This window comes from Pinus tabuliformis, chromosome 6, assembly GCF_031772625.1.
Source record: "Pinus tabuliformis cultivar Carrire ecotype Pingquan chromosome 6, CPIR1, whole genome shotgun sequence".
Taxonomy (NCBI): domain Eukaryota; kingdom Viridiplantae; phylum Streptophyta; class Pinopsida; order Pinales; family Pinaceae; genus Pinus; species Pinus tabuliformis.
Window position 1 is genome coordinate 1,104,444,821 of NC_142292.1, and position 144,179 is coordinate 1,104,588,999.

At 40.0% G+C, this 144,179-nt stretch overlaps 1 protein-coding gene across 1 annotated transcript; it reads left to right on the plus strand.

Moving 5' to 3' along the window:
• Nucleotides 1-3,112: 3,112 nt before the first annotated feature.
• Nucleotides 3,113-118,914, plus strand: LOC149262774 (uncharacterized). Its single transcript, XM_089425185.1, has 5 exons — nt 3,113-3,490; nt 3,577-3,613; nt 3,709-3,810; nt 118,248-118,361; nt 118,556-118,914. The coding sequence occupies exons 1-4, from the start codon at nt 3,345-3,347 to the stop codon at nt 118,344-118,346; spliced, it is 384 nt and encodes a 127-aa protein (XP_089281311.1). The 5' UTR covers nt 3,113-3,344; the 3' UTR covers nt 118,347-118,361; nt 118,556-118,914.
• The last annotated feature ends 25,265 nt before the right edge of the window (nt 118,915-144,179 follow it).

A 144,179-nucleotide genomic window follows, 5' to 3' on the forward strand; every position in this document is an offset into this window, starting at 1 on the left:
TTCGTTTGGATGATAGGTGAGTGAATGAATGTCCATAGGAGGTCAAATTCTCCCCTATATATAGACTTCCAAGGAGGACGACATGCCCTAATGAGGCCGACTTCTTAGTTTCCAGGCCGACTTGTCTTGGAGAGGTATTTTTACACTTTAGACACAAAAATAATTCTATCAACATGTTACAAGATGCCCAATGAGGTCTTCTTCATATGACAATGCCTCTATAAACTTCTTGACTCTATGATAAACCCTAGAAACCGTAATGGGTGCTTAACCTATAAGTAAAACGACCTTGAGCATGAAACCCATGTGACAAAAAATAGCAATAATATTTTTTCTTTCTTTTTACAATATACAAGAATCAAGAGTACATTTAATATTTATGAAGACCGAACCTAGTTACATATTTCAACACAATATTTATTGAAGTGACGAGGAAATTGAAAATTTATTTAAAAATCAAATTTTTGTTATAATTTTATTACGTCTATTTTTTTTTTTTTTTTTGTAAGGTTGGGCAAAACTTTGTATTTTTAATTTTCAAAAGAGAGAAACATATTTTTTCCATGTTTATTGGCCTATAACCCGAAAACCACACTAGCAGCATAGAAAAATAGCTCTTGGCGATACTATTGGAATAAAAGAAATCTTCTCCTTAAAACATATGAAAAGTTTGATAATGTTTATAAAACTATCATAAAACTGAATCCTTATTATCTTATGATTAGCAACATTGCTGCTACCAAAACAAAAACAAAAACTAAAAAACATACAAGATCTTCATTCAGTTTGAGGGTGAATCCACCTATATGGTGGTTGGAACTTCATCATCTTCCTCTAAATTCGTGAACGCCATGTCACCAAACTTTTTGGCAAGTAGAGAGACCTTTTCATCCAACTTTTGAATTTGTCTCTAGGTTTCATCCATGCTCTGGAAGATCTCCTGTTGTGTCTTCGATATTTTTATGAGCAATTTTTCCATGATTGTCTTTAGCTAATAGTATATGTCCACCATTTGCATATATCTCCATTTCTTGTCGGAGTGTTGCCTCTTTCGAGGATCCAACTACATACTTCTTCCTATATCTCTATATCTGAGATAAACCTTCGTTCTATTCTAGCCTTCTCTCATGCTTAGTGAATTTCTCATCGAACTTCTAGGGTGTTGGAAACATACATTGATGTCAAATTTTTTGCTACTTTTTGGATGCCTAGAGTTGAGGGAGGTTGAGATCGCCTATGACCTCTTTGAGTAGAAGAATGGTTGATATGAGGCATTGGGGAACAAGGAAGAATATAAATTGCTAAGGGAGATAGGAAAACAACAACATGGGCTTGCAGTTCTTAACTATAAGCACAAAAGAAACCAGGGTTCGAGAAGAGTGCAAAGAAGCCAAAGAGAGGAGTAGAGAAGATTCTCCACCAATCTACACAGAAAACTACCACTCCCATAAAAATTCTATGAGCACTCCCACAAATTTTTTTGCCCCAAGCATGTAGAACCAAACTAAAGCCAAGCAAGCTTTGGGATCTATGATCGGAGATTTCCACTCTAACTTTGTTCTTTAATATTTTTTTCCAAAGGTGTGAGACTTGCCACGAAAATGCAATCAATAAATCTCCTTCAAGAACAAAGAAACCCCTGCCAAGTGTAGGCCATTGATTGCAACCTCTTTTTAGTCTGGCTTTAAAGCAATGCAAAAAAATCAACTTCGTTGCACCCTCCAAACTATTACCTAGCTACTCAAACTAGAAAAACATGTTGCTAAATAGAAAATAATTCCAAATCAGCATGCACTTCCAATCTCACACTTGCCCCTTCTTGTCACTCTCTACAACTAACTCCACTTTCCCTTCCTTAATTGCTATGATGTCATGGATAGTACCAACACTAAGGTTATTGAACACAAGAGTGGTCACCAAACCCCTAAACCCATCACCAAATAATTGTATGAACCATATGCTTACCATATCACTAAGTTTGAGGGGTGTTAACTCCCTAAACACTACACCTTATCCTATTAATAATATTTGACATTACTATTTATCACTTCCTTCTGGTGGGATTTATAGATTTTTTTTTTTTCATAATAAAATTAATAATAAAATTTTATATTATTTATTTATTATATTTTATAATAATAATAAAACCATGGGCTTGAAGTATGCCCTAAAATTGTTTCTACCCTTGTCTTCCTCGGACATAAGGAATAGGTTAATACCCAAGGCTGGACATAAGGAAACAGGGTAATACTCAAGGCTGGCATGATGTAGGAGTGAAAACCTGCCCTCTTATGGACCACCAATAGGTAATTACAAGTAGTGTGGTTTTCCTTCAATAACAGAGACGAGACGAGTTAACTGATATTAGCTAATAGCACCATGTAACAACTATCCCATTGCTAATTTGACATTTGAGTTATGATAATTTTTCTTATTGTTTAATAAAACAATAATAAAATTTAAAAAGTTATTATAAAAAGTTAAAGTGATGAGGTAACATATTTATGGTTTTTAAAAATATTTTTAGAAAAAACCAACGTTTCAAACTATGAAACTAACTGAGTGAGTCCATCATCAGGGCAATATAATCTGCATTTTGAAAAGAGAAACCCTGAAAGCATGGAACAATTAATAATTAATTGAGAGAAATATTTAATATCAGCCTTATAAATAATTAATTGTTTTTTAGCTGAATTGAATTTTTTAGATTTATTAATAATATTGTACATAAATATACAAATATTAGTTATGATAAATTTGAAAATATATCAATTTCCAATTAAGAAATATAGAGATTCTTATAGTTCCTTGTTAATTATATATTATATATTTAAATAGAAAGATTAAATTCTTATGATTCCTGGTTAATTATATATTTAAATTCTTTCTTAATTATATATTTAAATTTAAAGTTAATGCTGATGGTTTACTTATTCAGACATTAATTAATTTTATTTAAATGAGAAAATTAAATTAATTATAATTATTTAAATGAGAAAATTAAATAAATTATCAATTATAATTAGATTTAATATTAATTAATTTACGATGTTTGTTAATTATTTATTAAATTATGGTCTCTCGACAGAAACCAAGAACCAAATTGACCTGTGCTTTTGGAAAACGGAACCATTTGTGCAAAAATCTCTGAAGTGATTAAAAATATTTAAATTGTGTGAAAGGCTTTTTTATCTGAATTGCTGTCCTAAAGGGATCGAACCCCTGCTAGCACTCTAGTATTTTGCTGTGTTTGCACCTTTTTTTTAGCGTACATCATTGACCTGGCTTTGTCGTTACTGGCGCCTGGTTTTGTCATTCCACCTGAATAGATCAAAGGAGGGACGATGGGAAGGAAAAAGCTTAAACTTAGACGGTCCGAGAGGAGTTTGGCGTGTGCCATTCAGGCGCTGGTTGGAACGGAACTATTACTAGAACTGCGCAACGACACCTGCATTCGAGGCTTGCTCGATGACTGCGACGACGCAATCAAGTTAGTTATCTCGTTGTATTTATTCCACCCTCAACCACGCCACGCCTTCCTCTTCTCACCTTTGTTCATCTGTTTTTCCTTTGCAGCGTGATAATCAAGGATTCCCTCATAGAGGACGTCCAGGTAGGTATTTGTGTTTTCTTCACTTCGTTTTAATATGAATGCGTATTTATCATTAAAGTTAAACCTTTGCACTTAAACTTTCATTCACTTTACAGGGTGTACAGAAGAAGCTTCCATTGATATTTGTAAGGGGGAGTCATATCCGTTTCATTCACATCCCACAATCCATAAATATGTCTCAAGCTGTTGAAGATCGGGTAAGACAAAGTCCAATTTTTCTCTCCCATGAAGAACTTGTATTATAATGTATTGAGATAATCGTTCAAGTTTGACCGAAGCTGTTGGAGAAAGAAATGAATTTTACTCCGAAAACCTACAACCTATATGACCTGCACCGTGTACATATGGAAATCTGAGTGGTACCCAGTTATATATCCTGTATCCTAGCAATCAAAATCCAATGAAGAACGTAGATGCAAAACGAAAAAAAAGGATGAACTGCTCTTTAAGACTTATATTTTCTCTTCTCAGCCTCACAAATTCTGCTTCAACTTCAATGGTGTAACCTTCTTCTAAATCTGATTGTCTCTTTTGATTGCCTTCATTTTCTTTACAAGGTTCTGTATTCATGGTTATGAAGGAGACTGCTTTCGGGGGTTTGGAGTCATGATTTCTTGACTGTGCCATCTGTGTTTCTGAGGTCTACCTTTCAACTGTTAGGCTGTGTCTGATGGAATCTGCTCTGATACCAATTGTTGGATATACTTGGGGTGGGGGATTGACACCAGATTCAGATCACATAAACAATCATCCACAATATATGAACACAAAAATCAAGTGCAAGTCAAAACTTGAAGAAGAAACACTTGAAAACAATCTTCAATTTATTACAATCATTTGTGAGGGCACCAATCCTCTATAAGCACCAACTTACAGCGATTGCAAGCTTCAAACTATCAAGAAGATGAGGACACCAATCCTCATTAATCACCAACTTACAACTTTCGTAGGCACCAACTTAAAGGAGATTTCAGTCCCCTAGCTGAGCTCCAACTCAACAACTTCACAGGCATCAACCTACAGAAGACTCCAATCTCCTTAGCTGAGCATGAACTCAAGAATTTGTAGGCACCAACCTACTTCTTCAATTTGTTCCTTGGACCTGTCAATAACAACTCCTGGTTCACTACAAATTCACTTTCTTCAATGGGTTATCATCCATCTAAGTTACTCTTAGATTTTCTCCTTCAGATCTGATCACAACCACTTGTCCTGTAACCTGTTCTTTTTCCTTGTTCTAGTTCTTGAGTCAGACCATTTAAGCTTCACTCCACATCTAAAGTCACTGTATTTGTTGACTTTGTAACACTTTCCCAAGATCAGAACATTTGAGGCTTCTCTCAAACACTACTTCTTATCCTCTTACTAATCCACACTGTTGTCTGCGACTTAGGAACATGCCTCATTTCTGACTTAAAGGGCTTGGACTTGTTTACCACTAGGATACTACAGTGATAACACAAAAACTGCTCTTGTTTGCTCCTTTCAGCATGGCCTACACACCTTCATAAACTGCTCTTGTTTGCTTCTTTCAGTATGCCCTACATACCTTCATAAACTACTATCTGCTGCTCTTAAAAAACTTTCTAACCAAAGTGAATTCTACACTGTTTTCCTTAGAGATGCTACTTTTTTGAGCACTTGGGGTTACCCAGCAAGTCCTTTTAGACTGGGCCCACTCCAAAACAAAGTAAACACAAAGCTTTTGCAATCAAGATAGCCCTCTTTGTTGGTAACCTTCAAACACAAGCAACTTACAGAGATAACCCAGGAATCATTGTCACACTCCTTATCTATTTTTTGTGCAAAAAATAACATGGAACTTATTGTCATGACTCACAATACTTCTCTGCTTGTTGTTCAAAGAATAACCCAGAAATTAGGCTCGGCTTGCTTCACAGAAGGCAACAATTTAGTCTGTCCACCTGGAAATTTTCTACCCAACACTTGGCAGTAATCCTTAGCTCTTTGTTGCTCAATTCGGCCCTGTCACCCTTAGGATCGACCTTGTCTCCTTTAGTGTAGCCTTGTTCTCCTTTAGTGCGGCCCTATTCTCCTTTAGTGTGGCCTACAAAACAACCTGCAACTCATCCTAGAATAGTCATGAAACTTGGCCTAGAACAGACCTGAAACACAACCCAGAACAACCTGAAATTCAACCTAGAACAACCTGAAATTGGTTTCCTTCACAAACCCTGAACTCCTATAAGACACCCCTTTGGAATAGCTCAAGTTTTTCCACCAAATTTTCTGAGTTTCTTTGAGTTTGTCACTGGGTTATTTCGTCAAACAGTTTGCATGCATATGGCTGTAGGTGCTCTCTTTTTGTATTTTATCTAAATAAGTATGCACAGTACAAACTAAACACCATAAAAGTACGTCCAAATCAGCAACAAGTATTTGGCATTAATTTCAAAGAAGGTACATACCACTGATAAAGTGAGCCACAACAATATTAGAAGGAATATAACAAGAAATATCAGCAAATTTGCATAAAAAGTTGGGTTGTAAGATGACCACACAGTGAATAGACTTGGAAATTCGACCCACAGAGGAAAGGCTGGATTGATATTTGAGAATCTCCTTAGTCTTCCCAACACGTCTTCAGCAAGGGATACATGTTATCTCCAGCAGCTTGAATAGACACCAAGAATAGGGACTCACCCCTCATTAAAGTAAGCAATTCGGCCTCTAAAAATGACCGTGACTTGGTCCTCAAGAGTGTGGCAAACGTAGCCCTCTTTCAACGCTGCTATTGGCTCTGATAATGAATGATGCCCTCAAACTATACTCCAAGTACCTTAGGCCTGTGTAAAAGGGTCACGGTCTTCACACTAGAATAATATTTATGCCCAGACTTGAGTGGTACTCAACCACCAAACGCAGAAAGTAAACTCGGCCCAAATGCTCCAGCAAAACAATAGTAAGTCAACCTTCCAAATGTAGCATAGAAACTCGGCCTGTGAGGATAACGTTCAACTCCCAACAACCGATGTTTCCCGCCTAATAAACACTGAAGAATATGCCCATAAATGTAAGGGCTCTTGGCCAACAATGAAAAGAAATAGGAATACCACAAAATGGATTATAAAATCAAATGGAATACCACAAGATGGATTATAAAACTTACTCCATTTTTGCCACTGCCTTCTTCACGTCAACAATGAAGCGCAATGTCAGAATCTGAGTGATCCCGCTCAATACCAGCTAGGTGTATAGTTTCAACATCAAAACCAACAACCAAAATGAGGGTTTCCAAAAACGCTAGTTTCTTTCTCAAGGACTCTCCAAATTTCTATTTTTCAAGTGAACAAATGCAAAGATGAGAAGAGACTCCTCATATCCCCTTTTTATAACTCACTTGACCCTTTTGTCACTTTTTTATCTTTCATTTTAATAAAGTCAATTTAGTGGGTTTTCTCACTTTATAACATAAAAGTGACTTTTCATTAGCCTAGGACCCATGCCCTCATTTTTCTTCACTTTAGCTTTTATATAGTTTCTCCTAAGCTGATTGTGTTCCCTTGATTAATTTTCCCATCATAGCCTACGGGAACTCAACTAGGTTGGCAAAATCTTCCCCTTATGTCTCCTAAATGGATGGCAACATTACAACTCGGCTTTCTTAACAAACAAAAATTGGCCCTCATACCTGAACCTAAAACCTTCCCAAGCTGTGCTAAAAAGCCCTTCAAAAATGTGCCAGAACCCTCCCACAGAAAGCTGCTTCAACTTTGCTTCCTTTAGCTCATCCTCAGCTCTGGTTTTCACTCTTTTCTCAACCCCTTCACTGCCTAAAACAAACCCGAGTCATCTTGCATCAAATGAGCCACACATGTGGCATATTAATAGTGTTTTGATGTCATCCTTTTGGGGTCCAATTTTTCTTAGTGCTCACTTGAGCTCTATGTTAAAATTTGACAGCTCAAGGATGAATTTCTCCTAGAAGAAATCATATCTTTCAGTTTTGTTTGAACCACCTATAATAAAATTTCAATTCTAACAATTCTAATATGACTTTCCAAAAATAGTAAGTCACATCTCAATTTGGAAATTACTTTCCAAAAAATAGAAAGTCATGTCTAAATGATCAAGGATGATCTAGACATATGGAATCTACTTTAAAATCAAATCAATCATGATTGTACACGTCAAGAAGTAATATATTTATCCTTACTAGTGTAGGAATTTACAGGTAAGTTCCACAGAAAGAATACCAAAAGGACACCGCTCACAACCAGATCTCAAATCAATACACCAGTATTTTTGACGTGGTTAAAACCCTCAGAGTGCAAGGAGGGAAACAGTCCACGGCCTGTCCCAACATGGGTACTACAGGCAATTTATTAATCAAAGAATGAAAATTTACATAAGCTTCTCTCATGCACGGATTACCCGAACAATGACCCTCCATGCGCTTTAAATAGAACTCATGGACCAATCGGGTGTCAAGCCACGGATCAAGTGTCGGTAATACCGAGGTGAGAGTGAACCGTCGGATCACTACATATCGTGACCGTCGGATTGTAAGTTACAAAATGTACAACGGTAAAGAAACACACTTTACCTAACTCTAACCTAACTCTATACTAGATCAAGTTGAACTTAACTATATCCTATGTGTCGGAATATCCTAACATCCCCCCTTAAGAACAACTTGGGATAGGATTGAAGGATTTACAAATATGACACAATAGGAGAAGGAAGGAGGCACTAGAGCCTATCCCCCCTTAGTGACAACTTCCTGAACTCCAAGCATATATCGAAGTTTAGTGAACTTCGCCTCTGTGAGAGCCTTTGTGAAGATGTCTGCAACCTGATCATCTGTTGGACAATATTGCACTTCAAGAACATGGTCATGAATGAGCTTTCTGATGAAGTGCATGTGTAGTTCAATGTGTTTGCTGCGCTGATGCTGGACTGGATCTTTGCATAGCTGAATGGCACTTTGATTATCACACCAAAGTGTGGTTGGATGCTGCTGCTCAAAGCCAAACTCTGATAGGATCTGACGAAGCCACAAGGCTTCCTTACTAGCTTCCACGGCACCACGATACTCTGCTTCTGCTGACGAAAGAGAAATGGCAGCCTGTTTCTTACAAGCCCATGTAATAGGTCCTGAACCAAGAGTGAAGACATAACCGACAGTAGACTTCCGATCATCAGGGTCACCAGCCCAATCAGAATCAGTGAAACCAACTAACAGAGGAGCTGCTTTGGCACTGTAATGAATCCCAAACTGTACTGTACCTCGAACATAACGAAGTATTCTTTTAGCTGCTTTCCAATGACTTTCACGGGGGTTTTGCATAAAACGAGCAACAAGGCCAACAGCAAAGGAAAGATCAGGACGATTATGGGTTAAATACAAGAGTTTTCCGACAAGTTGACGGTATAAGGTAGCATCAACTTCAGGAGAAGTACAAGAGACTGAAAGTTTGACTCCAGACTGAAAGGGAGAAGGGGCTGGCTTACAGTCTTCCATGTGAAAATGACGAAGAATATCACAAGCATACTTGGACTGGGAAAGGAAAATACCCTCTTGGGATTGCAAGACTTGAAGACCGAGAAAATAGTGTAAATGTCCTAAGTCTGTCATTTCAAATTTCTTTTTAAGGCTGGACTTCACATGGTTTATAAGGTTGGGATCACTACCAGTAAGAATAAGATCATCAACATAAAGAACAAGGATGATAAGAGAGTTGCCCACTTTCTTGGTGTAGACAGTATTGTCAGAATGACACCTAGAAAAGCCAGATTCTAAAAGAAAGTTATCCATTTTGGCATACCAAGCCCGAGGAGCTTGCTTGAGGCCATAAAGGGATTTCTTAAGTCGACAAACAAGGCTGGAGTCTGTTTGTATGAAGCCAATGGGTTGTTCCATATAGATTTCTTCCTGCAAGTCCCCATGCAAGAAGGCAGATTTAACATCCATCTGATGGACTTCCCATTTTAAAGAGGCAGCAAGGGAAAGAACAAGGCGGATAGAGTTCATTTTGGCAACAGGGGAGAAGGTTTCAGTGTAGTCAATGCCTTCAACCTGTGAAAAGCCCTTAGCAACGAGACGAGCTTTATGTTTATCAACTTTCCCATCTGGTCCATACTTGGTTCTGTAAACCCATTTACATCTAACAAGTTTGCGTCCCTTTGGTAGAGGAACAAGATCCCATGTATCATTTGTCATTAATGAATGATATTCTTCATCCATAGCTGCTTCCCAATGTGGATGGCCTGAAGCTTCTGCAAAAGTGTCAGGATCATGATTTACTGGAGCTTGAGCCAGTAAAGAAGAGGCTCTTTCAAACTGAGAACGTGTACGTCGCTGATCTGTAGGATCACCGGCAAGATCACCTGCTGCATCCCGAGTAGCACGGACCCATCTTGGAAGTTGAGGATCCTGAGAAGGTGGGGGAGGATTATCATCCTCGCTTTCATCATCTGAAGAAGAAAGGTTTTCAAAAGTAGAAGAGATAGGAAGAGGTGGCACATCCGCCGGACTAGGCTCGCAGGCCGATTTATTTTCATCAAATTTTACATCTCTTCTAATGATAACATTTTTGGACTTAAATGGAATAAGTCTATAACCTTTTACATCTTCAGAATATCCAACAAAAGTACATTTCTCACTCTTAGGTTCTAAAGCTTTATGCTTTTCATCTGGAATATGGGCCCATGCTTCACTTCCAAACACACGAAAGTGACTTACATCTGGTTTAATGGAACTCCAAGCTTTTTCTGGAGTGATATTCTCTAGAACCTTAGTAGGAGTGTGATTGATTATATAATTTGCACAATTAATTGCTTCGGCCTAAAAACTAAGACTGAGTCCTTTAGATTGCAGCATACAATTAGCCATTTCCTTTAAGGTGCGATTTTTCCTTTCAGCTACACCATTTTGTTGTGGAGTGTATGGAACAATATGTTGCATTTGAATTCCATTTTCGGTGCAAAAGTTGATGAATGTGTTTTTAACATATTCTCCACCATTATCAGTTCTTAGCTTAAGAATTTGATGTCCAGATTGTTTTTCAACAAAGGCTTTGAAGGCCAAAAAAGTGTTAAATACTTCGCTCTTGAGTTTTAAGAAGTATACCCAAGTGCGTCTGGAGAAATCATCAATGAAAGTTAAGAAGTACTTGCAGCCAGAGAATGAAGCAACAGGAAGAGGACCACATAAATCACTGTGCACAAGCTGTAAAGGGGCTGAGGCGTGCCAAGAGGCACGTTTGTCAAAACTGTCCCGATGATGTTTTCCGAGTACACATCCGAACAAACACCATCTCTGCAAGATACCATGGGAAGACCTGTCACCATATTTTCTTTACATAGATGCTGAAGGGAGCGATAGTTTAAGTGACCAAATCGCTCATGCCAAAGTTTGCTCACTTCATCATTATGAGCAACAAATACTGAGGGAAGATTGGATGACCCAAAGTTGTGAAACTTATACAACCTTTTGGAATCATCAGCAAGACCAGTAGCTAGAATCTGTTTAGGATCTTTTAGATCCTTGATTACAACATCATGAGGTGAAAATTCAACAATTTTACCTTCACCTGAGTGAGTTATCTGATAGACAGATAGAAGGTTGCAGGATAAGGTTGGAACACATAATACATCATTAAACTGACCATTGTCTAGATGAACAGTTCCAGTCCCTACAACATTAAGAGATCTATCATCACCAATATATACATTTTTGGTGTTACAATCATTTAAAGAAGAAAACATGGCTTGGTTTTTGGCCATGTGACAAGAGGCTCCAGAATCAATGAGCCACTCATGAGAATGAGAAGAAGAAGAAGATACATTTAATGCATAACCAGACTGAGATGATTGACAATGAGATGCAAAAAGTGCCATTCCGGAAGTTGAAGTTGAAGTAGGCTCCACATGGATGTTATGTTTCTTCATTGCGGCTTCCAAGGCTTCCATCTTCTTAAAGCATTTAGATTCTAAGTGGCCATCTCGATTACAAAAGTTACAATGTCTATCAGTCTTCTTCCATTTGTTTTTATTGGTCTTATCATTTTGCTGAAATGATCTTTCATTTTGAGGCTGAGATGGTTTAGGACCATTCTTTTGAGGATATGACTTCTTAGGATTCTTTGAATTTGGTTGCTGCTGGGCGGCTAACGCTTTCGTGGAAGAGTTTCCAAGATTAAGAAGACCAAGGTGTAAGAGTTTTTCTTGTTCTCTTATTAAGGAATCACAAAAGGAGTCAAAGGAAGGGGCCTTGTAGTCTTGTCCTTGACAAATGAAAGCTTCCCTTGTAGAATGGAAAGTGGAAACAAATACAGAGTAGGCTGGTCCCAACTTAGTAAGGATGGAATAAATAAGGTTACCATCTTCTTTCTTAACTTTAACACCTTCCAAGAGATATCTAAGGGTCTTGAATTTGGACAAGAAATCTTCAATGCAAGAAAAATTATTAGGATCCAAAGTAAGCAGCTCATTTTCAAGTTGATGGGCTCTAATTTCATTTTTAATCCCAAAAATTTTAGCAAGTTTTTCTAATGCTTCATGAGGAGTCTCAAGTCCTGCAATGTGGAATCTAAGATCAGGAGAAATAGACATCCCTATCAAACCACGTGCTTGATCTTGTCTATTTTCCCATTTTGCCGCCTTGTCTTCATCTTTTGGTTTCTTCTCTTGGTTTGTGGCTATTCTGAAGAGACCTTTACTTCTAAGTAAATCTTCCATGTATTCTACCCATTGGAAGTAGTTAGTGCTGTCAAGAATGACTTGGCATGGACTTTCCATTTTAAAAAAACTGAAGCTGAAGATGCTGAAAGTAAGTGTTCCAACGGATAGATCTCGAAAAAATAGGCGGTTTTAAAAAAAACGGCTCTGAAAAAGGCTTCCGGATGAAAAAGTTATGGCTTTTTGAAAAAAATTGTTGACGTTGCCGGCAAAGTGCGCGAATGTGCGGGAATGAAAAAATCCGCCCCCACAAAATGGAGACTTGAACCCAAGACCTCTACTCTCTTAAAATAGCTTTGAACCAATTGATCTATACAAAAAATTTGAGAGAGAGAGAGAGAGAGAGAGAGAGAGGGGGGGGGGCCTTGGTTTGCGTGCTTGCCTTGAGAAAGCTCTTTTTCCCTACAAAACACAAAACACAAAACACAAAACCCAACACGAATATGCAAAGAAAAACGAACCTTGCGGCTCGAAGTTAGCTTTACCCAAAAAACTAGAAATTTTAAAAAAAATCTCAAAGTTAGCTTTAGCCGAAAAACTAAATATTTTTCTCAATGTTTCTGATTTTCCGAGATCACACTAAGGTGCAGGGAAAAGAGCATACGCAGAAATGAAAGGTATAGATCCGGTTAAAAAAAAGGCTAAATAAACTGAGACCGAAATAAGCAGAGAGAAAATAACAGTAAACTGCAAAAGAAACACTGTATACCTCCCGATCTGAAAAATGACGCAGCTAGGGCTACCGGAAACCTTTTCGCGTGAAACGAAAGGGGTTCCTCACTGGAACGGATGCTCCGAACGCAACAAAGCAGTCCTCTCGGCCCGAAAGCAGTGAGAAACAGCAGATCTAGGAAACGACAGCCGCATGCAGTTCTACCGGCTTCAAATTTGGATCACCAACGGACGCGGCCCTCAAATAGCTCTGATACCATGTAGGAATTTACAGGGTAAGTTCCACAGAAAGAATACCAAAATGACACCGCTCACAACCAGATCTCAAATCAATACACCAGTATTTTTGACGTGGTTAAAACCCTCAGAGTGCAAGGAGGGAAACAGTCCACGGCCTGTCCCAACGTGGGTACTACAGGCAATTTATTAATCAAAGAATGAAAATTTACATAAGCTTCTCTCATGCACGGATTACCCGAACAATGACCTTCCATGCGCTTTAAATAGAACTCATGGACCAATCGGGTGTCAAGCCACGGATCAAGTGTCGGTAATACCGAGGTGAGAGTGAACCGTCGGATCACTACATATCGTGACCGTCGGATTGTAAGTTACAAAATGTACAACGGTAAAGAAACACACTTTACCTAACTCTAACCTAACTCTATACTAGATCAAGTTGAACTTAACTATATCCTATGTGTCGGAATATCCTAACAACTAGTATTATTATTATTATTATTGTTATGATACTATTATTTATAAAATGGTCTAAAGTCATTTACTTTTAATGGATTAATAAAAAAAATGAATTCTCTCATGGAATATGTAAATTAAATTGAGAATCTCTTACTTGGAAAATCAAACCTTTATTGGAATAAAATAGTCACTCCACACTTAAGAGAATGTAACTCTCTCCCACTAATTCAATGTATGACAAAAGTGTAACTTCTCCTCATTAAATGCACTTGTAACTCCCTCATTTAATTCGATTTGTAACTCTCACCAAATATTCTCTCATGTCTAAGTGTACCTCTCTCTCTCTTCCTATTTTGAATTGTACTCCTCAAGTGTACCTCTCTCTCTATTCTTGGGATGAGTTACACTTCTCCTCAAGTAACTCCTCCTTCATGGAATTCAATTCTCCTATTATTGGCTCAAGGCATGAATTCGTTTTGTAATTCCTCTCCCTTTTCATCTATTTAAACAAGAGCAAGTGAGAGTTGAGAGTACCATGTTCATTGTGAATAAGGAAAGCTAGTGTTGAGTGTGTGCAAGAGAAGTGTGAAAGCAAGTGAAGAGTAAGAGAAAGGGAAGAGCTAAAGCAAGTGTGAATGACAAGATCTGATCAAGAGAAGGAGATCTTCAAGCAAAGAGCAAGAGCACTTCAACTGCAAGTTGATTAGACATTGGTGACTTTATTCATTCTCATTCTTTCTCTCTTTGTATTCTACTGAGCAATTGAAGAAATCCAATAGAAGAAGAATCGTTTAGGTTTCCCCTTGTGGGTTTTTCCTTGGTCGTTGGACATAACTCTCTGTCTTATATTTGTGCTTGGCTGTCTTCGTATGATCCTTAAGTTTATGTTCTATCTACAATTATTGATATGAAAATTTTTGAAGAAGAAATCTTCATTCTAAGTAATTGCAACCAATGTTGCGAAAATCGCGATCAGGATTAAATTGGCGAGGGGAAAAAATCGGAAAAAATCGTAAAATACAAAAATATTCATTTTTTTTCAAATTTTTTAATATCTAAAGCATCTACAACATAAAATAAATACATTGACACATAAATATGATAAAAGAACTAATACATAAGATGTGTAATGAACCAACTATCAAGTTTTTGCATTTTTGACCAAAATGAACCCTCTCCACTCTATGCAACAAAAATGAAAAGAACACCATCAAATCCACTAAAAAATCATTGATAATCAATGGGTTATACAAACCCAAGCAAAACCAAGATAAAAACCAAAACAAAATGGCCAAATTTGGTGCCTATGCCTGGAAACCACAGTTTGCCGAAGAAATTTGGTCCAAACACGAAGTTCTCTTGCTTGGGATGCTAAAATCTCCCGTTTCTTTTTTCCTCCCGTGCTTTTGTAGACGCCTTCCTCCTCCTCAACTCTCAAACAAGTCCGCTGTCTGCTAAAAATGAGAAATAAAACTCATCAATTTGCTTATAAAACGCGTTGTCCCGGAGGGTCGCGATTTTTCTGTTCGAATCGCGATTTTTTGGAGAAAATCACGATTTTTTCATGAAAAAAGACTTTGTGAAAATCAAGCGATAATATCGGCTGAGTCAAAAAATCGCGATTAAATCACGATTTTCACAACACTGATTGCAACAACATAGAAAATTTAGTTTTCTGCAAAGTACATTCAGTTTTTTGCAAAGTACATTCAAATTTCTGCAAAGTACATTCAGTTTTTTGCAAAGTACATTCAAATTTCTGCAAAGTACATTCAGTGCCATTCAAATTTTTGCAAAGTACATTCAGTTTTCTACATAGAACTTTCAAGTTTTTGCAATTTTTTTTTTTTAAATTTCTGCATAGAACTTTCAGTTTTTAACACTCCAGTAGGGAATTTAATATATATATATATATATATATATATATTCTCCTCAACCGTGAGGAGTCAGGAGGCATGCCATATATTGTTTGGAAAGGTCTCAAAATAAATTTTCCAACCATATATATTATTCTTCCATTTGAGCTAAGTAATTGGAGTAAAAATGCATTCAAAGATAGGGCATCTAAATGGGGCATCAAAAATCCAAAAACAATATTTCCAAAAGGCTTGAAATATGCTATTTGACCATGTAACTTTCTCTTTCATTTGGACAACTTTTAACATCAATAACAACTATTTTCAACAACAACTTCTTGGTTGTACCTCGAAAATCCATCAAGCATGGACATGATTTTTGACCCAGTGATTCATTGTTACAAGTTTTTCATATTCGAAAGGGGATAATTCTCTTTTAAGACATGCCCAATTAAGATCCCGAGAACAATGATTCATTGTTACAAGTTTTTCATATTTGAAAAGGGATAATTCTCTTTAAGAATTGCCCAATTAAGATCCCTAGAATCAACACACATTCTAATATTGTTGGTCTTCATCCGAGTAACCACATGATTAGATACCATGAAGAATGCCTTATGGGGGCAATGATTTTGGCATCCAACATCTTTTGAAGTTCTTCTTTAACCAACAGGGCCAATTTAGGGTTTATATTTCTCAAATCTTGTCTTATAGGCTTAGCCCTTTCTTAAAGGGGAATAGAATGCTGAATGACTTCTTTACTATAGGCCTTCAAATCTTGATATGACCAAGCAAAACCATCCTTAAATTCCCTAAGGAACTTTTCTAGCTTGGTCCTTTCGGCCTCTGATGTTCCCTTTCGTACCTTAATCATTTGAGGGGTTGAATTGGTACCTTACTACCTAGGTTGATTTAGACAATGTTGGGCAATCCTTCTGCTTTTTCTTTGACCTTTCTCCTATCGTTTCGGTCAAAAGACCTCTCCATAGTGAGCTCCTTTTCAGTGGCTTCGTGGATCCCTTCCTTGTTGTCTTGACTAGTTGAGTTGTTTGGATGAAACCCATCATATGATTATCATCTTAAAAAACCGGCCAATGCTCTTGATCATCGAGTATTGCAGGCCTAAAGATGACCTCCATTGCAAAATCTTCTAACTCAGTGATGTCCTCACTTTGTGATTACAATGTTGAAGCAACCACTACGAGGATATCAACCATGGAATTCTCCTATCTTGGAATAGTGTTAATGCCAAATGTTTCAAAACCTTCTATCCTATGTAATATGTGATTTTTCTACTTTTTCAGTTTCTCATTTTTGGCACTGAAAGCCCCCTTGGCTTTCAAGGGTTGTATTCCTTTGCCGAGGGCCATGTCCAGGCCCAAAGCGAGGGCTTCATACCCAACGACATTGTTTGTGGAACCAAACACCAATCTATAAGAAAACAAAATGTGTATCTTGGAGATGATATCAAAACAACACCTGCCCCAAAGCTAGACTTTGGGCGTGCCCCATTGGAATACATTGTCCATACTCCATCTGCTTCTGGTTCAATGGAAAAATCCTTTTGAGAAATCCTCCACTCTACACATTTGCAATCTTTATCTATATCTTCATTTGAAGCTGCACAAAGTTGTTCAATTAAAGGTTGTCAAAGGTTTCCTAAATATAAGGGCGTAAGAATTTTCTCCCACTGGAACTTTAATATTAGACATATCCATTTGGATGGTTCCCCCAAGGGAAAAAGGTCCATTTCCTAGACAATAACATTCCCCAAGCTTCAGATATGTCAATAACTATTACATGCTTGGTGATCTTCCTTTCAAGATATACTTGCAAGTTGACAGACAAATTTTCAGTGATGCCACACACTTCTATGGCCTTAGAGTCAATTTCACACACATTCCTATATTTCCTTGAGATTTCCAAGCCTAATTGCTTCATGATTTTTAATGGCATTATACTAGTTGACGATCCTGATTCAATCATGCAATCATGGAGGAGGAAACCATTTATTTCGAAGGTTATAAACACTGGGGGATGTCCCCATCAATTTGTCGAGTATAGAAGACAACATGTGGATCCACACTACCTGTATTGATTTCATGTTAATTTTAGATAACAATGGTATGTTCTATGCTTAGCACAATTTACTTCATTGTTTCTTTAGCAGCCCAATAACAATTTCCAATTACTTCTAGTAGCAATCACATTGACAGTAAATGCAGATAGAACATAAAACAAATGCAGAAGACAAGTGTAATGACCCATCTCGGACTATGGATAGAGTATGATTATTAGCATGCATATGAGACATAAATATGATAGTTACATATGCATGCATCTCATGCACTGCACTAGTATCCATATTAAATTAAGAAGAATTCACAAGCATAAGATAAAATAATTAATTATTGAAAATACTAAAATAAATACCCAACTCGCAAGAATATATTGAATATATTAAGTAAGGTATTTATGCGTGTACCATCATCTTAATAGGTAACTATAGTTTATTATACAAATAAAAGATTAATGCAATATACTATACAAATTAAAAAGGAAATATAATTTATACAAAATAAAATAATTGTATATAAAATAAAAGAAATTATAATATATATATCTCAAAAGGGGGACAAAAAAATATTATATACAACAAAAGGAAATGTGTTATATATATATATATATATGATACATCGTAAATAAAATTATCATAGGTAAAATAATAGAAAGGACTATATATGCGTTATATCACACCTAAACCAAGAAAAGTAATTAAAGCTTGATGCATCATTAACGTTTAAGAAGAAGGTGGTTTATATTATATGGACATGTTTCAAAACAAAGGAGATTGTAAACTTGTCACTGGGAGGAAGGACCACTGCAGAGGGAATTAACTAACAGGTAACTGAGTATGATTTGGGGAAAGGATTCGATGAAGAGGCAGTGAGGAGAAGAGCTTTAGGGGGGGGGAATATAAGGGGATGGAAGGACATGAAGGAGGGAGAGGAGGAAAAAGTGACAAAACTCGAGGAATGAGCTTGAGGCAGGAGAAATTTGTAAAATTTAGCCTCTGTTCTTGGAGTTTTGGGCACGGGGGCCAGAAGACCTCAATTTCAAAGTCTTCTTGATCTGGGAACTGTATAGGTTGATCCCAGATAGGCTGGGAGGAAATAGTTAGTTTGCTAACAGGAGCAGATTTGGAGCAACAACAGCTGGAATCGACTCCAAACGGGATTTCCAATAAGTACCTACATTTAAAATTCTGGGTTTCAGTTAAATTTCTGGTTAATTGAAAAATCAGAGCATTTCAACAAGCCAAGATAAGAGGACACCAGATTTGGCGGATGTCAGGGGAAAACCCCAATGCAGGGAAAACCCTTTGATCAAATCTTCTTATTATTATTCAATAGTTCAACAGAGAGAGAGAGTACAAAAGTCAAATAGACTAGCCGGATATAAAGTCAAATCAGCTTTGTCAAATTCTGCAATCAACTACAGTCAAACTTCAGCCCTAACCAGAAAGTCAACTTTAGTCAAACAACAGTAAAACACCTCCTTTGAAGCTCGGTCAAAGGCAGTTAAATTCGACCTCGTCAAAGTCAAACCAAAACAATCACAAAAACTTTGGTCAAACTTGGTCAACCTACGGTCAGCTCTACGGTCAAACAAACATGTGGTCAACATAGGTCAAACAACTCCAAAATCCTTGATTTCTGTGCCAGTCAATGCGGCCTTTAAAGAAATTGAAATTCTGCCCTCAAAACAAGTCAAAATCTCCTTGGTCAGCGCTGGTCTTGAAGTTTGAAATTCGGCCTGTAATTTTTTGCCCAAAAAATCATCCTCCTTGCCACACACGTGTGAGAGAGAGAGAGGTTGCCCAAGCTGTATGAACCAAATTGATGAAGAGAGAGAGAAGAATGTGTGAGTCATGGATGTCCAAATGAGGTGTGAGGTCTCTTTTATTTATACACTTCGTTGTGGGTGAAGAGACACATCCATTGGGCTTCTTGAGCCTACATTACGCTGAGGCCGACCTGAACAATTTGCACATGTGTGGTCATAAATTCAAAATCACACTTCTACTTGTCCGAATGAGATGATCTTTATATCAATCTTGGATCTCTCAAAAAGAGGAATCCAATGCAATCATCATCTCCATCAAATGAGCTGTCCCAAGGTGGAATTTGGCCCTAGTTGCCAATTTTAACACTCTCTCTCAACTAGGGAGAATTCCACCTGCCAATCCATCTGTCATCATCATGCCATCCTGTTGTCATGTACCATCTCTATTGTCTCTGCTCTACTGAACCATGAAGTAATAATGAAGAAGAATTGATCGAGAGCGAGTCATAAGACCTTGCCACTCTCCATTGACAAAAGTCAGTCTAGAGGTAGAACTTCAAATGATCCCAGATCAAGTTGTTGAACATGATGCATCCTAGTCATAGGGAGTATGACAGTACATGATGCGTCCATCGGTAGTGCTATGGTCCCTAACCACTTTTCCTAACTCATTGGCTAGATGAGAGGTACTTCCCATGAGTCTCGAACTCCATGGGTAGGAGTATGCTGGGGCATCGACAGGAGAAGGTGAACCACGCATCTTCTCATATGCCATAGGAGAAGGTGAACCACTCATCCTATGCATATGTCAATCGTAGGAGACGGTGAACTACTCACCCTACATACATGTGTCCGCAATCGTAGGGGAAGGTGAACCACTTACCCTACTCACATGTCAACCATCATGGGGTATCACAGGGGAAGGTGAACCACTCACTTTGTACATAGTGCACCACTAGGGGAAGGTGAACCATTCACCCTATGGTCGCTCATAGCTCCAAGAAGTACCCCAAACCCCAGGAGTTCCCAGAGCTCAGTGTCCAACTCATTCGGGATCCTCATAGGAGGGTCTTTTCACGACTCCAAGTCTCTCACGGAAGGCTAAGAATTTGACCTTCCCTAAGGGCTTCGTGAGAATGTCTGCGATCTGTTCATCCATCTTGATGTGATGGAGCCTTATTGCTCTTCGTTGTACCATATCCCTGATAAAGTGGTACCTGATATCAATGTGCTTGGAGTGGTTGTGGAACACGCGATTCTCTGAAAGGCGAATCTCACTTCGATTGTCGCAGAAGATCATGGTGGTATCCAACACGTGTTCAAATAGCTCACTGAAGAGCTTCCTCAACCAAACATCTTCACAACAGGCCATACTAGCAGCAATGTATTCGGCCTCGATGGTGCTTAAAGCAATCGATTTCTGCTTCCCGCTCATCCAAGATATTGATGCAAATCCCAAAGAGAAGCAACACCTAGACGTGCTCTTACGATCCACCACACTGCCAGCCCAGTCAGAATCAGTATATCCATGTAGCTTCAAATTCCAAGCAGTGTATCTCAAACCATAGTTGATTGTGCCACGAAGATATCTCTAGAGATTCTTTGTAGCAATCCAATGTATGTGGTGAGGCTCGACCATGATTGACTCAATGTATTCACAGCGAAGCATATGTCCAGACGAGAGTTTACGAAGAACATCAGGGCCCCCACAAGTTGTTGATACTCGGAAGGATTTACCAATGCGGGCCCAACAACACTTCCACATAGCATCTCAAAGTTGAGTTCCATCGGAGTAGACATAGACTTGCATTCCACCATCCCACATCTCTCGAGTAGCTTCACAATGTATTTTGTTTAAGAAAGGAAAATATCACCTAACTTTTTCTAGACCTCCAAGCCTAGGAAGTAGTGCGTTAAACCTAGGTCCTTCATCTCAAATTCGGAAGCCAACTCCCTCTCGCATTGATAAATGAGAGGGTCTGCACCTGTTAGAAAAAGACCATTCACTTAAAGAACTAGAATGAGAGGCCTGTGTTTTTCAACCTTGAAGTATAGGTTCGGGTCAACTTCACTCTTTGTAAAACCCAGCCTCATAAGATAGCTATCAATCCTCCCATACCAAGCCCTAGGGGCTTGCTTCAACCCATATAGGGCTTTCTTCAACCTGCATACATGTGTCTTTTGATCTTGAACTTCGAACCCCTCAAGTTGCTCTACATAGACTTCCTCCTTAAACGAGCCATGCAAGAAAGTAGTTTTGACATCCATTTGGTGTAGGTTCCATCGTTGAGAGGCAGCAAGAGCAATGATGGATCAAATAGTGGTGTATCGGGCAACCGGTGCAAATATTTGTCATAGTCCACTCCTTCCTTTTGAGAGAAGCCTCGAGCAATGAACCTGGCCTTGAACTTTTCAACACTCCCATCAGCTCCATGTTTGATTTTGTAAATCCATTTTGAAGTGACCACTAACTTGTCCTTGGGTCTAGGAACCACATCCCAGACATCATTCTTCATGATCGATTCATATTCCTCATTCATTGCATCCTTCCAAACTTGGTGCTTCACGGCTTCTTCGAACGTACATGGCTCAGATTGAACAATGGTACTCATAGCAGCTAAGTAACTGTTCGACTTCTTGCTTTCACGAAATGTCCCCTTTGGTGCAACATGTCTTTCAACATATTCAAGAGTATCTTTGAGCCACAAAGGTCTTTTCCTTGAGGTAGAGGGCTCACCAGGAGGTGGATCAATGGGATCCATCGGGCCTTCAACATTGGGCATCGGATCATTTGTCGGAGATTCATCCTTCTTTCCTGCATCATCATCATCATTGTCCTTCCTAGGGATAGGAAGATCTCTGACTTTCCCAAGGGAAGAATCTTCATCGAAAGTGACATCATGACTTATTTCCACTTCTCTTTGACCAGACACATAGATTCTATATGCCTTTAAAGTTTCACTGTAGCGCACAAAAGTTCCTTTCTTCTAGATGCATCTAGCTTGTTTCTTTTCTCTTTTGACACATGAAAATATACGGGACAACCAAAAATTCTAAAATGAGAAACATCAAGTTTCTTACTGGTGAAAACTTCTTCAGGTGTCTTGAAGTCCAATGCTTCATGCAGGCACCTATTTTGAACATATACAGTGGTGTTGAAAGCTTCCCCCCATAAGAACTTCGGTAGGCCTTGGTCATGAAGCATAGCACAAGTAGCTTCTATGATGGTTCGATACTTCCTTTCGGCAACTCCATTTTCCTCAGGAGTATATGCAGTAGTGGTCTCCCTCTTAATGCCAGCTTCTATACAATAGTCATTAAATTCATTTGACTCATATTCAGTTCCATTTTCGGTCCTCAATATTTTGATCTTCTTCCTTGTTTGATTCTTGACCAAGGCTTTGAAAGAGCGGAACCATTTGAACACTTCATCTTTTTTCTTCAAGAAATAGATCCATGTTATGCGAGAGTAGTCATACACAAAATTGCATAGTACAAGTATCCTCCTAAAGATGTTACGGCCAACATACCTGATAGATCATAATGGACCAATTGAAGAATATTGGTAGTTTGACTTTCACTTGAAGGGAATGATCCCCTTGTATGTTTTCTAGCTGCACAACCTTGAAAAACTCCTTCATAATCTATGTTGAATTCAGGCATACCTGGGACCATCTTCCTTACATCAGGTAAGGCTTTGTAATGAAGGTGAGCAAATCTTCGGTGCCATAATTCAGATTGAAGAGTAGTATTGCAAGTTATAGCTCTCAAAGGATTTCCTCCAACTTGATAGAGACCTTCAACCCTAAATCCAAGTGTAAATGCATCTTTCAGGTTCCTTTGCCAAACACGTACCTTCCCATCAACGAATCTCACCTTGAAACCTTTATCTTCCATCGCAAAAATAGATACTAGGTTCTTTTTCGAATCAAGTACATACAATACTTCTCGTAGATGAAGGGTTTGACCTTGATTTAAGTGAAGAGTGACAATCCCTATCGCTTTCACGGGGTAGGTGGCATTGTCTCCAAGTATGATCTCCAAATTTGTCTTCTTATCAATCAAATTTGAGAGGGCCTCCTTGTACCTAGTGAAGTGCCCTGAGGCACCACTATCAATCAACCAATAGTCCATTGTATCTGGAGGAGAGGCAGTGGTGAGGGCAGAAATAGGATAAAATTCTTTTTGCTTATTTACAACATTAGTTTCCTCATACTTGGATTTTCTCGATCTTTTGGGAGGACAACCGTCTCCATATCAAGCAACGGGAGCATTCCTCTTTTCTTTGTTGTTGAACTTGTTGTTCCTTTGATTTCCATTGCCTTTGTAGTTGTTGTTGTCATCATCCCTTGGAGTATCCTTCTTTTGAGGACACTCTCTAGCATAGTGGCCAAACCTGTTGCAATTGAAGCATTTTTCTTTTCTTCCTTCTTTGAATCCCAACTTAAATCCTTGACCTTGTCTTCTTGGACCAACATTGTTCTTCCTTTTAGCATGAGCGGAGAAAGCGGTAGGATTATTTCCATTTGAGGGCTTATCTCTTTCCATCATCCTTATTTCTTCTTGAGTGCATCTAGCCAATAATTCATCAAAACCCGGAATCCTATCATTGTTGAGGATGGTGGTGTTAAACACATCCCATTCTCTTGTAAGACCTCCAAGTGCAATAAGAGTGAGCTCCCTGTCACCAACAACTTCTCCAATAGATAGGAGATCATTCTTGATTTCGGTAATCCTCATGAAGTAGGATTGAATGGACTCTCCTCTCTCCATCTTGATGTCTTTCAACTTGTTCTTGAGAAAGAGGACTTGATTTGCATTGTTTACTTTGAACATCCCAACCAACTTGTCATACATCTTCTTAGATGTTTTGAAATCAGAAATATAGGCAACCAAAGGCTTGTGAATGAAATCTACAATAATTTTCTTAGCTTTGACCTCACATTTCTTGTACTTTGTTTTTGTAGCAGCGAGTGTGTTAAATTTGCCAACTAGGGCCAAACTTCACCTTGGATAGCTCATATGAGGCAGCTGGTATTTTTATTGGATTCCTCTCTCCGAGAGGTGTAGGATTGATCTAAAGATCATCCCATTTTGACATGTAAAATGGAGTTATGAATTTATTTTGATTACAGACAAATTATCAAGGTCGGCCAACCATCAAATTAGCATTCTCAAGCCCTCAACGTTGCATATAAATACAAGGGGCCTCCTCCTCATTTTGGCATCTCACACATTCATTCTTCTCTCTTCTTCATTATTTGGGTACAGATCTTCTGAGGCTTCTCTCTCTCCACACTTGCGAAGAAGGGACTGTTCTTTTGCTGTCCCTGTGTTGACTAGCGTTGACCGAAGTTACAGGAAGCTGTTTTGACCAACGTTGACCAATGTTGACCATCTTTGACTGTGGTTTTGTGTGGGGTATTTCTGTTTGGGTAGGCCGCAGTTCTGGGCACAAAATCCGAGGTTGTTTGACCTCTATTTGACCAGTGTTGATTGTGCTAGGGCTTGTTGCTGCGTTGAATTTTGTTGACCAGGTTTGACTAGATATTTTCGGATTGTTTTTGGGCTGATTTGACTTGCTGTTGGAGGCCGAGTTGACCGAGTTTAACCAAGTTGTTTTGGAGGTCAAAATTTGTAGTGTTGACAACGTTGACTTTCTGGTTAGGGCCTTATGTTTCTGCTGTTTCACTGGACAAATTTCACTTTGATTGGGCAAGTGAATATTGCATATTGTACTCTCTCTCTTTGTGTTGAAATTTTGAATAATAATAAGAAGAATTGATCAAAGGGTTTCCCCACATTGGGGTTTGTCCCTCGCTGGTGCCACATCTTGTGTCCTCTTGTCTTGACTTGTCTTCTACTGTTTTTATTTATGTTCTATTTGCATTTACTGTCATGTTAATGTGATTGCTAATTTGGAAATTGATATTGGGCTAATAAGAAAATTGAAGTAAATTGCTCTTAAGCATAGAACATACCATTGTTATCTAAAATTAACATGGTATCAGAGCTGAGGTGAAGACAAAGCCCAAGCAAGAGTGAAAATAGCAATCATTGAGAAGAGAAATCACTAAGATTTGTTGGACAAAGACAAGAGTCAGTGGCCTCGACATCCTACTTCAAGTTTGATGACAAGCTTCATGATAAGTCTGATTATCATGCATGGAAGATGTCTCTTGATTTGACTTTAGAAGAGCAAGATGTTATGGATTATGTGCAGGGAAAGATTTCAGAACCTCCTTCAAATGCATCGGTTGCTGCTAAGACAAAGTACAAGAAGGGTGAAGTCAAAGCCAAGAAGATCATCAGGGATTCTATTCATAAGCATTTAGTTGCTTACATCTTCGATTTGAACACATCAAAGGAGATATATGACAAGTTGGTTGGCTTGTTTAAATCTAGCAATGCAAACCAAGTTCTTTTCCTCAAGAACAAGCTAAAGGATGTAAAGAAGGGAAGAAATGAAGATATTCAATCCTACTTCATGAGGATTACTGAGATAAAAAATTATATTCTTTCGATTGGAGAAGCTATTGTTGATAGGGAGCTTACTCTCATTGCCCTTAGAGGACTCCCCTGTGAATGTCACGTGTTCAACATTACTATTCTTAACAACGACATGATTCCAGGTTTTGAAGGATTTTCAGGGGCAACAACAATCAAAGGAATGGCAGATTCAATAACTGAGGAAAAAGAAATGCTCCCACTGCTCATCAAGGAAATGGTCGCCCTCCCAAGAGATCAAGAAACACCAGGTATGATGAATCTAATGTTGTTGATAACAAGCAAAAATAATTTTATCTTATATCTACCCTCTCTACTGCATCTCCTCTAGACACCTTGGCAAATTGGTTGATTGATAGTGGTGTCTCAAAGCACTTCACTAGGTACAAGGAAGCTCTTTCAATTTTCGAAATTATACTTAGAGACAATGCCACCTATCCCGTGAAGGGAGTTGGGAATGTTACTATTCAATTGAATCAAGGTAACGACATTCATCTACAAGAAATACTATATGTACTTGATCTAATGAAGAACCTGGTATCTATCTCAGCGATGGAGGACAAAAGATTTAAGGTGGCATTCATCGATGGAAAGGTACATGTGTGGAATAAAAATTTCAAAGATGCATTTACACTTGGATTTAGGGTTGATAGCCTATATCAAGTTGGAGGAAGTCCATTGAAAGCTATGTTTTGCGACGCATCACCTCAATCTGAATTATGGCACCAGAGGTTTGCTCATCTATGTTATGAGGCTCTATCCGATGTGAGGAAGATGGTGACAGGTTTGCCTGAATTTAAAGTAGAACATGAAGGTGTTTGTCACGGGTGTGTTGAAGGAAAACATACAAGGGGACCATTCCCCTCAAGTGATAGCAAGACTACTGACATACTGCAATTGGTTCATTCTGATCTATTTGGTATGATGCCTGTGAACTCATTGGGAGGATATTTATATTATGCTATCTTTGTGGATGATTTCTCTCGCAAAACTTGGATATATTTCTTGAAGAAGAAGGGCGAAGTATTCTCATGGTTTCGTTCTTTCAAAGCTTTGGCTGAAAATAGAAAAGGGAAGAAGATCAAAATATTGAGGACCGATAATGGAACCAAATATGAATCAAATGAGTTCAATAACTATTGTAGAGAAGTTGGCATTAAGAGGGAGACTACTACTGCATATACTCTCGAGCAAAATGGTATTGTTGAAAGGAAGAATCGTTCTATCGTAGAAGCCACTCGTGCCATGCTTCATGATCAAATCCTTCCGAAGTTCTTATGGGTCGAAGCTGCAAACACTGCCGTGTATGTTCAAAATAGATGCCCTCATCAAGCGCTGGACTCCAAAACTCTCGAAGAAGTCTTCATCGGTAAGAAACCTGATGTTTCTCACTCTAGAATTTTTGGTAGTCCCATATATTTTCATGTGCCGAAAGAAAAGAGAAGCAAATTGGATGCTTATGGGAAGAAAGGAACATTTGTGGGCTACAATGAAACTTCTAAGGCATATAGAATCTATGTGCCTGGCCAAAGAGAAGTGGAGATAAGTCATGATGTCACCTTCGACGAGGATGCTGCCCTTGGGAAGATTAGTAACCTTCCTCTTCCAAGGAAGGACAAAGAAGCAGATTTAGGAAAACAGGGAGAACTGCAGGATGAGCCAATGCCCGATGTTGAAGAACCAATGGATCCCATCGATCCACCCCCTCATGAGCCCTCCTCCTAAAAAAGGAGACCCTCATGGCTTAGGGAGACTCTCGAGGATGCCGAGAAACATGTTGCACCAAGGGGGACATTTTGTGAAAGCAAGAAGCCAAATAGGTACCAAGGGTACTTAACTGCAATGAGCACCATTGTTCAATCTAAGCCTGGCACATTCGAAGAAGTTATGAAGCACTAGGTTTAGAAGGATGCTATAAACGAAGAGTATGAGTCGATTATGAAGAATGATGTCTGGGATGTGGTCCATAGACCCAAGGACAAATCCGTTGTCACCTCGAAATGGCTCTACAAGATCAAACATGGAGCTGATGGAAGTGTTGAAAAGTACAAGGCCAGATTTGTTGCTCGAGGCTTCTTTCAAAAAGGAAGGTGTGGACTACGATGAAATATTTGCACCTATTGCCCGATGCACCACCTTCCGTTCGATTATAGCCCTTGCTACCTCGCAAGGATGGAATCTAAACCAGATGGATGTCAAGACTGCCTTCTTACATGGTTCAGTTAAGGAGGAAGTCTATGTAGAACAACTCGAGGTGTTCGAAGTTCAAGATCGTTAGACACGTGTATGCAGGTTGAAGAAAGCCCTCTATGGGTTGAAGCAAGCTCCCCAAGCTTGGTATGAGAGGAGCGATAGCTATCTGATGAAGTTGGGATTGGCAAGAAGTGAAGCCGATCCAAACCTTTACTTTAAGGTTGAGAATGATAGACCTCTCATCTTGGTACTTTATGTGGACGATCTCTTTTTGACAGGTGCAAACCCTCTTATTCATCAACGTAAGAGGGAGTTGGCTTCTGAATTTGAGATGAAGGACCTCAGACTGATGCATTACTTCCTAGGGTTGGAGGTTTGGGAAAAGCCAGGTGAGATTTTCCTTTCTCAAGGAAAATACATCGTGAAGCTACTTGAAAGATTTGGGATGGTGGACTGCAAGTCTGTGACTACTTCGATGGAACTTAACTTCAAGAAGTTATGCGGAAGTGCTGCTTGGCCCGATTTGGGAAATCCTTTTGAGTATTGTCAACTCGTGGGGGCCCTGATGTTCTTGGTGAACTCCCGTTCGGACATATGTTTTGCAGTGAACACATTGAGTCAGTTTATGGCCGAGCCTCATCACATACATTGTATTGTTGCCAAGAATCTCTTGAGATCGAGGCACAATCACTTATAGACTGAGATACATTGTCGGGAATGTGAGGTTCCATGGTTACTCTGACGCAGATTGGGCTGGCAATGTGGTGGATCGTAAAAGCACATCTGGGTGTTGCTTCTCTCTAGATTCTGCTTCGATATCATGGATGAACAGGACGCAGAAGTCTGTTGCATTAAGCATCGTTGAGGCTGAATACATTGCTACTAGTGTGGTCTCCTGTGAAGCTATTTGGTTGAGGAAGCTCTTTAGTGAGTTGTTTGGACATGTGTTGGATACCACCGCGATCTTCTGCGACAACCAGAGTGGGATTCGTCTTTCGGAAAATCCAGTGTTTCATGACCGCTCCAAGCATATTGATATCAGGTACCACTTTATCCGGTATATCGTACAACGGGGGTCAATAAGGCTCCAACACATTGGGACTGATGATTAGGTCGCCGATATTCTTACGAAGCCCCTGGGGAAGGTCAAATTCTTAACCTTCTGCGAACGACTTGGAGTCGTGGAAAGACCCTCTTATGAGGGTCCCGTATGAGATGGATGTTGAGCTCTGGGAGATATGGGGGCTTGGGGTACTTCTTGGAGTGATGAACAACCATAGGGTGAGGGGTTCACCTTCCCCTAATGGTGCGCGATATACAAGGTGAGTGGTTCACCTTCCCTTGTGATACCCCATGTTGAGATATGCATAGGATGAGTGGTTTACCTTCTCATATGGCATATGAGCAGGATGAGTGGTTCACCTTCTCCTGCTGGCACATCCTACCCATACAGTCCAAGACTCATGGGAAGTACCTCTCATTTGGCCAAATGAGTAGTGAAATGAGGATAGGGACCATAGTACTATTGATGGATGCTTTGTGTACTACCGTACTACCTATGCTAGGATGTTGATATTGATATGGCATCAATGGAAATTGACTTTGGGTCGGTTAAGAGTGGTATGACACACTCTATTATTGGAGACTGACTTCGGGTCAGTGGAGAATGGTATGTTACATTCTCGATCATTTCTTCTTTCTTCATGGTTCAGTAGAGTAGAGTAGGGCAGAGATAGGGTTGGTACAGATTGTCAGACAGTTTGGCAAGTGAAGTTCTCCCTAGTTGAGAGGGAGTGTTAAATTTGGAAACTAGGGCCAAACTTCACCTTGGACAACTCATATGAGGCCGCTGATATTTTTATTGGATTCCTCTCTTCGAGAGGTATAGGATTGATCTAAAGATCATCCCATTCTGACATGTACAAATGGAGTTATAAATTTATTTTGATTATGAACAAATTATCAAGGTCGACCAACCATCAAATTAGCACCCTCAAGCCCTCAACGTTGCATATAAATACAAAGAGCCTCCTCCTCATTTTGGCATCTCACACATTCATTCTTCTCTCCCCTTCATTATTTGGGTACAAATCTTCTGAGGCTTCTCTCTCTCCACACGTGCGAAGAAGGGACTGTTCTTTTGCTGTCCCTGCATTGACCGAAAGTTGTAGGAAGTAGTTTTGACCAGTGTCGACGGTGGTTTTGTGTGGGGTATTTCTGTTTGGGCAGGCCGCAGTTCAAGGCACGAAATCCGAGGCTATTTGACCTTTGTTTGACCAACGTTGTCTGTGCTAGGGCTTGCTGTTGTGTTGACTTTTGTTGACCAGGTTTGATGGGATATTTTCAGACTGTTGCTGGGTTGATTTGACTTGCTGTTAGAGGCTGAGTTGAGCGAGCTTGACCGAGCTGTTTTGGAGGTTAAAATTTGCCTTGTTGACCAGTGTTGACTTTCTGGTTAGGGCTTTCTGTTTCTGTTGTTTGACTAGACAGATTTCACTTTGATTGGGCAAGTGAATATTGCATATTGTACTCTCCCTTTGCTGAACTTTTGAAGAATAATAAGAAGAATTGATCAAAGGGTTTCCCCACATTGGGGTTTGTCCCTAGCTGGTGCCACATCTTGTGTCCTCTTGTCTTGGCTTGTATTCTACTGTTTTTATTTATGTTCTATCGGCATTTACTGTCATGTTAATGTGATTGCTAATCTGGAAATTGATATTGGGCTAATAAGAAAATTGAAGTAAATTTCTTTTAAGCATAGAACATACCATTATTATCTAAAATTAACAGGGTACATTTGAAGGAGGCTCCACCACTCTTCCTTTGACATGGTCCATAGCATCAATCTCTTCCAAAGTCAAATCCAAAGACATCTCCCATGCATGATAGTTGGATTTGTCCTTAAGCTTGTCCTCAGATTTGAAATATGATGTAGTTGTCATTGAGGACAGCTCCAAATTCTTGTCCAACGACTTCCCTTAGTGATTGCTTTTCTCACTCTTGCTTGGGTTTTGTCTTCACTTGGGCTCTGATTCCATGTTAATTTTAGATAACAATGGTATGTTCTATGCTTAGCACAATTTACTTCAATGTTCCTTTAGCAACCCAATAACAATTTCCAATTATTTCCAATAGCAATCACATTAACCATTAATCACATTGACAGTAAATGCAAATAGAACATAAAACAAATGCAGAAGACAAGCCAAGACAAGGGGATACCAGATTTGGCGGATGCCAGGGAAAAACTCCAATGTGGGGAAAACCCTTTGATCAAATCTTCTTATTATTATTTAATAGTTCAGCAGAGAGAGAGTACAAAAGTCAAAATCAGCCCTGTCAAATTCTGCAGTTAACTGCAATCAAACTTTAGCCCTAACCAGAAAGTCAACTTTAGTCAAAACAACTGTAAAACACATCCTTTGAAGCTCAGTCAAAGGCAGTCAAATTCAACCGCCAACAGTGGTCAAAGTCAACCCCAAACAATCACAAAAACTCTAGTCAAACTCGATCAACCTACAGTCAACGCTGCGGTCAAACAAGCCTGCGGTCAATGCAGGTCAAACAACTCCAAAATCCTCAGTTTCCGTGCTAGTCAACACGGCCTAAAGAAACCGAAATTTTGCCCTCAAAACCGTAGTCAAAACAGGTCAAAATCTCCTCGATCAATTTTGGTCTTGAAGTCTAAAATTCAGCGTTTAATTTTTTGCCCATAAAATCATCCTCCTTGCCACACGTGTGAGAGAGAGAGACTGCCCAAGCTGTACAAATCAATCTGATGAAGAGAGAGAGAAGAATGTGTGAGTGATGGATGTCCAAAATGAGGTGTGACATCTCTTCTATTTGTACACTTAGTTGTCGGTGAAGAGACACATCCATTGGGCTTCTTGAGCCTACATTAAGCTAAGGCCGACCTGAACAATTTGCACTTGTGTGGTTATAAATTCAAAATCGCACTTTTGCTTGTTCGAGTGAGATGATCTTTATATCAATCTTGGACCTCTCGAAAAGAGGAATCCAATGCAATCATCATCTCCGTCAAATGAGCTGTCCCAAGGTGGAATTTGGCCCCTGTTGGCAATTTTAACACTTCATCATTTGTCTTGTTAGGGGACACTTTCTTCTTTTGTTCTTCTTCTATCTTGTTCATTTGCGCTATCATAGTGCCATAGTTTTTCAACACAATAGACATCCAGTTTTCATAAGTGTTTATAGCACCTTTGATGAAATCAATGGTGGAAACTAAAGCTTCCTCAGGTTCTACTTCATCCCAAGTTGAGAAATTAGAGATTTGAAGAGCTTCATCTTGGGCTTGCCTAGCTGTTTTAGACTTCTTGTCCCTAGTGAGGTAGGCAACTTCCCCAACTAATGCTTGGAGGTAGGTTGAGAGTACTAATTCATCAACGAGTTTCAATTTTTCAGGTATTAAGGTGACCAGGCTATTGAATGTTTGGTTGAATTTTCAGATATTTTTGAGGTCGCCTTTCTTGACGAGAAGGAAGTATTTATATAATTCAACAATATCCCTTTCCTCAATCCACCTAAATGAGAGTCCCTTGGCAAATTTAATCCATGAGTTTATAGATTTCTTGGGAAGGGATATGAACCATTCATTGGCATAATCTTTTAATGATAACACAAATAGAGTTATGATTACATCATCCTCGGTTTCTTTACTAAGATGAGAAGAACATGCTATCTCGAAATCCCTTAGATGGTTTTCAAGGCTTTCTAATTATTCGCCATACAAGAGTGGTAGCTATTTATAATTTTTGATAAGGGGTGGGGGAATTCTAGGATCCCTTCGAAGTTAAGAGGAGCCATGGATTAATGGATCCAAGGCCTAACCCTTTTCTTCATGTTTAATTTATCTAGGAAAGGAATACCAAGGGATTCACTTGTCCTTCTATGATAGGTTAGGAGTGTTTTAGGACCCTCTTCTCCCATGACTATGAGGTGTAGGAGTCGCCATAAGAGAAATTATATTGTCGTTGTTCAAATGTTCTCTTCAAAGAAAAGTGAAGCTTAATCTTCAAGTAACGAGGCTGACTTGAATCTTCCCCTACAATGGTGCCAAAAAATGTCGCCTCAAAATCTAGCAGGTCTTGAGAGAGGGCTCACAAGACAAGAACTAGACCAAGGGACAACAATGAGGTGGAGTCCCACTATCACCACAACACACCATCTCCTACTCTTTAGTGGTTTTTCACCACAAAGGAGGCTTCTCAATATTAGTCACTTAATGAGTATTTTAAGACAATGGTTCAAAGGTGACGGTTGGGATAAGCTCAAGAAGGACACTTAGACTAAGAACAAGGCTCAATCCAGTGAAACAAGGAACAACATGTGTTGGAAATACAGAGAGGGGGGTGAATCAATATTTCTCTTCAATTAGTTAATTTTAACTTCATTAGCATTAGGTCAAATTGTAAATTAGCAACACCATTCAATAATGCACAACATCCTAGACAATACACAAGATATATTTAGGTGGAAACCCTTTCGGGAGAAAAACCACCAAACACTTCTTAATATAGGTCTTTAAAGATTACATCAATAGGAAGCTCCAACTTCCAAGATTCTCCAGCTACAACTGGAAGGAGGCTCCAACCCCCTGATTTATCAGCTCCAATTGAAAGGACACTCCAATGCCTTGGTTACCAGCTCTAACTGGAAGGACGCTCCAATGCCCTGGTTTACCAGCGTCAACTAGGACACTCCCACACCTTGGCTTTATCATCTGACTGAAAGGATGCTCCAACACCCTGCATAGGCTCTGACCTACCCTAGGACCACTCTGTCGTCTTGAAGTGTTCTCAAGCTCCAACCTGAAGGAGGCTCCAATCTCCACTTTGCACGACCCTGCAGCCCTGCTCAGCGAGCCACCACTTGCCCTGAAGGCTCCAACCTTTAATACACCACAATGGACCATGTTTCATATATTTTCAGATTGGATCCATCTGTGCTCAATATAGGAATAACAATTTGCTTATTCTGCCAATTTTCACTGTCAAATCCTGCATAAATAATTCTACCAAAAACCTTGTCTCAATAGCTCTGCTCAAGGTATATATGCCTTTCTGCTCATAACCCTCTGTTGACTCAATACACTCAGCAGTACATCAAACCACTCTAACAACTCAATAATAACTCTGTTCTAACAAACCCTAACTGCAACAATAACTCTGCTCAACACATCTTGGTATGCACAGATCAACAGTATTTCCCACTGTGGTCACCAGTAGCAGAATATATCTAGCATCGGACTTAAGACTCTTTGCAATATGCAGACCCTAGCAATGGCAACATATCCTCATTCTATTCTGACAAACTATGCATTCTAGCTCAGAAGGATTAGTGCTCAACAACATATCAAGCATGCTCAAAATACATCACACCCTAAGAGAAATATGCTCAGAGACCATATGGGCTGCAGTTATCATAGACTCAAAATAAGACCTGAGCATATACACTGTTTATTTCAAGGCACCATTATTAAATCAACAATAGTGAATACAGGGCTAAAGCATAGATCAATGAATAGTCTAGTACAAGTCTCTTCACCATAGCAGTTTCAACAGTAGAATAATATCAATGTGAACTTATTGCAGTAAAGTCACTGCATTCCAAACCCTTACAACAGTATGCACATCTCAGATATACAATGGAGTAACATAAATTGCCAAAGAACTACTTGCCATATGCACATCTCAGATATACAATGGAGTAACATAAATTGCCAAAGAACTACTTGCCATAATGCCGAACATAAACATGTGCTCATACCTCAAGTGACTGATGTAGAGAGTGCCACTGACTGCTAAGATGCCTTCTTTCTCTGCTACAGAAGAATGTCAAATATACTGCCAGATGTGAATGAAGTTCAGAACCTCTCCTGCTCAATGGCTGTTGCAACTTCAAGTTGTATGATGATACCATTCTATGTCTTCAGTTAATAGGTCAAATCAGAATAAGCTTATACCTTAGATGAAGTTGCTATCAGTGCCAACATACCTTAGACAAGGGGCTGTTATCAGTGCCAACATACCTTAAACAAGGACAAAAATTGCATCACAGGTAGATTACCTTGTTTGTTCCTCAGATTACAGGGAAAGAGACTTTTATCTATTTCTGTCCATACTGTAAAATCAATCACAGCCAACCCTCTATATTGTAGGATCTGAGGTGTCAATGAGCAGACAGGATGATCCACAGATGGTGGCCTTATATTGGCAAACTTCGGTCACAAACTTCCACAAAAATATATATAATGATCAAACCCTAAACTAGAGCCAAACAAAGTCTACAAGTTGTCTACAAAGAGTCCTCAGAAAATATACCGAAGTGACTTGGAGCAAACCTCAATGATTCCTATAGAAAGTCACAGAAGACCTAAGATCCACTAATATTCTTCATAAAAGAGTGCCCCCCGAGTGTCCTTAAATGTGTTCACAAAGAGCCCGAAATACCTTCAGATAACATGGCATTGTGACCTCGAACACACCTCAATAAAACCTAGAGTAGACTGCAAATGTTCACAGAGATGGTCTCGGATCACCTCAGAAAATTATAAAAGATAAGTCTCAGATCCATAGATTTTTCTTCATAAGAGAGTGCCTTTCGTATGCTCTTAGAAATGTCCGCAGACAGTGCGCAATAAATCACAGGGATGCCCTTAAACAGTGCCTCTAAATAGATCAGATTGTCTTCTTCATATATGTGCGAAATTGCCTCAGGTTTACCACTTAACTTGCTTCTGTTCTAGGGCTGAAATGGCCTCAGTCACGGGCTGGTCTTCTGACTTAAATAAGCCCTAACCAGGGCTGCAATATTACTCCCGACTTCAAGCGAAAACAAGCCAAAAGTAAAGGTCAACAAATGGCCTCAGACAAGGGCTGTTCTTCTGACTTAAATAAGCGCAAACCAGTGCTGTAATACTTTCGACTTCAATCGAAAACAAGCCAAAAGGAAAGGTCAACAGAAGTTGCCTCAAATCCAACCAAAATTAGCCCTAGATCCATTCACAAAAGGGGCTTTAGGAATTGGTGAAAGTGTTCTACAGATCTCCACTTGAAGGCTGCAAGAGATTCCTTAAAGAGGGCCAAGACTAGGCCTCAGTCCAGTCCCGTGACAGAGAAAAAGTGAGCTTAAAATTTGTGAGAATAGGTACACCAAAATAGGTTACAAACTGCCTCAATAAATATGCAAAATCACTCTTAGGTCTGCGAAGGAAGCCTCAGAAACAATCCGACATATACCATAGAAAAAGCCACAGGGGAGGCTGAACATCGGGTGCCTTAGTGCCTCAGAAATCCCTGTATAAACTAAATGAAAAATCCTCAGAAAAATACTTCTGATCTGCCTTAGAAGATGGTCTAAAACACAGCGAAGAACCAATAAGAAAAGGCAGACATTGAATGCCCAAACTATCCCAAAACTCGGCCTGTATCTTCAGTTAGGCGTGACTAAACAAGGCCTCAGAAAACCACAGAGATATTGCTTGCAAGATTATAGATCAAATGGAAACCAAACGAGCTATATTTGTAGTAGTTGAAGGGTCACCAATAAGGGCGCAGACCTTCAAAATTTGAATTTCAAATTTTAATATTTTGGAGCCAAAATAATTTTATTTTTAGAGGCCGACTTGACTAATTAAATTTCCCTTGACCATATCATGTTTATCCAGTGAAATTGATTAGGATAGGTCCATCATTAACTTTAAATTAATTTTGAAATAAAGATGCCATAAATGAAACAATCTAAGGGCTACTTTCCACATCATCTTTGGGGCTTCTTGACCACAAAAAGGGGCTCCAACTTTGATCGAGCATATCTCCTCAACCGTGAGGAGTTATGAGGCATGCCACATACCGTTGGAATCGGCACGATGAGGAGAATCAAATGATGATGGCTTGACGATCAAAATCACTGTTCTTCACATCCTTTTTCCTCAACAAGTGCGGAGCAACTAGGGCTTCCATCCTCTCTTCCAGGGCTTCTTGTCATTTGGAGCTTCAATCAATGCAAACTAGATGAATATTAAAAGCATTCAAGGACCAACGTTGGCATCAATGACAATACCATTTAACAACGTGCACTCCAAGGAACCTATCAATGGTACTTATAGCCTAGGCTTTGAGGTATAGGTAATGAAAGTGGCTCACAAAGGCATCTAAGACCAAGAAAAGGCTTGTGCAAGATAGGCATGATCAACAAAAGGAACCACAAGCCTTCAACAAGCCCTAAGTTGAAGCTTTTATGTTGAACTAGGGTTTTTCTAGGGCAAAATTGCTTATCCTAGGGAGGTGTTGGGTAGCGGAAGCCTTGTGTAATAGTTTTGGGGCTTAAAGCCTATAATTTAGGATAATAATATTGTAAATCTCCGAAATGCGTGGAGCGCGAAATGTAATAGGTCGAGTCAAAGGGTTGTCCATCCAGAAATAATATAGAATAATAGGAAGTAAGTCAGCCTGCCCATGGTTCGCGGACCATGGGAATATATAAATAGAGCGGGGCTCTAAGGGTAGAGGGTAGTTCTTGTTTTGGGATGGATCGTAGTGCTATGGGTTTGTGAAGACTGTGTTTTCTGCGTTTGTAAGTTCGAGTCAAGGGTGTTGGTAGGTAGATAGAGGCTCTGCAGCTGTGTGCGCAGAGGCCTGGTAGAGTCTGCAGCTGTGTGCGCGGACCCCTGCAGCTGAGTGCATAGGGCAGATCTGGTTGTATTGAAGAGAAGATCAATAAAGATAAGAATTTTTGAATCATTGTGTGTTTTCTTGCGGATCTGTTTATTGCTTATGTTCTGAATTTATGCATCATCTGTTATAATTGCGCGCATGGGGTTTTAAGTTTAAATGTTTGCTTAAAGACTATAATAAAAAGCTCAGATCTGTAATAATTTGGTTAGTAAGAAAGTGCGTCGGCGCGGATTTATGCAAAAGCCCAATCGCTGCACCAAGTGGCGCAAGGCCACAGAACGGTTCGCAACCCCTCCAGACCACATCAAGACATCCCAAGGGTGCGGAAACCTGGTTCCAGCACCCTCCCCTACTACCTCGGGTGAGACCTCAGTCTGCGCTCTGCGGGCTGTTGCCGAAAGGGCCGGTAGCTGCGGGATTTGTTTGGCTAATAACTCTTCCGAACCTGGGTCAGGGCCCAATAAGCCAACAAATGGTTCCGTTGCCAGGACTGGGATCTGCCTAAGGGATGTCTGATGTCGAGACGTTGGAACCCTATGGAGAAAGACTCTGAGGATTGATTGGATCAGGAGCGGTACAAGTTCATAATAGGTCCTAGTACACCGACACGCAAACCAGAGGTTATACATGACGAGTGCGATCCAGTTACCAATAGTCAATGGAGCAGGAAGCGAAGATCCAGAACGATTTTGGTTCATGGTAATGGCAGTATGGGAAGTGCACGGAGTTACAGACGATAACATCAAAAAGGCTACCCTAGTTAGCGCACTGCAGGACCGAGCGCTGACATGGTATATTAAGTACTCAAGCGATCACCCGAATGCGGGAACAACGGAGATCCGGGCTGAATTGAAAAAGGAATTTAGCCGGTCGAAATCAGAAACGCAGTCGATCATCGGGTTCAAGGAGATTGCGATGATGCTTGGTGAAACTTCGTGGGATCTAGATCAAAGATTGAAAAGTACAATCCGTGAGGTGAACATGACGCTGTCGGATGCACAACACTGCGCGTGGTTTGTGGCGTCATTAACACCACATCTGAGGATGGCTCTGTCACAGCAAAAGATCTCAACCCAGGCTGAAGCATTAGAGACAACGATGAGGTTGCATGAAACTCCAATACAGGATTCGGGGTTGGGAGTTCAGCAAATCCACGCGCAAATACAAAACCTGTGTTTAGAAATGCAGAATTTAAAACAAGAAAAGGCATTCTGCCCAGAAGCACAGGAGGGAGTGTGGTGTATAAAATATAGAAGCGAGGGCGACGATAAGGATCACTGTCCGGTCTTTGTGAACTATATGGCAACAGGGGGATCAACACCGTTGCGACCAGAGGCACAAGCGAGGCCAAGCACGACACCCTCACTCTGGTGCACAATCTGTCAGGTGGGAGGAAAGCACAACACAGACAACTGTCATCTACTGCCAAAATTTAACTAGACCCCCCAACAACTATTTTGCAACTTTTGCAGATTGGTGGGCCACGAGGAGCGAGATTGTTGTAGTTATCAATTATTGATGGACCGATCACCTGCCTACAGAATGCAGACTGAAGCGTGAGGTCAGGATCTAGCCGCGACAATAGCGCGCAGTGGATTCCAGGGACGTGGACGAGGATGGGGAGGAATGGGGCCAGGAAGGGGTCGCGGGCAGCGAATCTGTTACAATTGCGGAGGACCAGGACAATACGTGCGGGATTGTACCAACCCGACTAGAATATCGTGCCCTTACTGCGAACAATTTGATCACGAAATGATAGATTGCCCCACATTGATAGCACAGATACGTGAGAAGAGGGCAGCGCAACCTACGATGACGCAGAACGTCCAAATGATGAGGGCTGAACTGCGCGAGGAAGACCCCAGCATGAACATGATGCTCAAAAGTGTCGCAGCGACAGGGGAGGATAAGAGGAAAGTAACCAAGGACGATGCTAGGGTTCACAAGGAGACAGATATGGAAGCTAGGAAGAGCTTTGCGGAGGTCTCTACCCTAGGTAGTAAGGATCAACCCGAGCCAGAGAGGGATCCCTCGATGCTAACTACCTTTTTAGAGACATGCATGAAATTGCTTCACGACAATAGGGCAGTTAAAGGATTACAAGAGTTGATAACTAGGTGCGCAGGGTCGGGTGAACCTTGCGTGGTCCGAAAATTGGGAAAACATGTGTCGCGGACTAGGCGGGAAATGCGATTAATGGCGCAGATTGGCGACTATGAGATGGATCAGATCATTCTGGACTTGGGCTCAGATGCAAATGTACTACCTAAACAGACTTGGGAGCGCATGGGCAAGCCCACACTACAATGGTCTCCTATTCAATTGCGGATGGCGAACCAATAGAAGATCCTGCCCATGGGAAGACTACAAGGAATTACAGTAGATATAGAAGGTGCGAGCACCCGAACGGACTTTGAGGTAATAGAAATCGTGGATGAAAGTAGCCCTTACCCTGCGTTGTTAGGGATAGACTGGGCCACCGATATGAATGGGGTTATTAATTTAAAGAAGCGAAAAATGATATTTGAGAAGAAGTCACTTTGCGTAGTCATTTCGCTAGACCTGGCTGAAGGACCGCGTTACACTGAACCCGTGCGCGACGAAGGAAGTGATGATGAATTAGATTGTATCTACAAAATTACTGCACGAAATCAAGATTGGGTCAATCCGACTGCGGAAGGAAGAATATCGTGGGGGCATGTAGAGTCTTGCGCCGAAGATTCAGATGAGGAAGACAAGCGGTGGCATAATTGGTTGAACGGAGTAACCACGTTAAACTGCAATATGATGACTAAGTCGCTGTATTGCGTCAGAGCTCAGGATCGCGAACTGCCGATGTATGATGGGCTGACAACAGTAGATGAATTCCTGACCAAATTTGAAAGTGCGGTTCCAGAGCACCAACGGTTTGATGCGTTGAGATGGGCATTGCGCGCGACGCCTGCGCGTTGGTGGGGCACACATGAAGGAACCTTCGACGATTGGCGCGGTTGCAGGCGCATGATGCAGATAAGATTTGGGAAGCCGGAACTACGAATAACTGAGAAATACGATGGACGTAATGACCCGCGCATGCACCTTACCAAATGGGTCCAAGCCTATGGAGAAGAGCCTCAACCGGAGTGGGTACACTTATTTTATCATACCCTGGATGTCATTCCAAGGAACTGGTATACTAAAACAGAGCTCCAACATGGTACAGGCGAATGGGATATCTTGCACGAAGGTTTTTTGTTAATGTTCCTCTTTGAAGATCAATGGATGGATACGGTGGATGATGTGTTACAAGCTATGAAGGCCGCTATTTTCAAAATACCACTGGAACCAGAAGAAATCGTGCAGCTAGACTGGTCGCGACAGTTGAGCCAGGCCCTGGAATGTTACAATGTGCAGGTAGAAGATGATGAGGATGACCCTAGAAACATCAATATTCCGGAAACAGAGGGGAGTCGTGAGGTTCACGAACCAGCAATCGAGGATCCAAACATCACCGCGCCGCTGAAAACGAAACAAGTAAACATCGGAACGGAGGAAGAGCCGAAGTATGCAACGCTTGGGGACTATTGGGACGATGCCACGGTGGAAAAGGTCATCGAATTGCTTCGAGAGTATCAAGATTTATTCCTGACTAAAATCACGGAGTTAAAAGGGATCCTTGGTGACCTGGGAATGATGAAGATAACCCTGAAGCCGGATGCGAAGCTAGTTAAGCAGCGACCTTACCGGTTGAATCCAAAATACAAAGCGAAGGTCCGCGAAGAGTTGGATAAGATGCTTGCAGCAGGAATAATTGAACCAGTGGAGGAGTCCGACTAGGTAAGTCCTATGGTTGTGCAGGAGAAAAAATAGAAAGGTGAAATTTGCATCTGCGTGGATCTTCGGAAGCTCAATGATGCATGTGTTAACGATCCATTTCCAATGCCATTTACAGACGAGGTACTGGAAAATGTGGGAGGACAGGAAGCCTACTCCTTTACGGACGACTTCTCGGGGTACCACCAGATCAAGATTGCGCTAGAGGATAGGAGTAAAACAACGTTCACTACCGAATGGGGCTATTTTCAGTATACAGTGATGCCCTTTGGACTAAAGAACGCGCTGGCGATATTCTCACGCATTGTGGTAGCTGCATTCAAGGAATTTATACACAAGTTCTTAGAGGTATATCTTGATGACGAACCGTATTCGGGCTAGTTAAGAAACATACCGCAAGCTTACGGTTAATGCTGGATACTTGTTGATGGCACCAAATTGCGCTAAACCTAAAGAAGTGTACTTTCCTCGTCCCCTTCGGGAACCTGCTCAGCCATGTGGTTTGTAAGCAAGGTCTGATGGTGGATCCGGCAAAGATTGCTGTCATACTCAATCTGCAAGCGCCGCGAAGTGTCAAACAACTGCGCGCCACAGTGGGACACACTGGTTACTATCGGAAGTTCATAAAAAGTTACGCACAGATCATGGCACCAATGGAATAGTTGTTGAAAAAGGATGCTACTTATTGTTGGAATGAGGAATGTAACAAAAGTCTGGAAACGCTCGAGGAAAGGATGGCATCAGCCCTTATATTGGTCTTTCCGAAATGGGACATCGAATTTCACGTGCATGTTGACGCGTTGTGTATCGCGTTGGGTGCGGTACTCACTCAAGAAAGAGTGGAGGGAATTGATCACCCGATCGCGTTCGCAAGTTGACGATTGTCAAAAGCCGAGAAGAACTACTCCACTACTAAGCAAGAAGGATTGGCGATGGTATACGCGCTCCAGAAATACCGCCACTATTTGCTTGGAGGACACTTTAAGATGTATACTGACCACTCTGCGCTAAAATACCTAGTGAATAAGCCTGTGTTTGGGGGGGCGCATTTGTAGGTGGTTGCTATTATTTCAAGAATATGACTTTGAAGTCATCGTAAAGCCAGGACGTCTAAACGCAGGCCCAGATCACTTGTCCCAAATTGAGAACGGCGAAGAGCCCACAAACTTAGAGGAAGGACTACTGGATGCACAACTGTATGCAGTGTGTGTCGCGGATGGCCATTTTGAGGATATAATCCACTTCTTAACCACAGGAACCGCGCCGCAGGGATATTCCGTTCAGCAAAAGAAAGAATTGGTGATACGCGCAACAGACTTTACTGTTATTGCAAGGCACCTCTACAAAATGGGCAACGACGAAATATTACGCAGATATGTACCTGAATTCGAGCGAGGACAGATCCTGGCTGAAGCACATGGGGGGGTTGCTGGAGGACATTATGCGGGCTGCGCCACAGCACAAAAGATTCTTTGCGCCGGACTATGGTGGCCAACTCTACATCAAGACTCGAAAGTGTACTGTTGGGCCTGCGACGTATGTCAACGGATTGGGAAACCATCGCAGAGGGATGAAATGCTGCTCAAGCCACAAATGATGCTGCAACTGTTCGAGAAATGGGCGATCGATTTTGTGGGACCTATCACACCTCCAGGAAAGACAGGGGCACAGTATATCATCATGACGACAGAGTACTTGACCCGATGGGTGGAAGCACAGCCGGTTAAAGATTGCATGGCCGCTACAGTCGCGAAATTCTTGTTTGAGAATGTGTTAACGCGATTTGGATAAATTCTAATGAGCGACCGCGGAACGCATTTCCTAAATGAGACTATCAATGCGCTCACTGAGGAATTTCAGATATACCATCAACAGAGTACGCCGTACCATCCGCAAGCAAATGGGACCGTTGAAGCGTTTAACAAAATTTTGGAGACAACGTTGACCAAGGTATGTAATGCGCAACGAAATGATTGGGATTTGCGCATATCTGCTGTGCTATGGGCATACCGAACAACGTGCAAGAAGTTGACGGGCCAGACACCTTTCCGGTTAGTCTACGGCAAGGAAGTCATCATGCCAATGGAATACATTGTACCTAGTTTACGAATAGCAGCGGCGACAGGCATGGTAGACCGCGGAGCTTTGGAAGAAAGGATCGCGCAACTGGAGGAACTTGAGGAGGAGCGATTTCTGGTAGGATTCCATCAACAAGTACAGAAGCAACGAGAAAAAGCTTGGCATGATTGCCATATCAAGGTGCGCACTTTCAAGGAGAATGATCTAGTATTACTATATGACAGCAAGTTCGAGAAATTCCTTGGCAAGCTCCGAATGCATTGGTTGGGACCCTATGTAGTCAAAGAAGTTACAGATGGAGGCGCGGTCTAGCTTGCCAAGCTCAATGGAGACCCCTTCCCGGGAAGAGTAAATGGTAGTCACCTGAAGCTCTACGCCGGTGGGCCGACCGCCTGACTAACCAACCGAAGGACAGTCTCACCGCTCCAACCAGTTGAAAGAGAGCGCGGGACGATAAAGCAGTCTGGGGGGAAGCTGTGTGACAACCGGGGTGCGCATAGATTTGGTCTGTCACAAGGGTCGCGGTTGCGCGGAAAGGGCTGCGCTGCTGCGTTGACAAGCAGAGAGGTGACCGTTGCTGTCACTATTCATGACAAGATGTTTGAGTTATGGCAAAAGGGAGCGGGTGGCGAGCAATTAAGAGACGCGGTATGAGCTAGATCTGGAACGATCTGCCGCAGGCTTAACGTTAAGGCACCAGGAAAGGCGGGTGCCAACAAATTTGAATCTTGAAACGCTTATAAATCACAAGGGGGCATCCACTGAACGAGCTGCGCTTTTGAGAACAACAAGCTATTGTGCCTTCCCGCCGCTATGGAACTATTCATTATCTATGCTCAAGGAGTAAGCCCGACAGTTGTGATATGGCCAATGGAGGTGCAGGGTTTTCTGAAGAATATAGTGTTGACAGCTAGGGGCACCGTGTAGAGTCCAGCATTGACAGAAGGAGATGTGCCGAAAATTTTTAGACACGAAGCAGAACTGGTCTGGTTGCTGCTGCCTATCCCATGGGCGGGTTGGCGACCCATAAAAGATAAGGGAAAGGCTGTAAATACGGAGACAAATGGTGGAATTGCAGATAACAAGCCGTCTTTGATGCACCTTGAAGATTGGGATCTCGCGGACAGCAGCAATGGTCTTGCAAAATTGCAACACAAGTTGCAGCAGACAGTGCGAATAGAAGATACGAAATTGGAAATTGGCTGCGTTGGTACGAGGAGGTCTCATATGTGGCACCCCAGCTAGAGCTAAAATCCTATGAGGGGGTGTTCTGTGGTGACCGAGCAGAACAAAATGAGCATTATCGGTTGCGTGAATTGGTAGAGATAATGGAGCAGGAGCTGGAAGAAGCATTGCAGGACACACAGGGACAGCAGAATGAAGTGCGTCACTCACAGGAAGGTGAACCGCGGAGCCTAGGCAGCACGTATCGCCGCACCGACTAGTGACTCAGGACGAGTCACGATGACTGTGTTGGGGGCCTATTGGGTAGCGGAGGCCCCGCGTAACAGTTTTGGGGCTTAAAGCCTATATGTTAGGATAATAATATTGTAAATCTCCGAAATACGCGGAGCGCGAAATGTAATAGGTCGAGTCAAAGGGTTGTCCACCTAGAAATAATATAGAATAATAGGAAGTAAGTCAGCCTGCCCATGGTTCGTGGACCATGGGAATGTATAACTAGAGCGCGGCTCTAAGGGTAGAAGGTAGTTCTTGTTTTGGGATGGATTGTAGTGTTATGGGTTTGTGAAGACAGTATTTTCTGCGTCTGTAAGTTTGAGTCAAGGGTGTTGGCAGGTAGTAGAGGCTCTACATCAGTTTGCGCAGAGGCCTGGTAGAGTCTGCAGCTGTGTGTGCGGACCCCTGCAGCTGAGTGCGCAGGGCGGATCGGGTTGTATTGAAGAGAAGATCAACAAAGATAAGAATTTTTGAATCATTGTGTGTTTTCTTGCGAATCTGTTTATTGCTTATGTTCTGAATTTATGCATCATTTGTTATAATTGCGCGCATGGGGTTTTAAGTTTAAATGTTTGCTTAAAGACTATAATAAAAAGCTCAGATCTATAATAATTTGGTTAGTAAGAAAGTGCGTTGGCACGGATCTACGCGAAAACCCAATAGCCGCACGAAGTGGCGCAAGGCCACAGAACGGTTCACTACCCCTCCAGACCACATCAAGTCATCCCAAGGGTGCGGAAACCTGGTTCCAACACCCTCCCCTGCTACCTCGGGTGAGACCTCAGTCCGCGCTCCGCGGGTTGTTGCCGAAAGGGTTGGTAGCTGCGGGATTTGTTTGGCTAATAACTCTTCCGAACCTAGGTCAGGGCCCAATAAGCCAACAGGAGGCTATTCCAACCATGGAAAAGGGGAGACTCTGATCCACAAGAAACACCTCACAACAAGCCAACGATTTAGCCCGAGTTGCATTCGGCCCTATGCCCTAGCCCTAGCGGCTTACCTTGAAGGGCCAAAAAAGTGAAAAAGAGAGAAAATAAAATTGTGACTTGGTTTGATCACCTATGTGGAAGCTAATGCCTACTTCTTGGGTGATGGAGTCTAAGGGACAACTACTATGGAGATATCAAACCCTAGAAGGGAGTGGGGGGGAACCCTAGTTTTTCCACTTTCAAAACCCTAGCTATCACTTTATGAGGGGATAAAATCAAGAGGAAAGCTCTCTAGGAGGTCCTCAAGGGATGTCCAAGATTCTTTAATTAAAGCATACAATATTTCACCAAAATTTCATAGAAAGATAATGCAATTAAACAATAAAATGGAAACCCTAGCAAATATATTGCATACAATAACCATTAAAAGATATTAAACAATAAAGATACTCACAAGATATTCATGAACAAATCCTTTATTATCCCAAAGTGACGTCTCCAACCAATACTAGTCTCCATAAGCAAAATTATTCATAAAGATCACATCTCCACAAGAGTACAAGGCTAGAAGAGCTAGTCCGAAATCTCTAAGGAGGCCAAAATATTCCATAAGTGATGATCAAATGAGATGTGAGGTGACCTTTTATTTATATATGTCCACCTCACCTAATTTTAGCTTAAGAAGCCCCTAAATAAGTTTGACAATGAGTAAACATAAAATAATGCTCGGGTTACAAGCTAACCCAGTAGCTCAATGCAAAATTGTGCCACAAAAGACCCACACATGTGAGTTGTAAACCTCTAGATGATGGCATCATGCCTTTTTTGGGCTCCAGATGTTATGCGATGGTGAGTATAAGGCCGAAAGTGTGTCCATGTGTCATGATCATCTATCATTTGAGGAGTATCCCTCAAATCCAACCTCAAAGTAGCTCTAAGGGTCCCAAATCCCGCTGGGTTGTCACCACAACATCTCCATGGGTCTCTAGTGGTCAATGTAATGCCTCCTCACTCCAACGTTAGGGCTCTAAATCATAGAAGACCATCCTCATCTGGGCTCTAAATCATCGCCTGCCCATCAGGTAGTGTTAAGGCCAGCCTAGGGGCATGTTAGGTCCAGTGGTGCAATCATCAAGAATCCTTTGTGCTAGGTCAAAGAAGATCAATGTCTTAGGTCCTGAGGGTGCTCTGGGTTGTCCATCAACTGTTCAAGTCCTCATATTGCCCGACACTTTGATATAAGTGGGCAACACTGCATCTGCTAAGTCGTCAACCTATATGAAAGGATTGGTGCCTGTGGAGTGGGTTCCCTCAAGGCCTGAGCTGCTGTGGACCACCTAACAAAACCAACTTAAATTCTAGTGAAAACAACCATTCATCAGAGACTAAGATCATATAAGCATCTAAGTGGACCAAACTTGCATGTTAAGGGCATATTAATACTTCAAACATGGATCACCTTCCAATATCTAACTAGACCATGTCCCGTAAAGGTGTTCCCTACCTTGATTGAGGTGGTTAATGGTCAACCCTATTAGGCCCTTCCCATGGCTGCTTGGGAGCGAAAGTGGGAGCGAGGAGTGACATTTTCAAAAGCTCCCGGGTTGAGAGCAAGTTTGTGAACGAATTTTATATAATATATATTTTGATGCATATATGTCAACAAAAGCATTTAGAATGATGAATTAGTGATAAAAAACATAACAACATGGATTAAACCATATAATGTCATTCATCTAGTAGTTATAATCTTCATCAACCACAGGTCCACAAATTACAAGTTCTCATTTATATAGCATGTAAGGGTGCACATAACCAAAATAGCATCGAGTGCAATCCATCTCTGAACTGAAAATACATCAACAAATAGGCTCGGCCTCTAGCATCCAAAAAAATCATGCTACAAGAAATACCTACATATCATCAAAATCATTGCCTATCTTGGGATATTTGTCATTAATATCACCCTCTAAGCGTTAACATAAGTTAGAAAAAATGTAGCATGTCAAGTCAAGATTTTGTTTGTGTGATGGTACATTTTTAGGAGGGTCATGATAGACGAGTTCGACAACCAATGTCAATAACATCAAGTACATGGAGGGCTTGGTGCTCTTGATTAAATACGAGTTCCATATCCTAGTACATGATAAAATCCAATGGAAACATTGCAATCTGCCTAATCTTGGAATCCTGAAAAACTGATAAGTCTGCTGAATTTTGAGTGAGGTCTAAACTTCTACTTTCTCCATATGAAATCTAATGAGGTTGGAACCACTCTCAAACATCTTGAGTCATTTCATGATAATGTTAAAAATTTACGTAAAAGGATGAAAATGAAAGATAAAGGAGAATGTAATTTTGACTTTAAGAATTTAACATTACCATGAATTGCATATCAATACTAGGGCCATAGGCTTGACTATTAGACTGCCCCATTCAAAAACTTTTGTTTCTTTGATTTTTTTTTGCATTTAGAACATCTTTGCAATTTTTTTTTTTTGTGAAGAAAGCTAGGGAAAGTTTTTTTTCTTTTTTCTTTTTTTGTTCAGGAGTGTGCTCCCGTTGGGAGCACGCTTCGGGAGTGGATTGGAGGGGGGGTGCTCCCCCGTAACCCTGTTGTTTCCAACCCCCAAGTGAAAGTGACATTTCCAAGGTCAACTCCTCAATCAATAGGTGCTAGTGTATATGAGTGGCATTAGAGGGGTAAGACTTCATGGCCAAGTGCCATAGTCAAGGGGACCAACTAATGGGGATCCACATCCTAAGTGTATAGATGTAATGGAGGGAGCAATTGTGGAGGCATGAGTTACCCTGCTCGGCCTGCTTTTTCCACCCCTCTAGTGCACCTTTTACTTTTTCATAACAATGTTTTTTATCTTGGGCACATAGCTCAAGGGTTAGAGATTGCCCTTTATGATGTAGCATTTAATTTTACCCTTTGAGATAGTTTATCCCTCATTAGGGTTGGGACTTGTAAGGATACCTTTTGATGAAATGGAGCATCAAGTGCTTAGGAACCGGGTGATGGCTAATGAGGAGGGTAGAGCTCATGCTAGGATTTTTCCCACACGCTAACTTATGTCCTGACCATCTTTTGCATTTTGATTTTCTTCTTTTTCTTTCATTGTGGCCATAATATGCTTTTCCATTCTTTTAGCTGCATCAACCTCTAGGGCAATGTTTCCTGACCCTACTCAAGGATGTGGATAAGTGGGTGCCAAGACTTAATGAACCAATGACAAGTTAGACCCAAAGAATGGAGGTGTTATATAGGGATTTGTAATGTGAGATGGAAAGTGTAAAGTATGGTGTAGGGAAAAATGAACATGCTATTTCCATCCGAGTTTTCCAAGTGCCCCTCTTATAACCTTAAGGCCTTAAGGGAGGTCCTGATACCCACCATTTTGTGGGTGATATCCCTAGGAGAAATTTTTTCTCCATGATGGTCCTTAGCTAGCAGCCCCTTGCAGCCACCAACTAGCTCATTGTGTCATTTCTCTGCCACCTAAGCCAACCATGTGGTCCCTCATCCATGTGTCATGATCGTATGTTTGAAGGTGGACCTTCCAAACCTAAAGGTATGCCTTGTCATTTGGTGATTGATTATTTTAGTTTACTTATCATGGAAACTCTTGGGCATGGATTTGTTGGAAAATCAAAGCAGTTATATTAGGTTTTGATTCTCCTTTCTTGATAATTACTTGTGAGTGTGTTGGCTTCTTTTACTTCTTTATTATCTTATCTTTCATCAAGCAATTACCATATTATGGTGTATGAAGATCACAAAACAAGAGACAAAAGATATAGGCGCTATGCCAGGGCAAAAACCCCTTCGAGGGGAAAACCTAGTCAAGATAATTCTTCCTTTCAATAATATTCTTTTAGACTCTTCACCCTAGACCAAGACCAGACCTTCCCTCCACACCAAGTTAACCTTCCAGATCTTCGACCCCTTCCAGCAACTTCGACTAGGCAGCGGCTTCTGGCAACAACGAAACTTAAGAGACATTGATCTCCCAATCCAGATCACAAAACAGAGAGAGAGAGACACCAAAAGCTCAATTTTGTTCCTCTCCTTAGACTTCCCCAAACTTGCACTTCTTTCGACTTCCCGACAACAGATTTCGCACTTCTCCAACTACTCTTTAGATATCGAACTAGCTTGAGAGATAATGCTCCAAATGACTTCGACTAGCTTGTATTTATAGGCTTCTTGTGGGTCGAATTAGGATCCTTAGGCCGGCTTGATCTCTCTTAGGCCGACTTGATGTGGAGGATACATAAATCATATTTGACTCATACTAAACCTTTTTACATGATTCAAAAGCCCAAGAAGGGTCTCTTTGAATATACAATATCCCTATAAACTCAATATTAATCCTAGGAGTCCACAATGGGGACTTTGACTAATATAATGATGACCAAGCATGAAACCTATGCTTTAATAAGTCATTGTTACAATAATAGAAATTCTTTTCTTTATTCTTTTGACAAGTACATTACATGATGACTCAAGTAATTAATGAAGACCGAACATAGTTACATTTTCCAACACTCCTTCTTAACTAGGGAGGTATTCATAATGTACAAATACAATGGAAGATCTCAAACTATATGAACCATGAAGAACTTTAGGCATTGCAATGCCATGGACTAGATTCCTGACTAGGGCAATCTATCCATTGGTCTCTCAACAATTTAGGCACTGCAATGCCATGGACTAGATTCCTGACCAGGGCAATCCATCCATTGGTCTCTCAACAATTTAGGCACCGCAATGCCATGGACTAGATTCCTGACCAAGGCAATCTATCCAAGTGGGAATAAGGTGGACTCAAGCTTTCAACCCCTCTAGGTATCATCAGACTTACTTGCTAACCACCAACCCAAAAATCAAGGTGCGTATCCAACACCACCTTTCCAACTTCGGGACTCAAACATCAACACAAAGTGCCGACCAGATGTCTTCCGAGGCGATGCTTCACTTTCAAAGCCTCTGTTATGAATATAATTCATAACAAAATAAATAAAAATAAATAATATTAATACTAAGTAATCAAGTAGTAATTATGTTAAAAAGTCATTAGTTAACTGAAAAGGCATGTTTAAAAGACATGCCTAATCATGAAAGGTCACCTGCTTGGGTATAAAAGCAGGGCCTCGTTGTAACTTTCAAATCATCTTATATCATCTTATACATTTTATATATATTAATAAATTATATTATTAAATACCTGTGTGTATTTTTATATTAAAATCTACAAGCTATCGTGTTTTAGCATAGTTTTTATGCTATAGTGGTATCAGAGCCATGGCACACGATATAATCATGCGGGCCTTTGAACGTAGTTCGCCGCACAATGTGCCATTACATTCACATCCTGATTACGTTGAACAGTTTAAAATCAAGAAGTATTTCAACATTTAGGAAACTTATGTGCAGAAGTTAAAGAATGTCAAAAGGAAATTAATAATAAGGATGAAGATGAGGTCAATGATATGACTCCCCAGGAAACTATTCCAGATATTTCTAAAACTCAACTTCAGGTGACAGAAACACGGTTTTCAGTTGAATCTACAAGTGCGTCTAATGATATGACATTGTCAGATTCTAATGTTCCTGGTCTGTCTAAGATTAAGGGAAATGGTAGGGGCAGAACCGAATTATATCCGTAGCTCAACTCTAACTCCATACACAGAGGCGGGCCTCCTCCGCCGGCAGAATTCTATCCGCGGCCCAACAAAATAAGGAAAACCTCCTCCGGGGACTTGTCTGCCGAATTGAGCGAAGTGAGCAAAAGGGAGTTCCCAGAAATAAGACCTGTAGAACAAAGAGGAAATGTTAGGGCTATTAATGCGAGAAGCAATCCTTCCACGTCCTTTGAGAAACTTGTGTGGCCAAACTTCTGTGAAATTAGCCAACCAATGGGCCCAAGCCGAAGATCTTGCAGAGCAGAACAGGGAAGCATGTTATGTAAAAATGCCTGGTATGATATTATGCATCGTTCGGATTCGGATAAAATGAAATTGGGGTTTAAGAAGGCTTTTTGGTCTTGTTTCGAGAAATGGGCGTCTTCTTTGTATAGCTTGCACGGTAGCCATGACAATAGAAGTATGTCTGTACATCATTTTTTCGAGGAGAATCCATCGATATTTTCTCGCACCGAATTTGTTGTTCATACCTTTGTACAGTTTTGGTTGGTGAATGACGATTTTTCGTCCTTACTTTCACGGGTTTGCCAGTTTTTTGGTATTTTGTTACCTGTTAATAATCGATATCATAGGTATGCTCTCCCCAGTGTAGAAATCACGGAGGCTGTGAAAATAATGGTCAATTATGTAAGCAGTACTTTGTGTTGTCCTCAAGAAGAGCTGAATTCTGGATGGAGAGCTGCATCACAAATGGATACCTTGAGATTGAGGTCATTTTCCTTCCCATGGAGTAGTTTGGTTGTGCCTGCTACATGGTCCCTTCTGTTACAGAGGCCTCTGTATAGGTTTATATTACGAGCTTTCAGTTATTGGCCAGTAGGTGCTTCTCTGAAGAAGTCTACACACATTATTGATCTATGGTTGGATTATTTACAACCTTGGGATATTGGTGAAGAAGGCGAAATGATGCCCGCTCTCGAAGAGGATCATTATTTGGAGGCAGAGAATAAGATGCTTAGGGATAGAGATCAACGATTATATCCACTTTCAGGTAGCTTGCTTCAAAAACAAAAGACTAGTACTAACTCTGTGGGATCATTAGTAAAAAGAAGCACGAAAGAAAGTTGTTATGGATATAATGATCATTGACAAAACTATGTTCTGGCTAATGATCCTTTTTATAGCTCTCTTGTTGTTCAGTTTCTTGTATTTGCCCACAAGCGCGTGTTGAGCGAAGCGTCCCCGGTATTTCGGGCATTGCTAACCGATGATTATTTCCAGGACACGGGTGGGGTCATCATAGTTCCCAACATAGGGTTTTCATTGTTTAAATCCGTCATTGATTTCATCTACGTAGGTGAACTGGGCTCAAACATCCGACACCATATCTATGGGTTTGCGGAGGCATATCACTCGAAGCTGTTAATGCGCGTCTGCATCCTCTACATTCTAGAGTATCATTGCCAGGTTCACTCCCTGCCCTGGTATGCTACTCTTGTCTAGAAAATAATTCCAGAAATGTGGAAATGGTTTCCCACATTAATTCTCGGGCCATCACAAATTCTCTGTTGGCGTTGCCCCTGTCCGGACCCGTTCCGGTCTGTTCCGTGGCTCCAACGCCGTCAGTTACAGTGGCACAACCCGGCTCCTGTGGCTCGCAAGTTACCCATCTCTGCTAGCATGGTTCTAAAACCATCACTGTGCTCCACTACTTGCAATGCCTAGTCGTTGAGGTGAACCCTTGCCACTGTGAATGGGCCACGACGTCATTCGCTCCAGTTTGGGATAGCAGCGCATGGTTAAAGCGATGCCATCAGGTGACACCCAATCAAAACGGTGTGACCATAGGTTCGTGGTTAAACGTTGCGTTGACTGTGTGACGACACTACAACATATGGTTAAAGCGGTGCCATTAGGTGACACCCAATCAAAATGGTGTGACCATAGGTTTGTGGTCAAACATTGCGTTGACCGTTTGACAAACGGGTTACATAAGTCGATAATATAGTGGGTTAATATATTAATGATAATAATATAATTAAATTAATTTTATAAATTCAATTCATTTAATTATATAAAAAAATTAATTAAATATATATATAGAAAAAGAAATTATTATTTAAAAAGATAATAATAATAACGATAATAACTCAAGGGAATATTACGGATTCTACATGACGAGACGCTTACTAGATTATATACATCGAGCGATAGACATTAAGTGAAGAAAAATTAAAGCTTTGAGGACAAAGCTTCCGAAGGGAAGGGCTATGTTATGAATATAATTCATAACAAAATAAATAATATTAATACTAAGTAATAAAGTAGTAATTATGTTAAAAAGTCATTAGTTAACTGAAAAGGCATGTCTAAAAGACATGCCCAATCATGAAAGGTCACTTGCTTGGGTATAAAAGCAGGGCCTCGTTGTAACTTTCAAATCATCTTATATCATCTTATACATTATATATATATTAATAAATTATATTATTAAATACCTGTGTGTATTTTTATATTAAAATCTACAAGCTATCAGTCTTCGTGTTTTAGCATAGTTTTTATGCTACAACCTCAACAAGTCTCTTCCACATTCTTATCATCAATACAATCAACAATATCTACCAAACCAAGTAGGTTCCTTAGATATTCAAACTTCTTATTAGGAAGATCCTTTGTTAGTATCTCTGCTACTCGTTCATCTGTCAAGACATACTCCAACTTTACGATCCCATGCCACACCATGTTCCTTGTTATCACTGGGCTAGAAAGAATTGGGATGCTTCAACTTTTAACCTAGTGTAACTATTTCAAACCACTTGAATTGGAAGTTAGTCCTTCCAATTTGAGAGGGCTCTCTCAGATATTATCAAATCTTCTTAAAGTAATTTCAAGAACTAGTAATACTTGGTTTTAATAAATTAATTTAAATATTATTTTTCAAAAACTATCCGTTTAATATAGCCGTTACCTATTAATATTTTTAATAAATTAATGAAATAATATCATTATTTAAATATTTTTTTTCAAAACTTAGCCGTTATTTAATAATATTTGTTTTTAATATATTAATAAATTAATATTATGATTTAAACATTATTGTTCAAATATAGTTGTTACTTGAAATTATGTCTCTACATTGCTCTCTATTTAAGCCTTTGCCATGGTCTGCCTTTTCATCTGGTCCTGATGATGAACCACACTTGTTGGTTCGAAACGCGTCGGCCAAAAAATTCTCTCATGTGATTTCTATCGAAAGACTTTGTTTAATTCATTATGGATCACAGAGGCTTGAATACAGAAATAATTGAAACAATTAGATGACTAACTCTGATTTCTTTTTGTATTTTGTAGGTGAAGGAAAACATGATTACTACTACTAGTGGGCATGGAGTCAAACTACAGAGATAACGAACAACAAAGTTTAATGGAAGCTGAGGCATCTATAGCTTTTAAACTAATACAAGTGGACATCTACAATCAACCCTTTTCAAAGTCGAAAATCTACCTATTTATAGAGAAAGATCTCTTTACATATCTTGCCACTTGGGCCAAATTCGATTCATCAATCTAGAGACCTAGTCCTACTTTTCTTCTAACTAACATAGTCCTTTTAGGTATTTTCTGTTTTACAATAGTTGGACTCAACTAGGACTCTACTAGCTTTAAAATCATAACCACTTCTTGTTGATGTACATAACCGAAGCCATCTGCATGCTAGATTTGCTGGAGTGCCATTAAATCTTCAAATGCTGCTAGACATCAATTTAATTTCCTTTATGCTGACTGTCTTGATGAGCTCGCTGATTTGTAGATGTGGCCACTTGCTGACCCGACAGGCTGAAAAATAAGACCTTATCATGATGGCATGGCCACCCTTCATCATTTGGAATCCACCTGGAGCTTGGATGTCTGATATCAAAAATCTTCAAAAAGACAGAAAAACAGAGTTTTTTCATGATTTCGTAGCAAAACAACGTTTTCAGAACTTTCGTAGTAAACTTTCGTAACAACTTTGAAAAACACTCTTAGGCTACACTTTTCTTCCATCTGCTGGTTCTGAGGTCTTTGTTGATGTTCATGAGCTAAACATAAGCCTTCAGAACTTTAGACCATCCTTAATCCCCAAGGAATGCTACAATAGTTTCGTAGCAAAAACTCGGCTTCACTATGGGCAGTTACTACGAAAGTTGCAAAAATTTGATTTTTTCAAGTCTCCATGATTTTAATGCCTCCTTATGACTTCTAACACCATGTTGACTATACATATAGCTGAGTTAACTGAAATAAGTATAGTAAAGACAAAAATTGGAGAGTTTTCCATATCATGGAGTACCATCTACTTCAACAACAATCTTGAGGTTTTTCTTCTTGAGTTCAACCTGGATCATCTCAATCTGAGTTTCTAGTGTTGTTTCTGCTTGCAACCAGTTATTTCTCCTATACATGTGTTCCAACATTCTGTGTAGAGGCAGAGTTCTTTTAATCATCTTCTTAGACTTGTCTGCAATTTCATCATAAAAGTCTATTTGCTTCAACACTTCATCTTGGTATGCATCAAACTCCAACTTGGTCTTGATTACTTCTTGTCTGGCCTCCCTTAACTGTTCTTGTAGGATTTCTATTTCACTCTTTTCTTGAACAATCTCCTTGCCCTTCTTTTGCTTTGATGGTTTCTTGGATAACTCTGTTTTGCTCAATGGTGCTTTAGGTACCTTCTCCACTTGCTGCATTGATCTTGTGACAGGTTTCCTTGGTCTGAAAATGAAACCCTGCTCTTCTTGAGTAAAATCCAATTTCTTTGCTCTCTTGCTTTTCTTCTTTGCTTCAGTTGGGACACTTATATAGTGTTAATTTTAGGTATGTTCTATGCTTAGAGCAATTTATTTCAATTTTCATAGTTAGCTCAATAGCTTTTCCAGATTAGCAATCACATCAGCATTAAAGTAAACTGCAGATAGAACATAAACATAAATCGTAGAAGACAAGCCAAGACAAGAGGACACAAGCTGTGGCGCGAGCCGGGGACAAACCCCAATGTGGGGAAACCTTTGATCAATTCTTCTTATATGTTCTTCAATAGTTCAGCAGAGAGAGAGATAGTACGTTTACAACAGAAGTCAACACTTTGACTTATCTAGATAAGAGCATAGATCATCTCTAAGAAGATGATACGCGAGATCAGTTGAAGACATGCTGCTTCAACTGATTCTCGAAGGTGACTCCTTCACCTATTAGTGTGCTGCATTTCGTCATCATGTTGCACTGTGTTGCACTATGCTGCACCTCACCGTGCTGCACTATGTTGCACCCATCATCACTATGTTGCATCTCATCATGCTTCATTAATCATGAGTGTACCCATCACTGTACTGCATTATGTGCCATTGCTGCACCATGTTGCCATACTGACCTATGTGCTGGCTGCATCTCGCTTGCTTGTTGTTCCTAGCTTGCTTGTTGTCCTTTGCATGCTCGCTGTTGCATGCTAGCTGTAACATTGCATGCTTGGTGTATTTGCTGCCAAGTACCATACAACTGTCTCAATGTTAGTTAGTTGTCCCTTGCATGCTGTTCTCCTTCGGAGACAAATGCTCTGGCTGTTTCGGCAGTTTCGGTTGTTCCCGACAGTTCCGACAGTTTTGACAATTCCGGCTATTCCTAGCAGTTTTGGCAGTGCCGATAGTTCCGATAGTTCCGACTTTTCTCGGCAGTTTCAGCTTCTGCCTTCTGCATCAGCTTTCTCGGTTGTTCCGGCAGTTCCGGCTGTTCCTAGCAGTTCCAGCTATTCCCGGCAGTTCGGACAGTTCCGACAATTCTGGCTATTCCTGGCAGTTCTAGCAGTTCCAGCAGTTCCCGGTAGTTCCGACAATTCTGGCTGTTCCCGACAGTTCCAACAGTTCCGGCTTTTCCCAACAGTTCTGGCAATTCCGGCTATTTTGGCTATTCCCGACAGTTCCAGTAGTTTCGACAATTCCAGCTATTCCCGGCAGTTCCGGCAATTCTAGCAATTCCGACTATTCCCGGTAGTTCCAACAGTTCTGGCTTTTCCCGGCAATTCCCGACAGTTCCAACAATTCTGGCAATTCCGACTATTCCCGACAATTCCGACTATTCCCGGCAGTTCCGGCTTTTGCCCTCTGAATTAGGGTAGCGTTATCCCTTAGGATCTCTCCTCCTACTAAAACTCAAGAACAAGTAGAGAGGAAGAGATCCCAAGTGTGTTGAAATGACTTGAAGGCCACCTCTATTTATATTAAAACGTTGAGCACAAGTGGGGTTTATTTGGTTGCTGGCCGACCTTGACGAATTGTCCCATAACACAAATAAATTCATATCTCCATGAATACTAATCGCAATCGGATGATCTCTAGATCAATCCTACACCTCTCGATGAGAGGGATCCAAGAAAAATATCAGCTTCCATTAATAAGATGACCCACATGGAGTTTGGCCCTAGTTTCCAATTTTAACACTCCCTCTCAACTAGGGAGAACTCCATTCGCTGATCCATATGTCTGACTGTACTATCTCTGCCATCAGTGCCCTGCACTGCTCTACTCTGCTTTGTTGAACCATGAAGAAGAAGAATTGATCGAGAATGTCTCATACCATTCTCTATTGATCCGAAGTCAGTTTTATTTGAAGAGAGTGTGTCACATCACTCTTACTGACCCGAAATCAGTTTTATTGATCCCAGATCAATATCACAAGAGAGTGTCTCAAACCACTCATACTGATCCTAGATCAGTTTTCTTGATCCTAGATCAATGGAGGTCATCCTAGCATAGGGAGTACGGTAGATACATCGATGCGTCCATCGATAGTACTACTATTGTCCCTAACCCCATTTCTCTGCTCATTGATAAGATGAGAGGTACTTCCCATGAGTCCCAGAGTCGCCACGGGAGAAGTAATCATCTTGTTTCATAGTTTCCACGGGAGAACTAATCATCCCGGCCCACAGGAGAACTAATCATTTTGTTCCACAGTTTCCACGGGAGAACTAATCGTCCCGACCCACAAGAGAGCTAATCACCCTGTTCCACAGTTGCCACGGGAGAACTAATCATCCCGGCCCACAGGAGAACTAATCATCCTGTTCCATAGTTGCCATGAGAGAACTAATCATCCCGGCAGTTCCGACAGTTCTGGCTTCTGCCCTCTGTGTCAGCTTTCCCGGTTGTTTCGGTAGTTCTGGCTGTTCCCCGCTGTTCCGACTATTCCCGGCAGTTTGGATAGTTCCAGCAATTCCGGCTATTCCCGACAGTTCCGGCAATTCCCGGCAGTTCTGGAAATTTCGGCTATTCCCGACAGTTCCTACTTTTCTCGGCAGTTCCGACTTTTCCCAACAGTTCCGGCAGTTTTGGCTATTCCCCACAGTTCCGGCAGTTTCTGCAATTCCGGCGATTCCTGACAGTTCCGACAGTTCTGGCAATTCCGGCTATTCTCGGCAGTTCTGGCAATTCCGGCTATTCTCGGCAGTTTTGGCAATTCCGGCTATTCCAGGCAGTTCTGGTAGTTCCGGCTATTCCCAGCAGTTTGGCAGTTCCGACTTTTCCCGACAATTCAGACAATTCTCGGCAATTTCGGCAATTCCGACTATTCCCGGTAGTTTTGGCTTTTCTCGGCAGTTCCGTCAGTTCCGGCAATTTTGGCTATTCCCTGTAGTTCCGGCTTCTGCCCTCTAGATTAGGGTAGCATTATCCCTTAGGATCTCTCCTCCTACTAAAACCCAAAGACAAGTAGAGAGGAAGAGATCCCAAGTATGTTGAAATGACTTGAAGGCCACCTCTTTTTATACTAAAACGTTGAGCACAAGTGGGGTTTATTTGATCGCTGGCCGACCTTGACGAATTGTCCTATAACACAAATAAATTCATATCTCCATGAATACTTATCGGAATCGGATGATCTCTAGATCAATCCTACACCTCTCGATGGGAGGGGTCTAAGAAAAATATCAGCTTCCATTAATAAGATGACCCACATGGAATTTGGCCCTAGTTTCCAATTTTAACATATAGGTTGTTCATCTGGGCTTTCTTTAATGTCTATGGCTTCTAGAATATCTACCAATCTGCCATTCTTAGCACTTTGTCCATGTTCTTTCTTTTGTCTTCTGGTAATTCTCCTCTTAGCACTTGTAGAAGCCTCAATTATAGGTTGTTGCTCTACCACTAACTGTTGTTCTACTCTAGGCTACTGCTCTGCTCTAGGCTGCTGTTCAACTCTAGGTGTTGCAGATTTGGATTTTGGAGTTTTTCTAGAGGGGGTAGCAACATCTAGTTCATATCCACTTAGGAATAAAAATCTAAGCCAGTCCCTATTCAATTTATTCAGCTCTTCAACTACCAACAATTTTATAAGACCATGATGAAAAACATAGGTACTACTTGCCTCTAGTTGAATGATAGACCCACTTTTCCCTGCCAAGAATGGGCTTTTCTTTGATGGTAAAAGTGTTAAAGCATGAGTTTTTCGGCATCTCGCTCTCGTTTTGGGCCTTAAATGATACTTCTTATCTTTTTCTCAGCGTTTCATGGGTTTTTGCATAAGTTGTCGATCCAACATTTCATTTCAACAAAGTGAAATTTTACCACCAAGAAAATTAAAGGGGGGTAATTTTTTTATTTTTTGTTGAACTTTTTGACTTTTTTGGCCATTAGGGACTTTCTGTCTGAATGAACACCCTATGTTGTGGTTTTTTTTTTGTTTTGTTCTGTTGGGGGAAATTTATGTATATATGTCATTTTTTAGCTTGCACCTTGTCAACCATCTTCCTTAAACTTTTGAAGAGGTAAAAAGGTTTGTCTAAGGGTTGTTTACCTGTGAAGTGAAGCAACAACCTGAAGTGGTATTGGTAGACCATATGAAACCTTCCCTCACAAGTAAAATACTTCTGGATAACCATTAACAGCTTAGAATAATGTTCTTTGAGGTAGGTTCTAGGAATGCCCATTGTTATATCAATTCCTTGATGTTCATCCTTCAAGAATTCATCACAATTCTGCAGCTGGAACTTCTAAACTTTAAACCATGTTTTCCCTAACCTTGGGATTTCAGTAGCATGAGCAACGGTGTCTAGAGATACATTCAAACTCAGAATGCCCACCTTTGTGCCAACTCCTGTGAAATTGAGAGAGAAATCCTTGGTGATCTGTGCATGAAAACCTTGCAACTTTTGACAGAATCGAAGACACCCCACATTGGCAAATGACTGTATGAAAACGAGATCTTCCTCAACCAGCTTCATCTCTGTGGATTCATAACTGACGGGCCTCTAAATTAGACATAAATTAAGTCCCATGCCTCTAAATTAAACATAAATTAAGGCCCATCTAACCATCCTTCAACATATTAAACCTCTATTTTTGCATTAGATAATGTCTTTTTAACTTTAATATGTTCATTAGGAAGGTGTATGAATAATTGCATATTTGTGCCTAATATTATTTATTTTTGTAGAATATTATGAGAATATTGGGCAGATTATGAAGATTTGGAAGAGGAGATAATTTAGGGACTTGCTCCCTACTACAGGGGGATCAATATTAAATAATAAATCAACAAGATATTATGGAATTATGGCACAGATTGTGGAACTCCAATGATTGAGAAAATCTAGGAATGTGTTCCCTGCCATTTAATGCAAATTCCTAGGATTGGGAACTAGATCCACTAATCAAGGGATTTTGGTGGTGAAAGCTTCCTCCTTTCACGGGGAATGATTCTTAATCATTTTGTATAAGTACCAAGTCGAATTTTCCTCTGGGGGAGATTTTGATTAGTCTTCTTGTGGAGAGAACTTGTATTTTTGTAGCTCCATTGTATTTTCTTGCAGGGATGTAAATGTATTGATGAAAATAATGAATATTGGTGTCATGTTCAACTTCTAAATCTTGTTCTCCTCCATAGGTCTCTGAGTTTCCTTGGGCTTGGCCATCTCAGGAGCCTCAGAGCCCTTTTGTATCATTTTCTTTTCTTCTTTTCACTTTTTATTCACATGCATCTCTTGTTCTTGTTTATTTCTATTTTTTGTTGTAGGATTGGGTTAAATGGTTGATGTAAGTTCTTTTGCAGGATCACAAACATCATTTCATCTTTGGCAAAGCTTTGGAAGGTCATAGTAATCATTGAGCTACTTGGATTAGTTTTCTTATTCCCAAATCTAGATTTCTTGAACTCCTTTGTGGCAAAGAACATTAAATTTCTGCTATTTTTTAGAGCATGCTAACGAGCTTCAATCGAGTTGGTTCTACCTGCATCAAATCACAAAAAAATTATATTTAATAACAAAATTTATCCCATTGCATTTGCACTTGATTAGGTTAGGCATTTGATAGATTTACTAGCTCACTAGTTCTCGAATTTCTGGATTTTAGATTAGTAATTTACTGTTATTTAAATAATCTTTTCCATGTATAGATGAATTTATGGATAGATGCAGAGAATAATGTGTGTTGTTGTAGAAGCTTCTACATTGCAGGGAGACCTCATCTTGTTCACCTCATCCACCCATGTCGCCAAAATCCACTAAAATCTCAATCCGAATTGTTGTTTTATAAACAAAAATTGCCATTTCCATTGAGAAAATCCACCCATCTTGAATCCCTTGCTTGAGTTCTGGGTAGTGTCCACTACCTCCATGCCTTATTCTTCCATTATCCACCTTTCCCAAGCTTCATTCCTCCTTCTAGACCACTTCCTGAGCTTTTGGCATGTTCTTGTAATAAAATAGGGGATCCTGTAGGAGAATCAGTACATCCTGTAGACATCCTGTAAGAAATCCTGTAGCGGCTTGTTTTGAGCCCGAATTGAGAAAAATCATCATTGAAGCTAGGATTAGGTCTCTACTTGATCTCCAAGCCATCAAAACCATTGTACCCCTCTTCCTCCACACCTGTCTCCCCTGCCAAAGAACAATGAAAGATTAACATTTGCATATATAAAATGAAAAGATAAAGAAAAATAGTTCTTTTTATTTCTTAATTAACACATGCATGCGACAGTTAATATTCCCTAGATCAGATTCCATGCTCAGTTAGTTTAAATCATCACATGTGATAAATAGGGTTAAATTATGTTTCTTTTACATTTAGTTCATGATCTTTATGTAATTAGAATATGTTTCTTTCCTTGTACTTTATTTCTTGCAATAGGTTAGGGCTTCGATTTCAAACAGTTCATTTTCTATAATTAGTTTAGGATTTGATTTCAGTACATGCACTCCATTACATCATAACAGCAAAGGAAGAACACATTGTATGCTGCACATAAAGTGCCGATATCTCTTATGTTTGTACGAACTCCAGGTTGATAATTAAAGTTGGTAGCCTTGGGTGTTGCAATATTCTTGTTGCAATACCGAGGCTCATCAATAACGTACCAGAACCCCTCCTTTGTAGTGTTTCCTGGTGGCCATGCTTGCTAACATGTTGAGAGCTACTTGTAAGCTACTTCCTTTTCACCTGCAACCAAGCTTAGAACACCTAGACCTCACCTAGACCACGACTAAACCTGTTTTGACAGCTCAAACCCTAATCTATGACAACACTTGTGCACTTTTTGATGAGAGCAGATGGTATAAAGGGAAAGGGAGAGGTAAAAGTGATTTAAAAGGGAGTGGAGGACACGGGGATCAAAAGGCATAACAACTCAGTACCTTCGGCATGATGAATAATGATTTTCAACAAAACCGTTACACAACCACAAACTCTTGTAGCGAGACAAGTGTTGGAGAAGACCGTTTTGCTATGGAAGTGTCAGGAACTTTCATAGCAAATTCTGGGTTTGCGTAACTGTGTTTGCTACGAAAGTCTGTAAAAGTGTCAGACCTCAAAAATATGAAATGATGACTTCGAAAATGGAAGGAGTGGTGACCCTTTTTGTTATGATGACCTTTTTAAACACTGAATGGACCCTCTAACAGGTATCACATGAACCTAAACAAACAAACCCTATCTATAATGACCAAATAAAACTAGTTTTTTTATTTATTTAGGGTTATCATAGATAACATTCCTAATAAAGTGGAACTTATTATTGATATGTTTCGTCCTCGAATGAAACATGGGATCTCCAAACATCTTGATGCAACTTTGATTGTCACAATTAATCACAGTAGGACCCAGAGACTTTTCGAACAAATCTGTCAGAATCTTCCTTAACCAAACAATCTCTTTTCCTACTTCACATGCAACCACATATTTTGCGTCGACACTACTCAATGCAACCACATATTCTGCCTCGACACTACTCAATGCAATGTGATCTTGCTTCCTACTCATCCATGAGATGATAACAACTCCTAGATTAAAGCATCCTCCAGTAGTGCTCCTTCCATCGGTCTCACTGCCACCCTAATAAGAGTCTGTGAAGCCAATTAGCTTGACTTCCTCACTATCATATTTTAGGCAGTGATGTATAGTGCCACGAAGATACCTCAATATATGTTTGGCAGCTATCTAGTGATCATGACGAGGCTCCAACTGAAACTGACTAAGAATGTTCACTGCAAAACATATATTTGGCCTAGTATTTACCAGATACATCAGGGAACCCACCAACTGTCAATATGAGGTAGGATCCACGAGACTAGAGTTAGATCCCCTCAACTTCTTGAGGTTGGTGATCATAGGAGTAGTCATTGACTTGGAATCCATCATCTCGAATTTGTGTAATAACTTGATAATGTACTTTCCTTGCCTCAAATATATCTCCCCAGGTCTCTTCCATACTTCTAGACTTAGGTAATAGTGCATTAGTCCTAGATCCTTCATTTCAAATTCAGCTGCCAACATCTTCTTGCATTCTTGAATTCTTCGCTCTACACCTGTGATGAATAGATCATCCACATATAGTAGAATAATGATGGGCTCATTATTCACGACCTTGATGTAGAGATTCAGATCAACAAAACTCTTCACGAACCCAATTCTAAGTAGATATGCATCCATCCTTGCATACCATGCCCTAGGTGCTTGCTTCAAGCCATATAGGGCCTTCTTAAGTATGCAAACATGAGAGTTGCTGCTATTCACTTCAAAGCCCTCGGATTGTTCAATGTACACTTCCTCATCAATGGTCCCATTCAGAAACATGGTCTTAACATCCATTTGATGGATATTCCACCCCATTGTAGCAACCAATGAAACCAACGATCTAATGGTAGTGTACCTTGCTGTAGGTGCAAAGGTTTCTTCATAATCAATGCCTTCCTTTTGAGAGAAACCCCTTGCAACAAATCTTGCTTTGTACTTGTCTATACTTCCATCAACAACATGTTTGATCTTATAGATCCACTTAGATGTGACAACTGATTTGTCATTAGGTCTAGGAACGATCTCCCAAACCCCATTCTTCACGATGGATTGATATTCTTCCTGCATTGCTTTTTTCCAAACCTCTTCATGCGCAACTTCCTTGAATGTAGATGGTTCGGCTTCAATTAACTTTGTCATATATGCAACATAGCCAAAATATCTCTTTGATTTCTTACTTTCCTTGAATGAACCTTTCACAACGTCATGTCCTTCAACATCTTCTAATGTAGCTTTCAACCAATTTGGCCTCTTCCTTGTGGTTGGGATAACCATCGGCTGAATAGGCTCACTTGGTCCTTCTTCAAGATTTATAGTAGAGTTTTGATGGATTGATATTTTTCCTGCATTGCTTTTTTCCAAACCTCTTCATGCACAACTTCCTTGAATGTAGATGGTTCTGCTTCAATTAACTTTGTCATATATGCAACATAGCCAAAATATCTCTTTGATTTCTTACTTTCCTTGAATGAACCTTTCACAACTTCATGTCCTTCAACATTTTCTAATGTAGCTTTCAACCAATTTGGCCTCTTCCTTGTGGTTGGGATAACCATCGACTGAATAGGCTCACTTGGTCCTTCTTCAAGATTTGTCATAGAGTTTTCATGATGAACTTCTTCTTCTTCAAATATGGGAACTTCTTCGTCATCAAAATCAATAGGAATATCCTTTGATTTCTTGTATGCTTGATTTTCATTGAATATGACATCCCTGCTTACTTCAATGTGTCTTCCTTCCTTTATGTAGATTCTATATGCTTTTGAGGAAAGACTATAACCAACGAATATTCCCTTGATACTTGTAGAGTCCAACTTCTTTCGCTTGTCTTTCAGAACATGGATATATGTTGGACTTCCAAAGATTTAAAGGTGATCCACACTCGACTTCTTTCCTGTGAATACTTCTTCGGGTGTTGTATTATCAAGACTCTTATGAGGACTTCTATTTTGAATGTATACGACAGTCATCATTGCTTCTCCCCATAAGAACTTCGGTAGATCTTGATCAAGGAGCATAGTTCGAATGCCTTCTTCAATTGACCTATTCTTCCTTTCGGCCAATCCATTTTGTTCGGGATAATAGGGAACAATGAGCTCCCTCTTAATACCTGCTTCCTTACAATATGCAATCAATTCCTTAGAATTGTATTCCCCACCATTGTCAGACCTCAGAGTTTTTATCTTCTTTTAGTTAGGGTTTCCATTTCAATGCTAAACTCCTTGAACTTATCAAATACTTCATCTTTAGTTTTGAAGAGGTAGAGCCATGTCTTTCTAGAATGGTCATCAACGAATGTCACATAATAGAGATGACCTCCAAGTGATTTGTTAGACATGGGCCCACACACATCGGAATGGACGAGGTCTAATAACTCTTTAGACCTAGTTTCACTATTATGAAATGGCTTTCTAGTATGTTTTCCCAAAGAGCATCCCTTGCACATGCCTTCATGATCTAACTTCATATTAGGAATACCTTGAACCAGTTGACTAAGAAAAGGGATGACGTTATAATGTAGATGATTATACCTCATATGCCATAGCTCAATGGGACTTATTTCCGGAGCCAAAGCTTGAGGAGGTGGTGTAATGACCTTATAAAGACTTCATTCATGAACTCCAATAACCCTAGCTTTATCAATGCTAGAGTCTTTTCCCCAAACCAATACTTTTCCATCAAAAAAAGCAACTCTTTCCCCTTTATCTTCTAAACAAGAAATAGAAAACAAATTCTTTTTCAAACCTGGAACATATAGAATGTTGTTGAGATGCAACTTCGATCCATTATCCATTATCCAGCGTCAACGATGTTGATCCCAGACCTCTAATAGCATAGCTTTTGTTGTCACCCAATTCCACTGCATGAGAAGATGGCTCCTTTGATAGTGTATGAAGTTGCTTACTTTCACCTGTCACGTGTCTCGATGCTCCACTATCAATGATCCATGCATTGTCATTAGTAAGAGAACCTGTAAGGGAAACCAAGAATCCTTGACTCGACCTTGTTGAACAAGTAGTAGATGATCTCCTTGATCCATCATCCAACAATGTTGCAACCCATTCTTACGTAGTTCATCATAGAGGGAGAATCCATGCCAGCAAAGTGATCTTCGACTCTTCCTGACCTGTGCTGTGATACCATGTTGGAAAATCAAAGTAGTTATATTAGGGTTTGATTCTCCTTTCTTGATAATTACTTGTGAGTATGTTGGCTTCTTTTACTTCTTTATTATCTTATCTTTCATCAAGTAATTACCATATTATGTGTGTATGGAGATCACAAAACAAGAAACACAAGATATATAAAGTATGCCAGGGCAAAACCCCCCTCGAGGAGAAAACCCAGTCAAGATAATTCTTCTTTTCAATAGTATTCTTTGAGACTCTTCACTCTATACCAAGACCAAACCTTCTCTCCACACCAAGTCAGCCTTCCAGATCTTCGACCCATTCCACCGACTTCGACTAGCCAACGACTTTCGACGACAGGCAGTTTCTGGCAACAACGAAACTTAGGAGACTTCGATCTCCCAATCCAAATCACAAAATAGAGAGAGAGAGACACCAAAAACTCGATTTTCTTCCTCTCCTTAGAATTCCCCAAACTCACACTTCTTTTGGCTTCCCGACAACGGGCTTCACACTTCTCCAACTACTCTTCAGACATTGAACTAGCTTGAGAGGTATTGCTCCAGATGAATTTGACTAGCTTGTATTTATAGGCTTCTTATGGGTCGAATTAGGATCCTTAGGCCGACTTGATGTGGAGGATACATAAATTGTATTTGACTCAATACTAAACCTTTTTACATGATTCAAAAGCCCAAGAAGGGTCTCTTTGACTGTACAATGACTCTGTAAACTCAATATTAATCCTAGGAGTTCAGCATGGAGACATTGACTAATATAATGATGACCCAAGTATGAAACCCATGCTTTAATAAGTCATTGTTACAATAATAAAAATTCTTTTCTTTATTCTTTTTGCAAGTACATTACATGTTAACTCAAGTACATTAATGAAGACCAAACATAGTTACATTTTGCAACAGGATTATTGGGGGGATTTGGCGGAAGTGTGGACTAGGTCTATGCTCTTGTCCCCTAAGTCTCTTTTGGATGTTAACCTTGGACCCTAGTCTCGTGGGATCTCCTTTACTGACCTTTGGGCTTTAGGGATGGTAGTACATGGGGAAACCCCGATTTTGGTTGCGTGGTCTCGCTCCCTGATCCACATATATCAACCCCCTTCCACTCATTATAATCCCATTCATCACTCCTCCCACCTTGGTCCACATTCCCCCACTGGGTTCACACAGGGTCAACCACCCCCTCCCGTTTGTCCACACCTTGGGTCAGGCCTAGAACAATGCCCAGAGGTTGATGCAAAATAATAGAAAAGAAAAAGCATAATTGGCCACATTCAACAGGAAATTGTACCAAAAAATGCAAAAGATGGTCGGGACAAACTCATTTAGCACGTGGGCAAAAGCTAATACATGAGCTTTACCCCATTCCATGGCCTATCACCTTGGTTCCTATAGGCCCTAAATAAGCCTCCTCTATCATTCAGGAACCCATGATTGCTCCAACCCCTGGTGGGCGATGAACTGCCCCACCTTAAAGGGGGTATCCACCGCTATACTTTACACATCATGCTTTCATTCCCTTGAGGCCCGAGTAGTTAACCAAAGAAAAATCATAAAAGGCAAAAGACATATGAAGGAGGGTGGAAAAATCAAGGCCGGGGTAACTCATGTACCACGATTTCTCCCTCCTACACATCATGTATCCAAGTATGGGCTTTCCTTTCATTAGCTACCCTTGTACCATGGCATGTGTCTCAGGGTTTCCCCTTCATCCCCTACTCCGTTCCATCACTTTATCACATGCCACCACCATTTGAAGGATGTACCATCGACATACCCCTCCTATAGAAGTAGAAACCACCTGATAGGGTGCTTGGTTAACCCCCCTTTGAGCTTGGAGACATTTGCACATGCCAAAGCCCACTATGGAAGGGCATGCCATTATGAAGTGTCCACTTGTTTTCCATGGTTTGTAAACTCTTTTACTTGATTTCTTTAATGTATTGGTGTGCTGGAGTGCAAGGGGACACATTGGATCTTATGCAGGATTACAAATGGTCTCCATTTTGGGTTTGGTCTCCCTCTACGGGGTCTTAATCTTCTAGAGGGCTACATTGGCACATGTAGGGTGTGTGTAGAGAGCCATGGGCCTCCACAACAACAGACAACATTCCATGGATCCCCAAAGTCATTCAAAGATTGCTCATGGTTCACCTATTGGACAAAGAAGATGCACCTGGTTCACCATGCCCAACTGGCTCCACAGTTGCACCATACACTTGGCAAATGGTCCAAGATCTATATGATGATGTGGCATCACTTATATCATCATCCTAGCCCTTGCAGATGGTATACAGGCATCTTCGATCTGTTTGGAGATCCATGAGGACATTTGTGTGCCCCCACATCTATTTGGGAGCAACATAGGTTTATTACTTGGAGAACAAGGGGCCAACCCCTTGTCCACTATTTTTGGAGTCCTATTTCACATTATGGCACCTATGGACTTCATTAGGCCTCCTTTAAGGCCCAATGACACATGGTATTGATCATTTGACCCTCTTGAAAGGCTTACTCCTTTGTTATTGAACTAGTTTGTTGGGCTTGTCACCAAGGTACTTGTTATTTTGCACATTATTTTATTCTAGGGGCTAAATTAGGCCAAAATAAGTTAACTCAAATTCATTAGACATTGTATAAATAGATGATGAGTTGATTCATTCTCTCATCATCACTTGGATTGGATCATATCTTCTTGTGAGATTTTCGCTATCTTTTGATGATGAGATTTTTGGGATGAATGGATGAATTTCAATGTTTGGATAATCTTATTTGTCTTGAAGCTTCTATGATTGACATATCTTAGTGATTGGATATATTCTTCTTACTTGTAAGTACTATTTCGATGCTATTCTTGTTATTTATTGTGTTACATTCATGATGTTGGGATTTTCGTTATTCTAGGGTTAATTTGCTGCTTTTCTTGGAAAGAAATTGTGGAAATTGAATCTCTAATTTGTGTTGTATCATGTATGGGTCATGTTTGAATGAATGAATGTTCCTAGAGACAATCTTGTTGAATTTTTATTGATAAGTCACCAAATATTCCTAAACAAAGTGTAAATGACCTTGAAGTTGCTTGCATTAAAGCCCTAATGCCTGAAGTTGCTTTTTAGGCCTCTTTGACAAGTGGAAATCAATCCAAACCCCAAATCTTCCATGACTTCATCTCTCCCAAAGGACAAAGCACTGGTCCTCCTCTGGTGATCACTTTAAACTCTATTTTTCTTTTTCACCTCCCTCCTTTTCTAGGTCTAGCTTTATTAGGTCTCCTAGGGCATCAATTTACTTGCAAACCATCCACTCAAAAATTTTGATCTCTTGGCAACTACTGCGCTGGTGAGTCTCTTAGGTGTCCTTGAAATTTGAAGCCATTATGACAGTTGGATCCCGAGACATCCCAAGCCCTAACTTTGAGACCAAATTTTGCCCTTGGTTTCCTTAGGCTAGTAACCTCATCGAGATCATTGCATTTCCTTTCAGTGAAAATTCTTTCTTTAATCCCCTTCTCCTCCCTAATTAGGTCAAGTACGTCATTGGTTTCTCAATCCTATCCCCTTGACCTAACCTGGTTTCTCAATTCTTCAAAGACCATTTGGAATCCAAGTCTTCGTAAGGGTTTTTAGGACTAGGTCCCTCCTTAAGAAGTTTCATTCCCAAAACCTAGCCCCTAAGACCCTCTTGGCCCTTCTTAGAGAGCCTTTCATCTTGCCTCTTGGGCAAGCAAGCCATATATTGAGCCTCTCTTGTGAATAGGCCTCTTCAGGAATCACTCTTTTCCCTTTATTGACCCATTTATCTAGGTGATTCCCTTCATACCGGGTCTCCTCCCATCAGTGAAAGTCCGTAAAGAGTAGGGAGCTTTAGTTGAGGTGACAGTGGGCTATTACTCCATTGTTGCCCTTGACCTAGCAGTTGCCCCTCTAAAATCCCCTTCTAGGACCCCTACTAGTTTGAGCGGTAACATTTTGGCACCGTTGTCGGGGAAATGAGACGTGTTTTGTTCCCCATACAACATATTAACATATTATTATTGGCAACTCCATTGGAAGATTGGCAACTCCATTGGAAGAACGAAGCCCATGTTCTTCATTGAACTTTAAGGTCGATTTTTGTAGGGTGAAGCAAGCATTTTTTAGGCATCTTTAAATTCACCCTTGCGACTCCTACATAATTTACATGTAGATCTCAAATAAGTTGTCTTTCTTTGATGCTTTTCCCGATTTGGACATTGCTAGCATACCAAACCACCCTAATCATGTCACATGAAGGATGGTACGTGGGGTGCCCGTGTTTGATGGTGATCCAATCTCCGTAATTGACCATGTAGAAAGATTTAATGCACATGCTTCAAAAGAGAAAGTGGTTCACCAGGATGTCCTTATGTTGTTGTTCATGGAATCTCTTGGTGGTCATAATTCATGGTTGCATGATGATGAACCTGAGAGAATCTCATCTATTGAGGAGTTCGTTGATGGCTTTCTTAGACATGTTCAAGTATACCCTACATTAAGCATCCAAGAGGAAACCTTCATCAAGCATCATCAAGACATTGAGAATCGAAGTAATGAGCAGGAAGACGAGCCATCGTTGGGTTCATACAATGAAAAAGATGATTCTAGCAACATGTGTGTAGGAAAGAATGAGTCTATGGAAAGTGAAGTTGAGACTAACCTTACCTTTCTCTAGGATAGTCCTCCTGATGATTCTCCTTTTGAGAACCTTGAGGAAGATGATCCCATCAGCCCCTTGGAAAATGAAATTGGAGATTATTTCCATATTGAAAAGGAGAAATGGGAAATTGTTGGTCCTCAATTTGGCTGTGCTCCCATTTATGACACCGACAAGGGGGATGAGGTTGAGAATGGTTCGCCCTTTCTCTCGGGCATTGTTTATGATGACATATCCATCGATACCCTTGGGAAGGAGAATTATCATTTTCCCTTGCATGAAAGAGAGCAATTAGGGGTGATTGATTCTCCTTTTTGGGAAGCCCCTATCTTTGATACCAACAGTGATAGGATTGATGAGGCCCTTGGTCATACCTACTTTCCTTATGAATCCAAGAGTATATTCATATCACTTTAGCCTCTAAAGCTAGATTTTCAGGAAAAGGATCTCGTTGAGACTTCACTTTCCCCTTTGCCCTTTTCTATTGTTCATCATCTCGAGTCTTCATCAAGTGATTCCCTCACTATTAATTTTAGATAATAATGGTATGTTCTATGCTTTAGAGCAATTTACTTCAATTTTTATTATTAGCCCAATATCAATTTCTAGATTAGCAATCTCATTAACATTGATAGTAAATGTAGATAGAACATAAACAATAAGCAAAAGACAAGAGGACACAATATTTGGCGATCCCAGGGAAAAACCCCAATCTGGGGAAAACCCTTTGATCAAATCTTCTTATTATTCTTCAAAAGTTCAGCAGAGAGAGAGTACATCATACAAAAATTTACTTTCCCAATCACTGTAAAAACAATCCAGTCAAACAACAGTCAACAAGATGCCCTAATCAGAAAGTCAATCCTGGTCAAACTAGCAGAGAGTCTCCTCCAAAATAACTCAGTCAAACCTAGTAGACTCTACCTCCAAAGATAGTCCAAAACAACCCATAACAGTCTTGAAATTCTTGGTCAAACTTGCTCAACGAACAGTCAACTCTGCGGTCAAAGGGCTTGCAATCAACATAGGTCAAATCGCTGCAAATACCTCGATTTCTGTGCCAAGAGTTGCGGCCTAAAGAAATCAAACTTTTTGCCTGAAAAACATAGTCAAAGGAGGAGGTTTGACCCTCGGTCAACGCTGGTCAACATTGTTGCAGATGGCCCAAAAACAGTCCTGAAATTTCAGCCTGAAATTTTCGGTCAACTCAAGTCAACACATGAAGAAGAAGAGATACTCCTTTGCTGTACGAACCAATGAGGAGAGGAGAGAGAAATATGCGTGTTGAGGTGTGTCCAAATGAGGAAATGTTGATTTTGGGTAGGATCGGATGTGCTCTAGCCTTGAAAATTGGTGGAGAGGCTTAGGCACATGAGATCTCCAAGACCCAGAAATCGTTTGGAGAAATCCCACCCAGATGAGGAGTTATTAAAATAATTAATATTTTTAATGGGTTCCTAAGTCTAAACTTAGGAAAATAAAAATATAAATGTGTATTAATAAAATATGGTGAGAAATTTCTAAGTGACAAGGATCAAGCTAGTTCTAATCTTAGCCGTTGATTAGGGACTTAATCTCGGCCATTGATTTGTCAACATGAAAAGTATAAGATGGCTTGAGGGTTAGTTGGAGACACACTAAGTGATCAAAGATTTGATTTTCTGGGGCGAGACTTGTTGAGGAAATCGAGTTAGTGATCAGAGTTGCAGTGAGGGGCAGTTCAACAAGGGATTTTCATCCAAGGCTGAAGAATACATAGCAGAGAGGCAACACAGTGCCAGGAGAGACATCGCAGGCCCTAGAAGGGTTGACGCTGAGGTCGAAGAGCTGACGCAGAGGATGCAAAAGGCTGAAGCAGGTGACACAAAAGCCGTAGAGGATAACGCTGGGCCTTAGAGGCATCGCTAGGGAGATTCTGTGGGGCAAACTGGGAGCAGATCAACATATTATGAGCCGGGGGAGGGTGATGCAGCTCGTGGAGGAGTGACGCAGTCCCAGAGTAGTGTTTGGAGCAACGTTCGCTGTCTAGCATAGGGAACAACTAGAGTCGCTGTGGGGTTTGATCATCTGCTTGCTGATTTGTCGGAATATCTGTCTCCAGATAGAGGTACTACTGCCAATGATATTCTTTGTTGGGTGAGCCATTTTTGGCACCCTAGTTGTATTCACGAAATCTGCTTAATAATACAAACCCTCTATATGCTGCATCGATTTCCCCGAATTGGGTTTTTCTGGGGAAAGTTGTCCAAAAATAACGGTGTCGCTTGTGTTATTGTCTCAGTTTATTTCAGTGCATGATCTGTATATTTGTGAATGCTGCAATAGTGTTTACTTCAATGTTTATGCAATTAAATAACTTGTTAATGTAAAGAACAAGTAGGATTGTAAACCAGTAATTGCAGTAGGGGTTTTTGATGTGTTAGATTCAATTTTTTCACAGGAAAATGCCTCTTCTATTTATACACAACGTTGAGGGTGAACAGACACGTCTGTTGGGCTTCATGAGCCTACATTAGACTTTTGGCTGACCTTGACAATTTGTCCATAATAGAAATAAATTCATAATTCCATTTGTACTTGTCAGAATGAGATGATCTTTAGATCAATCTTGCACCTCTCGGAAAGAGGAATCCAATAAAAATATCATCTCTATCATATGAGCTATCCAAGGTGGAGTTTGGCCGTTGTTGCCAATTTTAATACTCCCTCTCAACTAGGGAGAAATCCACCTGCCAAACCATCTGACAATTTGTCCTATCTTTGTCATCCCTGCTCTGCTCTGTTGAACCATGAAGAAATAATGAAGAAATGATCGGGAATGCATCATACCATTCTCCACTTACCCGAAGCCAGTCCCCAAAAATCGAGAGTGTCTCATACTAGTCTCCACTGACCCGAAGTCAGTCTCCATTGATACCATATCAATATCAAACATCCTAGTATAGGGAGTACGTTAGTACACAATGCATCCATCGGTAGTACTATGGTCCCTATCCTCATTTCCCAACTCAATGGCCAAATGAGAGGTACTTCCCATGAGTCCCAGACTACATGGGTAGGATGTATCAGCAGGAGAAGGTGAACCACTCATCCTACTCATATGCCATAGGAGAGAGTGAACCACTCATCCTATGCATATATCAACCATCATGGGGTATCATAGGGGAAGGTGAACCACTCACCTTGTACACAACGCACCACTAGGGGAATGTGAACCACTCACCCTATGGTCGTTCATAGCTCCAAGAAATACCCCAAGCCCCTTGGAGCTCCCAGAGCTCAATATCCAAATCAAACGAGACCCTCATAAGAGCGTCTCTCCACGACTCCGAGTCGTTCACGAAAGGTTAAGAATTTGACCTTCCCCAGGGGCTTCGTAAGAATATTGTGACCTGGTCATTAGTCCCAATATGACGGAGCCTTATTGCTCCTCGTTGTACCATATCACGGATAAAGTGGTACTTGATATCAATATGCTTGGAGCAGTCATAAAACACAGGATTCTCAGAAAGATGAATCCCACTTTGGTTGTCGGTGAAGATCACGATGGTATCCATCACAAGTCCAAACAACTCACTAGAGAGCTTCCTCAACCAAACGACTTCACAAGAGGCCATACTAGCAGCAATATATTCAGCCTCAGCGGTGCTTAAAGCAATCAACTTCTATTAGAATAATACTATTTAGTGTTTAATGCTCATTCTTATTAGCTATTGCTATTTTTATCTTTTTAGCAGTTTCTTAGATGAAACTGGTTGTTTCTATTTCCTAATAGAAACTTGATGTTTCTATTACTGTAAATATCTCTGTATTATTATTGAGCTTCATTTTGCTCATCAATTCAATTCATTCATTGGAAATCCATATGCGTGTTTCGCACTGTTTTATGGTATCAAAGCCTGGACCCAGGTTCGATTCCCCCGAGTTGCGTTTGAGGGGGGGTTTTGGAAGAATCACTGCACCTCTATAGAATTCGTAATTTCCACCCTGGGGATCCTAGTTAGTGGCTTGTAATGTTTACCAACACCTGCGGGTTTTGGTGTAACGACAAACCTCCACGACTCCTATGGAACCAGGGCTCAAACTTTCAGCTCAGTCATCCTCCCCCCTTGTGGATGAAACTTTATTCAGGCAATTAGTGGGCAACCTCATCTACCTTACTGCCACTAGACCTGACATCAGTTTTGCAGTGAGCTACATTTTCGGCTTCATGTCAGCTCCTAAGGCTGATCATTGGATAGCAGCAAAGCGTGTGCTACAATATGTGCGTGGCACTCCTGATTATGGACTCTACGCTCGAAGTTCCGATCCTATACTTAGTGGTTACACAAATTCTGACTGGGCCGGTTCAGTTGATGACCGTAAATCTGCAGCGGGGTATGTGTTTAGTCTAGGATCCCGTGCTGTCCCCTTTACTAGTAAGAAGCAGCAGGCAGTGGCTCTCTCCTCAGCAGAAGCAGAGTATCGGGGAGCAGTTAAGGCATCCTGTGAGGCAGTTTGGCTTCGACGTATGCTTGCGGATATGCATGTTTCCCAGACAGGTCCTACTCCCTTGTTTTGTGATAATCAGGGAGTGCTCAAACTTGCCAAGAATCCAGTCTTTCATGAACGAACAAAGCATGTGGAAACCCATTGCCACTACATTCGCCAGCTTGTTGAAGACGGATCCGTTCAGTTGCAATATGTTCCCACAACGGAGCAGCCCGCAGACATCTTCACCAAGCCTCTTGGTCCTAATAAGTTTGTAAAATTCAGAGGGTCTATTGGTGTTGTAAATAGATTGAGCATTAAGGGAGGGTATTAGAATAATACTATTTAGTGTTTAATGCTCATTCTTATTAGTTGTTGCTATTTTTATCTTTTTTAGCAGTTTCTTAGATGAAACTGGTTGTTTCTATTTCCTAATAGATACTGTAAATATCTCTGTATTATTATTGAGCTTCATTTTGCTCATCAATTCAATTCATTCATTGGAAATCCATATGCGTGTTTCACACTGTTTTAACTTCTGCTTCCTTCTCATCCAAGATATCGAAGAAGAACCTAGAGAGAAGCAACATCTTGATGTGCTTTTATGATCCACCACACTGCCAGCCCAATCAACATCAGAATAACCATGGAGCCTCACATTCTCGACAATGTATCTTAGTCCATAGGTGATTGTGTCCTGAAGATATCTCAAGAGATTCTTGGCAACAATCCAATGTATGTGATTAGGCTCGACCTTAACCTGATTCAATGTATTCACTGCAAAACATATGTTCAGATGGGAGTTCGTCAAGAACATAAGGGACCCCATGAGTTGATGATACTCAAAAGGATTTCCCAAATCGGGCCCAACAACACTTCCGCATAACTTCTTGAAGTTAAGTTCCATTGAAGTAGTCACGAACTTGCAGTCCACCATCCCAAATCTTTCAAGTAGCTTCACAATGTATTTTCCTTGAGAAAGGAAAATCTCACGTGGATTTTGCCAGACCTTCAACCCTAGGAAATAATGCATCAGTCCTAGGTCCTTCATTTCAAAATCAGAAGCTAACTCCCTCTTACATTGATGAATAAGAGGGTCTGCACATGCCAGAAAGAGATCGTCCACATAAAGTACCAAGATGAGAGGTCTGTCATTCTCAACCTTAAAGTAAAGGTTCAGATCAACTTCACTTCTTGCAAATTCCAGCTTCATCAGATCGTTGTCGATACCCTCATACCAAGCTCGGGGAGCTTGCTTCAACCCATAGAGAGCTTTCTTCAGCCTGCATACATGTGTTTGACAATCTTGAACTTCGATCGTGTTGTTCTACATAGACTTCCCTCCTTAACTGAACTATGCAAGATGGCAGTTTTGACATCCATCTTGTGTAGATTCCATCCTTGCGAGGTAGCAAGGGCTATAATTGAACGGATGGTGGTATATCGGGCAACAGGTGCAAATATTTCATCGTAGTCCACACCTTCCTTTTGAGAGAAGCCTCGAGCAACAAATTTGGCCTTGAACTTTTCAACACTTTCATCAGTTCCATGCTTGATCTTGTAGAGCCATTTCGAGGTGACAACAGATTTGTCCTTGGGTCTAGGGACCACATCTCAAACATCATTCTTCATAATTGACTCATACTCTTCGTTCATAGTATCCTTCCAAACTTGGTGCTTCACAACTTCTTCGAATGTGCAAGGCTCAGTTTGAACAATGGTGCTCATGGCAGCTAAGTACACTTGGTAGCTATTCGGCTTCTTACTTTCACGAAATGTCCCCCTTGGTGCAGTATGTCTCTCGGCATCTTCGAGAGTGTCCCTAAGCCATGAGGGTCTCCTTTTTGAGGATGAGGGTCCATGGGGAGGTGGATCAATGGGATCGATCAATCCTTCAGCATCAGGCATTGGCTCATGCTGCGATTCTCCTTGCTTTCCTGTATCTTCTTCTTTGTCTTTCCTTGGAATAGGAAGGTTCCTAATCTTCCCAAGGGCAACATCTTCATCGAAGGTGACATCATGACTTATTTCCATTTCTCTTTGACCATGCACATAGATTCTATATGCCTTTGAAGTTTCACTGTAGCCCACAAATGTTCCTTTCTTCCCAGATGCATCCAATTTGCTTCTCTTTGCTTTCAGCACATCAAAATATACGGGGCGACCAAAAATTCTAAAGTGAGAAACATTAGGTTTCTTACCGATGAAAACTTCTTCGGGAGTTTTGGAGTCCAATGCTTGATGAGGGCATCTATTTTGTGTGAAAATTCCGTAAACCGGAATCCCTATTGCAACCACTGATTAAACTTCTCCTATTTGTTAATTACTGAAACAAATTATTTACTGCTTCCTACAACAAATATTGAAGCTACTACACTGCAACCTACACCAATTAAATAATATGCCCAAAACAAGAACAAAACAATAGAGAAAGATACAACACAAGTGACAGTTATTTTTGGACAAATGTGCCTGGAAAAATCCAATGCAGGAAAACTGGTGCAACAAATATGAGGGTTTTTATTATTAAGTTGAAGTATTTCTGAATGCAACTACTGGATTCCCTTCCGACAATCCAGTTACAGAGAAAATCTCTTGGCAGAAGAGATTCGTGAGATTACTTCACTCTACGCTGCAAGTCCTGGCTTATCCGACAACTGAACTGTGAGTTCCTCGGCTACTTTTGTGTTGCCCCTGCGTGGGCCCTGCGTTAGCCTCTAAGTCACTACGTTAGCTCAACTGAGAATTGATCTGCCTTCAAAGGCCTTTTCCAGCCCATTTGGTTCAAAACGTCCTCAACAAATTCAGACATGTGCGCTAGAATGTGATGTGCTGCTCTGTGTGGTGCCTGCGTGAGCCCTTCCTGGCTCTACGTCACCCTCTGCGCTGCCTCCTCTGTGTGTCTCTCTGCCTCTCTGCTAAGTGCTCTTGGCTCCGGAGAAGATCTCCAGCCAAAACTCCCTCTGCCCCTCTTTGAAAAAGCTCACTATCGAAATTCTCTCGGTAGCTCCTCTTCTGCAGAAAATCGAATTTCTGAACTCACTCTGTGTGTCTTCCAAGTGACCCTCAAGCTTCCTTAAATAATCTCCTCGTTGACATTCAACGGCCCAGATTAGAAGCTAATCAATGGCTAAGATCATTTCTGCTTGATCCCGATCTTCTTCTAGAAGTTACACCCATAGTTTATATTAATACCCTTTAATTATTTTATTTTACTATGTTTAGACTTAGGGTCTCATTAAAAATAATTAATTATTTTAATAAAACAGTTTCGGGTGGAATTTCTCAAAACACTTTCTGGGTCTTTAGAATACATGTGCTTAAGCCTCCCTGCAAAATTTGAGACTTAGAGCACATCTGATGCTACTAGAAATCAACACTCCCTCTTAGTGAGGAATGTGCTCTAGCAAATGCATCCTGCTAAAGCATTACTCTGTTCCGTAACATCTCCCTCTGTGCTACTTATGTTTGACATGTTGTCCACCAACCACTGCGCAAATGCTGCATTAGTACTGCTACTGACCCTGCCACAGTCAACACTGCATCTGTCCGACAACTCCCTATGAATTTCTGCATCTGTGCTGGTGGTGGCACTGCCACTGCCAACTGCCTCTGCACTGCAAACTGCTGCTACTACTACATCATCAACGGAAAAACATCCCAAATCACTGAACTAACTGCGTTCAGTGTGATACCATGTGAACGCTGGAACCTGACTGCTGCTAGTCTCTGTGTTGATCCTCTGAATCTTTTGTGCTACTGCTGACCTCTACTCTGCTGCCAACTCTGCTCTGCGCTGCTTAGTCTCTAGTGCTCCTAACCACTGCAACTATCTCTCCGAGACTCCTCGGCACCATCCGACACTAGTCCATCCTGCGACTTGTGATTTGTTGTAGAAAATGTAACTAGGTTCGATTTTCAAATTTGACTTGTAATTATAATATTATGAAGAAAATTATTATTCTTTGCATCATGGGTTTCATGAGAAAGATGTGTTTACCATAGGTCAAAGACTTCTTCTTGGTGTCTTTAGGATTTTATGTTTCATCATAAGTATTATGAAAGTCATAACGTCAAAGGTTTATGCTCCAAGGCAAGTGTCACTATCCTCGTGCAAAATCGGCTCTTCAAAAATGCAGTGATCATCTTAATGATATGTCGGCCTAAATTCAAGACACTCCTGTCGGCTCAATGCAGCATCATTGACCCATATGTATAAGGAGTAACGTGGAGTCAAATGGAACAAGTTTTCGGATCAGTTCATATTACAGTGAACGAAGAAAGAAACACATACACAGTGAGTAGGGTATTATCTTGGAAAGCTGCCTATGATATATATACAACGTGTCATGCTCTCTGAAGTATCTCGGAAGTCTGTAGCTATTCACTATGATATATCTTAGAAGTCTCTCAGAAGTCTGTAGCCATTCACTGTGATATATCTTGAAAGTCATCGAAGGATTGTGTATATATATACACAGTGACTGCATTCAATATAAATCTTGGTGGGGCCCTATCTTATCAATATTGTAACCAACGAAGAGTATGAAATAACATAATCGAAGAACTGTGGTAGTCAAGAGAAGAAGGTGTCGAAGACTGTGACTGGACAACAAAGACATAAGGAGAAGGAGTACAATGATATCAAGACTATGAATTGTAGACCAAACAGAGCAGAGGATAGCGACAAACATCTTGGAGGTAACCTTGTGTCTATTTTGTCAAAGGTCTTGGTATTCATCATTTAAATATCTATAAGAAGAGATTCAAGGGTTTTGCTCTCAAGAGGAGAGGTTTTTCCCTGGCTTGGAGCCAACATCTTGTGTACTTGTTCTATTGTTGATCTTCTATTTTGATAATTGTTTGACAATTGACGAGCACACTAACATAACAAAGTTAATTGAAAAGACAACACAAACTGTTATCAATAAGTCTGTGAAGAATCACTAAGCCATGAATTGCCCTAGATTCTTCAACATGGTTTCAGAGCTATGGTTCGTGGAGGGCATGAAGGAGATCAACTATATCATGGAAAAGCTTGTGAAGAAGTGTTCATCTTTAGTTGGCCTAATCAAGCAATACCTCAAAACAGTGTGGAGTAAATTCTCCTCTTCCCAAGATCTCAAAGTTTCAAGAAATGGAGTAGCTGAACGAAAGAATAGAGCTATAGAAGAAAGTGTCAAGGCTATGCTCCATGATCAAGATTTACCTAAATTCTTGTGGGGAGAAGCAACAAAAAATGTAGTATATATTGAAAATAGAAGTCCTCACAGGTCACCTGGCAATATAACTCCAGAAGAAATCTTTACAGGGAAAAAACCTAATATTGATCATGTTCGAATATTTGGATGTCCAGTATACATTCACATTCCCAAGGACGAAAGGAAGAAGTTAGATCCTGCAAGCAAGAAAGGAATCTTTGCTGGATATCGCAACTATTCGAAAGCCTATAGAATCTACATAAAGGAAGGACATCAAATAGAAGTAAGCAAAGATGTAATCTTTGACGATAGCATTGCCTTCAAGGAATCCAAGGATCTCCCATCTGATTCTGATGAGGAGGATCTTCCTATTTTTGAGGAAGAAGCTACTAGTGAAGAAGTCTCTCATCAAGAAGAAGAAGGTCACAGTGAACCAATCGCTCTCCCTAAAGGAAGGAAAAGACCTAATTGGTTAACAACCACTCTTCAAGAAGCAGAAGGTCACACAACAAATCGAACTTTCAAGGAAAGCAAGAAACCAAAAAGGTACTCAGGATATGCAACATACATATCAAATCTCATTGAAGAAGAACCTTCTACCTTTGAAGAAGCAACCAAACATCAAGAATGGAAAGATGCAATGAATGAGGAGTACCAATCTATCATGAAGAATGGAGGTTGGGAAATTGCCCTAAGACCAGATGAAAAATCAGTGGTAACCTCTAAATGGTTATATAAAATCAAGCACGCTGCAGATGGAAGCATTGACAAACTCAAGGCAAGATTCGTGGCTCGAGGCTTCTCTCAAGAAGAAGTCATTGATTATGAAGAAACCTTTGCTCCCACACTGAGGTACACCACAATTCGATCTCTGATATCTCTGGCAGCATCCATGGGATGGATGGTACATCAAATGGATGTCAAAACAACATTTTTGAATGGTACCATAGATGAAGAAGTCTACATCGAACAACCATTGGGCTATGAAGTAAAATATAGAAAGACTCATGTTTGCAGATTAAAGAAGCCACTCTATGGCCTCAAGCAAGCTCCTAAGGCATGGTATGCCAGAATGGATGCATACATGCAAAGATTGGGTTTCAGGAAAAGCACGACAGATCCAAACCTTTACATCAAAATAGAAAATTTTGAACCTGTCATCATAGTCATATATGTAGACGATCTTCTAATCATTGGAATCGAAGAAAGAATTCAAAAATGTAAGAAATTGCTGGCCGCTGAATTTGATATGAAGGATTTAGGACTCATGCACTACTGTTTGGGTCTAGAAGTTTGGCAAGAACCAAATGAAATCTACCTGGGACAAGGAAATTATGTGATCAAATTACTAAAGAAATTTCATATGATGGAATGCAAACCCATGACTACTCCGATGATCACAAACTTGAAGATGCTAAGAAACTCTGAATCCAGTCCAGTAAATCCTACTAAGTATAGATAGCTAGTAGGATCTTTGATGTATCTAGTGAATACTTTGCCATACATATGTTTTGTAGTAAACATTCTCAGCGAATTTCAAATAGAGCCGAGACATGATCATTGGATAACTGCAAAACACATACTAAGATATCTACAAGGAACCATCCATTATTGCCTAAAGTATGAAAAGGGAAGAAGCATCAATATAGAAGGATTCACTGATTCCTACTTGGGTGGAAGTGAGAAGGATGGGAGAAGCACTACATGAGGTTGTTTTAGCCTAGGATCCTCTATGGTCTCTTGGATGAACAAAAAGCAAGAGACAACGGCCTTAATTAGTGATAGCCGAGTACGTTGCAACTTGTGAAGTAAGCAGGGAAGCGGTCTGGTTGAGAAAGATGTTATCTGATTTGCTTGCAGGACTATTAGACCCTACCGTCATACATTGTGATAATACCAGCTGTATAAGACTATCCGAGGACCCAGTATTTCATGGGAAAATGAAGCACATAAACAACAAATACCACTACATTTGAAAGTTGGTACAAGATCGTGTGTTGAAGCTAGTGTATATACCCACTGATGATCAAACTGATGACATTTTGACAAAGTCTCTACCCAATAAAATGCTTATGTATTTTAGAAATAAGCTTGGTTTGGTTGACATATCTTCCCTAGCTGAGAGGGAGAGATAAACACATCGTCCTTGTGTTCATTTTGAAGAAAGGATGGAGGATTGAGTAATCATCTGGCATCCAATACTCTTTGAGGATGTGTAGGGCATCCAAGATAAGAGTAGGCAAGAGGACCTATATTCTTTGAGGGATGGGGACCCAAGGTAAGAATAGTCCTAGAAGGTCATACTCAGTGAACACCTAGGTGGATATGTACCTTGAGAGACAACGATGAAAGGTGTCTATCATCATTGGTCTCGCCAACATTGTGCTCTGATCTATTGAGAGACAGAGTTGTTAGTCAAGGCCTTGCTATGTGACAATGTTGGTTATAATGATGCTATATAGATGGATTACTAGTTCGAATCTTTTTATGAGATCTCTTTAGTGTTGAATAGCCTTGTACCATTTAATGAATACCTCCCTAGTTAAGAGGGAATGTTGAAGAAAATGTAACTAGGTTCGGTTTTCATTATGACTTGTAATTATAATGTTATGAAGAAAATTATTATTCCTTGCATCATGGGTTTCATTAGCAAGATGTGTTTACCATAGGTCAAAGACTTCTTCTTGATGTCTTTAGGATTTTATGTTTCATCATAAGTATTATGAAAGTCATAAGGTCAAAGGTTTATGCTCCAAGACAAGTGTCACTATCTTCGTGCAAAATCCGCTCTACAAAAATGTAGTGATCTCCTTGATGATATGTCGGCCTAGATTCAAGACACTCTTGTCGGCTCAATGCACCATCGTTGACCCATATATATAAGGAATAACATGGAGTCAAATGGAACAAGTTTTCTGATCAGTCCATATTATAGTCAGTGAAGAAAGGAATGCATACACAGTGAGCAGGGTATTATCTTGGAAGTCTGCCTACGAGATATATACAACGTGTCAAGCTCTCGGAAGTATCTCGAAAGTCTCTCGGAAGTCTATAGCCATTCACTGAGATATATCTCAGAAGTCATCGAAGGACTGTGTATATATACACACAATAAATGCGTTCAATATAACTCTCGGTGGGGACCTATCTTATCACTATTGTAACCAACGAAGAGTATGAAATAACATAATCGAAGAACTGTGGTAGGCGAGAGAAGAAGGTGTCGAAGACTGTTACTGGATGACGAAGACATAAGGAGTACAATGATATCAAGATTGTGAATTGTAGACCAAACAAAGCAGAGGATAGTGACAAACATCTTGCAGGTAACCTTGTGTCTATTTTGTCAAGGGTCTTGGTATTATTCATCATCTAAATATCTATAAGAAGAGATTTAAGGGTTTTACTCTCAAGAGGAGAGGTTTTGCCCTGGCTTGTAGCCAACATCTTGTGTACTTGTTCTATTGTTGATCTTCTATTTTGATAGCTGTTTGATGATTGAAGAACACACTAACATAACAAAGTTAATTTAAGAAGATAACACAAACCGTTATCAATAAGTCTGTGAAGAATCACTAAGCCATGAATTGCCCTAGATTCTTCAACGTGATTTGGGCTCCTGTAGCAAGGAATTGATCCTAGAGGTGGGCTCCTCAGGGATCCTGCCTATTTGTAGCTCTTTCGAACTACAGCTCCAAATCAGCCCACCTCCCTCCCGGAGGTATCTCGGCTGTCATGGCGAACTCCTCCTCCTTGATCTTCGCGGGTGCAACCTTCAGATCGTGCTTCTCATCTTTGTCTTTCTTCCTGATAGGACACTGAGTTGCGTAGTGACCCATCTCACCACACCTGAAGCACTTTATCTTAGAGACGTGCTTCTTCCTCCTCCGTTGCTCCTATTGCCCCTTCGATACAAGGGCTGCATTCTCCTCCCCCTCCTTGGGTTTCGACCCACTGTTGCTGTTTTTGTCAAGCTTTCACTTGACTAGATCTCTCCTTAGCTCCTCTTGCTTAAGAGCTGCCCACATCTCATTCCAATTCAGCAAAGTCGCCTTGCCTAGGATACTCTGGAAAAAGACTTGCCACTCATCTGAGACAGAATTGAGGACTAGTCTAACCAACTTGGAATCTTGAGGTGTAGACCCCACAAATGATAACTCATCTTGGGTCTCCTGAAGCTTCGTGAGGAACGGATCCACACGCTCCTCCTTTAGCATCTTGAGCAAATCTTAGCTTCTGCTCTAAGTACATCTTCCGTTGCTCAGAAGATCCTTGATACAACATAGACAACACATCCCCCATCTCCTTAGTTGTCCCTCTGTTAGCGATGTGACAGACTAAATGGTCCTTCACTCTGTCGAGCATCATTCTCTTTGCCTTTGCCATTTCTGCCTTGTACTTCTTCAGCGGATCTGCATCTGCAGGCACAACCACCACGTTGTCGACATATGTCTTGAGGGCATGCTCATCTAGAAGGAATGCCATCCTTGCCTTCCATATGACATAGTTGGATGCTCCGTCCAATCTATCCTGATCCCTCAAGCCACTGGTTGCCATTTCTGCCACGAAAATCTGTTGAACTGCTCCTCTCTGCTCTTACTGTTGCCGCTCAGCCAATAAGAGAACAAACTTCTCAGCGGAAAGTCTACCGAGGAAAAGTTACCTCACTGTGCTTCTCCTCTCTTCTGACGTCTTTCTGCCCAACAAAATGGCTTGCAGAAAAACTGCGTCCCAGCAGCTCTTCCTCACGTTGAGGCTTCAATGCTGCTCCCTCTGCCATGGCAAAATTTCGATCTTGAAGCCCTTCCTCTCTGTCGACTCACTTAGAGAGGGACTGCCTCGAAAATTCAACCCTCCAGCTAGGACTGTGCAAACCCCTATGGGGATTCGAACTACTGCCTCCTACAGCTATTTCGATCTCCCTCTTCTGCTTAGCGCTGGGTTCTCTGGCACTGTTCTCTTGCTTCAACTGAACTTGGCTCCGATACCATGTGAAAGTTACGTAAACCGTAATCCCTATTGCAACAACTGATTAAACTTCTGCTATTTGTTAATTACTGAAACAAATTATTTACTACTTCCTACAACAAATATTGAAGCTAATACACTGCAACCTACACCAATTAAATAATATTTCAAAAACAAGAACAAAGCAACAGAGAAAGATTCAACACAAGTGACAGTTATTTTTGGACAAATGTCCGTGGAAACACCCAATGCGGGAAAACCAGTGCAACAGATCTGAGGGTTTTTATTATTAAGCTGAAGTATTTCTGAATACAACTACTGAATGCCCTTTCGACAATCCAGTTACAGAGAAAATCTCTTGGTAGAAGAAACTGGTGAGATTACCTCAATTTACTCTGCAAGTCCCCGCTGATCCGAGAGCTGAACTATGAGTTCCTCGACTACTTTTGTGCTGCCCCTGCGTGGGCCTTGCGTCAACCTCTAAGTCACTGTGTCAGCTCAACTGAGAATTGATCTACCTTCAGAAGCCTTTTCTAGCCCTCCCGACTCAGAAACGTCAGCTTCCTCAGCAAATTCAGACCTCTGCACTGGAAGCTGCTGCGCTGCTCTGCGTGGTGCCTACATGAGCCCTTCCTGGCTCTGTGTTACCCTCCCTGCCCTCTGCGCTGCCTCCTCTGTGTGTCTCTCTGCCTCTCTGCTGAGTATTCTGGGCTCTGGAGAAGATCCTCCAGCCAAATCTCCCTCTGCCATTCTCTGCAAAAGATCACTATCGAAATTCTCCTGGTAGCTCCTCTGATTCAGAAAATCGAACTTCTGAACTCACTCTGTGTGTCTTCCAAGTGACCCTCAAGCTTCCTTAAATAATCTCCTCGTTGACATTCAACAGCCCATATTAGAAGCTAATCAATGGCTAAGATCATTTCTGCTTGATCCTCGTCTTCTTCTAGAAGTTACACCCACAGTTTATATCAATATGCTTTAATTATTTTATTTTCCTCAGTTTAGACTTAGGGTCATATTAAAAATAATTAATTATTTTAATAAAACTGTTTTTCGGTGGAATTTCCCAAAACACTTTCTGGGTTCTTTGGAATACACGTGCCCAAGCCTCCCTGAAAAATTTGAGACTTAGAGCACATCCGATGTTACCAGAAATCAGCACTCCCTATTACCGAGGAATGTGCTCTAGCAATGCATACTGGTGAAGCATTACTCTGTTTTGTAACATCTCCCTTTGCGCTGCTGATGTTTGACATGCTATCCACCAACCACTGCGCAAATGCTGTATTTGTACTGCTGTTGACCCTGTCAACTTCAACACTACATCCGTATTGCAACTCCCTTTGAATTTTTGCATCCATGTTGGTGGTGGCACTGCCATTGCCAACTCCCTCTGCATTGCAAACTGCTACTGCTACTACATCAACAACGAAAAAATATCCCAAATTACTGAACTAATTGTGTTCAGTATGATACCATGTGAATGCTAGAACCTGACTGCTGCTAGTCTCTGCGCTGACCCTCTGAATCTTCTGCGGTGCTGCTGACCTCTACTTTGTGCCATCTGCATTGTTGCCAACTTTGCTCTGCGCTGCTCAGTCTCTGGTGCTCCTAGCCACTGCAACTCTCTCCGACACTCCTTGGCACCATCCGAAACTAGTCCATCCTGCTACTTCTGATCTTTTGAAGAAAATGTAACTAGCTTCGGTTTTCATTATGACTTGTAATTATAATTTTATGAAGAAAATTATTATTCCTTGCATCATGGGTTTCATGAGCAAGATGTGTTTACCATAGGTCAAAGACTTCTTGATGTCTTTAGGATTTTATGTTTCTTCACAAGTATTATGAAAGTCATAAGGTCAAAGGTTTATGCTCCAAGATAAGTGTCACTATCCTCGTGCAAAATCCGCTCTACAAAAATTCAGTGATCTCCTTGATGATATGTCGGCCTAGATTCAAGACACTCTTGTCGGCTCAATGCACCATCGCTGACCCATATATATATATAAGGAGTAACGTGGAGTCAAATGGAGTGAGCAGGGTATTATCTCAGAAGTTTGCCTACGATGTATATATTAACGTGTCAAGCTCTTGGAAGTATCTCAGAACTCTGTAGCCATTCATTGTGATATATCTTGAAAGTCTCTCGGAAGTCTGTAGCCATTCACTGTGATATATCTTAGAAGTCATCAAAGGACCGTGTGTATATATACACAATGACTGCGTTCAATATAACTCTTGGTGGGGCCCTATCTTATCACTATTGTAACCAACGAAGAGTAGGAAATAACATAATCAAAGAACTGTGGCAGTCGAGAGAAGAAGGTGTTGAAGACTGTGACTGGACAACAAAAACATAAGGAGAAGGAGTACAATGATATCAAGACTGTGAATTGTAGACCAAACAGAGCAGAGGATAGTGACAAACATCTTGGAGGTAACCTTGTGTCTATTTTGTCAAGGGTCTTGGTATTCATCATCTAAATATCTATAAGAAGAGATTCAAAGGTTTTACTCTCAAGAGGAGAGGTTTTTCCCTGGCTTGGAGCCAACATCTTGTGTACTTGTTCTATTGTTGATCTTATATTTTGATAACTGTTTGATGATTGAAGAACACACTAACATAACAAAGTTAATTGAAAAAGACAACACAAACTGTTATCAATAAGTCTGTGAAGAATCACTAAGCCATGAATTGCCCTAGATTCTTCAACATGATCTGGGCTTCCATAACAAGGAATTGTTCCTAGAGGTGGGCTTCTTAGGGATCCTGCCCATTTGTAGCTCTTTCGAACTACAGCTCCAAATCAGCCCACCTCCCTCCCGGAGGTATCTCGGCTGTCATGGCAAACTCCTCCTCCTCGATCTGCGCAGGCGCAACCTTTAGATTGTGCTTGTCATCTTTGTCCTTCCTGAGAGGACACTGAGTTGCGTAGTGACCCATCTCACCACACCTGAAGCACTTTATCTTTTAGAGACGTCCTTCTTCCGCCTCCATTGCTCCTGCTGTCCCTTCGATGCAAGGGCTGCATTCTGCTCCTCCTGGTTGGGCTTCGACCCACTGCTGCTGCTTTCGTCAAGCTTAAACTTGACTAGATCTCTCCTTAGCTCCTCTTGCTTAAGAGCTGCCCATATCTCATCCCAATTCGGCAAAGTCGTCTTGTTCATGATACTTTGGACAAAGACTTGCCACTCATCTGAGACAGAATTGAAGGCCATTTTAACTAACTTGGAATCTTGAGGTGTAGACCCCACAACTGATAACTCATCTTGGGTCTCTTGATGCTTCGCGAGGAACGGATCTAGATGCTCCCCCTTTTGCATCTGAGCAGATCTCAACATCTGCTCTAAGTACATCTTCCGCTGCTCAGAAGATCCCTGATACAACGTAGACAACGCATCCCACATCTCCTTAATAGTTCCTCTGCTAGCGATGTGATAGACTACATGATCCTTCACTTCGTTGAGGATCATTCTCTTTGCCTTCGCCATTTTTTCCTTGTACTTCTTCAGCGGATCTGCATCTGCAGGCACAACCACCACGCTGTCGACATATGTCTTGAGGGCATGCTCATCTAGAAGGAATGACATCCTTGCCTTCTAGATGACATGGCTGGATGCTCTGTCCAGTCTATCTTGATCCCTCAAGCCACTGGTTGCCATTCCTGCCACGAAAATCTATCGAACTGCTCCCCTTTGCTCTTACTGCTTCTACTCAGCCAATAAGAGAACAGACTTCTCGGTAGGAAGTCTACTGAGGAAAAGTTCCCTCACTGTGCTTCTCCTCTCTTCTGACGTCTTTCTGCCCAGCAAAACAGCTTACAGAAAAACTACGTCCCACTAGCTCTTCCTCACGCTGAGGCTTCAGCGCTGCTCCTTCTGCCCCGACAAAATTTCGATCTGGGAGTCCTTCCTCTCTGTCGACTCACTTAGAGAGAGATTGCCTCGAAAATTCAGCCCCCCGACTAGGACTGTGCAAACCCCTCTGGGGATTCGAACTGTTGCCTCCTGCAACTATTTCGATCTCCCTCTTCTGCTCAACGCTGGGTTCTCTGGCACTATTCTCTTACTTCAACTGAACTTGGCTTCGATACCATGTGGAAATTCTGTAAACTGGAATCCCTACTGCAACAACTGATTAAACTTCCCCTATTTGTTAATTATTGAAACAAATTATTTACTGCTTCCTACAACAAATTATTTACTGCTTCTTACGGAAAAACTACGTCCCACTAGCTCTTCCTCACGCTGAGGCTTCAGCGCTGCTCCTTCTGCCCCGACAAAATTTCGATCTGGGAGTCCTTCCTCTCTGTCGACTCACTTAGAGAGAGATTGCCTCGAAAATTCAGCCCTTCGACTAGGACTGTGCAAACCCCTCTGGGGATTCGAACTGTTGCCTCCTGCAACTATTTCGATCTCCCTCTTCTGCTCAACGCTGGGTTCTCTGGCACTGTTCTCTTACTTCAACTGAACTTGGCTTCGATAGCATGTGGAAATTCTGTAAACCGGAATCCCTACTGCAACAACTGATTAAACTTCCCCTATTTGTTAATTATTGAAACAAATTATTTACTGCTTCCTACAACAAATATTGAAGCTAATACACTGCAGCCTACACCAATTAAATAATATGCTCAAAACAAGAACATAACAATAGATAAAGATATGACACAAGTGACACAATTATTTTTGGACAAATGTCCCCGGAAAAATGCAATGCGGGAAAACCAGTGCAGCAAATCTGAGGGTTTTTATTATTAAGCTGACGTATTTTTGAATACAACTACTGGATGCCCTTCCGACAATCCAGTTACAAAGAAAATCTCTTGGGAGAAGAAACTGGTGAGATTACCTTACTCTACATTGCAAGTCCCGACTGGTCCGTCAGCTGAATTGCGAGTTCCCCTGCTACATCTACACTGCCCCTATGTGGGCCTTGCGTCAGCGTCTAAGTCACTGTGTCAGCTTAACTAAGAATCGATCTGCCTTTAGAAGCCTTTTCCAACCTTCCCATCTCAGAAATATCAGCTTCCTCAGCAAATTCGGACCTTTGCGCTGGAAGCTGCTGTGCTGCTTTGTGTGGTGCCTTCGTGAGCCCTTCTTGGCTCCTCGTCACCCTTTCTGTGCTGCCTCTTCTGTGTATCTCTCTGCCTCTCTACTGAGTATTCTTGGTTCCGAAGAAGATCCTCTAGCCAAAACTCCCTCTGCCCCTCTTTGGAAAAGCTCACTGTCGAAATTCTCTCGGCAACTCCTTTGCTTCAGAAAATCGAACTTCTGAACTCACTCTGTGTGTCTTCCAAGTGACCCTCAAGCTTCCTTATATAATCTCTTCGTTGAAATTCAATGGCCCAGTGTAGAAGCTAATCAATGACTAAGACGATTTCTGCTTGATCCTCGTCTTCGTCTAGAATTTACACCCACAGTTCATATTAATACCCTTTAATTATTTTATTTTCCTAAGTTTAGACTTAGGATCCCATTAAAAATAATTAATTATTTTAATAAAACTGTTTCTCGGTGGAATTTCCCAAAACGCTTTCTGGGTTCTTTGGAATACATGTGCCCAAGCCTCTTTGCAAAATTTGAGACTTAGAGCACATTCGATGCTACTAGAAATCAACCTTTTGAACATACACGACAATGTTGGCAACTTCTACGCGTAGGAACTTTGGAAGGCTTTGATCATGAAGCATGGCACAGGTGGCTTCTATAATGGAACGATTCTTTCTTTCAGCAACTCCATTTTGCTCAGGAGTATATGCAATACTAGTCTCCCTGTTAATGCCAGCTTCTCTACAATAATCATTGAACTCATTTGATTCATATTCTATTTCATTATTGGTCCTCAATATTTTGATCTTCTTCCCTGTTTGATTTTCGACTAAGGCTTTGAAAGAACGGAACCATGAGAATACCTCATCGTTTTTCTTCAAGAAATATATCAAAGTTTTGCGAGAGAAATCATCCACAAAGATAGTATAATATAAATATCCTCCCAAAGATGTCACGGGCATCATACCAGATAGATCAGAATGAACCAATTGCAAAATGTCGGTAGTCCTTCTATCACTTGAGGGGAATGGTCCCCTTGTATGTTTTCCTTCGGCACATCCCTGACAAAGACCTTCATGTTCTACTTTAAATTCGGGCATACTTGTCACCATCTTCCTTGCATCGGGTAGGGCTTTATAACGTAGATTAGCAAACCTTCGGTGCCATAATTCGGATTGAAGAGATGTGTCATAAGACATAGCTCCCAATGGGCTTCCTCCAACTTGATATAGGCTATCAACCTTGAATCCAAGAGCAAATGCTTCTTTTAAATTTCTTTTCCAAACACATACCTTTCCATCAATGAATGCCACCTTGAATCCTTTGTCCTCCATCGCCGAGATAGATACCAGGTTCTTCCTTAGATTGGGTACATATAGTACTTCTTGTAGATGAATGGTGTTGCCTTGATTCAATTGATGAGTAACATTCCCAACTTCTTTCACAGGATAGGTGGCATTGTCTCCAAGAATAATTTCTAATTTTGTATCCTTTTCTATCAAATTTGAAAGAGCTTCCTTATACCGAGTGAAGTGCCTTGAGGCACCACTATCAATCAACCAATTTCCCAAGGTATCCGGAGGAGAGGCAGTAGAGAGGGAAGATATAAGATAAAATTCTTTTTGCTTGTTATCTACAACATTAGATTCATCATACCTGGAGTTTCTTGATCTTTTGGGAGGTCGACCATTTCCATGTTGAGTAGCGGGAGCATTCCTTTTTCCTTTGTTGTTGAACCTGCCATTCCTTTGATTGTTGTTGCCCCTAAAATTGTTGCGGTTGTTGTTGTCATCATCCCGAGGTGTATCCCTTTTATTAGGACACTCCCTAGCATAGTGGCCAAATCTGTTACAAATGAAGCATCTACCCTTTCTTCCATCTTTGAATCTCGATCTTCCTTGACATTTCTTCTTTGAACCTACATTGTTCTTCTTTTTAGCATGAGCAGAGAATGTAGTAGGATCATTCCTATTTGAAGGCATGTCTCTTTCTATCATCCTTGTTTTTTCTTGAGTACATCTAGTCAACAATTCTTCAAAACCTAGAATCTTGTCATTGTTGAGGATAGTAGTGTTAAACACATGCCATCCCCGAGGGAGTCCTCCAAGGGCAATGAGAGTGAGCTCCCTATTAGCAATAACTTCTCCAATTGAAAGAAGATCATTTTCGATCTCGGTAATCCTCAAGAAGTAAGATTGGGTATCTTCATCTATTCCCTTCTTTATGTCCTTCAACTTGTTCTTGAGGAAGAGAACTTGGTTTGCATTGCTAACCTTGAACATACCAACCAACCTGTCATACATCTCCTTAGATGTGTTCAAATTAGAGATGTATGCAACCAAATGCTTGTTAATAGAATCCCTGATGATCTTCTTAGCTTTGATTTCACCTTTCTTGTACTTTGTCTTAGCGGCAGCCGATGCATTTGAAGGAGGTTCAACAATCTTTCCCTGCACATAGTCCATAGCATCATTGATGCAGGAGCATCAAACTACAATGTTTTAGATTGACCTAGCCAGTGAAATGTCTTTACCAAAGAGGGTGTACAGTCCCTGTTCTAGCAGTTCGGTTCCGGTCCTCACCTCCATGATTCTCATGCATCAAGCTGTCATGATGGAAAATGAATGCATAGGTTTGGAGGAATAGAGGGTCGACATGTTGATGTGTTACCTCAACCATGCCCAAGTCTTCTAGATAGCGCATAATCGATGGTCAAAGTACTCGGTCAAACTGGCAACAACGTGATACGACCATAGATATGCTCAAAGGGAACTGCAGATCAAAGGGAATCCAGTCGAATAGGCAAATTCTTTATTTTTGGCGCAAAATCGGGTTGCAAACTCTATTTTTATGCATTATGTAAACAAATAGATCAAGTTTGTTAGCATAGGTGTTCAGAAACGCAAATAATCAGGGATTATAGTTTTGTTGAGAGATTCAGATGGACTTGGTTGTTAATCCTTTCGAATGAGTACTGAATAGGAGAGGGATTTTTTTTCCAAGTGTAGTAGTATGTAGAAAAAAACGAAAAAAAAGTGTGGTGTTGGGTTTCCTTGGAGGGAAGGAGTGATCGCTGTGTCTTTAGAGATATTTTTAATACTAGTTGAAGCAAAGTTTATATTTCTTGATGATGTGTTTGGCTCATAAATTCACTTTGTGAAATTTTTTGTATAATATCTACATGGATAAATCCCTGCGTATAGAGAATTGTTGTGGACTGACGTGCTATGTGAGGAGAGGAGCGCAAGAAAACACGTTTTAACTCTGTGTAGTCATATTTTATATTGCATTCTTCTTCCAGCAACCTGTAAACAACATTTAAAGAAGTTTGGAGACAAGACTTGGCGATCCTGTGTCAATTCGATTCAGAACAGAGCCAAAGGAAGCATAACCTCATCTTATATAAAGGAATTCGGTCTTAGAAGCCATCATTTGGTATCAGAGCATGGGAACAGAGTTTTGTTCTTAGAACTTCAACAAATATGCCACCTAGGAGAGGAGGAGCTGGCATAGGTCGGGGAAGACTTGTAGCCAATGCAATGCTGCTTGAGGAAATTAGACATCTTTGCACAAGAATGGAAGCAATGGAAACTGCTCAGAGGAGAGCACCTGATGAGGGAGATGCCAGTGCTGAAGAAGAATCTTCTGATGAAGAAGAAGAGGAAGAAAGTGAAGCAGCCAAAGTTCTCAAGATGTTGGCGAAAGCATGTGGAAGACCGAAGGTGGAAATACCTCTGTATGAAGGAAACCTTAATGTGGAAGCGCTGATGGATTGGATTAGTTCATTAGATAAGTATTTCAACTATGAGGAGGTTGAAGATAAAAAAAGGTGAAATTCGCAGCTACCAGATTGAAAGGTCATGCAGCCATCTGGTGGGATGAGCTACAAATATCCAAAGAAAGAAAGGGAAAACTTAAGATTAAGCAGTGGGATAAAATGGTGAGTAAATTAAACAACCAAAGTTCTCAAGATGTTGGCAAAAGCAAGTGGAAGACCGAAGGTGGAAATACCTCTGTATGAAGGAAACCTTAATGTAGAAGAGTTGATGGATTGGATCAGTTCATTAGATAAGTATTTCAACTATGAGGAGGTCGAAAATAAAAAGAAGGTGAAATTCGCAGCTACGAGATTGAAAGGTCATGCCACCATCTGGTGGAATGAGCTACAAATATCCAGAGAAACAAAGAGAAAACTTAAGATTAAGTAGTGGGATAAAATGGTGAGAAAATTAAACAGTAAATTTATGCCTAAAGATTACCAGTTAAACCTTTTCAGACAGTTACAAAACTTAAGACAAAAAGGGATGACTATCAAAGAGTACACAGAGGAGTTTTACAAGCTGAGCATTAGATTAGGACATGCTGAAGATGACATAGAAAAGGTAGCTAGGTATATCAATGGCTTGAGATATGACATACAAGATGAAATCAATCTGCTAAGTCTAAAGATAATTGAAGGTGCCTATCAAGCAACTTTGAAGGCAAAGGAGAAAATATTGAGAAAACAAAGTCAGAGAAATAGAGGTAAAGGTCCAGTGAGAGGAAGAGGAGCTTCCAGACCAAGATTCCATAATTCTCAGAATGAAGCAGAAGGTTCAAGTAATCGACCATCACAGAGGGGAGACTTTGCTAGAGGAAGATTTGGACCCAGAGGTATAGGCCGAGGAAGAGAAATTCAGTGTTACACATGTGGAGAATTAGGACATGGATCATGAGACTGTCCTCAAAACAAACCAGAAAATCAAAGGAATGTAAATATAGCTGGGACAAAAGAAGAAAACCCTTAGGTCAAGGGGAAAGAAGAGCCACCCGAGGTGGGAGAGTCTTTATTGTTAAAAAGAGTGTTGCTTAAGGCAGAAAAAGAAGGAAATGAACCAGCTCAAAGGAAAAGTCTATTCAAGACTATGTGCAAATCTAAAGAGTAATGTTGCAAGGTTGTGATTGACAATGGGAGCATTGACAATCTTGTCTCCACAGAGATGGTAGAGAAATTGGGGTTGGTTAAGTTGGTGCACCCTACTCCCTACAAAGTGTCCTAGTTGCAGAAAGAACATCAACGATCAGGTATAGATTTCCCTTACCACGTATGGATGATTTGATGGATTGCTTGAGTGGGTCAAAGTATTTTTCTAAGATAGATTTGAAGAGTGGATACCATCAAATAAGGATTAGAGAGGGGGATGAATGGAAGACTGCATTCAAGACTAATAGTGGGTTGTATGAATGGTTAGTGATGCCTTTTGGACTCACTAATGCACCAAGTACATTTATGAGACTGATGAATGAGGTCTTAAAAGAATATGCTGGAAAATTTGTGATAGTTTATCTTGATGATATTCTAATTTTCAGTCAGAGTAAAGAAGAGCATCTAGAGCATCTTAAGTTGGTTTTGAATACTTTGCAAAAAGAGAAGCTGTTGATAAATTTAAAGAAGTGCAATGTCATGAAGAAAGAACATGTTTACCTGGGATTTGTAGTTTGAGAAAAAGGTTTGAAGATGGACCCAAAAAAATACAAGCAATTTTGAATTGGCCAACTCCAAGGAGCGTATTTGAGGTAAGAAGTTTTCATGGTCTTGCAAATTTTTATAGAAAGTTTATAAGAAGCTTTAGTCAGATCTGTGCATCGATAGTTGAAACAATAAAGGAAAGCAAACAACCATTTAAGTGGACAGAGGCAGCAGACCGAAACTTCAAACTGTTGAAAAAGAAGATCAATGAAAAACTTGTTTTAGCCTTACCAAGCTTTGATAAAACTTTCCAAGTTGAGACTGATGCTAGTGGGATAGCAATTGGAGCTGTACTGAGGCAAGAGCATATACCTATAGCTTATTTAAGTGAAAAGTTGAATGAGGCCAAGCGGAAGTACTCATCCTATGATAAAGAATTCTATGTTGTTGTTGAAGCTTTAAAGAAATGGAGGCATTACCTGCTGCCCAAAGATTTTATTTTGTATTTTGATAATCATGCACTGCAGTTCATAAATAATCGACCAAAGTTGAGCCAAAAGCACATTAAGTGGGTGGAGTTCTTACAAAGTTTCACCTTTGTATTCAAGTACACAAGCGTTAAGTCAAATAAAGTTGCTGATGCTTTGAACTGATTAAATTTGGTTGTGTAGGAGCTGAAGATTGGCATTTTGGGATTTGAAGAAATGATTGACATGTACAAGGAAGCTACAAATTTTAAAGAAATATATACAGTTGTTCAAAATCTTGTGATTTATAATAGAAGCCAATGGTTGGACTACATGATTCAAGGAGGTTCGCTGTTAAAAAACAACAAATTGTGCATTCCTAAGTGTTCCATGAGAGAAAATTTGATTAAAGAAAAACGTAGTGGAGGATTGTCTGGACACTTTGGACAGGACAAGACATTCGCTCAAGTGAATGTTCTCTATTATTGGCCAAAAATGCAAACTTGTTATGAAAGTAGCCCACAAAAAGATAGAAAAGATAGATCAACGACTTAGAAATAAGCCTCTTCGAGGGGGCAACCTCCTTTACATTACACAAATGAACAATTCTTGGATGATTCAAATGACAAAACCTCCTTTCTATATATAGGAGTCTAAGGGGTCACAATATAATTAGAGCCGACATAACAATAATAATGTAAGGGCACCACAATAACAATAGTGGGCTTCTATGGGGCACAACAATAACAATAAGGGGGCTACACTAATAACAATGAGGGAATAGTGGGCTTCTATGGGCCACAACAATAACAATAAAGGGGCTACACTAATAACAATGTGGGAATACACTAGTATTATAGGGACCTAACATGCCCCTCTCCTTCAAAAAAACATTGTCCTCAATGCTTGAGTAGTTCTGGATGCTTTTGTATAAAATTCTCATCCTCCCATGTGGAATCTTCCGCGGGTAAGTTCTTCCACTTGATGAGATACTCTAAAATTGATCGATTTCGTAACTATCGAGTTCTTGTTCCATGACTTCTTCAGGTTCCAATATGATTTTTCCTTCCTCGTCAAGTTCTGGCAATATTGTTTGAACTGGGAGCTTGTCACCTATAACCTTCTTTAAGCATGAAACATGGAAAATTGGGTGCACTCTGGAAGATGTAGGAAGCTCCAATTTGTATGCCATAGTACCAATTTTTTGCAACACCTTGTAAGGAACATAATACTTTGGTGATAATTTATTATCTTTCTTAGCTTGCTTGAGGGACATTTGTTTGTATGGTTGTAACCGTAAAAATACCTAGTCGCCTACATCAAAACTTCTTTCGCTGCGATGTTGATCTGCCTGTTGTTTCATTCTATTCTGTGCCAAAGTGAGGTTATCCTTTAAGAGTTGGAGAACTTGTTGTTGATGTTCTATGTGATATTCCACTGCTTGAACCTTAGAATTTTCTTTTAAAGATGACGTGATGGATGGTGGATGATATCTATAAAGTGCCATAAATGGGGTCATTTTTGCTGCAGTATGGAAGGAAGTGTTATATCACCATTCAGCGAGAGGTAACCATTTGACCCATTGTGTTTGTTTACCAGATACAAAGCAACGAAGATATCCTTCCAAACATTTGTTTACTATCTTAGTATGCCCATCTGATTGAGGATGATAAGATGAGCTATGAGCCAATTGAGTTCCCGGACAATAAAATAATTGTCCAAAAATTTCCAGTGAAAATAGGATCTCTGCTGCTTACAATAATCTTTGGGTTTCCATGTAACTTTTGAATTGTTTCCATAAATGCAGTAGCAACTGTACTGGCTTTAAATGGGTGAGAAATGCAAAATTTGATGTCAAAAAGTTTGTTGAGAAATGCAAGATTTGTCAACATGCCAAAGGAAGGAGCCCAAACACTGGGTTATATCAGCGATTGCCAATACCAAACAGGGCTTGGGATGTAGTTAGCATGGATTTTGTTTTAGGTTTGCCAAAAACTCAAAGAGGACATGAATCTATCTATGTTGTTGTAGATAGATTTTCGAAAATGGCTCATTTCATTGCTTGTAGGAAGACTAGTGATGCAACTCATATTGCTAATTTATTTTTCTCAGAAATTGTAAGATTACATGGGCTGCCTATGAGTATTGTTTTAGACAGGGATACTAAGTTCGTGGGACACTTTTGGAGGACTCTATGGAGGAAGCTAGGTACAAACCTCAATTTTAGCTTAGCCTATCATCCTCAGACGGATGGGCAAACCGAAGTGGTGAATAGGAGCTTGGGAAACATATTAAGAAGTTTGGTTTATAAAAATCCAAAACAGTGGGATTTAGCACTTGCTCAAGCTGAATTTGCTTACAATGATACTACTAACAGGAGTACAAGAATGAGCCCATTTCAGATTGTTTTTGGAATGCACCTTAGAGGAGTATATAAGCTTAGAGATTTGGGAAAACAAAGAGATAAGGAGTGCAAAGGCTAAAGAATTTGCAGAACAAATGCATAAATTGCAGGAACATGTCAAGCAAAGGTTGCAAGAAAGCAACAACAAGTATAAACAAAGGGCTGATGTGAAGAGACGAGAAAAGGAGTTCCAAGTTGGCGATTTAGTTATGGTTTACTTGAGGAAAGAAAGATTTCTTGTAGGAACTTATAACAAATTAAAAATGAAAAAGATAGGACCATGCAGAATTTTGAGGAAGTTTTTTGCTAATGCTTATGAGATTGAGCTGCCAGAAGGAATTGGAATATCTCCTATCTTTAATGTTGCAGACTTGTACCCATACAGTGAAAAAAAAACAGAATCACAAGATGAACCTGCAGATGAGGAAGTTTAGACTCTAAATTGGGAGGAACCGATGCCAAAGAGATCAAAGAAAGAAGTGGAAGTAGTCTTAAAGAAAAGAGTGACAAAGAAGACTAGGGGAAAAACATGTTATCAATATCTAATCAAATGGAAGGGACAACCAATTGAAGATGCTAGTTGAATGACAACAACAGAGTAAAGAAATATCAAATAAATCCTTAAGTTTAGATGGAGCATTCTTTTCTTCCCCAGGAGTCTGATGCAGGGGCATCAAACTACAATGTTTTAGATTGACCTAGCTAGTCAAATGTCTTTACCAAAGAGGGTGTATAGTTCCTGTTCTAGCAGTTCGGTTCCGGTTCTCACCTCCACGATTCTCATGCATCAAGCTGTCATGATGGAAAATGAGCACATAGGTTTGGAGGAACAGAGGGTCGACATGTTGATGTGTTACCTCAACCATGCCCAGGTCTTCTAGATAGCACATAATCGATGGTCAAAGTACTCGGTCAAACTGCCAACAACGTGATACGCCCATTGACATGATCAAAGGGAATCCGGTCGAATAGGAAAATTCTTTATTTTTGGCACAGAATCGGGTTGCAAACTCTATTTTTATGTGTTATGTAAACAAATAGATCAAGTTTGTTAGCATAGGTGTTCAGAAATGCAAATAGTTAGGGATTATAGTTTTGTTGAGAGATTCAGATGGATTTGGTTGTTAATCCTTTCGAATGAGTGTTGAATAGGAGAGGTATTTTTTTTTGCAAGTGTAGTAGTAGGTAGAAAAAAATGAAAAAAAAAAAGTGTTGTTGGGTTTCCTTAGAGGGAAGGAGTGATTGCTGTGTCTTCAAATATTTTTTTTAATACTAGTTGAAGCAGAGTTTATATTTCTTGATGATGCATTTGGCTCATAAATTCACTTTGTAAAATTTTCTGTATAATATCTACATGTATAAATCCCTGCATATAGAGAATTGTTGTGCTGTGCTGTGTGAGGAGAGGAGCGTGAGAAAACATGTCTTAACTCTGTGTAGTCATATTTTATATTTCATTCTTCTTCCAGAAACCTGTAAACAACATTTAAAGAAGTTTGGAGATAGGACCTGGCAATCCCGTGTCAATTCGATTCAGAATAGAGCCAAAGGAAGCATAACCTCATCTTATATAAAGGAATCCGGTCTTAGAAGCCATCAATCATGCTCTTCCAAAGTCAAGTCAAGAGACATCTTCCATGCATGATAATCAGACTTATCATTGAGCTTGTCATCATATTTGAAGTAAGATGAAGAGGCCGTTGAATCTTGTCCTTGTCCAACTAATCTCAGAGATTGCTCTTCTCACTCTTGTTTGGGCTTTGTCTTCACCTCAACTTTGATACCATGTTAATTTTAGATAACAATGGTATGTTCTATGCTTTAGAGCAATTTACTTCAATTTTTCTTATTAGCCCAATATCAATTTTCAGATTAGCAATCACATTAACATTGATAGTAAATGCAGATAGAACATAAACAATAAGTAGAAGACAAGCCAAGATAAGAGGACACGATATTTGGCGGATGCCAGGGAAAAACCCCAATGTGGGGAAAACCCTTTGATCAAATCTTCTTATTATTCTTCAAAAGTTTAGCAGAGAGAGAGTACATCATACAAAATTTACTTGCCCAATCACTGTAAAAACAATCCAGTGAAACAATGGTCAACATGATGCCCTAATAAGAAAGTCAACACTGGTCAAACTAGCATAAAGTCTCCTCCAAAACAACCTAGTTAAACCCAGTAGACTTGGCCTCCAAAGACAGTCCAAAACAACCCAAAATAGTCTTGAAATTCTTGGTCAAACTTGGTCAACGGACAATTAGTCCTGCGATCAAAGGGCCTACAGTCAACGCCGGTCAAACAACTGTAAATACCTCGAGTTTTGTACCAAGAGATGCGGCCTAAAGAAATTGAACTTTCTGCCTGAAAAACACAGTCAAAGGTGGAGGTTTGACCCTCGGTCAACGCTGCTGCAGATGGCCCAAAAACAGTGTTGAAATTTCAGCTTGAAATTTTCGATCAACCCAAGTCAACGCATGAATAAGAAGTGCTGCTCCTTTGATGTACGAACCAATGAGGAGAGGACAGAGAAAGATGTGTGTTGAGGTGTGTCCAAATGAGGAAAATGCCTCTTCTATTCATACACAACGTTGAGGGTGAAGAGACACGTATGTTGGGCTTCATGAGCTTACATTAGACTTCTGGCTGACCTTGACAATTTGTTTATAATAGAAATAAATTCATAATTTCATTTATACTTGTCAGAATGAGATGATCTTTAGATCAATCTTACACCTCTCGGAAAGAGGAATCCAATAAAAATATCATCTCTATCATATGAGTTGTCCATGGTGGAGTTTGGCCCTAGTTGCCAATTTCAACACTCACCCCTTGTCATATGATCTCAAGTGACCGTGAGTCCTTTCCCCTTTCTGAGTATAGTGTCAAGAAAGAGCCCCTCATTGATTATACTTTACCTCCTTGGACACACCCTTAGGGTTTTGATCACTCCATGACCTCCCCTCTTCAATGTGACCATCACCTTGAGCAACCTATTTGTTGCACTCCTTCTTACCCTCACCCTTCGTTCCCTTCACATCACAACCTTATGGCAACTACAAAGCACAATATTATGAGTAATGATTGTGATAATAAGTTCTTAAAGATAATCATTCATTCCACCATTGTGTAGTTAGAGGGAAGGCTCCACATTTCTAGATTCACTAGTGTTCCTTCTCTTAGGGATTCTTCTTACCTCACATGGAAACCATATTTTCCCACCTCCCGCCCACAACATCCTCCATGTGTTTGGGTTTGCATTCGCTTTGGGATTTGTTTCATGAGTAATCATACTGGCAGACATATGTATGTTGATATGATGATATGTTGCTTGCACTGGCTTTAAGATTACACTTAGTATTAGCTCAATCATATGCATGTTAGGGTAGGATGCATTGCATGCTGATTTTCTCATTAGAAATAACATCATATGACATTCCTCATGGTAGATTAACTGCATTTAGATTAAATTTGCATATTTTTACTTTTCTGTTGATTTTATGGCTTAACCCTAAGCATGGGTGATCATAAGACACCATAGAGACATGTTGCCCCATGCATTTAGTCTTTGATATGTGCAGGTAATAGTTCTACGGTAACCAAGAGATTGCTAGTATTCTCATGATCTCTTGTTCGAGGAGCTTTGCCCACTTGTTTGAGAATTCATGTCCCAGTTGGAGCTAGATGTTACCCACCATTTTGTGGGTGATATCCCTAAGAGAAATTTTTTCTCCATGATGGTCCTCAGTTGGCAGCCAGTAGCCTCTTGCAGCCACCAACTAGCTCGTTGTGCCATTTCGCTGCCACTGAGACAACCATGTGGTCCCTCATCCGTCTATCATGATCGTATGTGTGAAGGTGGGCCTCCCAAACCTAAAGGAATGCTTTGTCATTTGGTGATTGAGTATTTTAGTTTACTTATCATGGAAATTCTTGGGCATGGATTAATGGCGGGATTTAGCGAAAAGAGTGGAAGGTTGATGCAAAAGAAAAGAGAAAAAAAAGCATAATTGGCCATATTCAACTGGAAATTGTACCACAAAATGCAAAAGATGGTCGGGATAAACACATTTAGCACGTGGGCAAAAGCCAATACATGAGCTCTACCCTCTTCTATGGCCATCACCCTAGTTCCTATAGGCCCTAGATGAGCCTCCTCTATCATTCAGGAACCCATGATTGTCCCAACCCCTAGTGGGCGATGAACTACCTCACCTTAAAGGGGGTATCCATTGCGATATTTTACACATCATGCTCTCATTCCCTTGAGCCCCGAGCAGTTAATCAAAGAAAAATCATAAAAGACAAAAGGCATATGAAGAAGGGTGGAAAAATCAAGGTTGGGGTAACTCATGTACCACGATTGCTCCCTCTTAGACATCATTTACCCAAGTATGGGCTTCCCTTTCATTAGCCACCCTTGTACCAGGGCATGTGACCCAGGTTTCCTCCTTCATCCCCTACTCCGTTCCATGACTTTATCGTATGCCACCACCATTTGAAGGATGTACCATCGACATACCCCCCCCTTTAGAAGCAAAAACCTCCTAATAGGGTGCTTGGTTAAGCCCCCTTTGAGCTTGGAGACATTTTCACTTGCCAAAACCCACTATAGAAGGGCATGCCATTATGAATTGTTCACCTGTTTTCCATGGTTTGTAAACTCTTGTATTTGATTTCTTTAATGACTTGGTGTACTGGAGGGCAAGGGGACACATTGGATCTTATGCAGGATTACAGATGGTCTCCATTTTGGGTTTGGTCTTCCTATACTGAGTTCTAACCATCAAGAGGGCTACATTGGCACATGTAGGGTGTGTGTAGAGAGCCATGGACCTCCACAACAACAAACAACATTCCATGAATCCCCAAAGTCATTCAAAGATTGCTCGTGGTTCACCTATTGGACAAAGAAGATGCACCTGGTTCACCATGCCAAACCGGATCCACAGTTGCACCATACACTTCACAGATGGTTTAGGATCTATATGATGATGTGGTATCACTTATATCATCATTCTAGCTCTTGTAGATGGCCTACATGCATCTTCGATCTGTTTGGAGACCCATGAGGACATTTGTGTGCCCCCACATCCATTTGGGTGTAGCACCGATTTATTACTTGGAGAACAAGGGGCCAACCTCTTGTCCACTATTTTTGGAGTTCTATTTGATATTATGGCACCTATGGACTTCATTAGGCCTCTTTTAAGGCCCAACAACACGTTATTGATCATTCGACTCTCTTGAGAGGCTTACTCCTTTGTTATTGAGCTAGTTTGGTGGGCTTGTCACCAAAGGTACTTGTTATTTTGCACATTATTTTATTTTAGGGGCTAAATTAGGCCAAAATAAGCTTAATCGAATTCATTAGACATTGTATAAATAGATGATGAGTTGATTCATTCTCTCATCATCACTTGGATTGGATCATATCTTGTGAAATTTTCGCTATCTTTTGAGGATGAGATTTTTGGGATGAATGGATGAATTTTGGTGTTTGGATAATCTTATTTGTCTTGGAGTATATCTTGGTGATTGGATATATTCTTCTTACATGTAAGTACTTTCCAATGAAATTCTTGTTATTTATTGTGCTACATTCATGATTGTTGGGATTTTCGCTATTGTAGGATTAATTTGTTGCTTTTCATGGAAAAAAATTGTGGAAATTGAATCTCTAAATAGTGTTGTATCAAGTATGGGCCATGTTTGAATGAATGAATGCTCCTAGAGACAACCTTGTTGAATTTGTCTTGATAAGTCACCAAATATTCCTAAACGAAGTGTAAATGACCTTGACGCTGCTTCCATTAAGCCCTAATGCCTAGCAAAGTTGCTTTTAGGCCTCCTTGACAAGTGGAAATCAAATCAAATCCCAAATCTTCCATGACTACATCTCTCCCAAAGGACGAAGCATGGGTCCTCCTCTGGTGATTACTTTAAACTTTATTTTTCTTTTTCACCTCCCTCCTTTTCTAGGTCAAGCCCCATTAGGTCTCCTAGGGCATCAATTTACTTGCAAACCATCCACTCAAAAATTTCGATCTCTTGGCAACTACTGCATTGGTGAGTCTCCTTGGTGTCCTCCAAATTTGAAGCCATTCTGATGGTTAGATCCCGAGACATCCCAAGCCCTAGCTCTGAGACCAAATTTTGCCCTTGGTTTCCTCAAGCTAGTAACCTCATTTGGATCATTGCATTGCCTTTTATTGAAAATTCATTCTTTGATCCTCTCCTCTTCCCGTGTGGTCCCATAACCTTTGGAAGGTGATTCTTCAAAGACCATTTGGAAACCAAGTCTTCATAAGGGTTTTTAGGACCAGGTCCTTCCTTAAGAACTTTCATTCCCAAAACCTAGCCCCTAAGATCCTCTTGGCCCTTCTTAGAGAGCCTTTCATCTTGCCTCTTGGGCAAGCAAGTAATATATTGAGCCTCTCTTGTGAATAGGCCTCTTCAAGAATCACTCTTTTCCTTTATTGACCCATTTATCTAGGTGATTCCCTTCATACTGGGTCTCCTCTCATCGGTGAAAGTCCGTAAAGAGTAGGGAGCTTTAGCTGAGTTGACAGTGGGCTATTGCGCCATTGTTTCCCTTGACCTGGTAGTTTCCCCTCTAAGATCCCCTTCTAGGACCCCTATTAGTTTGAGCGGTAATAGGTCCCACTAGACTAGGGCTAAAGATTAACCTCCCTAGTAAGGTGTGAACATATTTACAGTCAAGATCGATTAATCTTCCGGATCACCGTGTTATCCATACTAAATGCCCAAATCAAACAAGTATAAACACCCGATTGCAAAATTATCAAAGAACCTTTTGAATAGTAGCCCACTTTCATCCAAGAGGAAATGCTGGATGGTGAGAGGTATGTGGCTGATGTAGATGGTGGAGGCACATGGCATATCATCATCAAGAAGTGGATATCAATGGCTGCTGGTTGGCTAGATGTCGAATGTAGGAGAAAAGTTTTCTCTTATGGGTTTACCCATTTTGGTGGGTAACATGATGATGATCCAAAGGAAAATGACTTCCCTTTATTTTTATGAGGGCGATCAAGTCACTTTTCCTTAATTTAAAATGAAAATCCCTAAGAATTTTGCTTAAAGTGCCCAACAAGGCTAATAGGCCATAAAGCGGCCTAAAGATAGCTTTACAAATCGATAAATCATAATAAAATGTCATAAATCCTCCATACGTGTGGGAGGAAAATCTCTTCAACATGACACCATCCTCCATAAATGGGCATTTCCATCAAGCAAAGTGACAAAGTAGATCCGATAATGCTCCTCACTCTAACGAACATCATCAAAATGAATGGTTGCATCTCCAAGTAATGCCTCCTCATCCAAGATGCCATCATTAGGAAGCCCTATGTCATCCACTTAGGGCATGCATGGGTGACATGGCAGCACTAGGGCACAATGTTAGCCTCAAAAGGGAGTGTGTCAACCCTCCCAAAGTATCTCAAGTGATCTCCATCCTCATTTGTGCTCTAGAACAAGGTAACACCTATCAAACAGGTATAAAGCCAGCCTGGGGGTGTCTTGGGTTCTTTGTGGCGCATCATCCATCAAGCTAACGCCTTGGCTTCTTGGCTCAACAATTCAACATTTGGAGGTGTATAAGGGGCCATACAACCATGTGGGGCTCCTCAAGTCCCATTGTTAATCTCTAGATGAGCAACGCTGGTGCTGCATAGTTACAAGTACTCTCATAGTTGTGTTAGATGTCCTATTCAATGTGCTGGAAAGGTGTCAAGCCATCCCTAATGTATGAAACCACTTGAAACATACTCTCAAGATCATGTGAGATCAACATTGTTAGGGACAAAACCATTATTGTATCATAGTGGGGCATATTCAATGTTAGGGGCACAGAATACTAAACACAAACCTTGCTTTCAAATGTCTTTCTAGCTGATGATCTCTAAGACAGTTACCACACTTGTGTTGGAGATTGTTATGCAATTAACCCTATTAGGTGTTTCCACCCCCAAAGGGGAGGGACAATTTTTAGGCAGGCTCATCAATCCATAGATGCATTTGATAAATGTGGTCATGGAGTGGGAAAGACTTCAAGGAAGATGCCACAACCATGGTACCAGCTGAAGGAGGTCCAACATCTTTGAGTGTAATTATGATAAAGAGGGAACAATCATGGAGGCATGAGTTACCCCTTTCCTTGGCCTATGTTTTCCACCTGTATGGTGCACCTTTTACTTAATGATTTTATTTTATTTCTTGGATAGCGTGGGTGATCAACTTGACTTATGGTTTTCCAAAACCCATTAAAGATGTAGTAGTTTATTGCTCATTTGGGTTGGGACATTTATAAGTTACTTTATTTAGTTAGAGCCTGACATGAGGGTGGTAGAGCTCACGCTAAACTGTTTCCCAGATGCTTATTGTTTGTATTATCCATTATTTGCATTTTTCATTTTCTTTTATTTGTGGTTTTATATGTTTTTATTTTTCTTTCAACTACATCAACATCTTAAGGAAAAATTTTCGAGTCTCGACTCAGAGAAGTGGCTATAGGGTCCTAGTTCCATTGACCAGTAGCAATCAACCCAAAGAGTGGAAATGGATATAGGGGAGATGAAAAGTTGTAAATATGGATTACCTTGGGCATGCTATATCAGGTGCCTCCTATTCATGCCCCTCCCAAATAGTGGAAGAAAAGGCCTCAAGGGAGGTAGATTGGGGCCAAAGGGTTAAATTTTAATCTCCCGGCTGAAGGGTGGGAACAAGGATAAAATCAAGAGCAGTCAATCATCCAGCTCAACCTGTGATTCATATTAGTATGTCCTTAACATAAAATGAGAGCACATGATTACAAAAATGGTTAGTGTACTTTTTGATAGATGACCCACCTTTCTTCAAGATGTATGTTAGATGGGAGAGAGTACTGACCTAGTATAGGTGGAGAGCTTTGAAGTAAAGCTATTTGTGGATCATCATAGGGCTGCTGGCTGGCTGGCTAACCATAAGAGAGAAAAAAATTCTCCTAGGAGTCACCCACTTTTGGTACCATTATAGAAGATTTGTACCATTCGGAGAAATTTTGTTCTCGCTGTAAGTAAATGACGCCCTTTTCCACATATTAAGCACATAAAGAAAAAATAATATCATATGAATAAGTTATCAAACTGTGAAATGTTGTAGCTTTCCTTCTAGCTGGAACAAGAGGTAAACCAACAGGATATGAGGCTGGAATAAACTCCAGTCTCCAACAAAACAGATTCTTTGTGTTGAAAATAATACTGAGAGGGGGGGTGAATCAGTATTATCAAGTTCTTTTAACAAATCTTCCTTATTTACACTTTGAATTATTTTTGCATATCAGTACCATAAAATAATGAGCATGAACAAGAAAAACAGATAGTCACACCAAATAACACCGGATATAAGGTGGAAACCCAATGTGGGTGAAAACCACCTGTTGCAATATGTCTCTATCTTCTTTCAAATTAGAAACTCCTGTTACAATGATTTTGTACTGGTGCAGTCCTTTACCAGTACACAGACTGCAACCTGCAGAGAGCTACAACTCTCTCTCGTTTTCCAGTCTCTCCTGGAAGGGAGCTACAACCCCCTACTTCTTTTCTTTCAAGGACCACTTTTCATAAATTTTCAAACTGGATCCAACAACAACATTGAAGCTCATAATCAAACAACCTTCTGAATCACCCAATCACCAGATCCATACATATACAATGATATTATGAGAGTTATCAACCAGATCTAGTACATAAAGATAAGTCATTAATCATGCTGTTATCTGAACTCAATACCAGTAACCAAACATCAGTTATGCACCCAAAACCCTGCAGAATAGTCAAAGGTAGTTAAAACAAATTTTAAGTAGGGATCGCAACTTCACTGGTATAGATCTGCGGATATCTGTACTACCTCCGCACCTGCGCCTTCTGTGGCACCGCGACCACCGCACCTGCGCCTTCTGTGGCGCCTCCGCACTGCGCCTTCTGTGGCGCCTCTGCACTGCGCCTTCTGTGGCGCCTCCGCACTGCGCCTTCTGTGGCGCCTCCGCACTGCGCCTTCTGTGGCGCCTCCGCACTGCGCCTTCTGTGGCGCCTCTGTGGCGTCTCCGCACTGCGCCTTCTGTGGTGCCTCCGCACTGCGCCTTCTGTGGCGCCTTCGCACTGCGCCTTCTGTGGCGCCTTCGCACTGTGCCTTCTGTGGCGCCTCTGTGGCGTCTCCGCACTGCGCCTTCTGTGGCGCCTCCGCACTACGCCTTCTGTGGCGCCTCCGCACTGCGCCTCCTGTGGTGCCTCTGTGGCGTCTCCGCACTGCGCCTTCTATGGCGCCTCCACACTGCGCCTTCTGTGGCACCTCTGTGGCGTCTCCGCACTGCGCCTTCTGTGGCACCTCTGTGGCGTCTCCGCACTGCGCCTTCTGTGGCGTCTCCGCACTGCGCCTTCTGTGGCGCCTCCGCACTGCACCTTCTGTGGCACCTCCGCACTTCCGCAGCTGTAGCGCTCGAGAGATCACCCTTCACAGATTCGCTTTCAACTTCCCTTTCATAGATCAAACTTTTAAAACAATAACCCAATATTTCAGATCTTAAGATATTCGATTTGCATGAATGAATTAGCCAAGTGATCTCCTTTGCTTTATATAGGCAAGCTTCTTCCTAAAATCATGGATCAATACCATAGATAACCAATACAAGGGGCCCAAAAACATGGGGCTCAATAATACCAAGGACTAACCACCATGGACCAAAGGTAAGTTCTCCAACATATACACACTTTTGACGAGGTACCATGGTCCAAAACCATAGGTTCAAATACCAAGGACTAACTACCATGGACCAAAGGTAAGTTCTCCAACATGAAAGTGCGTGAACTTTTTCTCTACATGAAATAAACTTTTCTCTACATGAAATAAACTTTTCTCCGCATAAAAGTGCGTGAACTTTTCTCTACATGAAATAAACTTTTCTCTGCATATAAGTGCGTGAACTTTTCTCTACATAGAATAAGCTTTTCTCTGCATATAAGTGCATGAACTTTTCTGCACTATAATTTATCATCTGAGATGAGTGGGTTGCCATCAAGTACAACATATGTATCATAAAGCCATACCAGAATCATAATGCCAACACTTTGATGTACAGCAAATGGATTAGTAAAAAAGGTACCTCCTATAGGCTGGTTGCTTGGTACAAAATGGAAACGTTTTGTAGTAAAATTTGAATTACTTTGTGCCTTTACTTGACATGTATCAACATACCAAGCATAACCCAGATTATGGTAGTGCATAAGGGTTCCAGATCACGGTATAAGCATTGACACAGTCGTACAAACAACGAATGATAAGATTCTGCTCATTCATGTAGAAATTTCATTCCCATCTCATTAAACAGTTCAGATGCAACCTCCTAAAAATAACGTGACCCTGACAGCAAATATAAAATTTAAACATAAATCTCTAAATTTGTTTGCAGGACAGGGCAACACTCACGAACGTGACTACAAGCCTGCTTACAAACAAATATTCTTGGTTGTAGCATGGATTTAGGAATTTTCATTGAGACATTTATTCAAACAGTTTGCATTCAGCTCAAGAAACCTGTTTATTAGCTTGTCTACTACTACTGGAGTAATAATGATATGAATAATGAGGTGTTTTCTATTTGCAATCACAAGTTTAAAGTCGGGATAACAACAAGATCATCAAAGTTATCACAAAAGCAAGGGATATTATATTCAGCCTTTTTCATTTGTTTGTTAGTGTTAATTTTAGGTATGTTCTATGCTTAGAGCAATTTATTTCAATTTTCACAGTTACCTCAATATCTTTTCCAGATTAGCAATCACATCAGCATTAAAGTAAATTGCAGATAGAACATAAATATAAATTGTAGAAGACAAGCCACGACAAGAGGACAGAAGATGTGGTGCTAGCTAGGGACAAACCCAATGTGGGGAAACCCTTGATCAATTCTTCTTATATGTTCTTCAATAGTTCAGCAGAGAGAGAGAGATAGTATGTTTACAACAGAAGTCAACACTTTGACTTATCTAGATAAGAGCATAGATCATCTCTAAGAAGATGATACATGAGATCAGTTGAAGACATGCTGCTTCAACTGATTCTCGAAGGTGACTCCTTCACCTATCTTTGTGCTGCATTTCGTCGTCATGTTGCACCTCACTGTGCTGCACCCATCATCACTATGCTGCATCTCATCATGCTTCATTAATCATGATTGTACCCATCACTGTACTGCATTATGTGCCATTGCCACACCATGTTGCCATACTGATCTATGTGCTGGCTGCATCTTGCTTGCTTGTTGTCCCTAGCATGCTTGTTGTCCTTTGCATTTTAGCTGTAACATTGCATGCTTGGTGTATTCGCTGCTAAGTACCATAAAACTGTCCCAATGCTAGTTAGTTGTCCCTTGCATGCTGCTCTCCTTTAGAGACAGATGCTCTGGCTGTTCCGGCAGTTTCGGCAATTTCTGCTGTTCCCGGTAGTTCCAGCAGTTCCGGCTATTCCCGGCAGTTTCGGCTATACCCAACAGTTTTGGCAGTTTTGGCAGTTTCGACTTTTCTCGGCAGTTCCGACTTTTCCCGGCAGTTCTGGCTTTTCCTGGCAATTCCGGCTTCTGCCCTCTGCGTCAGCGTTCCTGGCTGTTCCCGACAGTTCCGGATATTCCAGGCAGTTCCAGCTGTTCCCAACAGTTCTGGCTATTCCTCGCAGTTCCGACAGTTCCGACAATTCCGACTATTCCCGACAGTTCCCGACAGTTTCGGCAGTTCCCGATAGTTTCGGCAGTTCCAACAATTCCGACTATTCCCGGCAGTTCCGGCAGTTCTGGCTTTTCCCGACAGTTCTAACAGTTCCTGGCAGTTCCTAGCAGTTCTGGCTGTTCCAGCTTTTCCCGACAGTTCCGACAGTTTCGGCAGTTCCGACAGTTTCGGCAATTCCGGCTTTTCCCGGCAGTTCCAACAGTTTCGGCTTTTCCCGGCAGTTCTGGCAGTTTTGGTTTTTCTCGGCAGTTCTGGCTTCTGCCCTCTGGATTAGGGTAGCGTTATCCCTTAGGATCTCTCCTCCTCCTAAAACCCAAAGACAAGTAGAGAGGAAGAGATCCCAAGTGTGTTGAAATGACTTGAAGGTCACCTCTATTTATACTAAAACGTTGAGCACAAGAGGGGTTTATTTGGTTGTTGGCCGACCTTGATGAATTGTCCCATAGCACAAATAAATTCATATCTCCATGAATAATTATTGGAATCGGATGATCTTTAGATCAATCCTACTCCTCTCGATGAGAGGGATCCAAGAAAAATATTAGCTTCCATTAATAAGATGGCCCACATGGAGTTTGGCCCTAGTTGCCAATTTTAACACTCCCTCTCAACTAGGGAGAACTCCATCCGCCGATCCATATGTCCGAATGTACTATTTCTGCCATCAATGCCCTGCACTGCTCTGCTCTGTTGAACCATGAAGAAGAAGAATTGATCGAGAATGTGTCTCATACCATTCTCTACTAACCTGAAGTCAGTTTCATTTGAAGAGAGTGTGTCAAATCACTCTTACTGGCCCGAAGTCAGTTTTATTGATCCCAGATCAATATCACAAGAGAGTGTCTCAAACCACTCATACTGATTCCAGATTAATGGAGGTCATCCTAGCATAGGGAGTACGGTAGATACATTGATGTGTCCATTGATAGTACTACTATGGTCCCTAACCCCATTTCCCTACTCATTGATCAGATGAGAGGTACTTCCCATGAGTCCCAGACTGCATGGGTAGGATGCCTCGACAGGAGAACTAATCATCTTGTCCATAGGAGAACAAATCATCCTGCCCCACAGTCGCCACGCGAGAACTAATCATCCTGGCCCACAGGAGAACTAATCATCTTGTTTCACAGTTGCCACGAGAGAACTAATCATCCCGACCCACAGGAAAACTAATCATCTTGTTCCATAGTTTCCATGGGAGAACTAATCATCCCGGCCCACAGGAGAACTAATCATCTTGTTCCACAGTTGCCATGGGGTATCACAGGGGAAGGTTGAACCTGTCATCTTGTACATAGCACAGCACCAGGGGAGGGTGGGTCGCCCTGTGGTCGTATGTTGCTCTAGTAAGTACCCCAAGCTCCCCAGAGCTCCTAGAGCTCAATGCATGCAACATGCAGGACCCTTATAAGAAGGTCTCTCAATGACTCCAAGTCGTTCGGGAAAGTCACAGATTTGACCTTTTCCCGGGGCTTTGACAAAATGTCTGCGACCTGTACATCAGTCTCAATGCAATGGAGCTTCCTCGCTCATCGACTTACCATATCCCAGATAAAGCAGTATCTGATGTCTATCTGCTGGAGCAATCATTGAATACAGGATTCCTCAATATTCGAATCCCCCCTCTGGTTGTCATAGAGAATCACAGTGGTATTCATCATGTGTACAAACAACGCACTTAAGAGTTTCTGCAACCGTGCGGCTTCACACGAGATCATACTCGTAGCTATGTATTCGGTCTCGGCGGTGCTTATAGCAACAGACTTCTGCTTGTGCTCATCCATGATATCGAAGCAGAATCCAAAGAGAACTAGCACTGAGAAGTGCTCTAGTGATCCTCCACACTGGCAGCCCAGTCAACATTCGAATAATCATGCAGTTTCATATTTCCGGCAGTGTATCTCAATCCATGAGAGATTGTGTCCTGGATATCTCAGAAGATTCTTGGCACCAATCCAGTGAGACTCAACCAAATATGAGCTCACCATGCTAACTGCAAAACATATGTCTGGACGGAAGTTCACCAAGAACATCAACGTGAATGAGTTTATGAAACTCAGAGGCATTTCCCAAATTTGGTCCGACATCACTACCATATAACTTCTGAAAGTTAAGATCCTCGAGGTAGTCACTGGCTTGTAGTTTATCATTCCACATCCGGAATCCAACTCTCTTACTTCTGCAAATGAGAGGGTCTGTACCTATTAGAAATAGGTCGTCCTCATAAGGTGCTGGTATGAGAGGTCTATCATCCACAACCTTCAAACAATGGTTTGGATTGGCTTCACTCTTAGTGACTATTAGCTTCATCATACAACTATCAATCCTCTCATATTACGCTCGGCTTCAAGCCATAGAGGGTTTTCTTCCACCTGTATACATGAGATTCCCGATCATGAATCTCAAACTCCTCGGGTTGTTCCAAACCTGTGGACCTGCTGCATCAGTGGAATGGTTCCCTTATAAGATTTTCCTTCGGTACATCTCATGCATTTATCTTCATGCTCTTCTTGAATTCAGGCATCCCTATCACCATCTGAGTCACATCGCGTAGGGCCCCATAGGTAGACCTCCGGTGTTATAGATGCAATATGTCAATTGACATGATCCACAATGGACCATCCTGCAACTTGATACAAATTGCCAACCTTGAACCCATGAGAAAAAGCATTTTTGAAAATTCTATTTTTTAACACGTACCTTTCCATCGATGAATGCCACCCTGAAACCTTTGACTTCCATTTCCGAGATGGACACTAGGTTTTTCTTACGATTAGGTACATAAAAGAGATTCTTGTAAATGAATAGAGTTACCCTCATTCAATTGAGGGGTAACATTCCCTACACCCTTTTCGGGATAGGCGGCATCGACTCCAAGTATAATCCCACGGTTGTTTCCATCTCTACCAAATTAGAGAGTGCACCCTTCTATTCGATGAAGTGCCTTGAAGCACTACAATCAATAAGCCAGATTCCCAAAGAATATGAAGGAGAGGGCCAATACAAGATAACACTTCTTTATCTTATCAAAAACAACATTCGATTCTTCATACGTGGGGTTCCTTGCTTTCTTTGAAGAGTCGGCTGTTTCCTTGATGACTTGCATTACCTTTCATTCCTCTGATCATTGAAGATGTCCTTGGAATGATTGTTATCATCATCAAGTGATGTGTCCCTACCTTAGATACTCCTTCGGATAATGGCTGAACTTATTACAACCAAGGCATCTGCCTTTCCTTCCACCCTTAGATCCGGACTTCCCATTGAAGTGATCTTTAGGTAGGCCATCAGAAACTTCTGCTGCGCCATTCTGATAATATTCTCTGCTTCGACTTCACCCTTGGTGAATTTGAAAAGGGATGAGGAATCCATTGATCCTTTTTTTTCTTTCCCAATAGTCTTCGGTGATTGCTCTTTCACTCTTGCTTGGGAATTGCCTTCACCTTAGCTCCAATACCATGTTAATTTTAGGTATGTTCTATGCTTAGAGCAATTTATTTCAATTTTCACAGTTAGCTCAATATCTTTTCTAGATTAGCGATCACATCAGCGTTAAAGTAAATTGCAGATAGAATATAAACATAAATTGCAGAAGACAAGCCAAGACAAGAGGACACAAGATGTGGCGCTAGCCAGGGGCAAACCCCAATGTGGGGAAACCCTTGATCAATTCTTCTTATATATTCTTCAATAGTTCAGCAGAGAGAGAGAGAGAGATAGTACGTTTACAACAGAAGTCAACACTTTGACTTATCTAGATAAGTGCATAGATCATCTCTAAGAAGACATGCTGCTTCAACTGATTCTCGAAGGTGACTCCTTCACCTATCGTTGTGCTGCATTTCGTCATCATGCTGCACCTCACCGTGCTACACCATGCTGCACCCATCATCACTATGCTGCATCTCAATGTCTCATCATGCTTCATTAATCATGACTGTACCCATCATTGTACTGCATTATGTGCCATTGCTGCACCATGTTGCCATTGCTGCACCATGTTGCCATACTGATCTATGTGCTGGCTGCATCTTGCTTGCTTGTTGTCTCTAGCATGCTTGTTGTCTTTTGCATGCTTGCTGTTGCATGCTAGCTGTTCCTTGCATGCTAGCTGTAACGTTGCATGCTTGGTGTATTTGCTGCTAAGTACCATACAACTTTCCTAATGCTAGTTAGTTGTCCCTTGCATGCTGCTCTCCTTCGGAGACAGATGCTTTGGCTGTTCCGACAGTTTCGACAATTTTTGTTGTTCCCAGCAGTTCCAGCAGTTCCGACTATTCCCGATAGTTCCGGCAGCTCCGGCTATTCGTGGCAGTTTTGGCGTTTCCCGACAGTTCTGACTTTTCCTGGTAGTTCCGGTTTCTGCCCTCTGCATCAGCTTTCTCGGTTGTTCCCGCTGGTCCCGATAGTTCCGGCTATTCCCGGTAGTTCCTGCTGTTCTTGACAGTTTCGACAGTTCCCGGTAGTTCCGGCAGTTCCCGGTAGTTCTTGGTAGTTCCAGCAGTTCCAGCAATTCCGACTATTTCCGGCAGTTCCGGCTTTTCTTGGCAGTTTCGACAGTTCCTAGCAGTTCTGGCAATTCCGGATTTTCCCGGCAATTCCGACAGTTCCAACTTTTCTCGGCAGCTCCGGCAGTTCCGGCTTTTCTCAGCAGTTCTGGCTTGTGCCCTCTGGATTAGGGCAGTGTTATCCCTTAGGATCTCTCTTCTTACTAAAACCCAAAGACAAGTAGAGAGGAAGAGATCCCAAGTGTGTTGAAATGACTTGAAGGCCACCTCTATTTATACTAAAACATTGAACACAAGAGGGGTTTATTTGGTTGTTGGCGAACTTTGACGAATTGTCCCATAACACAAATAAGTTCATATCTCCATGAATACTTATTGGAATCATATGATTTTTAAATCAATCCTACACTTCTCGATGAGGGGGATCCAAGAAAAATATCAGCTTCCATTAATAAGATGACCCACATGGAGTTTGGCCCTAGTTGCCAATTTTAATAGTTAGGTAATGTGAGCCTTGAGATGACTGGCATGCTTAATCTGTGGCTCGAGTAGCTGCAACCCAAACGCATCTAAGCCGTCAAAATCACTTGGGCATTTCACCCGGCCTAGGCAACACCAGCCCTTCTCATGGCTGGATTTTTGTCCACGGGGTATCGAACCAGTGACCTTTTCGCCACGGAGTCCCTTAACAGAACACTGTGCCACCATCTATTCTATACCCCATGGGCTTTGTTCAGCTTTTTTTAACAAATAGTTAGCATACAAATTATCATCCTATCACACAGCACACAATGGCTGGCGTGTGAGGTGATTAGGTGATTATCTAAAAAAGTAATTTCCATCGATCAACCCTTGTTTTCCTTGCTCTTCACACAACATACAATGGCTGGTGTGTGAGGTGATTATCTAAAAAGTAATTTCCATCGATCATAGCAGACCATATCAGAGAGTGGAAAGTGATAAATTTAATTTTCAGATCATAGCATAGAATAAGGATTACCAGGCATATCTACTTTATCTAAGCATATTCTAGCTAAATGTTAGCCATAATACTAAATGTCTTCCTGTGTACTGTGAAGCGGGAGATGCTAGACAAAGCGGAATATGCTTACATGGGAGGAAAGGGGTTAGCTACCCCAAAACCTGGAGAAACAACTGGTGGGGCCTCTATAAAATAAATCGCTGTTTTAAAGGTAAACTTATTTTGGGTAATCGTTTGTAGCAACAAGCTTTTTCATGTATTTCTGATTTGCATAGTTGTCTATGTTTGTGCACAGAGATTTGTAAAACCAACTTATATCTTGTTTTGTATTTCGACATTTGTTAATCAATGATCTTTTCATAATTCTAAGTTGCCATGTAAATCATTGTGATACGGAATGCACAGATTTGAAGACCTATAAGCTTTTCAACATGTCAGGCACCATATTGAGATATATGTGATTCAGCAGGAGAAATTGACCTACCAAATATATGAGTTTCTCATTTAGAACTTTGACCGTGTTTAAGGTATTTTCTTGTTTGATGTTTCGACAGAATGCCTCACTCGGTGTTAGATTTTAGTTTAAAAAGCCCTTTTTTTCCAACGTGTAATCTTTAAGGTGACATGGTGGAAATCATGACATGGTGAAATGCACAGTGGTGAGCATTGATTTTGCTTTCAAAATTGTACATTGCACTTTGATTTCAAGATTACCTTACAATAAGATTGTGAGAAGATAAAGGAGGAAAATTATTTTGCGGGTATCAGACGCTCCGAGTTTATATTTGACGACTGCCTAAGGTAGAGCTATTTTGGGACGTATGCTTCTTAACCAGGTCATGTTTTTATTGGTCGATGAATTTAATTGAGCCGATTGTACTCGCCTTAAAGACCCTCCTAGTTATTATGACGGAATACAAAGTTATTGTCCGTTCTTGTTGCGACAAAAATAGTTGCTGGAGTTTTTATAGACTGAAATATCTAGTTATCCAGTTTGTGATTTGTCATATTAGTAGTGAAATCTGAATTGACTTCAATCAAGAGCTACTTGTGCATAAAAAAAGTGTTGGCAAAAGTGCAAGTTAAACTCTTATATCGATTCATCCAAAAACTTTGACATAAGTAAGTTTATAAGAAGACAACCAAATGTTTTTTAACCATGCCCATCATATGTCTATAAATGCAATTATTTTCTATAAGGAGGGGTCGTCTTTCAGAGGTAACTAATGTGATCCATTGCATGGCAGTGAGGTCATATCTCCAATATTTAGTTTTTCGTCATTTTGAGAATTAACTTAACATAACTTGTATACATGGAAATAAAAAATATAATGAGGCCAATATAATACTTAGATTTTATCAATAAAATGGATTTGAACGCAGCTTTATCCTTTTGGATGGATTGTTCTTTCTAATGAACAAATTATTATTATAAAAATATAACTAGATTTCATCAATACAATGAACTTGAATCCTCCTTTATCCCGTTTGAATGGTTCCTTCTTATGAACACACACATGAATTTGAATCCTCCTTTATCCGTTGGTTATTTCTCATGAACGCGTATATACCCATCTTAATCATTTGGGCATTCTTGTGACTTATCTTTATGTTTTTATCAAGCCTTCTTGTCATCTCATCCTTTCTTCTTTTTTCTTTGGACACGAGTTTCATCCATTAATGTTCTTTTACCTTTGGACACGAGTTTCATCCATTAATGTTCTTTTAGATTAGCTAATTTTGATCATTAATGGATATTTAAAAAAACTTAATTTTTACAATAAAGTAAACATGATTTCAAGTAGGATGTTCCGTCTTTCACAGTGCTATTTTCATTTTTTCAGTGGTACTAATTTTTTAAAATGTGTTGGATAAATACTATATCTTGAAATTTTCTATTTTGTTTTTTTAAATGTGGTATATAAAATTTCATTTATCATAAGAAAGTTTCATAGCCCCATGGATCAACTCTAGTGATTTGATTTCTTACCTAGGAGTTGTAATAGCCAACAAGGTCACTAGGTTGAATATACCAAGGGTCTTCATGGTTAGGTATTCAAGTTGTCTATTAGTGACGCTCAACTTGAGTACTATTCATTGAATGTAAGCATTTGGAAGGTTTCCCTGACAAAGTTTTCACAAAAAAATGTAATTAAGTTTTGTCGTTAAGAAAAAAGAATATAAAATTTATTTAGATATATGGCATCTTCATGCCCATATTAAAACAAACAATTAAAATTTATATCATGAATCCTTGATGAAGGTAAATGAATATTTTACCATCATACAAATGTAATGATAATATCTTTATAGTGTAATATTAATGTTAGCTAAACTTTTATAGTGCTAGATTTAAGCACGAGTACAATTCCTTCATTCAATATCATTATACTGCAATTAAATAACTACATACATGACCACTTCATAGGCTTTGATGTTTCATGATTTCTAATTTTATTTACGAGTCATGTTATGTTGATATCATTCTTGCTAGAATGCATCTAAATTCAAATAATGTTGGTAAGTACGTGAATGATTGATGTTGTTAGTACCTGATTGTACTTCATTTTTTTTGTAATTGTAGGCAAGAATGGGTTAGCAATATGATCCATGGTTGGACCAACTAATTTATTTATTTACCATGGTGAATCATTAACTTGTTGGAGTAATCTATAACAAAAAGAGTATATCCAATAGCTTGTAAAGCCAAATATACCAGGAATTTATGACTTAGCAAAGAGTCGAGACTTCACGAGGTTGGGGGGGCTTACTCCTTGATCCTTATCACAATGAGCTAAAGATGCTGGGATTTGAAACCGGGTGGAGGGGATCACATCCCATTGTTCCAACTGCTTGGTTGTCCCATGAGGAGACTAATGGTTGGACCACCTAATTAGCTAATATGTCTCACCCCTTTGATAAGGTCATTTATGAATTACTATGAAATATTGAAACTTGCACTTTAGAAGTAATTGCCATGGGTACTTAGATTTGTTGGCATAGATAAATACCATTTTAGAGTTGTGGATATTTGATTTTGGAAAATTAGCATAAAATAATTTCTTCAAAAGTTGATAATTTTACTCATTAAAGTCATTTGATTTTCTCCCTCTAGTTTGTGATGTTTACTATTAAATTTGGCATCATTAGTGGTTTTTAACTTCATAATTAATTACATGTAGGTAAATAGATCACCATGTAGAATTGGTTGATGACATAATTTGTGTTAATGAACCACCCCTCTTTATCTTTGTTCAAATTGATAGTATTCAAATATTAAAGATGAAAATTTTACCTTTATCCAAACCAATGATATTAAAATATCAAAGTTGAAAATGGGTTCAATCGATTTATTACTAACAAATGACCTTTAGATGTTGCTAATGCCATGCTCACAAGCATTTAATTCAATATTTCCCATTTAATTGTTGAATTTTGGTAGTCGCGGTCAATTTTCTTCACTACAAGTTGACCCTAAAGAAAAATGAAAAAGAAGAAATTTGAAAGTTAAATTTTGAATTTAATTTTTGCCTCCAAAATGTAAGGTCAGGTCTAATTGTTTAAGTCGTCCCAACACTAAGAGACGTGCCACTTGGGGCACCTTATATCACTATAAATGAGTCACTCGACCTCCTTTATTTGACACAATTTGGATCTCACACAAAAACCATATGTTCTCCGTTCGCACGTGTGAAGGAGAGAGAGGATAAGACAAAAGTTTGACCTGCATTGAATGAGACTATTTCTGTTTTTCTTGAGCAAGATTTTGGTTAGTTGACCAAATCTGTTTATGGGCAGTTTAACTATAGTTTGTTGGGAATCACGATTCTTGTTACGCCAAAACCCGCAGATGTTAGTCAACGATCACATCGCTAGAGATAATGATCCACGAGAGGCGGTTAGTCCATGTCACGAAACACACAGGGAGCGTTGGTTTATCTAATGTCCAACACTATCCCCCTTAATTGCAAGCTGGGTGTGTATTGAACTCATGACCTACGCTTTGATACCACTTGTTAGGAATCGCGATTGCCGTTACACCAAAACCCATAGGTGTTAGTCAATGATCACATCGCCAGAGATAAGGATCCATGAGAGGTGGTTAGTCCATGTCACGAAACACACAAGGAGCGTTGGTTTATCCAATGTCCAACATAGTTGGCTAGGGTTTCTGAGGCAGTTGTAGGAGGTCGAAATTCTGCTTGTTTGACCAGATGTTGACCAAGTTGTAGGATGCTGAAAATGTAGTATGTTTGACTAGGTTTGACTTATTGGATTTTGTGGTTAGTTTGACAAATTTTGTATGGGAAAATATGATTATACTTTTCATGAATTGAATAATTTCTCCTAAGAAAAGATTGTTGGGTTTTTCCCTAGTTAAGGTTTTCCTAGGGTAAAAAATTGTCTCGTGTTTGGCCATCTCTTCACGATCCTACAATCATTATTATTTTATTGTTGAGTTTCTCTATGTATAATTGCTTAATGATGAAAGTGACACAAGAAGGATTAATTAATAAATATTTGGAAAGTAATTATCGAATTAGAAGATCATGAAAAATTAACATGGTATTAGAGGATAGGTGAAAGAACAACTCTTATGAAGTTCTGTTTGAAATTGAAAGTCCAAGTTCTATAGCCCTAGTTCAGGGTAGCAAACATCATACCAACAAGAAATGATCAATTAAAGATGGTTTTGACTCTGTCTTAGGAAGAAGGAAAAGTTTCTAGTGTCGATCGCTTCAAGGAGACCAAGGGTATGTTTTATATTGAGGGTTGGAAATAACATTGAGAGGGGGGGGTGAATCAGTATTAACAAATCAACAATTTTTCATTTCCATAATCATATTCATATACGCTACTTCAGTTAAGGGAACTCGCATGTACACCCAACTGCGTTTAATACAACTACGTATATTCAACAAACTTATGATTCAGTTAGTTCATCATATGTGGATCTTTAATCAGTGTATCAGAACTTCATTAACCATATAAACAGTAACCAGGTGCAGTAAAAACAGAATAGATCATCACATAAGAAACACACATGAACACCAAGATATAAGGTGGAAAACTAATGTGGGTGAAAAGCACTTGCTGCAATCGTCTCTGTCTTCTTTTAATAATAAGAATATTCTGTTTACAATTTTTTTGTACTAGTGCAGTCTTATACCAGTATGCATGCTTCTACCTGCAGAAGGCTACAACCTTCTCTCGTTCTCCAGCTTCTACTGGAAGGGAGCTACAACCCCCTAGCTTTTGTACTAGCTAATATGTTTACTAGTACGTAGGTGCCAACCTACAGAAGGCTACAACCTTCTATTTTCTTCCAGGGACCATGTTTCATAAATTTTCAGGCTGGATCCATCAACAACATCATTCAATCATCAAATATATCTGCATCAACCAATCTCCTTTTGAACCAACCACAACCGAATCAATCAATCATTCCATCAATCTGATCATTCAGAATGTTGTCACCAGAATATAGTAACCAGAACCCAAGCAATAACCCAGAACACTGCAACAGCAAACAGAAGCAACTAAAACATATTTTATAAGGTATACGTTACTTCCATGTGTTGAACCTACGTCCATACGCGCTTTCCTCAAAGCGAACCTGCATATACGTTGCTTTAATATGCAAAACCAGCGTGTATACGCCCCTTTTCTAAAGTGAACATGTGTACAGATCTGTAAATGATGATTTAAACATTACAACTATTCCAGAGTTCCGTCAAACACAGATCATATCATTTACAGAATAATACATACGTCAGTATTCAGATCTAGAATATTCATGAGAAAAAACACATAATGATAGTTCATTTTCACGCCTTAAGATCCCGATCCATTAGATCTAGTTCCTCATCATCTGCTAAGGTTCTTCCTTGGTTCAGATCCAACAATGCGCCATAACCCAATAACTTGCATACTAGATCTCACACTTCATCAGATATTCGATACTTGCACACCTTGTACTACTGATCTTCTCCTCTTTTTATAGTTTTAGGCCTTACTCAATACCATGGACCAAAACCACTTAAGACCAATGCCTTGGACCAAATACCTAGGGTCAATACCTCGAACTAGATATCTTGGACCAATACCATGGATCAAAATACCATGGATCAAATACTTCGGACCAAAACTTAGTTTTCCAAGGTATATGCGGTTTTCCTTTTGTGAAAGTGCGTTTGTATGTATACGCGACTTGTACATAGTGAACCCACGTGTATACATGGCTTTGTCAATGGTGAACCTGCGTGTACCTCTCTTTCTTCATTCTGTGTAGTTTGATCTATAACTCTATGCTGTTAATCTGTAGTACTATGATCTGTCATTTGAGTGAGTGCTTTTTGAACTGATTCCTTGAAGCTGCCCTACATTTGCAAACACCCCTATCATGCTCATGCATTCTGGCATCTTTGATATCTCTTCTGTAGATCCATCTAGTTACCATATATAAAAGAGTTGTTCTGCTACAAGTGGGTTGCCATCACGTATAACACATACATCATAATGCCAACAATCTCCCCCTTTGGACTTGATGGCAACAACCACACCGAGTCACTCTCCCCCTTTGACATCAAGGGCAAAGGGTCATGCTCCCCTTAAGTGCATGTTGAATTATCTGATATGCTGAAGTGCTGATTGAGCTCCCATGATCGAGTCCATGCTCCCCCTGAGCATAAGCAAAGTCTGCAAAAAGATGTTCTAAAAGAAGAACATGGCTCTATACATACATCACAGATAACCTTCTTATCACCAATGACTCATACATGCATTCATCTCCCAATCTAAGTGGGGATATACCAAATTTGACTCATCCACCCAACTAAGTGGGGATATATCAATTGTTTATACATGTCAAAAACAAGAAACATTACTTCATCCATCCCATGCATAGTGGGGTTACAAATTAGGTCTTTTTATGACCATTACATTAAAAGATATACATGACATATATAACAGAGACCAAATGTCTTAAACAAGACCATGATAGTCATCAACAACTATCATTAGCAACATCTGTCAACATCATCCAGACCAACAACTTGTGTATGTCCATCATTAGTTCCCAAAATATCATCAACCATGCTCTCCCCCTGAACCTGTTCCATCTATTCACTGTCAGATCTGATCATTGCATATGTCAGTAAGAGATATTAAAGCATCATCATCAATCAGATATACATCAAGTGATCAACCACACTATGAGGACCAATATATCAACAGATTGAACTCATCATCAAACAGAGCAGATAATTGATAGAACCATAGCAGACCCCCTTTTTTCTGAGTCTGGCCCACTAATTTTCTTCAAACCAACATATACGCGACTATGTCCACAGAAACTCGCGTATGTACGCGACTATATTTCATGAAACTTGCGTATAACCACCTTCCTCTGAAAAATAGGATTTAACAGCAGGATGATGCAAAAACTACTCCCAGCTTTTGTCTAAGATATTCAAATGTCTCTCTGAGTAGTGGTTTAGTGAATATATCAACAACCTGTTCTTTGGAGGGAACATACTCCAATTTGACCTTTTGTTCAAGCACTTGTTCACATAGGAAATGATATTTGATGGGTATGTGCTTGGTCTTGGAGTGCATGACTGGATTCTTTGAAATACTGATGGCACTTCTATTATCACATAGAATGGAGATGGGTGGAGTACATGTGATCTGAATATCTTGCAAGGTTTGCATCATCCAAAGTAATTGTGTGCAGAAAGATGCAACAACCACATATTCTATTTCAGCTGTAGATAATGCAATTGAATTTTGTTCTTGCTGAACCAAGAGACCAACCTGGAACCCATATAGAATGCACCACCACTAGTGCTTTTTCCGTCATCAACACTTCCTGCCCAATTTGCATCTGTATATGCATGAAGTGTAAAATTTTTGTCTCTAGGATACCATAAACCAAAGTTTTGTGTTCCTTGAAGATATTTGAAAATCCTTTTGACTGCTTGAAGGTGAGATTCCTTTAGATTTTCTTGGAATCTTCCAACTATTCCTACTGCATGCATGATGTTAGGTCGGGTACTTGTTAGATAAAGCAGACTGCCAATCATGGATCTGTAAGTTGGTTGATGTACCGCTGCTGGTTCATCATTTGAGCTGAGACTACATCCTGTTACCATTAGAGTACACACTGGTTTAGAATCTTCCATGCCAGACTTTTTCAGGATCTGTTTGAGATATTTGGTTTGTGAGAGAAAAATACCATCTTTATTTCATTGAACTGGTAGACCAAGAAAGTAGGTAACCTCACCAAGCAAGGACATTTCAAATTCTTGCTGCATTACTGAAGCAAAATTCTGACTCATGGATTCTTCATTGCTGCCAAAAATGATGTCATCAACATACACAACAATTATTAGCAATTTATCAGTGTCCATATTTGTATATAGATTGTTATTTGCTGACCCCTTCGAAAAACCCTGTTGGTGGAGATATTTGTCAAGACAGTAATACCATGCCCTTGGAGCCTGTTTTAGACCATAGAGAGATTTTCTGAGTTTGCATACAAGCTTTGCATCATTTCCAAGAATGAATCCTTCTGGTTGTTCAATATAGACTTTTTATTCTAAGTCTCCATTAAGAAAGACATATTTTACATCCATTTGGTATACTTTGAATTTCTGAAAACTAGAAAGAGCAAGAAACATTATGATGGCTTCAAGTCTAGCAACACGTGCAAAAGTTTCTTCAAAGTCTATACCTTCTTGTTGAGCATATCCTTTACAAACAAGTCTGGCCTTGTTTCTAATAACTTCTCCATTTTTGTTCAGCTCGTTTTTTAATATCCATTTAGTTCCTATGATATTCTTATCATGAGGTCTAGGAACTAATTCCTAAGTATTATTCTTTTCAATTTTCTCAAGTTCTTCAACTCAAGTTCTTCATTCATGGCCTTGACCCAACATTCATTTCTGCACGCTTCATTTATATTTTGAGGTTCAATGGAAGATAGTAATGCTAGATAGCTTGAAGCTTTGGCAATGGTTCTTCTAGTCTGCACACCTGCCCCTTTGTCTCCTAATATTTGAGCTTCTGGATGATTTTTTTGAACATACCTGGACGAAGTCTTTTCTTCTATCGTTGTCTCTTCTTCTGGCACTTCATTGGTTTCTTCTTCAGAATCAGTGTGATTTGATGTGGGAAAATGATCCTCATCTTCTTCATTGTTAAAATCTTCGGTTTTTATCTGTTTTGGATTTTTGCATGCTTCATCAACCACAACATTAATACTTTCAATAATTTTCCCAAGTCTTTTATTGTAACATTTATATCCTTTATTTCGGGAAGAGTAACCAAGAAGAATACCTTCATCTGCTTTGGGTTCAAACTTACCAAGTTTTTCATCAATGCTTTTGATGGAACATTTGCTTCCAAAAACTTTGAAATATTTTACAGTAAGAGTCTTACCATACCAAAGTTCATGTGGAGTTTGAGTGTTGTTTACCCAAACATTTGCTTGGTTGAGAATAGTGACGAAGGCGAATGCAGCTTCACCCCAGAAGGTTGCAGGAGTTCCAGATTCATCTAGCATAACACGAGCCATTTGTTGAATAATGATGTTCCTCCTTTCTACCACTCCATTTTGTTGAGGAGTCCTTGCGGTGGTGAACTGCCTTTTTATTCCATGTTGTTCACAAAAATCAAGGAATTCATCCAAGGTAAATTCCCCTCCTCGATCAGATTTGAGGCATTTGATTTTGTGATCTAATTCATTTTCAACCAAAGATTTTAAGGCTTTGAAATTTTCAAATGCTTCATCTTTATGCTTTAGAAGACCTACCCAACACATTCTGGAAAAATCATCAATGAACAATATAAAGTATTCTTCTCCACGAGGTGACTTTTTCCTTGATGGACCACATAAATCAGTATGAACAAGTTCAAGAGGCTTACTAGCTGACCCTTCCTTTTCGATGAATTGAGATCTGGTTTGCTTACCAAATTGACATGATTTGCATATAGTATTTTTAGGAATGTTGATATCTGGAAGATCACGAACAACCTGGAATCTGCATGCTTTTCTTATTTGAGAAAAGCTTAGATGTCCCAATCTTCTGTTCCATAGCCAGTTTTCATCATTTTTGCTTAGATAGCACTATTGTTGTCCTCCCTTGAGTATGTATAGGTTGTTTGGAGTTCTTGTCCTTTTAATCACGATTTCTCCTGTATCAAGCTCATGAACAACACATCCATTTGATCGAAACACTACTTCATTTCCTTGATCACACATTTGACTCACACTCAACAGATTATGCTTTAAGCCATCAACATACATAACATTCCCAGATTTAACTTTTTCTTTCAAGAAAACAGAGCCTTTACCTTTTATGGCAGCAAGAGTGTCATTTCCAAATGAGACACTCTTTTCCTTTTCTAAGGCATTATATGAGTGTAGTTTTTCTCTGTCACTTGTCATGTGTTTTGAGCATCCGTTGTCGATGTACCACTGGTTTTCTTTTCCTTCTGCATACAAGGCTATACCACATCTTTCTGTTTGCGGTTCTTTCTTTCTCGATATTTTGGGATTTTATAGAGTTTGATCCTTTTGAGCTATTTGTCGAAATTTACTTCTGCATTCAGATTCTTCATGGCCAAAGTTGTTACAGATTGAGCATTCTATTTCATTTTCAAGAAGAGAAAAGTTATTATAGGAACTTTTCTTGATCCCTGTCATATTCCTTTGATTTTGTAAGCAACACATTGAGCAGCTTTGTGTCCAAAATTATGACATGAGAAACATTGTCCATTAAAGAAGTTCCTGTGATTATCGAATCTACTAACTTGTTGATTGTAGTTTCTATTGATATTGTTTGAAGCAAATTGAGTACGATTTACCTAAGGTTGATTATGGCTTCTGTTCATCCTTGAAGTAAATTGAGCTTGATTCACCTAGTGATCTGCTTTATGCCTTTGCTGACGATTGTCGAACTGTTCACTGCTCTTTGCTACATCAAGATAGCTTTTAGTGGAGGTTGATGACTTATGTGATTGAGACGTTTCTTCAGTATATCCAAGACCCGTCTTTATCAGAGAAGAGCACTGCACTTTGATAATTTCATTTAAGGTTTCTGATTCTTTAACAAATCTAAGATTGAGAGCTTTTGTTTTCTCAAGATCCTTTCTTAGACCCACAATTTCACATTCTAGCTTTTCAATGTGTTTTTCTCTTTAAACAAGTTGGTATGTCAAGGTATCTATAATCATATTTTTTTTCTTCTAAACAGATTTTGAGTTTAGAGATTTTTTCATAAAGGTCGTCTTCATCTAAAGCATCCAAAAAATCATCATCTTCATAAGCCATCAAAAGTCTATAGTCATTACTATTTTCATCTTCATCACTATTTGATAAACCATCGCTATCTTCATGAGTATAGTAGCTCTTTTTACTTACACTTAGTTTTTTATTCCATTTTGTAGATTCCTTCCCTTTATCATATTTATCTTTACGAGGACATTTGGTAGCGTAATGACCTACTCTACCACAAGCAAAACATTTGAAGGGTAGTTTACCTCTGAATCTTCCAAAACCCCGTTGAAGTTTCTTAACAAAGTTTGCTTCCTCTTCTTTTTTCTGAAATATGTCCTGATTCATTGAATTCTTCTTTTCCTTTTGCTGAAGCTTTAAATGTGGCTTCTCTCATATTTGATGGACGTCCTTTTCTCATCTCAAAGGCAGTTAAGATTCCGTGAAGCTGTGTCATAGTAATAGTCTGTAGATCCTTCTTTTCTTCTATGGCAGATACTTTTGATTCAAATTTACCAAATAGGGATCTTAAAACTTTTTCAACTAAGGTAACTTCCTTTATCTCTTCACCCAGATTCTTCATGCAATTAACAATCTCATCTATACGGAAAAAGTAACTAGCTATACTTTCATCATTGTGCATCTTGAGAATTTCATATTGAATTATGAGAGTTTGCAGTTTAGCATGTTTTACCTGAGAGTCTCCTTTGTAGCTTAGAACAATTTTGTCCCATATTTCTTTCGTTGATTTGAGCTGCATAAATTTGACAAATTTCGATTGTGATAGACTTCGCAATAATGTATTGACAGCCTTGGCATTGGTTTCATATTGATTTTTACCTGCTGTATCTGTAGGAATTGCTGATGGAAATGTATATCCTCCTTCCACGATTTCCCAGACATGTGTTCCAAGAGATTGAAGATAGGCCGTGGTTCTTACCTTCCAACAAACAAAGTTGCTCCCATCAAAGATTGGCAGTCTGATGGATCCTCCGATTTCTTGATTACTCATGATGATGGATCTTCCTTCAAGTGATCAAGCTTCTTCTGAAGGACCTGCCCTGATACCAATTGTTGGAAATAATACTGGGGGGGGGGGGTGAATCAGTATTACCAAATCAACAATTTTTCATTTCCATAATTAGATTCATATATGCTACTTCAGTTAAGGGAACTCGCGTGTACACGCAATTGTGTTTAATGCAATTAGCGTATATTCAACAAACTTATGATTCAGTTAATTCATCATATGTGGATCTTTAATCAGTGTATCAGAACTTAATTAACCATATAAACAGTAACCAGGTGTAGTAAAAACAGAACAGACCATCACACATAAGAAACACACATGAACACCAAGATATAAGGTGGAAACCCAATGTGGGTGAAAACCACCTGCTGCAATCGTCTCTGTCTTCTTTTAATAATAAGAATATTCTGTTTACAATTTTTTTTGTATGGGTGCAGTCTTATACCAGTACGTAGGATTCTACCTGCAGAAGGCTACAACCTTCTTTCATTCTCCAGCTTCTACTGGAAGGGAGCTACAACCCCCTAGCTCTTGTACTAGCTAATATGTTTACTAGTACGTAGGTGTCGGCCTATAGAAGGCTACAACCTCTCTTTTCTTCCAGGGACCATGTTTCATAAATTTTCAGGCTGGATCCATCAACAACATCATTCAATCATCAAATATATCTGCATCAACCAATCTCCTTTTGAACCAACCACAACCAAATCAATCAATCATTTCATCAATCTGATCATTCAGAATGCTGTCACCAGAATATAGTAACCAGAACCCAAGAAATAACCTAGAACACTGCGACAACGAATAGAAGCAACTAAAACATATTTTATAAGGTATATGCTACTTCCATGTGTCGAACCTACGTGCATACACGCTTTCCTCAAAGCGAACCTGCGTATACATTGCTTTGATATGCAGAACCAGCGTGTAGACGCCCCTTTTCTAAAGTGAACTTGTGTACAGATTTGTAAATGATGATTTAAACATTACAACTATTCCAGTCAAACCCATATCATATCATTTACAGAATATTATATGCGTCAGTATTCAGATCTAGAATATTCATGAGCAAAAACACATAATGATAGTTCATTTTACGCTTTAAGATCTTGATCTATCATTAGATCTAGTTCCTCATCATCTGCTAAGGTTCTTCCTTGGTTCAGATCCAGCAATGCACCATAACCCAATAACTTGCATATTAGATCTCACACTTCATTAGATATTTGATACTTGCACACCTTGGCCTAATGATCTTCTCCTCCTTTTATAGTTTTAGGCCTTACTCAATACCATGGACCAAAACCACTTAGGAGAAAATACCTAGGGTCAATACCTCAGACCAGATACCTTGGACCAATACCATGGATCAAATACTTCGGACCAAAACTTAGTTTTCCAAGGTATACGCGCTTTTCCTTTTGTGAAAGTGCATGTGTACATATAAGCGACTTGTACATAGTGAACCCACATGTATACGCGGCTTGGTCAATGGTGAACCGACGTATACCTCTCTTTCTTCATTCTGTGTAGTCTGATCTGTAACTCTTTGCTGTTAACCTGTAGTACTGTGATCTGCCATCTGAGTGAGTGCTTTCTGAACTGATTCCTTGAATCTGCCCTACATTTGTAAACACTCTTGTCATGCTCATGCATTCTGTCATATTTGATATCTTTTCTGTAGATTCATCTAGTTACCATATACAAGAGAGTTGTTTTGCTACAAGTGGGTTGCCATCAAGTACAACACATACATCATAATGCCAACATTGAGAAAGAGGTCTGAAGCCCTAGAAGGAGGCCTAAAGACCTTACGTTGATATACTGACTAGATCGAGTTATCTTAGGCCCAGGAAAAGGCCAACAAAGGTGCCTAAGGGTCTGATATTAATGGAAGATGGGCTAGTCTAACCCTAGGAGTTTCCAGGACTGAATTTGTTTTAGAAGTTTGTGCCCAAGGCCTGGCCAAGATTTTGTTGATGGACTCAACCCTAGTTGCATGAGGGTCGAAGGGCCTTAGTTCAGTAACAAGGAGGCCGAAAAGCCTCAATTTGAAGGGTAGAGGAAGCTAAAATACCCAGGGCTTGTGAAGAGGCCAAAAAAGTTTTCTTTCTATGTAGGAGGTTTGCTAAAGTCTATTTAAGGAGGTTTTAGTAGCATGGTTTGATGCTTCCTACAATTGTAATCCCTACTTATAAACCTCAGATTGTGGAGAAGACTGTTCATTATAAGATGATTATGAAGTCTATTAGCAGTTGTGTATATAGGACAAGGAGCTTTTGACTGATACCTTGCATATGCTATTGAAAATAAATTATACTACTAAGGTGCCATTACTTAATTCTTGCCAAAATAGATTGGAAGATTGTTTGATTCAATGAAGCTAGAACTAGAGGGAGCTAATCTCTAGTTCCTAGTTCTCAGATTGACACTTACCATTGTTTGAAGAAGTAAGGCTTCAACAAAGTTTGAAGGAAGTAATCTCAATATGCTTTCTCTTTGAAGGGTATAAAACCATTCTCTCAAAATTTGAAAAATCTTGCAAGGTGAATCTTGGAGGATTAAACAAGTAGTCAAGTGCCTCAAACCTAAGTGAAAAGAGGTTTGAAAATGCAAACCCAAGTTTAAATCGTACCTTTGTCATAGAGCATAATCAATGTGTTGATTTCTACCTGCAGATATAGCCAAGTCAAGGGCATTCAAAAGTTTATAGTGAAGAAGGGACTGAGATTGAGTATAAGCATTTGAATAAAGCCGAGTTGAAGCTTAGACAAGGACTTACGTTTAGGCCTGTTTGGATAGCTTCAAAGGATTGTGTTGAATCTTGTTTAGGAAGCCATCTAGAGGTAGAATCAAAATGTTGTCACTAATGAGGTCTAGTTCAAGGCACTTGCTAAAAGAAGGCTGAATTGAAAGAAGAATGTTGCCATAAGTCTTGTACTATTGTGGAAATGTGGTCAAATAAGAATTTTTGACAAGTATGTGATGCCTTGTATATGCTGTTGAAGTTTTCATTGGCTAAGATATGTTAAGCAGATTGAAAGTTAAAAGCAAGAAGAGTCATAACACATGTGCTAAAATATGACCCCCTCTCTTGGAAGAGTTGATAGACTTAGGGTTTTGTAAAAACCCTAGAAGACTTAAAGGTTATGACTTGATTAAGGGTTTGTGAAACCCTAGAACGCGATCAAGAATGCTGGGTGCTGTAGGAGTATGCACTTGGTAGCATGAAAATGTCATCAACTTGCAACTGAGTCTTTGGTGTGGATGGACAAACTCGTGGATGAAGAAAGCCTAGCTCATACACTTCATCCTCGAAAGGAAAGACAAGCAACATGCATTAAGAGTTGATGACGAGGATGAGAATGATGAGTTTGTAGATGGATTTCAATGGTTTCTTCTTGAAGGCAAGGATCAAGAGGGGGTTAACAATTCCCTACAATCCTCATATCAAAAGATAAGTACTTTATATCTTTCTTCCTTGATTATTGCTTTATAATTTTTTGGTATGCCTCTTGTCTTTGTATTTTTTGCTTGTTTATAATCGTTTCTTCCATGACCTCCTAATGAGGGTTGCAAATATGTCGTGAAGGCTTCCAGAGTTCTGGAAGTAGGTGGAAGCATGAGGAAGAATGAAGAAAATCTTGTGGCAAGAGGATTCTACCAGTATCAAGCATAAAAGCAACTAGAGTGATTCGTTTTCAAAAGGGAGAAATTGTACTGACATCTAGAACCGTGCCTGATGACTGGAATAAATCCTAGTTCATGGGGAGTAGGCATACAAACAAGTTTGAAGAATGCCATGATGGAGAAAATTGCGCTGAAGAGAAGTCAGTGGTGACTTCCAAGTGGATCTACAATATCAAGTATGTGCTAGATGGCAACATAGAGAAGTACAAAGTGAGATTCGTAAAGATACTCCTAGGAAGAGGGAGAGGACTATGAGGAGACATTTGCTCTAGTTGTTAGGTACAATTTTGTTAGAACTATTATTTCTATTGCTTCTATTGGAGGTTACATAAGATGGATGTAAAGACCACTTTCCTCGATGGAGTAATTGAGGAAAGTGTGCATAGAGCTACTTGAGGGATTTGAGGTACATGAGAGGAAATCTCATGTTTGCACACTGAAGAAAGCTTTGTATGGACCTTGGGCATGGTATTTTCAGATTGATGGATATCTGATGAGCCTTAGTTGTTGTTATCATATGACTTGTTTCTGACAGGAGCAGAAGGACTCACGTGACATAGGGAGCAACAGTGGTAGGAGGATTTGCTTCCGTGATAGAGGGAGCAATCAAGCCTTGCTTTAGTGTCAGAGGAAGTTGACCTCTGAGTTCGAGATGAAGGATCTTGGTTAGATACATTACTTCTTGGGACTAGAAGTGTGGCAGAAGTCAGGTGGGATCTTCCTTGATCAAAGGAAGTATATTATTACGATCCTTCAAAGATATGAGATGATGAATTGCAAGTCCATGACCACTCCCATGGTAACTAATTTGAAGAATCTAGGTGGCATAGGGAGAAACCATGATTGCCACAACATGATCGGTTTGAGGTCAAAGGAAGGACCTAGTTAGGGTGTTTTGAAAGCAACTGTGGTGATGGATACAATGTAGGACGCTGGTTAGTTTATGGTTGAGCCAAGACATGCGACGCAAGATGTGTTGAGGTACCAGAATGGTACAATTGGATATGGATTTAAATACGTCTAAAATGACGAAATACAACTGCAAGGATTCTTAGATTATGATTGGGAAGTACTAAAGACATGAAGAGCACATCGAGATGTTGTTTCATTTTTGGTTTTGCTATGATATCCTGGATGAGCAGGAAGCAAATATTTGTCACACTCATGACTGCAGAGGCCGAGTATATTACAACTGTTTGGCGAGTTGTGAAGTAGCGTGGCTTCAAAAGCTGCTCGTAGGATTGCTTGATCAGACGTTGGATACGACTGTGATGAGAGGTTGAAGCACATGGTACAAAAGGGAGTAGTGAGACTCCTATGCATTTCTACAGACGAGCAAGTCACTAACATTCTCGCAAAGCCTCTGTCCCAAGATTAAGTTTGTATACTTTAGGGACAAGCTTGGAGTGGTTTTGAATACTTCCCTTGGTTAAAGGGAGTGTTGATATTGTAACATAAAAGGGGAAGAAATTCTCACTTGGTCATGGGTATTGACCTGGAGCCATGTAATGTGGCTAAGGAGATTGGCCCATAGAGCATCAAGGCCTGCAGTGCTCCCTCGGTCAAGGGTTACCTGATTATATTTCTAAGGGTTACTTGGTTAGTGGGTTGAGTGAGTGCCTTATAGAATTAGGCAAGTGTTTTTCCTTTCAATAGCATGTGATGACATGTGGGAACTATAAATGGGTCCATGGTTTCACCATTTGTCAGGGGGTTCCTGAGATGACTCCAAGTGACAACTTGTTGAGTTGGTGAACAAGGACTAGTCTAGTTGACCCTGGTCAGAAGGTTTCGACCATATTGCCATGGGTTTTGGCTAGTGGGTGAATAGATCCATTTGCAAAGGGTATGTATCTAGTGGGTGACTAGATCCATTTGCAAAGGGTATGTATCTAGTGGGTGACTAGATCCCTTTGAATTATGTTGATGTGGGATGCTTTCCACATATAGTGGATGGATACATCAATATTGCTAACTCATTCAATCTCTTTTTGGGATGGAGAAAATTTTCATCAAAATATACATTTGAGGAAGTCAAAGAGAATACGTCCCTGGCTAAGAGGGAATGTTGAATTTTGGTAGCTTGGGTCGACATTGTTCCCAAGTTGACCCTAAAGAAAAATGAAAATGAAGAAATTTGAAATTTAAATTTTGCCTCCAAAATGTAAGGTTGGCTCTAATTGTTCAAGTCGGTGCAACACTAAGAGATGTGACCCTTGGGGCACCTTACATCATTGTAAATAAGTCACTTGACCTTCTCCATTTAACACAATTCAGATCTCACTCAAAAACCACTGTTCTCTGTTCACAGGTGTAGAGGAGAGAGAGGAGAAGGAAAAAGTTGGACATGCGTTGACCAAAACTATTCATGTTCTGTTTGACCAAGATTCTGGGCAATTGGCCGAATCTGTTTTTGGGAAGTTTGGTCGTAACTGGCTAGGGTTTCTGACGCAGTTGTAGGAGGCCAAAATTTAGCCTATTTGACCAAACTTTGACCAAGTTGCAGGACACTGAAAAGGTGGTTTGTTTGACTAGGGCTGACTTATTAGATTTTGTGGTCAGTTTGACACATTTTGACTAGGAAAATTAGATTGTACTTTTCATGAATTGAATAATTTCTCCTAAGAAAATATTGTTGGGTTTTTCCTTAGGGTTTTCTCAGGGTAAAAATTTGTCTCTTCTGTTTCATTGTCTCTTCATGATCTTATTGTCATTATTATTTTACAATTGAGATTTTCTATGTATAATTGCTTAATGATGAATGTGACACTAAAATGATTAATTAATAAATCATTGGAAAGTAATTATCAGATTAGAATATCATAGAAAATCAACATTAATGATCCATAAAAAGAAGGAAAACAACCAAACATAAGGATTCATTGAGTCAATTGAAAGCAAAACCAATAAAAAAGAAATAGGGATAAGAAAGAAATAAGGGAGGACACATGTCTTTGAAGTAATATATTCGTATCTTTGCATTCTCAACCAAAACCTCTAAGTCATCTAAATTCTTAGGGCCCTCAAGGCTTGTTCCATATTATGCATGATCAAAGTCAGTGTTTTCATGGGACCAAAGTTGCATTAAGAGAGTATGATTTTGAGAATATGGACTTTGGAGAAATTGTTTTAAGAGAACATTTGAAGAAAAATTCAGGAAGCAATATCAACTCAATATACATTGATGTCACAAAGTCCAATTTATAGCTGGAATAAAATCCCAAACAAGGATGAATTTCCTCAAAAAAACATTGATAAAGGACAATATATAATGCATCATGAAGTAATACAATGTTTTTGAATGATCAGAGGCTGTTTGGGCATGAGATGTTGGAAATTCTATCACTTGAAATCTTACTTAAATTACACAAAACAAAACAATAGGGAGAAGAAGCTTGTGAGGCCCTTGACCAGAGCCTCAAAGCTAAAGATTTTTTAATAGTTTATGAAATAAATGAGATGATGTTTTATGTAAAATGTATCATTCTTTCTAACTAGATTTTTGTTTCTCCATTAAAAATTCACACTTGTTTCGATTTTTTTTCTGGTACATGCAAAATTCATAACTATTTTCACTAGCAACATAATTATTTTAATAATTTTCCATACTTGCTCCATAGATAAATTAATCTATAACATTTTGATTCGAACAATATATCAAATAAATTGATTAATGTAATTAGATAAAAAATAGGAAAATATTTATAGCCCTGTTTGATTTAGCAGTCTAGATTCAACAACCAAGCTTTTAGATATTTAGTAGACTGCACAACTATATTTTTAACCTCACAACCAATTAGGAATAGCCTTTGCAACTTGATAGCTTCAGGAAACCTCCAAAGGATTCCTATCCATTAATGCCAAAATCCTCCAAAATCATGGCCATCTTTGTATGTCCAAAATCACATATCCAAATAAATTCAAGTTATGTCTCATGATAATTTTCTTTTTCTTCTATTTGTTTTCCTCCTCTTCAAGAAAACCAATATAATATGTAGTCATCTCCTTAAAATTCATCCCCCTCTAAAACCTTTTTCCACCCATTCCTAGACTCCCTCGAGCAAAACCTAAGACGTTCAAAATAAGGATAAAATAATTGTTGGTCCTAAGTTTTGTTGTTAAAAAGCCACTATCGTCTTTTAAGCTATATTTAGTCTATTTTCCTCTAACACTTTTGCCCAAATTTTCTTATATTTTCCCAATAAAGCCAAATAAATCCACAAAAAGGCATTTGCATTATTTTGTTATAATTTTTGTTATTTAGCAATTTTTAAATATTGAAAGTTTGTTTTTACTAGTTTTTTACTCACTTTACTTGTTAAGATATTTGCAAGAAGTTTGGAGAAAAATGGGAACATGGGTTTTGTTCTCAACTTTCACGATATGGACAAATTCCTCTTGGATCTGTGATATTTCACAAGGAGATGGCTAATCAATTCAACCATCAGTGCTACACTAGAACGGAAAATCACATTGAACCAATAGGGACATTTGCCCTTGTTTCTAGAACCCATGATTAGGCATGAATTCAACTCCCACAAAGGTTGAATATGCCGAGTGTGGATGCTAAACAATCTTTTAGTTAGCTTAGGTAGGATTGATAGCTTGTTAGTTTTATTTTTGTTTTATATAAATAATCATAGAGTGGAGACAGGGGATTGAGTTCCTTTATTCAGATAATATTTTAATTAAGTGTTGTGTGTCTATATATATATATATATATGAGTGATTTTTCCATTTAATGGATGAGCAATTAAAATTCTTTCCCAATCAAAAATCTCCACAAGTGAGAGGAGTATAGTCGTGTGAACTATTTGATGTGTGATATTTCACAACTTGGTTTTCTACCTATGCTAGCTTTGGTAGACCAGATTGGGAAAGATTAGTTCCTATTTTATCTTAAAAGCTACATTGCTGGTCTAGAATTCCATTTTAGATTACAATAGTTCAAGGGAATATAGTCTTTATTTTAATATCAAGATATAATTCTTAGTTTTCCACTGTAGTGATTTGATCCATTTATACTCACTTTAATCATAGTTGTTAAATGGAATTCCATTCCAAGTCAAACTTGAATTTCATTTCTTAGTCAAATCTTATTTAGTGACTTATGAGCATTCATACTTTTCTTTTACTATAAATATTAGTTTCACTTTCATTATTTACTTAAGCCTTTGGTTAACATTCATAGTTAGTCCTTTGAATTTCATTCTTAAAACTCATTTAGAATTTGATAGAAAATGCTGAGAAACCAAGTGTAATGATATTTAACACCTAATTTCTCTTCTTGATAATTAGTAGTGAATGTTATATGTATTCTTATTACTTTTTATGTCTTCTTCATCAAACAATTATACAATGCTCAATCTTCCAAAAAAATGTAGAGATCACAAAGAGATGAGACACAAAAATTAGACTACTAGCCAGGGAAAAACCCATAAGGGGAAAATCTGACAATCCTTCTCATATAGAATCAGATCAAAATGAGATATTCAAGACCAAGACCAAGACCAAACTTCCACCAAGATACCAAGTCCAATCCTCCTCCAAGTCACCTCCAAAGTCAAAGTAAACATTGGTCAAAATGCTCCAAATTTGGTCAAAATTATGAAGTTCAAACCTGCAACAAGGGGCTGAAATTTGGCCAGTAACCACTTCAGAAAATTTGCTCTCTTTCAAAGAAATTTCAGTCCACACATGCGAATTGTCAAAGTAAAAAATTAGGTCAACAAAGGGATATTATTCTTGTCTTTATCTTGTCTTTCTCTCTCCTTTGACTTGGATTCCTATTCTCTTTAACTAGATTCAGATATAATTGTCGTTGTATGAGTGAGTGAGCTTCCAAATGAGTCGAACTTGTCCTTTATATATAACTATCCAGAAGGGTCAAATTGGTGTCTCTTGGAGGTCTAGGCTGAATTCTCCAAGGAGGGCCGATTCTGTGACAACCCCAACCATGGTTCTCTCATAAAAATGCATTGCAATTTTTTTTTTTACAGAAATAAAATTTAAAAGGGGACTAAGTTAAGGTACACATATTCCAGAGTTGAGGAGGTGGCTTACTTGGGATATCTATGGGTTTCTTGTGCATAAATCTGAACTGTTTTGGTACAACCATTAACGGTTGGTTGGTGGGCCTTAATGGAATGGTCATGAATTTAATTTAGGCTACAAGAGAAGTACGCAGACCCATGTTGTCTTGGAGAGCACTCACAAGGAAGATAGGAAAAATTAATGAAGGTTGGCAGTGTTGACAACAAGGACAAGAGGTCAAATCCTGTGCAACAAGTGAAAAATAAAAGAGAAGGCATTAAAACTCATCTTAGGAGCAGTGACAGGGAGTAAGAAAAGCATAAGAGAGGCACAATGAACAAGCATGGGAAGGAGGAGGAGCAACAAAGAGAAAAGTTGCAAAAGACAGAAACAATGAACTAATTTCGGTTGGCAAGATTGGTGAACAAATGGTTTCCCCTTGGTGAGGAATAATGCCTCTTGAGTCCCTATAAAGCTAGAGGGTGGAGATGGTTTTCTTTGGATTCCCTCAGTGGTGTGGGTGGAGGATTGTGTCCTTGGATTCCTGGAGGGAGAACCTTTGAAACCTTCTTGCTGTTGATTTACAATGGGTTCTGGATTCCCTTAAGTGGGTGGAACCACTGTGTTTTGTGTTAAGGGTGGAAATTTATTCTCTAGATTCCTTTGGTATCTTTGGGGTGGAGGCAACTGGACTCTAGATTCCGTGTGTTCTATTTGACTGCTGAATGGATGGTGGGTGGAGGAAGGAGGTCCTTTGGAGTCCATGTTGTAGCAGGTAGTGTTGTTTTAGTCCCTTGAGCAGGCTCCTCAGTCTCTGGAATCTGGCTCGGGGGTGACAAATGCAAGTGATCTTGGCTACAACTGTTTAAGGTTGGGTGGGGAGTCCTTGTCCCAGACTCGATTTCCCTTAATATTCAAGATACATGCTCTTGTACACCTGTGTTTTGATGTATGATGGTTATTTTCTGATGAAATGATGGTTGTAATAGTTAAGGAATGTTTGTGATCATTTTGGTTATGTTTCATTGTGGTCTTCCTGAGAGAGGAGACCTTAGTTAAACATTTTGAATGATCTAACTGTTAGAAATTAATGGCACTCTGAATCATTTAACTATGTCTGGGTTGCAGTGTGAATTAAAGGGGATGAAAAATCTATTAGATGACCCCATGATTGAGTTTTTGGTAAACTGCCCTGTCTAGAGGAATATAGGCACATGTAGAAATCAATATAAATATATAGCTATGCATATATATAGTCATCAATGGCAGTGTTGTAGGCACTAAGAGGTGCGATTGTGTTAATCATGCGATTAAGCACAAAAGAGGGTACTATTAGCCTCATTGAATGATTGCGTTTCAGCTGATAGGTCGAGTTGATGAATGGAGACTCAGAGCTCCAGGGTTTGTCGAATAAACCTATGTGTATCCCATCAAATGGCATTTTGTCATCACATCCTGTCAAGAAAAATATGCTCATGTACGAATAAATCCATAGGCATGTGTCGTTTTCAGTGGCGGGAGAAAATCACTATCAGGGGATGGGATTTGTGCCCTTGTGACCATGGTCAGGACCATGAGAAAAGGACAGGGGCCATACTCCACGTGCCCAGGCGTTGTGACCAGGGGTGAAGCGCCTTTCCAATGGAAGATGAAGATGGGGTGGATTGGACATTGGTGAAGCATTATGACACCCCCCCATGACATTAATAGGAGGGGTGGGTGGGGGGTGGCGCAAACAATGTGTTGTTGTATGGAGCATTTTTAACGAGGACCATCTAATGCGGGGGTGGGGGGTGGCGCAAACAATGTGTCGTTGTATGGAGCATTTTTAATGAGGAACATCTAATGCGAGGTTTGGACGTGACGTTAGGTGGGGCCATGAGCTTGGATCAACGATAGAGGATCACCGTCGATGATCCGATGGTGTGCACACCCCTTGGGGCGGCTTCAGCGGGGAAGGAACCCCCCGCGCACACTGTTGATCAAATTTTCATAATCAATGACTGTGATCTCTTCACACCCGCCCCTCATGACATCAATGTGGGGATGACCCACCCCCCCATGCAAGCAGTTGATCTGTTTTGGTAGATTGCGACCGTTGAATAAGTAGTGGCCGGCGGGATCCATAGGGATGGGAAGTGTAGCGAAATTTTATTCATTCCATGAATCGAGAATGGTGGGGCATATCAAAAGTGGGAGACGTGGCCTTTGGTTATTGGGGCTAGAGCATGGAGGTGGGACCCACCTTAGGCGGGGTTCGAAGTAGGAACCGACCTTAAAAATTAGATGTATAGGTGGAGTCGACTTTGACTAGGTCGGGAGTCGGGGGTTGGGCCCGAACAAAAATGAAATTATGGGAATTTAAAGTATTGGCGGGTTCCATTCTCCATGGCAGCACAACATGGGATGGGATGAGGTTATGTTTGAAATATATATATATATATATATATATATATATATATATATATATATATATATATATATATATATATATATGCATAAAGGGGGTTACCTAGAGTAAGGTAAGAGATTTGTTGTACAATGGATTAGGATTAAACAAATATATGCATAAATGACCAAGGTAAGAAGAAGAGAAGAGACCCAAAAAAATTATAAAGTGTTACCCACTCCTCTAACAACTACTTGAGGAGTTGGATTAGAGGTGATCATCCATCCCATTGGGAGAGTAAGGTGGGGTGGGTTGTTACAGGTGGTATCAGAACATCCAATTTCAAAACTTGGATTGGGTGGGCCCCATCATGGACAAGTAAAGAATTTTTAGAAATTATCTAAAACAATTATTTAGGTGTTAAAAGTCGGTCTAAATAAATTAATAACAGACCTAAACAAACATTATTCCCTGCGTGACTTGTTTGGAACAACATAAAGTTAAACATTTGACAACACTGAATAGGTTACTGGCCATAATGAATTATGAATTTTGCAGGCCTATAGATTAAATATGGTAAATTGTTATTTTGCTATAATTATGTGCTAACATGGTCATTTTGTTGTAGGCAGGTTGCTATGGAAACCATGTAAGGGCAGAACTTTGTGTTTAATTGGATGTTTATTTTATTGATGATGCACTAACAATTTAGATGGCTTGAATTGTAATTGATGCATATGAATTATTTAATCTCATGAGCAGGTTAATGTGGTTGTTTTGTCACAACAAGATCACCATGGAAACTCCCATGAGTATAAATTCATGACCAAAACTGTGTATTTATTTGTTTATTCATTCGAATTGTCTAACAATGTGTGTGATTTTCAACACATCATAAGAACCCTGAGAGAGAGATAACAAAGAAATGGTGATTGGAATGGTGCAATATAGCTCATATCAATCACAACATGGTGTTGGATGGTGTTGTCACTGAGATCGACCTTGGGGTTTGAATTTGACTAAAACACTTGTAATTTATGTCAAACAGTTAATGTACACTTATTGTATTTATTTGGATTACATCAAGTTGGAAGCTCCATTATTGGATGGTTGAAAACCCTAAGTTCTAGGCTTGGGTTCCTCGGTTAATGGATATACCCTGAACTTGTCAGAGGGTTTTGACATAGAAAATCATTGAGTTTTCCTTGGAGATCCTCATCATTATATTATCCTTGTCAAGATGTTTCCGGTGGTGTATGGTATGCCCCAGGAGCCCTCCCAGTTTGAGATATATTCAAGTTTTGGTATTGAAGACCCCAATGAGTGGGAAAAAACCCCAATGGGTGGTGACATGGCACTCTTTCATTGGTTGTTGATCATTGGACATCAAGCATGAGGATTCATTATCTTGTTTTATGGAGCAATCATCATCAAGATTGTTTTGCACTTAACAAGAAACATCCTTCACAAATCAAAAGGTTAATCAACCCTCCCTAGAAGCAAGTGACCTTTTGCTTAGGGCTTAAAATTACAGTAAAATTAATGATTTTAAGTAGAAAACCTCCCTCAAATCTAATAGTTGGAGAAACCCTTCTCAACCCAAGGCATG

What these genes read in the sequence shown, in the direction of transcription:
- LOC149262774 (XM_089425185.1), top strand. Translation starts at nt 3,345, where the DNA reads ATGGGAAGGAAAAAGCTTAAACTTAGACGGTCCGAGAGGAGTTTGGCG. An exon ending in CCCTCATAGAGGACGTCCAG is followed by an intron (nt 3,614 to 3,708) that starts GTAGGTATTTGT and finishes TTCACTTTACAG; the next exon opens with GGTGTACAGAAGAAGCTTCC. An exon ending in CTCAAGCTGTTGAAGATCGG is followed by an intron (nt 3,811 to 118,247) that starts GTAAGACAAAGT and finishes TGTACTGTGAAG; the next exon opens with CGGGAGATGCTAGACAAAGC.